The 121,896-nt window shown below is 34.7% G+C and overlaps 8 protein-coding genes and 1 long non-coding RNA gene across 15 annotated transcripts; 3 read left to right on the forward strand and 6 right to left on the reverse strand.

Annotated features, from left to right (window-relative positions):
* Positions 1-7,873: 7,873 nt before the first annotated feature.
* LOC128224744 (mucin-5AC-like) lies at positions 7,874-25,637 on the forward strand. Of its 3 annotated transcripts, XM_052934751.1 has the most exons (12): positions 7,874-8,000; positions 9,582-9,681; positions 14,508-14,669; positions 15,661-15,752; positions 16,190-16,354; positions 16,754-17,001; positions 19,502-19,628; positions 20,128-20,265; positions 20,859-21,095; positions 21,961-22,128; positions 22,971-23,099; positions 23,656-25,637. In XM_052934751.1, the coding sequence occupies exons 1-12, from the start codon at positions 7,927-7,929 to the stop codon at positions 23,828-23,830; spliced, it is 1,815 nt and encodes a 604-aa protein (XP_052790711.1). In that variant the 5' UTR covers positions 7,874-7,926; the 3' UTR covers positions 23,831-25,637. The 3 variants fall into 3 exon arrangements, with proteins under 3 accessions (XP_052790711.1, XP_052790714.1, XP_052790713.1); XM_052934754.1 differs by lacking the exon at positions 21,961-22,128; XM_052934753.1 differs by lacking the exon at positions 14,508-14,669.
* Positions 25,638-35,885: 10,248 nt separating this feature from the next.
* LOC128222859 (multifunctional methyltransferase subunit TRM112-like protein) lies at positions 35,886-44,409 on the reverse strand. Its single transcript, XM_052932010.1, has 4 exons — positions 44,083-44,409; positions 38,723-38,824; positions 38,369-38,461; positions 35,886-37,789 (listed from the first exon to the last, which is right to left on the reverse strand). Exons 1-4 carry the CDS (start codon positions 44,158-44,160, stop codon positions 37,688-37,690), a joined length of 375 nt encoding a protein of 124 aa, XP_052787970.1. The 5' UTR covers positions 44,161-44,409; the 3' UTR covers positions 35,886-37,687.
* Positions 44,410-46,142: 1,733 nt separating this feature from the next.
* On the forward strand, positions 46,143-50,158 carry LOC128224894 (uncharacterized). The gene is made up of 4 exons (XR_008259569.1): positions 46,143-46,233; positions 48,861-48,994; positions 49,573-49,676; positions 49,954-50,158. It is a non-coding gene; the product is annotated as an uncharacterized LOC128224894 (long non-coding RNA).
* A 2,105-nt stretch (positions 50,159-52,263) lies between these two features.
* LOC128224893 (DNA-directed RNA polymerase I subunit RPA12-like) lies at positions 52,264-57,169 on the forward strand. The gene is made up of 5 exons (XM_052934983.1): positions 52,264-52,346; positions 54,062-54,200; positions 54,439-54,539; positions 55,082-55,191; positions 55,958-57,169. Exons 2-5 carry the CDS (start codon positions 54,071-54,073, stop codon positions 55,980-55,982), a joined length of 366 nt encoding a protein of 121 aa, XP_052790943.1. The 5' UTR covers positions 52,264-52,346; positions 54,062-54,070; the 3' UTR covers positions 55,983-57,169.
* A 757-nt stretch (positions 57,170-57,926) lies between these two features.
* Positions 57,927-65,688, reverse strand: LOC128224892 (uncharacterized). Of its 3 annotated transcripts, none has more exons than XM_052934980.1 (5): positions 65,430-65,688; positions 63,910-64,082; positions 61,823-61,882; positions 60,121-60,444; positions 57,935-59,157 (listed from the first exon to the last, which is right to left on the reverse strand). In XM_052934980.1, exons 1-5 carry the CDS (start codon positions 65,440-65,442, stop codon positions 58,915-58,917), a joined length of 813 nt encoding a protein of 270 aa, XP_052790940.1. In that variant the 5' UTR covers positions 65,443-65,688; the 3' UTR covers positions 57,935-58,914. The 3 variants fall into 3 exon arrangements, with proteins under 3 accessions (XP_052790941.1, XP_052790940.1, XP_052790942.1); XM_052934982.1 differs by lacking the exon at positions 65,430-65,688 and adding an exon at positions 65,275-65,391 and having other exon boundaries at positions 57,936-59,157; XM_052934981.1 differs by lacking the exon at positions 61,823-61,882 and having other exon boundaries at positions 57,927-59,157.
* Positions 65,689-68,442: 2,754 nt separating this feature from the next.
* LOC128224724 (uncharacterized) lies at positions 68,443-81,037 on the reverse strand. Of its 2 annotated transcripts, none has more exons than XM_052934704.1 (5): positions 80,942-81,037; positions 75,547-75,719; positions 72,328-72,399; positions 71,518-71,865; positions 68,443-70,305 (listed from the first exon to the last, which is right to left on the reverse strand). In XM_052934704.1, the coding sequence occupies exons 2-5, from the start codon at positions 75,583-75,585 to the stop codon at positions 70,063-70,065; spliced, it is 702 nt and encodes a 233-aa protein (XP_052790664.1). In that variant the 5' UTR covers positions 75,586-75,719; positions 80,942-81,037; the 3' UTR covers positions 68,443-70,062. The 2 variants fall into 2 exon arrangements, with proteins under 2 accessions (XP_052790664.1, XP_052790663.1); XM_052934703.1 differs by lacking the exon at positions 80,942-81,037 and adding an exon at positions 80,512-80,710.
* A 2,277-nt stretch (positions 81,038-83,314) lies between these two features.
* On the reverse strand, positions 83,315-91,514 carry LOC128222703 (uncharacterized). The gene is made up of 5 exons (XM_052931797.1): positions 91,345-91,514; positions 89,690-89,862; positions 87,268-87,339; positions 86,442-86,834; positions 83,315-84,908 (listed from the first exon to the last, which is right to left on the reverse strand). The coding sequence occupies exons 1-5, from the start codon at positions 91,355-91,357 to the stop codon at positions 84,765-84,767; spliced, it is 795 nt and encodes a 264-aa protein (XP_052787757.1). The 5' UTR covers positions 91,358-91,514; the 3' UTR covers positions 83,315-84,764.
* Positions 91,515-95,012: 3,498 nt separating this feature from the next.
* Positions 95,013-107,592, reverse strand: LOC128224870 (uncharacterized). Of its 2 annotated transcripts, none has more exons than XM_052934961.1 (5): positions 107,374-107,592; positions 99,088-99,257; positions 98,379-98,450; positions 97,965-98,032; positions 95,013-96,394 (listed from the first exon to the last, which is right to left on the reverse strand). In XM_052934961.1, exons 1-5 carry the CDS (start codon positions 107,384-107,386, stop codon positions 96,379-96,381), a joined length of 339 nt encoding a protein of 112 aa, XP_052790921.1. In that variant the 5' UTR covers positions 107,387-107,592; the 3' UTR covers positions 95,013-96,378. The 2 variants fall into 2 exon arrangements, with proteins under 2 accessions (XP_052790921.1, XP_052790920.1); XM_052934960.1 differs by having other exon boundaries at positions 97,667-98,032.
* A 3,552-nt stretch (positions 107,593-111,144) lies between these two features.
* Positions 111,145-121,299, reverse strand: LOC128224728 (uncharacterized). Its single transcript, XM_052934712.1, has 5 exons — positions 121,082-121,299; positions 117,406-117,578; positions 114,665-114,736; positions 113,892-114,290; positions 111,145-112,878 (listed from the first exon to the last, which is right to left on the reverse strand). Exons 1-5 carry the CDS (start codon positions 121,092-121,094, stop codon positions 112,630-112,632), a joined length of 906 nt encoding a protein of 301 aa, XP_052790672.1. The 5' UTR covers positions 121,095-121,299; the 3' UTR covers positions 111,145-112,629.
* Between the last annotated feature and the right edge of the window lie 597 nt (positions 121,300-121,896).

Raw genomic sequence — 121,896 nt, forward strand, 5'->3', positions numbered from 1 at the left:
TATTCTAAATTATCCTTTCGCCTCTGTAGTACAAAAGTCTTCTTTCCAATGTGGTGAAGAACATGGTATACGTACCGTGTACATGTAAATATCACCCCCAACCCCACCCCAGCTGTTACAGTAGTGTGAGTATATACCACAATTAAGAACTGAATTTCATGTTTATAGACATACCTTCTTGATTTGAAAACGAGTTTTGTTTTTCTTTTAACAGTTAACTTATCGTTTAGTTATGTTCATATTTCCTCCAAAATATTGGTCATTTTCATTCTCTGTACAGTTTTTATCCGCTCTAACTCCTACATCGCAGCTGCGCATTTCAAAGTTCATCGTTTAGTAGCTTCCAGAAATTGCCAAAGACACGTTAGGCAATAACAAAAATATACACATGTCTACAAAAAGTATCAAATTTGTCCTTTGGCGGGGATGTAATGAGATTCCCGCTCAAACCATATTCTCATAGGGCAATCATTAAGGACATAATGACAATCTTGTGACACTTACAAATGTCTAGGTGATAGCTGGTCTTCTCCAAAACTCATTTTCTGGATAATAAATATGCCTGAATTTGGAAAGGAAGAATTCTACTGCGTAATAACCTTCTAATAGAAGCATTCCTTGTGTCAAGAAACGTATAGAGCATCAGGATCAAAGAGTAATAAATATACAAGAATAGTTATTTGCCATGTGATGTTTACAGCTGTAGAATGAATACATGTCATACATTGGTGGATAAATTATTGATTTGCCTCAATAATAACAGACACTCGCATACCTCTTCTCTCAGTAATGAGCATTATTTTTATCTGGATATTCAAAACTGCTTCAGTCGCAATTTCTAAAACAAATAAAATGCTATGGTCCTTGTACTTTCTTTGATAAACATTGGCGAATCGAGTCTTTAATAGATAATGTATTAATGAGATTCTTTTCATTTTCGGTTGAAATACGTATTTTCATTTCATTATAACAGAGTTATATTTCTTTTCTATTTCATTTAAACACTATACTATTCTCAAATAAAGAACTATTACTCTTTCGCGCGGGTGATGTGATTAGTATTGTCCAGCATGTTTATTTTTTTCACAATCTTTAAAACTATGAACATTAATTTTCCTATGCGCGCATCAATCTTGCCCATGCTACTTCTAGGCAACCATGGGCTTAAATACAATGAATTATGAGACATTCAGCAGAGTGCAGATGTTATATTAATCACTTTTGACAGTTCAACATACAGCGCTATTTACCGTTCTTGGATATTTTCTACCGTTCTTGTCTTGGCTATTTTTCAGTAAGCATTGGCTGAAATTCAACACAATTAACATTGAAGAATAGCTAGTCGAAGGTGATAAGCTGTTTTATCAGCATGGTCTGCCTCAATGATGTTTTATTGAGTTTGATTTTGCCCAATAGCGTATTCTATGACATAACGTCGAAGCTAATTCCTAGCCACCAAAACAAAAATGATTGATTCATAACTAGATAGTGATCATAGCTAGCTAGCTGTAGATGAGCTGCATAGTTTGACAATATGATCTTTCATAGAGTTTTGCCCCGTTCGAAATGTCATGTTTCTTACGCATTAAGCGTTCTATCCGCATTGATCGTGCTCTTCCTCAATAATCTTAAACATGTATCTGTATATTAAACGAAATATGATTGCGTTTAATCGAAATCAATATTTCTACCGAAAGTACATGTAAATGTGTCTTTTTGTCACTTTTGAGGGTCCGTAATGTCTACCCATAAACACATACACATACAAATATCTTGTCGTTGATGGTATTGATGTAGGTAGACAAAATGGATTGCTAAAGACTGGATGCACAACTTTTAACCTCAAATGCTCTAAAATATGTTAAATTCCCGTGATTTCTTACACTTCAGATTTTCATTACCAGACAAAATCAGATTGTTGGTGTTACGGCGTCGTGTTTTTCATGTTGAATAACAACAATTTGCATACATTGAGATGCAAACATCTTTCAAACATGCACAATTTGCATTCAAGGAAGCATTTCTGCCAAAACAAATAGCTGAATCTTGTTAATTTTTAAGTCAAACCTAAAGCTGCTAGGAGGCAGTCGTTATGTAGAGCTTAGTGAGTTATATTTAATACACTTCTGTCGAGTAATCAATTATTCTGTATTATCAGCAATTTCGAAATATATTTAAAAAAATGTTTAGCACTCCTGATCTTAGTTTGTTTATACTTATTTTGAGATTAATATTTTTATTGTGTATACTTTTCTTACAAAAGATTAATCGTTATTCTAGAATAAGTATTATAAGATACATTCAAAATATACTAGCGGAATAAAGAAGCAGCGGATGCAAAACAAAAGAGAACTGTTCTTACCCCCCCCCCCCCCCAAAAAAAAAAGCAATTTTTAAATATGATATAAATCATACATATTTCGCGCATGAGTTATTACGCTGAGAGTTATCATGTTATAAAACATTTAAGTAAATTTCTGGTAAAAATGTGGCATATCTTAACATTTTTAGTTGTGATGACTGTAATGACGTATGAGCTTTGAATGCGTATCAATGTACCCATGTAGTCCATAATACACACATAGTATACTATTATGTTTGTGACCCTTAGCAAACTTTAAGTAATTTATAGTTTAGAACATACCGTATTATTATACTGTACACACACGGTGCATTTCTTTCAATGGTGGTGTAAATATATGCCAACAGTTATACAAGTTAACTGATAGCCATCACTTAAGGAATCCTATATACAAATAAGTATGTCAATTAAAGAGCCATTTAGTGTTAAATATTTATGTCTGATGACCCAATATAATTCAAGTATTATTTGGAAAGTTACTACTTACCGATTACTATTTGACGTAAAAAAATTAAGTTTCCACTAGCGCGACGGACACTATATGTTCCTCCAGACCAGCATACATGTACTCTGACTAGTTAAAAAATGATTAAATGTTTGAGATCGAAATTCTTTTACAGTTATAATGCAACCGACTGTAAAATCCATATGACACTTTAGCATAAAATGACAAAAATCTTAGAACTGATATGCAAGCTTAAATGAATAACAATAATAAAATATGAAATCTTCCCATTCTGCACACTTCATACCAACAATGAGACGTGATTTCACTTCTTTTTTAAAAGTATTTTTATTTTTCAATTCTTTTAACTTTATTAAGATTTTGGAAGACTGTTCCAGTCCTGGATTGCTTGATAAAAGAAAGTATTTAATATAAAACTGTTAGCCTGCGGCACTTCAATTTCAAGCACTATGTCTACTATTGTAAGAATGTGTGGATGAGACTAAAATGTTCATGTAAGTATGATGGGCATTTACTATTAAAGATTTTATGTACATGGTTTAGTCTTAGTTGTTTTATCCTATTTTCTATATTAAGCCATCCAAGATCACTGAAAGCCGAGGCATTCAGGGAAGTTCTACAATCATAGCCATAAATAAATCTGACAACTTTATTCTGAATTGTTTAGATATACCACTGTACCAAGATGTCGATGCATAGTCAAAATGACATTGTATTAAGCAGTTACATAACATTCTTCTTAGATTTTTGTCTATATAAAAGTTTTAAACTAGAATTAAAATACTGACAATATTGTTAACAATAGATGCAGCAATGAGATTATTGTCCAGTATACTTCCAAGATATTCAACAGATATTTTAGGTTTTATGATATGACCATTGCAGTTTACATTGAAGCTATCAACTTTTGTTAGTTTCCTCTTAGACCCAATTACAATAAATTCTGTTTTTTTCCAAGATGCAAAGACAGTTTGTTGTCAACTAACCACTCACTACAGCTTTCAAGTTCCTTGCCGAGTACATTACTAATAACAGAAGGATCATCTTTGTGTGAGAAAAGGATAGGACTATCATCTGCATATAATATTAATTTACATTTTTCACTTATGCTTATACTCATATCATTGACAAAGCATAAAAACAGCAACGGTCCAAGTATGCTTCCTTGAGGAACGCCACAAGAGATGTTCAGACGTTGTATTATTTACATTGACAACTTGTTTACGTCCAGAAAAATATGATTAAAACCACTCAATTGAATCCACACCAATTTCTTTTAACTTCTGACATAGAAATGTGTGATCTACGGTATCAAACGCCTTTTGGAGATCCAACATAATCATTCCTGCATATGGACCTTTGGAATTTTGTTGTTTTATATGGTCAGTCAAATGAATTAGACAGGAGTCAGTTGAATAGTTACATCTAAAACCACTCTGAAGTTCGTATATCAATCCCTGTTTAACAAGAAAAGGTTCTAGTTGGTTGTACAACTCTTTCTAAGATTTTTGAAACTATACATAGAATGCTTACAGGTCTATAGTTTGAAACATCAGATCTGATGTTTTTCTTAAACAATGGTTTAACTTTAGCATTATTGAGTTCAGATGGTACAATGTTACTTGTGATAGAGCTATCTATCAGAAATGTTACTGGTATCTTTAAAAATGGTGAAGCATCTTTTAAAATTCTTGCAGGAATGTTATCTAACCCTGTGCTTTTTGAACAATTTAGTTAACATAGTTCCTTGTAAATGTATTCTTCACTAACAGTGTGAAGTTTAGATTTAACAGAGTCAGAATTTCTATCTTTATAAAATCGTTTAAAACAGTCGGACTCATAGTTAAACAAATTGAAGGGCAAAGGTAGTTTCTTTTACTTAAGTTGAGGCAAAGGTAGTAAAAAGGTATTACAATGATTTCCAATCTAACACGGTTCAAAGCAATTTTCATCATCAATGTTCAAAACAATATTTGAAGAAGATTTACTTTTACTATTATATCCAAGATTTTTTAAATCTGACCACAGCTTTTTTTGGATCATTTTTATTTTCTTCCAGCTTATTTGACATATATTCTGATTTGGCCGTAATGACTTCTTTCTGAACAAGGTTTCTGTAAAAAACGACATTTATCTAACATCTCCTTCTGTTTGAATTTGAAATAAAAAGCATCTCTTTGACTGATGAGTTCCAGAATGTTAGAATCTAACCATGGTTCACTTAACCGGTCCAGAGTTTATATACCACCTGTATTTTTTATAGCCAATAAACTTCAAAAAGGTTGTCTAAATCCACAAGTGACAGACGTGAGATATAGGTAGATAAATAGAGGATATTTTCGCCACTCGTGAAAATATGTTTTTCTATGACACTCGTGAAATAAAATACGATCTTACACTGAAATAAACAAATTTTCTGTTTCTTTTATGCTTATTTTCGGAGTTTTATTTGTTTTTTATTTATTTCTGAATTACCCCCTTTTTTTTAAAAGGGTGGGCTTTACGCTGCTACCCGTGGGGCGCCCCTCATGCATAATTATAGCTGTCAACTTTTCTACTTTCGGTTTGCTGAGAAATAGTTCTCTGCTATTCATTCTTATAGCTTAATATTCGCTCGTTTTTTATTGCAAAGCTTTATGAACAGTAAAAAATGAAGTATTCTTAGTGCACAAATGTTCCTAAAAAAAAATGAAAACACTTTTTATTTTAAGCAAATTACTACGCCGCTATTTATAGAATGAAAATTTGGAAGGTCAAATGTGTTAGCAAAACAAATGTGGATACTCATTGGATTTTAACCATTCTTCTTAGTTTAAGACTGCATATACGCGTGTTTTTATAGTAAGTTAATATTCAGTCATCTTACTGTCAGAGACCAGTCTGTTTCGCTTTAAAATGTTTGTTTTCCAGAAGAGTAAATGCCACGCTAGTTTGTTGACGCATTTTGAGATGTGGGTGGGGTAAAAAATATCGGATCTATCTGTAAATTGTTGTGTGAATTCTCCAGGAAGCTCATTTTACGTACTACAACGGTTAACGGTTCCAAATACATTTGAACGATGCTATAAAATTTTATTTATGTTCGAACAGTTGTTTTTGTCTGTAATTTGTTTGGAATGAAAGCAAATGTTCGAACATTCAGCTTCAAAGATCAGTAAAATGTTTGATAAACGGGATAACCGGTAATAAACGGTAAGTTGTTAATTTCCAATTATATATTTATTTAAATTTATAAAATATTTCTTTCTTTTTTTTTTTAACATTTTTTGACATAATTTACTGAAGTCCAGTGTTCTGTTTTGACCAAGGCAAGTACATTAACAACAAAGGATTTTAAAAGTAGTTCTGAAAATTGATATTTTCACTCCTTATTTTGCAGTGAAAATATCAAATTGATATTTTCACTGTTGTTATTTCACTGTTAAACCCCCATATTTCATCGTAAAGCATGAAAGAAACCATTTTATTATATACCCATCATAAATCAACACGCAATACATATACGGCCGTATTCCATCCACTCTTGTGACTTCACATCATAACAAGTATCGTTGTGCGATGTCAAAATGACGTCATAAAATAGAAGAGTGCGTCGTTAAAATGACATTTATTACGAAAACATGTGGCTTTTAAGTGATCTAACCATTAATGTATATAATAAAAGGGTTATTAGTACTGCGTTTTGATCCGGAATGTTGTATTCGACTCCGAATCTGCAAAAATCCACTCGAGTCGAATACAACCTCCCGGATGAAAACGCTGTACTAATAACCATATTATATTTGCGTCTGGAGGGTTTAACGGTTTCTGTCTCTCTTTTCTCTTGATACTTTTTTGTAAAATTTACAATTCCCCCGCGACTTTAACTCTCATTTATCCGAATTTGTCTTCAATGATTAGACCTACCGGTCTATGTGCATTACTTTCTTTCCGTGTGTGCCCTTCATGGGCATTTAAGTCATCCTAACGCATCCGATGCCCTTGAAGTGTAAAGCACATGCAAATGACTAGTAATTGGATGGGTGATAACGCCGGGAGAACTGGTATACGTAACGGTTCCGAATAGCAAAGAGAAAGAGGGATCAGCCAAGGTTTAAGGACACCTGCCAGACTCAAAATCGCGCTTTTCTGGTTATATGTGTATACCTCTACTATATTATACATGCATGCCTCGTGTATTTATAGTAATCTGCTCAGTTTATACTTGTAGTAAGATGATAGTGGTATTATTCTTTTATCTTTCACAACTTGACCAATTCATCTATTTTTGTATATGTTTTGTTCACTTCGTATCAGATGGAATATGTGTATGCAGAGAGCACTTCAACTCGTTGGATGTATTTGAACAAGTCCTTGACAATGGTGGCTAATTTTCTAAAAAAAAAAGTGAAAACTAGTGAAATCACTTTCTCCGGAAGGTGACACACGATAATGATATCTACAAATATATAGAACTTTATGAAACTTTTTTAAATGTGTAAGTCATTATTGAAATAGTTTAAAAACATGTTTACTCTCAGTCATCTTCAACTGACACAAAAATGATGAGACAACACATATACACAATCATTGTAATAAGTTGTTTTTATTATTAAATAGATATACTAGTTTACATTGTAATAACTTAAGGTTTTTACTACATTTCTCGACGATGTCCACGATGTTTTGTACTTGCTTTGTGAAATTGACAGTTATATAATGTTAAATGTAGTATTTTCATAACAGTTTTGATACATCATGTCAGGAATATAAATAATCAGTATTTTAACTCGAAAATCATACCAACAGGTGAAACATATAAATACATGATAAAGTCATTTTTCGTTACAAAATCAAGATGCGGCTAATGTTAGACTGGTATCCTACGTTACTTTTTCCTTGGAAAAAAAGAGAAAGAGTGTACCAGTCTACATATAAGTTTGGTTCCCTGCATGCTGATATTCCATACAGTAACGATAACGATAGTGTAAGGGGAAGGAACTCCAGACTATCTACATATAAGAGAGATAACTGTGTATGAAATCAAATAGAACGTTTCATATTGAGACGTTTTGGCAGTCGTGCTTTACACGGTTGATTGATTATGTAAACAATTAAGATGGCGTCTCACCAGTGGGTTCCTCCGCTACCGCCGGGTTATGAAGCCCGATGGGACCCGAATCAGAGGGCTTAGTATGTCAACTTGATAGAAATAAACAACATGAATCTTTTACTGGTTTTCCGGCTGAATGTTATTTTATTTAAACTTCACTGATTTAATACTATTGACATTTTTTCACTTGACAGGTCTCAGTTTTGCAACATTTTCGCCTTTTCAGTTTTGTGTATTTTGCAATAATCAGATATTGCAATGCACTTGAGAAAAAAAGTTCCATAAATTTATGAATGCTGTAAATTACAAATAGGTATACCCATCAATTAACACATTATTGTTTTGTTTGAATTCGAAAGCCAATTATGTTCTTGATTGAAAAGATGAAGGTACAATGTAGTTCACACCTAATGCCAATTCATTATGGGAGGAGTAAGAGAGAGCCAGGAACACGATTGGCTGTTGCGTCAAGCAAAATAGTCCCGAAACGCCTTCTGGCGATCAGCCAATCATTATGATAGAAGATCAGCATGCTATTATACGGCTAGTCTAAAATTATAGACGTGTTATACGGGATTCTTCCAATCCCTAACGTCTAAATGGGTTTGTGCAAAAACCGGGGGTGTTTTGAAAAATATTGAAATTGTATTAAGTTAAGTATTTTATGGTTTAAATTGATCATAAAGGTTTATATTCATATTTTACCATGTAAGTGAAAAGTTCTTTTGCACAAAACAAGAATTTCTTGCATTAAAACACATTATTTACCTTTCCAATAAAACGAAAGTTGAATGACACAGACAACAATTATGCCAAGCGGAACAACTCGACCCAATCGTAATAACTTGGCCACCTCCGACAAGCTTCATGATAGACCTCTTTAATACAATCGTAACAACTCGGCCATAGCCGAAATGTCCCGATTGTTTAAAAATTGTGCCCTGAAGCCTTGTAGGTGCCCTTCATGTATATATCGCTATGTTTTGACAGCAAGAAATGAAAAAAAACACGTCAAACTCATAATTATTCGTAGGATACGACATTTTTATGTATGGAACTGATATAAAATAACTTAATATGGTAATATTTCTTGTTTTTATGATATTTTTTAGATGTTAAATGCTTTAACACGGAATCCCGATCGGAATAACTACCCACTTTTGATACTAAACAATTTGTACGTGAAGGATTTGCCATATCAAAAAACGTAAAAAAATCCGTAAACGTACAATTATTTGGACTATTATACGGCTGACACGGCTTCTTGCTATTGATCAACTATTACGAAAGCATAAGCTGTGTATTGTCAATATTGAATACTGTTTTGATAAGGCTTGTCACTAAAGGGATTAAGGCATGCTGGTGCGATTAATATGTGACGTTAATTAGCCTCGCCGCACAAAGGGACGTTGGCACTGACAAGTCTTAAAGGCCTGGCGGAAACCCTTGGATATGACGTAAATTGGGACATAGACCTTTTATTGTGTAACTGCCAACTGCCCAACTTAAAGGAAAATATTAAAATGTCAATAACAATAAATGAGCATCATAAATGGTATTAAGTTGATGTAATTATATATGGAAAGGAATACTTTTATTATATAAATATATTAGAAATAAAATGAAAGTTTAAAATTTGTTCATTTGTTTTGCCTTTGCAGTTTTTTCATTAACCACACCACGAAGGCAACATCATGGGTAGATCCTCGTTTTCCGCAGCAAGCTCAGCCCCAGAATCAGTCATACCAAACAACTGCACAGGTTTGAATTGACATTATATTTTAGATTGAATACATTTCATGCTTTCCACCTGAATCAGAAATATAAAGGCAAAGCTCAGAAGAAATTTGAATTTTTCCAAAAGTGTTATTTCAGAAAGCTGGATTTGAGCAGGTGAGAACCAGGCCTTATTAAGATCATAATTCAAGATCAATTAAAACTAAAGTATTTCCAGTCATATTTTTAAACATGAGGTATATTGGTCAAGTTCTATATCTGTTTTATTTCTAAAAGCCTTATTTGAAATAAAAGTACACGAAAGGTTTCTACAAAAAAAATGTTGAACTATTGTAAAGTGCTTTTCTTGGGTTATTATATAAATCAGTTTTTGCATAATTTCTACTAAAAGTATAATACGTGATCATTATTTTTTACTTGGCTCTTAGTAATGAATAATAGTTACTGTTGTCCACATCAGCATCAGTATAATACAGTTAATTTTTGAGCAATTTTGCTGATGCAGGGCTTGCAGATTTATGCAAATTGGACCTCTGAAATCAATGAGTTATTCAGATATACCTACATTTATCAGGCTTTCAGTTAAGAAATCAATACTCTTACAATGAATGACTATATATATATATATACGATTTAACACTTTTACAGAGGACCCAAATGCAAGGACAACATAGAATAAATCCAAGTGTTGAGAATAAAGAACCCTTATTGCAATCTCAAAACAACATGCACCAAACGATTAATTATCATAAAACAGAGGGAAAGCAAGGGGGTTTACCAAACATGCATATAGATAACAGGCAAGGGGCAGTAACCAATATACACACAAAACAAGAGACAATACACAAACCAGTCAGCATGCAAGGGGCTTTACCAAATGCTCATACTAGTCAAGGGGCAATACCCTATGGACAAAACCTGCAAGGGACAATACCCAAACCAGACAACAGACATGGGGCAATACCCAATTCACCCAACCTGCAAGGGACAATACCCAAAGCAGACAACAGGCAAGGGGCAATACCCAAACCAGACCACAGGCAAGGGGCAATACCCAATTCACCCAACCTGCAAGGGACAATACCCAAAGCAGACAACAGGCAAGGGGCAATACCCAATGCACACACCAAACAAGGGACAATACCCAATACACACAACATGCAAGTAACAATAACCAAAGCAGACAACAGGCAAGGGACAATACACAATACACATAACAGGCAAGGGACAATACCCAATGCACACACTAAACAAGAGACAATATCCAAAGCAGACAACAGGCAAGGGGCATTACCTAATGCTCACACTAGTCAAGGGGCAATACCCTATGGACAAAACCTGCAAGGTACAATACCCAAAGCACACGGTAGGCAAGGGGCAATACCCAATACACACAACCTGCAAGGGACAATATCCAATACACACACCAAACAAGGGACCATGCCCAAAGCAGACACTAGGCAAGGAGCATTACCCAATGTGCACACCATTCAAGGGACAATACCCTATGGACACAACCTGCAAGGGACAATACCAAAAGCAGACAATAGGGTAATACTCAATGTTGGTAATGCACATTCACAAAGAGTTATGGCCAATCCAGGTGAAAGCCAAGGAGCAATTCCCAGTGAACAAGTAGGAAACATGCAAAGAGGAAATGTTATGCCTAGTTCAGGCAAAATAAAAGGGGATGTTAATGTTTCAATGCCTAATCTAGACAATAAGCATAGGGTGGTGGTAGGGATAATGCCCAGTTCAGCTGAAGGTCAAGGGGCAATACTCAAAGGAGAAATGAGGAAAGGCGTAATGCCTAGTTCAGACAAAACACTAGGAGCAATACCTAGTACAGGAAACAGGCAAATCTTGCATGTTATGCCTAGTTCAAACCAAAGGCAAGGGTCAAAACAAAATGTTCAGGACACTAGGCATAGGGTAAATGAAATGCCTAGTTCAAACAAAATGCATGAAGCCAAACCTAGTTCAAATAAGTCACATGCAATTGTGGTTATTCCCAGTGCTGAGAAAAAGCATGGGGCACAAGGTATAGACATAATACATGGAGCTCTACATTTGATGCCTGCTGCAGACAAAAGTCAAAGGGTAACACTGAAATGCCCTGTTACTGTTCTGTTTAAATTTCTGTTACTCTGTTCTTCAATGTTATGCAGGTTGGTTTCATTAATGTGTTGTTTTTGTTTGCATCAATTCATTCCTATGAAGTAGACACAGTACTTAACAGAATGTAAACAAATAGCCTGATATAAGTCCATGACCTTAATCATTCTTGTAGGGTGAAACTTAATTTAAGTGTCTTATAGTTATATACGTATACTATTGTCTATACATCTATACACCACTGTTGTGTTTATTCAATTATTTTATGAAATTATGTCTCCGGATTGAAGGGAAACTTATTGCTTTTGGCCCGGTTGTTTGTCTGTCCCCAACCTTGTTTGCACGTACATGTATATCCAAAAGTATTATCCACAGGATGAATGTTATGCAGCATGTGAAGTGGGACACTTGGGGTTATGGCCCTTGTTTTAGTTAAAAGTAGCTTATAGAGCATTCAATATCTTGTTACACTTGCTTCCAAAATTGTATTAGCCAGAGTGATGATACTTTACAGGGAATTTACTTAGCACAAGAAAATGTGCACCCAGGTCTTTTATTGCATGGCTGCATCTTTTAAGTGCAGAGTTATGAACCTTGACTTAGTTAAAAAATGCCTATAAAGCATGAATGATTGTGTCCTGTGTATCTCCAAAAGGATATTAACCATAGTAATGAAACTTAACAGGTATGTTAACCAGCATGTGAAGTATTGTACTTTGGTTATAACATGTGGCTGCCTCTAATAAAAGAAGAGTTACGACCCTTGATATAGTTACAAATTTCATTAAAAGCCTTGAGTTTTGTTTCACCCCTATGAACCAGAGTCATAAAGCTTGCAAGAAATGTTACCCACTAGAGCATGCAATTTTGTGAGTAACTCCAAAAGTATGTTCAATAGCTAGCTTGATAAAACTTAACAGGTATGTTAACAAGCAGGATGTAGTGCAACAAGGACTTTGTGTGGATCTGCTCCCAGTATTTCCAGAGTCATAGCTCTTGACATAGTTACAAAATTAATTTGTATATAAAGCATGGAATTATACAACTTGAGAGGAATGCTATATCCACCATCTCAACTAGCTGCAAATCTAGGGTTATGTTTGTGGCACAGAACATTTATTCAAACATGCTGACATTAAAAAAGGCATCAGTTCTCGAATGAAAATAATTATACCGAGTAGTTAAAAACAAAATTCAGAATTGGCTTGTTTTGATGTTAAAGCTGCACTCTCAGAGATATATCATTTTTACAACTTTTTTTATTTTTTTGTCTTGGAAAGAGCCAATTTTTGTGTAAATAACTGCAAACCAATGATATAAGATTGCTCACAAAAATTCAGATCGTAGATTTTCATATATTTCGTTCGAAAATTAATGTTTTATGGCTTAAACCATTACTAACGGTTAAGAAAAATGCATAAAACATCAATTTTTGAACTTAAATATAAAAATCTGCGATCTAATTTTTTGTTAGCAGTCTTATATCACTGGTTTCCATGGATTTCCACAAAAATTGGCTCGTTTCAAGACAAAAAATAAAAAAAAAATGTCAAAATGTTCAATCTGTGAGAGTGCAGCTTTAAATTCACTACAGAGTTACATGTTTGTATGTTTCTTTCACATGTTGCAATTGAAAACAACACCTGATTAACATGATGAACATAAACCTTGCAAATAGTAATAAGTTTTACTTTGTCTCAAATCTGCTAATGTAAATAGGACAGCATCTGACCCTACCTTCCAACTGGTGCCTTATGACTATGAGAGAGCATCATATGGGGGTATGAGTCAGTTTCACTGATAGCTCTAGTTATATGTATTCGTGTCATGCTATCTAAGTATTGCATTATCACATGGTAATCATGATCAGATATCCCAAATTAGGAAGCGAAATCATGTTCATATTACTATAAACCCCAGTATTGATATAATAATAATATATGTTTGAATTGAAGTCAAATTGATAAAGAAGAGTTTTTGTACATCAAAACTTAAATTTATGAGTGATTTATTCAGTTTTTGTACATCAAAACTTAAATTTATGAGTGATTTATTCATCATGTTCAGGTTAGTGCCATTCATTTAATAATTGTACCAGTAAGTTTATTTAATGTGCAAATCGTGTGGAGAATTACCTGTACATTCTCATAAGTGAATTCAATAAATGTGTTAAAACCTTTGGAATAATTTTGTATTTCACTGTTAAAACATGTTCATTACCGGTACTCATTGCATGTCTTTGAATTTTCTTGTTTGAATGTTTTTTAGTAACTTCAGCCATAAATGAATAAGCCTTCCTTGGGTAGGAATGAAAATCTACAGTTAGTAAATGCCTATTATGTACTTTGTGATCAAAATTAGGATTTTGAAAAGGAGCATTTTGGGCTTGTAATCTTGAAATTTAAAGAAGCCCGAACAGAAATGAACAAACAAAACATTAAAAACCTTGAGTAGCCAAAAACTATAAGCTTTATCAAGAAATAAAACAACAGAGATTTTGGAAAAAGGATATTACTCAAAATTTGGGGAAATTAAGGCATTTTACGATTGCAATTTTATTCACAGCCTAGTCCACCAGCCCATTGGGCTTGCTTAATTGAACAAGCCTGACAGACATTGTACAAGTGATCTTGGGCTTGATGGCTTGTGTTAATTTCGACCACTGGTACTTTATTTCAGCAAGCATGCCTTTAATAAGCTGTAACTCTATTGTGCTTACATGACTTTTTCCTCAGGCCTTGAACCAAAGCGGACAATTTGGCAGGAGTTATGGGCAAGAAACAAAAATGAACACAATGTTCAAACAGTATGGAGGCACCACAACTATACAAAGTTCAGGCACAGAATCTGACAGCGATGACGATACCAACTTTGACCGTCTTTTCGGCAGTACTGCTGTATGTTGTTTTTCTTATCTTGTGGTTTGTGTTTGCATCTGATGATACTATTTCCATTTTTCTAGTGTCTGTAAACTGCCTGGTATATGTTAACGGTTTAAAATATATGTGCATGTGCTTTTATGCTTCTTTGAGCTTGTTAATATTATATATGTTATAAAATCTTTGATATATCAGGATTGTTTCAGAGCATTATGTTTCTTTTATCTCCTAAGCCTTTGAGTGCAATTCAGGTCATCCTCAAATTTTCTTAATCTGCAATGGCTCAGCCCTCTCACCCAAATAATGTGGCCATTTTTTAGCTCCTCTTTTTTTTGAAGAAAAAAGCTGTGGTATTGTCATAGTCTTTATGTTGTCAGCCCCAGAATTGTTGTGCTAAATATTTTACCTTGGCCAAAACTTATCAAACATTATCAAGTTCATACCCTCTTTCTACTCAATAAAACCCAGACCAAAATTACCTTCGCTGCTCTCTTGTGTTTTATGTCTGCAGTAAGGCACTTAGGCCTAAAGAAAATAAACATTTGGTTCGGGTTGCCTGACCCTACCTACAGAATAGGCGCCGACCCTTCCATTTTTATAGTCATTTGAAAAAAAAAATGAAAAACTAATTTTGCTTTTCAATATGTAGTTTAAAACCTTGAATGCTTTAAACAGAAGATTACTTTAACACCATTCTCCAATGATGAAAATGGCAATTTTATATAAAGCCCAATAAAAAAAAAAAAAACGCCTACCAACCCTACCTATTTTTAAAAAGGATGTAACCCTAACCAAACCTTTTATATTTTTAGGCCTAAGCAAAGAAATTGTTTGAAGTTTAATCATTGTCACATGTTGTTCTCTGTGATACATTCAGTGATAATAAAATCATTTTCGTCCTACAGAATCTCTGACAAAGGTTGCAGACTTCACTACAAAACAATTTTTCATGAATTGCCTAATAAGTGTGATACATTTCAAACCTTATTTTGTCTTTATTTCTCTCCAGGAGGAAGGGAAAGTTGACCTTCTGAAGGTACAGGAGTTGCGCCAGTCGTTTCCTGATGCCCCGGAGGATTTAATCTCCCAGCTTCTTAAAACGTATGTGTACACCACATCAGTCAGTTTTGTGAGAAGGCTGTAAAAGGCTCTGCAAAAAGTGATCGTTTTATAAGTATTTAAATGTTGGATGTGCATACAGATTTAAGATTTTAAATGGTGTCATAGGAATTTTAATATAATTTTATATGATCATCAATGTGCTTTGAAGCCAAGATATCTACCAGAATTGCAAATGAAAAGTGAATAAAGACCACTTTTTTTTAAATAAAAGTAATATTTAAAATTCTAGTCCATCAGTTTTATTTACTGCTGCATTTATATGTCTATAAAACCAAAACATTTATCTCTCAGGAAAAAAGCCATAAGGAGGTCATCAGAATTCTCATGTTTAAAAAAATCAAAAATTCACTTCTTCCTAGAACAGTACCCTTAATATGTAAAATATACTATATTATACAAATATGATTTCTTTATAGGAACAACAATGTTGTTGTGAAGGTTGGCAACAAGCTATTTGAGATGGGGTACAAACGTGCAGCCGGGGTGCACCATCCCCCACCCAGGGGTAATGACATTCAAGAGAGGCTTGCCGCCATGTTCCCTGACGCAGACCATGAACTTATGACTGAGCTGCTTGAGGCGTGAGTATTTTTGCTGTGATGTGTATTATTTTAAACAAATCCATTTTAAAGATGGATTCACATTCAGGTTCGTTTTTTACTAGACAAAGTGTATAGTTGTAATATATGAAGTATACATAGGTAAATAATGGTGTACACAGTAAACTTTTATAAACAACCTGAAATTGACAAATATGTTGACTATAAATAATATATATTGTAAATATAATTGTAAAAAAACGATAATAATTTTTTGTAGTTTTTGTAACGATATTCACAATCACATGGATCAAATTGAGCCCACATCATCTTCAATGTGTTAAAAAGTCTTCAAAATGGCTAAAATAGTTCTTACTTGATTTCATTTAAACTAATGAATAAAATCCAAAGCAAACTTTTTTTAAAAACTTTGACTTTCAGTTGTGGAGGAGACGAAAAGGAAGCCAGAGAGACACTAGAGCGTGTGGGGTACAAGCCTGTGTTTTCCGCCACCCATCGAAACCCCTCTGCACAGGGGGCAAGGGCCAGGAGTCCCGCAAAATCACCCACACCGAGGCAGACAACAACTCCTACTAAGAAAACCTCACCTTCGAAGACTCATCAGCAAAGCCAGCAAAGGGCAAGAACTCCGGATAAGCCCAAGCTGACAGAAGGACAGAAGACACAGTGTAAGATTTTAGATATTCATGAATTTTATTTTTTTCTCAAAAGAAATTGTATTCTTATTAGCTGTTCTATTTTTCAAAGAAAAAGCTGAAGTACTGTTAATTTGTCAGATTTTTATGTCATAAGCATCATGCATAAACTTTAATGTTGGCCAAAATTAAGAAACTTAAAAATATATTGATTTGGAACTTTTTAAACTATTTCACAAAGGCATTTAATGTAAATAGAATATGTGTAGGAAGGCCAGTAATTAATGGTCAAGTAAAGCTCCTATATCATGGCTGAAAAACTGACAGATGTTCACACAGGTCTGCTTTCTTTGCACTCATTATTCTTATAATAGTTAAGTTTGCATTTCACCCATTAATATACAATTTTCTACCACTTCCAAGTAAAGAGGATATGATCGTATCAATTACGAAAACAATAAATTTAACCTTTTTACTGTCGTTTTGTTCATGAAATGGCTTTCACTATGAAAGGGAAAGTTTCACCCATTTTGGGAAATTGTAGGCCATTTTTAGATCGACTATTCAAAGAATATGGAGAGCAATACTACTCACCCAAGCGTCGGCGTTGAGTCACACCTTGGTTAAGGTTTTGCGTGCAAGCACACATAGGTTAATATCTCAGCAAGTTCTTGAGGTATTGCATTGAGACTTGATACAATGGTACTCAACCATCCAACCTACTTAATTAACCAAGTTAGATAACTCTAGTTATACCCCCGACAAACCAAGTTTGAAGGGGCTATATTGGAGTCACCCTGTGGTCGGTCGGTCAGTTTGTCGGTCGGTCCCTTGCAATTTACCTTGTCCGGAGCATAACTTAAAAACTACTGGATGGAATTGGATTAAACTTCATACAATGGTAGAGCATAATGAGAGGAAGTACAGTGTACAATAACCATAACTCTATTCTTGCTTATTACTGAGTTATTGCCCTTTGTTACTTTTTTTGTCCGGAGTATAACTTGAAAAGTACTGGATGGAATCCATTGGAACTTCATACAATGGTAAAGCATAATGAAGAAGTGCAGTGTTCAAGAACCATAACTCTACTTTAGCTAATTACTGAGTTATTGCCCTTTATCTGGTTTTTTTTTGCTGTCAATTTTTTTTCCAGACATTAACTTGCAAACTACTAGATGGAATTTATTGAAACTTCATACAATGGTAAAGCACAATGAGAGGAAGTGCAGTGCACAAGAACCATAACTCTATTATTGCTAATTACAGAGTTATGGCCTTAAATACTTTTTTCTTGTCCGGAGCATAACTTGAAAACTATTGGATGGAATTTGATAAAACTTCATACAGTGATAGATCATAATGAGAGGAAGTGCAGTGTACAGGAACCGCAATTCTATTTCAGCTCATTACAGAGTTACTGCCCTTTGTTACTTTTTCTTGTCCGGAGCATAACTTGAAAACTATTGGATGGAATTTAATAAAACTTTGAACAGTGATAGATCATAATGAGAGGAAGTGCATTGTACAGGAATCGCAATTCTATTTTAGCCAATTACAGAGTAATTGCCCTTTGTTACTTTCTTCTTGTCCGGAGCATAACTTGTAAAAAGTAACTTAACTCATTTATAGATGGTCATAGGCAATTGTATAATCTGTGCTTTAGAACATCAACTATATCAGTATTAACATCTCAGTATTAGCATCACTGATATTGTTTAAAGCCTTTTTTCTACCTTTTAGAAACATAATCAAAAAATGAATAACTGACGATAGTCCATAAAATAAAGTTGTCATTTATAGGTTGGCTTTCCAAATAGTTGACTGCAATTTCATATCAGGGCGGCATTCGGGGGTATTAATCACCTTCAGTGATAGATCTAGTTTGCATTTAATTCAATTATAGGCCTTTATTATTCGACTTAGAAATTCTGGTTAAGGTTTTGCGTGCAAGCACACATAGGTTAATATCTCAGCAACTACTTAAGGTATTGCATTGAGACTTTATACAATGGTACTCAACCATCCAAGCTACTTAATTAACCAAGTTAGATAACTCTAGTTTCATTTAATGCAAATAATTGCCCTTTATTATTCGACCTAGATATTCGGGTTAAGGTTTTGCATGAAAGCACACATAGGTTAATTTCTCAGCAACTACTTGATGTATTGCATTGAGACCTTATAGAATTGTAATCAACCACTCAACGTAATTGAATAACCAAATAGATAACTGTGTTTTGCAAATAATTGCCCTTTATTATTAGACTTAAAAATTCTGGTTGAAATTTACCATGTAACCACATTTATGTTAATATCTCAGCACATCATGAATTGCATTGAAATCTAATCTAACAGTGATCCATGCATGTTTCGCCAAAACTTTTCAATCCTTACACTTAAAAGCGGCGGAATAGTCGAGCGCGCTGTCTCTGTGACAGCTCTTGTTCTACATGATATACGCTGTAAATGGCTGTAAGTTCAATGGGAAAAAAATCGCAGAATGGATGGTAAGTTTTGATTTTTATTCCAGTGATGTCAAAGTTGCAGAGGGAGTTCACATCAACCGACAAGACGGTCATTGAGATGGCTTTTCAGGTGACTGATTGGGATGAAACCAAGGCCCGAAGTGTCCTTAAAGACATGGCTAATACCAACACGTAAGTCATTTAGTTTATAAAAACAAATTTCTTTTGTCTTGATTGTAGCAAAAGATGGAACTTTTATAGAACCATGCTAAAGTCTGCTTGTTGTGTTGGAACCAGTTTAGGGGCCGTATTCAACAAACATCTTAGCATGATGGTAATCTTAGTAATAAAATCTTAGTGTTGACATTGGACTATACAATCAAATGACCATTGGAATCACTGAGGCCTATCCAGGAATAGAATGCATTTTGGTTGTACCTGGTGGGTTGACGTCCACAATCTTTTTGGAAAGAGTCATACCTTCCATGACAGACTTTGGTTAACATAGGTAACTTCGCATAAAAAGAGGACATACTAGGTAAAAGTTTAAGCATCCTCTAACATGACAAGTACATACATGTAGTAACACCTTACATACAAGTAAAATTAAAAGAGTGTTAAATTTATAAGACTTATTATCCATACAATTTTCTTAATTCAATAATTTGACAATAATCTCCTATTTTCACAGGACCAGCAGGCCAAGTACCTCCCAAAGTCGCCCGAGCACCTCCAACTCCAGGACTAGATCACCCTCCCCCACCCCTGCCGTCAGTCCAGCCTCCCTGGAGCCTGTGGCAATGTTTGATGATGAACCATCTAGGCCAAGGTAAGTTCACAGATTGAAGATACATGTAGAGGTTAATCTCATCTGTTTTATCAGAAAAGGGTCAAGGTAAAGTCAATTTATTATTATTCATAGCATTGAATATCGTAACCATGAAACTTGATACAGATGTTAACATTGACTTAGACATATGAGGAGCTAACTCAGCTAGTTAATAAGACTAGTTTATTCAATAATATTTGATTATCTTAACATCATAACATGTTATAATGATAGTATACATGTCTAAGCATTAACTCAGCAGAATATGAGTCAATTTTCAAAATTAGCAGGTTTTTAGCACCAATAAAACTTAATCTAGCTTTATTGATTTCGGAGTTCCTATCTTATTGTCTCATACTTGTATGCAAGTTTCAAGACATATATGTGACATCGTCAGCGAATGTTAGTCCTGTTGAGGCAATCACATCATCAACAAAAGCTGAGAAAGTGATCAAATTAAATAGACAACTGATAAGAATGTGTGGAATTGATTAAGAGATAGTTTTTAAGTGTTTTTTGAAGAAGGAACAGTTGACTGCTTATGAACCTCCACAGGAATCATCATAAATTATATTATACATGTCTACTTTTAGCACCAGTACATCAAGCCACAGGCCAGGCAGTACACCGGCATACAAGAAATCCTCTGAATACTATTCACGCCCATCCACTGGAGCATCCTCATACAGCAAGATTGGCTCGAACGTTTCGTCGTATACAAGTCAAGTGAAATCTTCAAAGACTGGGTCAAGTTCTTCAGGTGGTTCTTCATCGAAGAGCAGGACGAAGCCTGCACCTTTGTCCACACAGCAGACGAAAAATGTTACTGAGTATGTATCTCAATATAATTAATTCTTCTACTTACATTTCATAAGACCATACATACTGTAATTGTTCTAGTTAATCGTGAAGTTCTTATCTTAACTCCTACTTTCCCGGTAAAAATAATGCCCAAAGGGAAAAAATACAAATCTTTTTCTCTTAGCGACAAATGTATAATATGAAATTAATGATTTTTTTCCATAAAACTAAAAAGAAAACCATATAGGTTTTAAAGATCCATACAACAAGAAATAGTTTTTTGCATTTATATGTTTTTCTCTTTCTCTTTATTATTAAGTTATTTAAGTATAGAAAATCATTTTCTATGCTTAATTTGGATTTTGGCAGATGTTTTTGTCTTACGTTGAAGTCTGAAAACTATCCCACCTTGGACCCTTATTATGAGCTATAAAATGTTTGTCTGAGTCTTGACTTGGACTGTTTGTAATTATGGCCCCAGATGTCCCTAAATCTAGAATCAATTTGGCATGGCTTAACTAAAAAGTATGTTATCAATTTGCACTTAATAACACAAACACAACATTTTTACATTAAAATAAAAACAAATACCATTGAGAATTTTTGTGTGTCCATTGTAACAAAGTGAAACAAAACTCAGTCTTAATATGATAGATATTAAATAAAGTATGATAAATAACAGCATACAATAGATAACAGAGTAAAAACTATATATAATAGAGGAGTATGTGTTTTTTGCTTGCATTTCCTGCATTTAATCATACTATGTATTTTAGTAATCAATGTATCAGTAGATTTGTAATAAGTGAATTTGATATTTTAGATAAGAATCGGAGATCGTAACTTCCATTTAATACAAATTTCTCACACACAGTTTATTTCTTCTTTTCAAAGGTTAAGTAAATCAGTCCTGAAATCTACAATAGAAACTCTGAACACTATTACAAATAACGTAAACTGCTGTAAGCGACCAGTTTTGGAGACTGATATTGATGCTGAGGACCATGACCAATCAGTGACAGGGGATGAGTCACATGATCAGCAATCAGCCAATGACAACAGGTTCAGTGCATGGCTGAATCAATGTTGTGTTTTGGTGGAAATATTATATTCTAGTGTCTTACTTTAGTTTTTAAGATAGCTGTTGTCATTTCAACTTACCGGTAGTTTGGCCTTAGTGTGTGCTTTAATAGTGTTTAAATTAGATTGGTATTGAATCTATTGAATGGCTTCAATTTTGAGTTGCAGTGTTTCATGAATTTATAACATCTAAGTAGTTTTGTGCTTTGCAGTATAGAGTTATAGTGTTGTGACAATCAAGATCATATTATTGATAGTTTCACCATCGGTGCACTGTTATATAAATGATATTATAAAGATATATACTCATTTGTACTAGTGCAGCCATTAAGTTTAGAGATTTGAAACATAACTGGCATGCTAATAGCATAGGTGTATTTATTTATCAAGAATATGTAAGTCTATATATTATAAATATGTTAATTGTACGATATGAATTCCCTAGAAATATTCTATAGTTAACACTAAAAGACTTATTATGTAAATATTTATGTTTACAACTTCTATGCTAAATTATACTGTACTCTTAAGCTAAGTTATCCTGTTTTCTATCTCAGTTGGAGACTCAAAACTGCCTTTGTTCTGTTTATTGTATTTTTTTTATCAGAAGATCATTAGTTGTATAACAGTTGTATTACAGGTCATATATCTTAAAGTAACCAAGCAACACTAAAATATAAAGGGGTTTGGAACCTTCCTTGCATTTTGTTGCAAATAATAATAGTTTAAAGAGATTTATCTGTGAATACAATTATATTTCACTTTTTCAAACAGTTAAAATATCATTTTGATATTGTTCACTAGTTCCTATATCTCTTCTGCAGTCACCGCAGTAAGCGTCCTGTGACTGGGCAGCCTACTAGAAGACCTGAGCAGTATGTTTCCCAGTACAGGACAGAGGCCAGAGGACCAGACCCCAGTTACCATATGGGACCCAACAAAGCCCTTCTGCTGTATGTATATAGACAGAAATCTGTTAATTCTTATGTAACATAATTGAAATTATACATTCTGAATGAGGTTGAAATATATATTAAAGGTTGACCAGTTGATTTTACATGTATCTGATATGCCATAAATGCTTGGTATGGATTTTATAGATTGGCCTTGATTGGAAATCATTGTGATCAATGATTATTTTGTTATTTTAGTTTTTACCCATCTTCCATGAGTGACAGAGTCACACAATTGTATGACCATGTTGATACAAATTTAAAAGGATGTTTAAGATGTCGATTAAGCATCCACAGTCTTTGCTAATTGTCAAAACCCATTGGCTCGAACTCACAGGGACCAGCGAAAATACCTCGAGCATCGGAATTTCGAACCAAGCGGGATTGCTTACATTCAGTATAAAGATATCGGTCCTTAACATCCACTTCGTGCCAACAAGAAATTAGAGCCAAGCGAGTTTGAGCCATATTATTTAAAAGACCATTGTTTTTCAAGATTGCCATTGGTGAAACTGGATACTAGTAACTAGCATCAATAACCAATAAATCTTTTCAGGACTGAGTACACAAGAGCCAGTGGCCCAAACATGGCTCTGAGAGAAGGGCCTGACCCAAGTAGAGTTCAAGGGTCACAAGGGGCCATGGGCCCAGACCGGGCTCTATGTTGTGGTCCTCAACACCAACTAGCTATGGGCCCTAACACAAATGCAAGGCAGCCGGCATATGTGTAAGAAAGTGGGGATGCCGGAATGATGAATTGGTGGAGAAGTGAAATGGGTTTGATAAACAATGGACTGAAATAAAAATATATATTGAAACAACAATTGAATGGAATGAAATTTGTCATGGCCAAGAGAGATTTGCAAAGCAATTATTATTTTTTGAATTCTTGTTCTACATACATGATTAAATACAAACTTAAGTAGTTTTAGGTGATTAGTATGTGCTGTTGTTTCAATGGTGTTTTAAAAATCTATGAATATTGTAATATACAAAATCCAAAAGTTAAATTTAGACATTTGGATGAACAAGCCTTGTGATAAGATCCAGCATTTGAGGAAAGCCCTGAAAACATCTTACCAGTGCAAGTTTTGCGGGCTTGTGCTAATTTTGACCAATAAAAGTTTTTACCTTATATCAAATGAGTATCCTGCAAACATGAAGCGCAATTACTTAAAAAAAGTGCAAATCTGCGCTATTGAAATATTTATATCAAGCATTCTGTTCAAATATTAATTTTCTAATAAAAAAAAGCTAGATACATGTATGTTAAAGCATGCATGTTTAGTTGTTTGTTTTATAATATCGCAGTGTGAACAGGTTATGAAACTCCACTCTTTTGTAAAAAATACATTGTTTGTTTATAGTGTTTTTTACCTATAGTAAGATATTTTATCCAGTCTAATGTATATGTACGGTGTCCTTTTTTATCCTGTCAGTTAACATATATAATTTATGTGCATATATTTGTATTGATGTGCCCCGGTGTTGTGACACTGACTGTACATTTATATTAAGAGAAAGTGTTATTATCAAAGTACTCACAATTGTCATGTCAAATTTGTTGTTGTCCGTGATGGGGTAACTTAATTTTAAACCCAATTATAGACACGAGTTTACTTTGTAGAATTACCCCACCCGGCATTTCGTTTACTGTTTCCTGCTAATCCAACGTATATTCCGATTTAGAACATGCAAGCAACTTAGCTATATTGTGTAACAGACTTATATGACTTCATTTCATAAGCTTCTTACTTTTAAAACATGAGGAATATCACGTAATTTTGTCTGTTTCATAGCAACTTATTGCAATATCATAGTCAGTCAGCCATCTTGTTTCATTGATTTTTGACATTTACGTCACATCCTTTTACCAAGGTTGCTATAACCGCGAAGTTTAAACTCTAGAGGTTGATAATTTTACCTTGTATTGTTATTTTGCTTTGCTTTAGCGCTGAAAACTTAAGGCGAAAATGTATATTCTAGCATAACTATCTTAATCGCCATATTTTCAGCGGTTCTATTTTTAGACCGATCAAAGTTTTACTAGTCGATTCAATTTTAGGCGATCGATCGCATTTTTCTAGATCGATCAGCTGTAGTCGATGCGCTTTTTTGGTGTCGATCTACGAGTCGATGCAGTAGTCTGCATCACGCATATATAAGGAGCGTAGATTTTTGCTCAGGAGTTCTCCAGTTTTCTTTCGTGGCGGAAGCCTGCGTTTAACATCTCGGCATTTTTTAAAGTAATTATAGCATAAAAGAATCAAGAAATATTAAAGAACATTAGTTAAATAATAAGTGGAACCGTTTTACAACGTTTAAGTAATTTATAAGATTTTGCTAAAGTTTTATTAACATTTTATCAATTTAAGGCGCTTGATGGCTGACTGTTTTAGTATTTGATTGACAGGGAAATAAAACTGTTTTAGTCATAAACAATAACAACATTTTAGCCTTTCTCAAAACGACGGTTTTACCATGCATGTTTTCTTGTTGATGTTAACATAGTAAACTGAATAAATATTTTAACGGTTATTATCGTTTGTGACTTATCACCCGGATGTCAGCCTAAAGTCCGCGCCAGAACTGTAATACACGTAGGGCCAGAGCTAGCCCACAACATTTTTGGTGTCAGAAGTGGGATCGGTTTAACTTATTGCCGATCTAGTGATTCGAACCCAATTGTAAAACTTTAAAATCTGTAACTATGAGCGACTACGACAGCGACGACGAGGTAACGTTTCGGGAGGCACGGGATGACGCCGGGGAACCGGATGAGAGCACCGACCAGGCACCTTGCCGTGACGCGGGGCCACCCGACACAGACAACGCGGTCGACGGCAGCACGCAGGACTTGAGGGCGATGGTGACGGACATGGCGGGCGCTCTCCGTGAAGTGGTTACCCAGCTTCGATGTATGAAAGAAACACAGAGAGTACCGGCCGCGCCTGCGGACACGCTAGCGGCACAAGAACCACTCGACCATCGGGCGGTACCGGAAGTTGAGCGACGAGCGGCGGCCCCGGCCTGGCACCCCGACAGAAATAATTCACACAGAGTCCAACATTTCAGGGGCGCAGATCAAGCACAGTACCCGACCAATGGTTACGCACGCAGTGGACAGTACGACGTAAACCGTGCCCAACAGTGCGGCAGTACCGAAAGGTCACTCCCTAGTGTACACTACCGAGCTGGTGACTACAACAACCGTGGACAGTATGGCCCGTTTCGTGTCCAGCAGAATGAGAGCATAGACCAAGTCCCTCATGGAACACACTACGCCGAAGGTGACTACAGCGGCGGGGGACTGCGTCGCCAATATGCACGTGATTACGACCCAGCTAGGCGGACAGCAAGGGCCGGAGGCCCCAACCAGCCACATGTTAAGCTCCCTACGTTTACAGGAAAGGAGAATTGGGCCGTATGGCTATCTAAGTTTGAAACCATTGCAGATAGGTATGGCTGGGACAACGAGGAGCGTTTAGACAACTTACTGCCCAAAATGGAGGGACAGGCCGGTGAGTTTGTTTTTTCACAGTTGACTGCAGACGTGCTTTATGACTACGATGCTCTAATAACCGAGTTAACTTGTAGGTACCGGGTAATAGAAACGGCACAGACATACGCGGCTAGGTTTAACAGACGGAACCAGAAGCACGGTGAGACCGCTGAAGACTTTGCGGCCGAGTTAAAAAGATTATACGACAAAGCGCACCGACATAGAGATAGGAGAACAAGGGAAGAAGACCTTCTAAGGAGGTTTTACGACGGTCTTTACGACCAGGAGTCACGGGTCACCGTGGAGTTCAGCAAGGAGCCCAGGAATGTCGACGAGGCCGTATATCACACTGTCAACTGGATCCAGATGAGAAGTGGCGCAAGGGGCGACAGGGGGCGTCACTCAGCAAGGCGTGCGTGTGGCGGCGAGCAACAGGAAGTAGATGATGAAAGTGAGCACGTGCACTGTGAGCATGTGCGATGGGCGGCCGACGGAAAGTCAACCGCAGTGCCCAAAAGGACCGACGAACGACCGGAAACAGTTAAAGGCGACCAGCGCGCGCTGATAGAACGCTTGCTTCAAAGGATTGAGAAGCTGGAGGAGGCCTCCAAACGCGATCGACCGCAGCGGAGGGGTCTTAGCGTAGAATGCTACAACTGCCATGAACAGGGGCACTTTGCCCGCGAATGCCCGAAGAAAAGAGAAGTAAAGAATTACCGGGGTGATAACAGGAAAGAGGTAAGCAGCAATGTTCCTTTAAACAAGCAGGGACCATCTCTCGCGGCCAGAGGGGGGTCCAACTAGAGGGTGACGTTTTTACGACTGGCCACAACTTTGTTGGGAATGCAGGCAACGAGGAGAGGGTCCAGCTAGGTGCGGTCGCACCTAGGGACCGAGGTGACGGCATATACATCCAAGGCGAGGTGGGCGGAGTCCCAGTGGCGTTTACCACGGATACGGGAGCGACGAGGACTATTATATCGCACCGGGTGTATGAGCAGATGAGTGACGCGGAGCGGCCTAACCTAAAAGGGGCTGCTCATCTTCGAGGTGCAGGTGGGGCTCCAATTAAGGAATGGGGTAAGGGTATGTTTAAGTTGACATTAGGTCCCCTCGTCCTGGAGAAGGAGCTTGCCGTGGCGGAAATCGAAGACGAGGCGCTGCTCGGGTTTGACGTTCTTGTAGGGGGCGACGGTGGTCCGGCGGACATGCTGTTGAGCAGGAACGTTATAGTGTTAAACGGTAAGGAGATCCCGTGCCTGCGGAGGGTAAAACAACGAAGGTTAAGGAAAGTGGTAGTGGCAGAGGACGTGTGCGTGCCGGCACAGTCGGAAGCTGTGGTTGACGTCTACGTGGAGAGAACAGAAGAAGACGACCTCGATGACAGGGCAAACTACTTGGTAGAGGCGACAAACTCCTTCCAAGAAAGGTACCCGCTCTTGATGGCCCCGACTCTCGTAAATATCAACGGCGCGACCACGTGTAAGGTGAGGGTTTTGAACCCGCTCAATAATGAAGCAACACTGAAACAGGACGCCGAGATTGCGCATGCTGAGCGCATCGAGCGCGTGGTAAGTGTCCTCTCCGACAAGGAAATGCCTGACGAGGACAGTAATGTGAGCAATGTAAGGCGGGTACAGGTGAGCAAGTCGATGGATGCGCGGGCGAGCACGCCCGCCTTCCGGTCCGAGGTAAGTGACATCCCGGAGCACTTGCGTGCGCTTTTCCATAAGGCGGCGACGGGTAGGGATTTGTACCAACAGGAGGTGATAGCTGGTTTTCTGGTAAAGTATCAGCAGGCGTTTTCGCGACATGAGTGGGACATTGGCCTAACTGACCTGGTAGAACACGAGATCGATACAGGTGGCGCCCGGCCTGTCAAACAGCGGCCTAGGAGGGTACCCTTAGCGTACGCCGACGAGGAGAAAAAGGCTATCGAGGACCTGTTGCAGAAAGGGGTCATCAGGAAGAGTACTTCTCCTTGGGCTTCACCGATTGTCCTCGTCAGAAAGAAGTCAGGCGCCATAAGGCCGTGCATAGACTATCGCAAGGTCAACGAGCTGGTCAAGCCTGATGGATTCCCTCTGCCCAGGATACAGGACTGCCTCGACGCAGTCGCCGGGTCAACACTTTTCAGTAGCTTCGACTTGACCAGTGGGTATTTTCAGATTCCCGTTAAGGAAGAAGATATACCTAAGACAGCCTTCTGTAGTAAGTATGGCCATTACGAAATGGTCAGAATGCCATTCGGCCTTAACAATTCTAGTGGGACTTTTCAGCGCGCGATGGAACTTGCATTGCAGGGCCTGCAGTGGGTCACGTGCCTAGTGTACATCGATGACATCATCGTGTTCGGCCGGAGCTTCGACGAGCACATGGTGCGGACGTCGGAGGTCATGGACCGCATCTCAACTGCTGGGCTGAAGTTGAAACCAGAGAAATGCCAGCTACTCCAGACTGAGGTCACCTTTCTCGGACATGTTGTGTCCGGCAAGGGGGTCAAGCCCGATCCGCACAACATAGCCAAGATCGTCGCCTGGCCGCGGCCGGAGAATGCCAAACATGTGAAGCAGTTCGTAGCGACGGGGTCATATTACAGACGCTTCGTAAAGGGCTTCGCGAAGATGGCCTCCCCCCTGTCAGATCTAACCAAGCTCGACAAACCGTTTGTCTGGAGCGACGCCTGCGAGGAGGCTTTTAACCAGCTGAAGCAGTGTCTGATAAGCCCTGAGGTCATGGGGTACCCCCGGGGCGACGCGGGACACTTTCTCCTGGACGTCGACGCCTCAGGGGTCGGCATAGGCGGCGTCCTGGCACAGATACAAGAAGGCCGTGAACGCGTTATAGCATACGCCAGTCGCGGTCTGAACAAAGCCGAGCGCAACTACTGCGTCACAGAAAAGGAGCTGCTGGCTGTCGTCTATTTCGTACAATACTTCCGCCAGTACCTTCTTGGGCGGAAGTTTCGGGTGCGCACTGACCACCAATCTTTGGTATGGCTGCTGCAGTTAAGAGAGCCCAGCGGCAAGGTTGCTAGGTGGTTGGAGATACTAGCCTCCTACAACTTCGAAATAGAGTACCGACCAGGTCGACTACAGGGCCACTGCGACGCGCTTTCCAGGTGCCCAACGCCAAGGGACTGCACTTGCGCAGCGGTCGACACATCCGAACCGCTGAAGTGCGGACCATGCTCGAAATGTAAACGGAGGGCGGACCTCATGTGCTGGGCGCCCTCGGACGTGACCGCCCAAAAGACTGAAGTACCTGAGAGGATCGACTCCGCCTTCCAGCCAGACGCCGGTGGTGCTGGAGATGCTGGGCCTAAGAGAAACAGTGACCTAAATCCCAGACCGGATGGGGAAGCGGGCGGAAGTAAGGCAGTTATTAGTGTTGAAGGTTCGGAAATTGTGAGAGCAATCGGAGCAGAGCAATTGCAGGCGACTGGGTCAGGGTCGGGTCTGTGCAACTGGCTTGACGGGTATAAGGCATGCGAAGTTGCCGAGCTACAGCTGCAGGATAGCAGCATCGGGATAGTCTATCGCGGTCTAATCGAGGGTACGAAACCCTCATCTGAGGCCATGCATGTCCAGAGTCCCGAGGCGCGCCACTACTGGGTGATCTGGGACACCCTGACGTTGCAATACGGTGTCGTCTTTAGGTCTCAGAATCCTGATAAACGGCCTCAGCTAGTTGTACCACACAGCCTGAGAAAAGATGTGATGCGCCTTGTCCACGACGCAGTCACTGGCGGCCACATGGGTATCAAAGCCACCAAGGCCAAGTTACTTAAGGCCTTCTACTGGTATAACGTCAAAATGGACGTTAAGCTATATATCGGCTCCTGTGACGTCTGTGAAGCAGACAAGCGACCCAAAAAGACGGCGAGAGCGCCCATGGGACATATAGGAGTTGGCGCACCATGGGACGTGCTGGCGCTAGACTTCATGGGTCCACTTCCGGTCACTCCCAGGGGAAACCGTTACGTCCTCGTTGCCGCGGATCACTTTACGAAGTATGTCGAAGTGTGGGCCGTGCCGAGGCAGACAGCAGATGTATGCGCCGAGAAGATTGTGAACGACATCGTGTCAAGATGGGGTGCACCACTCTGCATCCACACCGACCAGGGTTCCGCGTTCGAGAGTAGCCTTTTTAAAGAGCTGTGCAACCAATTGGGCGTGCGAAAGACTCGAACCAGCCCTCGCCACCCACAGTGCAACGGTCAAGTGGAAAGATTCAACAGAACACTTATCAAAATGATTAAATCGTACCTGAAAGACGAGCAAGAGGACTGGGACCTGTACCTTGGTGTTCTAGCCGGAGCGTACCGCGCAACGCCAAGCCGCGCAACATCGCTCACGCCCAACATACTAACTATAGGAAGAGAAGTGCGCATGCCCGCAGAGCTTGTCTTCCCAAAGGCTGTAAGTGGTGAAGATGACTTTATCTCAAGGGGAGACTACGCCAGGTCTTTGAGAGCAAGAATGCTCAAAGCACACGAGGTAGCTCGAAATCACCTCGGTCGATACGCATCTAGAAACAAAGAGGTGTATGACACACGTGCCTCGCTAACTGAGTACAAAGTCGGCGACTTGGTGTGGTGTCTCCGGGAGATGCGGAAAGTTGGCGTGACCCCGAAGCTCGAGAAGGCGTTTGATGGGCCCTGCGTGGTCAGGAAGAAACAGTCGCCGGTCAACTTCGTCATCCAGCTTGACAAGCGCGGTCGAGAGCGCCTCTTCCATCATGATAAGCTGAAGCGGTACCGAGGTGGGACGGTACCAAGATGGGCTGCAGAGGCCCGAAGACGGCTAGCTGATGGTCCTGTACCAGTGATACCTGCAGCGGGTCGACCTACCGAGTGTGAATCACCCGAGATCGGGAGTCGCCTCGTAAATTAAGCATCTGCGTTATATTTCAGTGCACATAGGGTAGCAAGAAGCAAATCATTGTTATTGCTATATAACTGTAGTAAATAGGCTTTAAAACGCCAGTAGTGTTTTCCATAGCCTAGTGGTGAAACTGAATATTAACTGCGGTACAAACAAACATTAGCAAGTGAATGTAAACTTTTTATGTGGTTGTTCTGACCTGCCTTTCAAATTGCTGTGTGAACAATAAACGTAACTTATGTTAACATAATTATAATGTGGAGTAAAATCATTTCAAAATCTTAAATGGAACCTAGGGGGTGGTTGTCCTTGTGGTAAGGGGTAAAAAAAAAGCTAAAACAGTCAGACCTCATCCGCAGCTTATACTGCATTTACTCATAAGTCCAAGCTTTATTTCAGATGGACGGAAAATTTTCTAATGGCAGCATGACGTACAGGTGTGTTCGATGCGACAAAATAGGCCGTAAGTGGCAAGTCTTGGACCACGCTCTAAAGGAACACATCCCAGTGGAGAGGGTACCATTCTATTGTATCCTGTGCCGGTTTAGGTGCCAGGACTCCAAGACACTGGTAGAGCATACTAACAAATATAAGCGCCATGTAGACGAGGTCAACAAGAAGGGGCCAAGTGATATAAACCAAATTCTAGTCCAGTCGAACAACCCTATCTTTGTTGGTGATGATTGGGCCCAACCAATGAATAAGCTGACCTCGGCCACTGATAATGAGGTACAGGGGGGCTTTGACAGCTGTAGCGGGTCGTGGGGCGTGACCGGGTCAGCATTCGGCTCCACCTTCCCAGGGGTCCCCCGTCCTACATTGCGGGCCACTCATCTGCCGCTAAGCCCAGCCATGAACCCTTATGATCAGGCCAGGATGAGGCCCATGCAGACCAACGCCACAATGATGAGGGATGTCTCACCAATACAAGGAGGGAATGCCCCTCTCAATTTCGGGGCGTCGGATATACCGACGTTCACGATGGCTGGTGGAGAGCAACAGCCATGTACCTCGGCGCAGCTTGTTCCTTTAATGTTGCAGCCAACCAACTTAGGGCTTCTACAAGCGACCCCGAAAGCAAATGATGTACTGGAGAGCAATGGTACCACGCAAACCAGGGTGGCGGCAGTGCATACGCCAACAACCCCTCTCTTTGATGAAAGGATCAGCGATTTCCTGTTGCCTGGTCCATTAGATGAGGCGGACCCGATCTTCCTGGGCCTAGACCAGACCCCCAAGCCAGGGACGAAGAGGGCGGCACAGCCACCTGCGGGCTCCCCAGAACGGAAAAAGACGGCAGGGGATCCCTCCCAGGAAGCCTTGGCACGCATCATCGAGGAGACCATGCAGGCGTGCACAACCCGCATGATAGCAGGCATGGACAGGAACACACGAGCCGTACAGTCATCCATCGAGGCGCTAAAAGGTGAGGTCTATCGGATCGAGAGGAAGATGTCCACAATGGTCCCTGTGAAACCAGTCAGCAAAGAACAAACCATAAAGAGTGTTGTGACAAAGCCAAAAAGGCATTAACAATATGAACAGAACAGTTATTATTATTATAAATTTACAGTTCCATATAGTTATAAAAACTCTCGCTTGAAAGTTAAACAGGCAGCAGGAGCTTGCCCTTTAAAGGCAGGGGTGATGATGTGCCCCGGTGTTGTGACACTGACTGTACATTTATATTAAGAGAAAGTGTTATTATCAAAGTACTCACAATTGTCATGTCAAATTTGTTGTTGTCCGTGATGGGGTAACTTAATTTTAAACCCAATTATAGACACGAGTTTACTTTGTAGAATTACCCCACCCGGCATTTCGTTTACTGTTTCCTGCTAATCCAACGTATATTCCGATTTAGAACATGCAAGCAACTTAGCTATATTGTGTAACAGACTTATATGACTTCATTTCATAAGCTTCTTACTTTTAAAACATGAGGAATATCACGTAATTTTGTCTGTTTCATAGCAACTTATTGCAATATCATAGTCAGTCAGCCATCTTGTTTCATTGATTTTTGACATTTACGTCACATCCTTTTACCAAGGTTGCTATAACCGCGAAGTTTAAACTCTAGAGGTTGATAATTTTACCTTGTATTGTTATTTTGCTTTGCTTTAGCGCTGAAAACTTAAGGCGAAAATGTATATTCTAGCATAACTATCTTAATCGCCATATTTTCAGCGGTTCTATTTTTAGACCGATCAAAGTTTTACTAGTCGATTCAATTTTAGGCGATCGATCGCATTTTTCTAGATCGATCAGCTGTAGTCGATGCGCTTTTTTGGTGTCGATCTACGAGTCGATGCAGTAGTCTGCATCACGCATATATAAGGAGCGTAGATTTTTGCTCAGGAGTTCTCCAGTTTTCTTTCGTGGCGGAAGCCTGCGTTTAACATCTCGGCATTTTTTAAAGTAATTATAGCATAAAAGAATCAAGAAATATTAAAGAACATTAGTTAAATAATAAGTGGAACCGTTTTACAACGTTTAAGTAATTTATAAGATTTTGCTAAAGTTTTATTAACATTTTATCAATTTAAGGCGCTTGATGGCTGACTGTTTTAGTATTTGATTGACAGGGAAATAAAACTGTTTTAGTCATAAACAATAACAACATTTTAGCCTTTCTCAAAACGACGGTTTTACCATGCATGTTTTCTTGTTGATGTTAACATAGTAAACTGAATAAATATTTTAACGGTTATTATCGTTTGTGACTTATCACCCGGATGTCAGCCTAAAGTCCGCGCCAGAACTGTAATACACGTAGGGCCAGAGCTAGCCCACAACAGTATTGATCATTATCAATTACTGTGGCATATTGTACCAACTTTCAAGCAAACTTGTTATATTAGTTGCTGCTTTTAGCCTTTGGAATTAATTCCTTTTTATTCACATTCTGAAATTTTAAAACCAACTCAATAAACCCAGCTCCTTCATTTCAATGGCTATGTTTATCTGGTACTTAATAACATTGTAATTGTACATGACTATAAATGTTGAATAATTTTATAATTATATATGACAACATACCCAAAACAGTATCATATTTTTCAAGAACTTTTTAAAGTTAAATCATCAACAAAATTTAGTTACATTATTTGACACACAGATTTATTTTACAATGGTTTTTCGACATTTCTAAATAATTCATTCAATGTCACAACTACGGTATTCGTTGGTAAAGCTCTGAACAATTATGAAATTATCTTCTAGACCATGAAAATTATGGTAAACTGCCTTACTTTTTTCACTACTGTGTACATGTATTATTTAAACTTGTAACTGTTATATTCCTTGATGTTTTTATTTTAATTGCAATACAATATTTCTTATCATTACAAGTGTTTTTAGCATTATTGTATTTTCTTTTCAATAAATGGAAATGTTCCATACTGTTGTATTGGTTATTAATGTCCATCTCCAATGGTCTTCTTTTAAGTTGTCTTTCAATTTTCTTTCTTTAATTTAAAAATGTTCAAACGAAATTGGGACATGTAAAAATAAATATAACCTTCAAGAAAAATAGTCTACTTATCATGAGATTTTATATGAGAAGTATATATGAATTTGTACTAGGTTCAAGTGTTTTTTGCATTTTAGTCTATATATTCATTGCCATATTAGAAACATTACAAGTAGGCAGAGCTTAAGTAAACCATTTAATAGTTTAAATTATCTTTTGGATAAATTATAACTATTCATTTACACCATTTTCTAGTTATTAAGAAATGTCGTTTACAAGGAGGTATAAAACATTAAACAATAACTGAGGTTGTGGGTGTCGTAAATATTTACAAAACTTCCAGTGCGGACGAGTTTAGCTTTACTAGAGAAACACTCTGACAGTAAGGAATTAAAAAGCTTTTATTGATCAACAATGTTGATTTCAATGTAAATGTACCTATTTCTAACCTTGAACAGAGGTTATGTATTAAAGCAATATTTACATACACGGCTGTGAATTCTCCACAGATCTGGAAATTTCGGTTTTGAGATCAATGCAAGTATGTTGAGAAATTCATTCAGTCTGATCGATTTACGTTCGATACAGAATTTCTAATTACTTAGACGTCTGCAAGATGTAGAATAACCCATTAACAAGCTGCCAAGGTATATGATTTTCAAAAATTGACCTGGATAGCCAAGCCCCAGCTTGGCATTATTTTTTTAAAAACAGCCCTGCTGTAGGGTTTTAAATTAAGGGTTCAAGGAGGCCCTAGGGGCAAGGTTAAGGTCACTGTTACTAAAAACAGAAAAAAACCCAGTTGAGACTGAATCTCACAAAGAAGGCCTAGGTTCTTCTGTCAATCATTGACAATCTGGTTTCGTCATAATGCAGCATTTTGTTAACTTTTTAATTTGACATTTTATTGCTTTTGACAGACACATATTACATCTTTATTGTAGTAATTTCTAAGACAAAACAGTGTTTAGTCGAGCATGCTGTCCTACAACAGCTCTTGTTTTAAAACATCTCTGCTATAGGGTTTTAGCTAAAGGGTTAAGGAGGGTGTAGCACTTGGCTGTTTATGGGGTTGAACCCCTACACTCTCTCGAATACCAGCATGTGCTCCCTTCTTCCTTTTTAGAATTGAATGCTTTAGATAATCAAATATTTCTCTCGTTTTGTTTAAAAGCTTATGTCATTAGAAAAACATATTAACTTAATACATCTGGCAATTGAAACCTTTTCAATCCTTTCTAACCATTTTTTTCCAAATTTATAGAGCAGTACAACTGTATATATGGTAGTTCTTCACAGTCGAACACAATGTGCAATATCTGTCCCTTTTCAACACCAAACTAAACCCCTACTGCTATATAAATCCAGAATTGAGCAAAACCTTGGGCGCTTTTTACTAATGCAGGCTTTTCGGCTTGTTTTAATTTCAACCAGAGTAATGGTATTGATATTTTGCACAACAACATATAAAGAAATTTCATAACAATTAAAGAAAGTTCATTCCTTTGAATTAATACTTTTAATTTTGCGTTTGTTGATAACATATATGCATGTTTAACCATCTTTAATTGTATAATATACAAATACAAGAAGATGAAACTGTTAATGTGTGAAATGAATGAGGGTAATTTTTATCCCAATTCTAATAGAAATATATACAGGATAATTGTTTCAGTTTAAGACTTTCAGTGTGTGGGCACCAAATGTTTAGTTCTGTTTACAAGGTAAAATATATTTCAACCATACACAGAAACTAAATGAGCAATTATACCTTTTTATTTCATGCTTGTTCATCATTTAGATAAATGTTTAATTGACACATATTTGAAAAAAAAGCAACAAATTTTACACTGAAGATGTCATAACCAAAATTATGATACTGGGTATTGTTCCCAGAACTGTGTGTTTACATTCATTTTTTCACAGTAAAACAGGCTAAAGTTCAGAAACCAGGAACTTATATTTTGATAATTTCACAGTAACAGTGAGTTTATCATGTTATAAACCACCATTTAATAGTTTTAAACAGAACACCACAAAGCATGAAATAAAACAGTAATGAAATTAACATGAGCAAGTATATGCACATGTTGAACATAATTAATAAATCTTTTAATAGTATTCATCATAACAATCTATTCAAAATCATTAAAATCAGGTACAACAGTAGTTATAACAGTAAGTCAGGTTCTTAAAAAGAATACACCTGTGTATATCAATGAATTCTTCAAAAGAACAAACATTTTGTCCAAAAGTTCCAAAAAAATACAAACATGTGCAGCAGTGCGAACAAATATCGGATTCATATCATTGTTTTGCTATCTGACACAAACTGTACTAAGTGTAAATGGACCTGCAATAACTGCAACGTAACAATGACACTGCCAATAGATGTTGAACACTAAGTAACTTATTTTAATACTCTTTCAATACTAAAAATAATTCTTGTTTATGTTTGGCACATTTAAAATTCCAATCCTGAATGCACCAGATTAGCAACACTAGTACTGAATGAGCTTTTGGGTTTAAGCTAATTTCAACCACATGTTCACTGAGGCTTTTTTTTTTTCAAGATCTTTTTTTAACTTTGTCTATGTCAATCCTAACTGCTAATTCCAGCAGAGTGTCTGTTTATCATTGTACATCACCACATAAGAAAGAAGAGCACAGCTTCCTAGCAAGGTGAAACCAATCCCTTTATCAAGACGCAGTCAAAACAACCATGTCACACTTCGTCCTCCCGTAACAGCATATTCGGGATGCCGTTGGATACAGGGAACTTCCTCCCCGTCTCTGGACAAATAAGCTCACCTTCCAAAACCTCTAACTGAAAATAGTTGATCAAAGTAAAAGATCATGTTTATGGTTTATCTTGTATTGAACTATTCAACCTGCATCTTGGTTACTTCAAACATATATACACATCATAAGTTTTCCTATTTTGGTAAATATTAACCGTATACGCGTATGAATAATTAACAAATGTTTATACTGATAAGCCAGTATGAGTAGAAGAGATATATTATCTCTTCTACTCATACTGGCTTATCAGTATAAACATTTTTTTTCTTCTTCCAAAATGACCAAATCCTTGAACCTTGACTGATGAAAATATAATCTTAAAACGTCAAAAAACAACAACAAACAGTTACAATCTTCTACTTTAAAATAATTCTCGTAATTTCCATTTGTGTTCATTTATTTAATTTTAACTTATTTCCTTTACAACGACTATGAAGCAAGCTACTACAACATTATATTTATCACTCTTGTTGACATTACATAACACAATTGTGTGGTCTCATGGTCCGGGGATAACTGGAGTTCACAGGGGAATGATTAGTACCCACATTATCATTTATTAGTTAGGTAACCTATAAGTAAAATTACAATTATTCTAAATTACCTCCATTAGTACATGGTGGGTTTTCTTCAAGAACTCTTCGTTTTCCTCATATTTTTCCACTACATTCTCTGGTAGGTTGTCTGGCTTTCCAAGCTAAAATTGAAAAGCTTTTCTTCAACAATGTTGTAACTATTTCATTTTTTTTGCCTAAATAGGATTTTTTTATTTGCTTTATCATTACCCTCCATTAATTAAACAATGTTTTTTTATTGAATATATATATATATATATTTCTACCGTATACACTTATATTAGACACTTTCGTTTAAAAAGTTAAATAGTGTAAGCCATCTATCAATAAATTTAAACTACTTTACATGATTAGATGTATGTAACTAGCCTAATATAACATACATCTGCAGCTGCTTGTCTTAATGCTGGCCAATCAATTTTAGGAATCATTCTGGCTGTGAACTCTGGAACAAAGTCAACCTCCTTCTCTTCCACCTTTGATGCCTACAAATAACAAGCAAGATGATTTTTATAATAATGTTAACTAGTTTACCATTATTTAGTATAATATTATATTAAAAGTAATAACATCAAAAAATAATACCGTAATTGTAAAAATACATGATTTTTAACTAGTTACATATAAAATAAAATAATCAAAACATAATGCACACTTTTCCTTGCACATTTTGCAGTGGTGCAGTTCTCTTAATGAAAAGTGTCTATTTCCCAAAATTTTTGTAAGTCACAGTTTCTTGAATAAAAAACAAGATCTTTACAAGGCCATCTCTCATACAGTATAGTGTGTATCATGTGACTGTATGCATAAAAAAGTCAAATTTGCTATTATATCAGCTATTTTGGCATGAGTTTGTATTTTCCAAAAGTCAGAAATTAATCCTAATTTGAAAGACAGAGGCAAAAATTCAATAAAATCACGGCCTTGAATTTAAAGGAAAATGTAGCCTTGGCACACATGTTTTTGGCAATATATAAATTACGGTCTGCAACTGTTCTTTTTCAGAAAAAACCCCATATCAAACACAAAAATTAATTTTCCTTGATTAAATAAGCAATTTAGATAATACTGATCTATTTGGGAGCCATCTATTTCATAACAATTGTGGAATAAGTTATAACAACTTTACATTAATCGTTCTCGTTGAATGCAAGTTGTTAGGAAACAATTGGTTAAACAAGAGGCACATCAGTGCCTGTGCTCCACTGGCCAAAAGGTTCAAGCAAAGACCACCTAACGAACATTTTCGTCAAGTTTCATAGAAATACAATCATCAATTTTTGAGGAGAAGTTATTTTAAAAAATTTTTTACTTTAATAGCTCTGGCTGCCATGTTGTGCAGTGGACCGAAATGATTTGGGCAATTTGAGTAAAGGAGCACCAAACAAACATTTCTGTCAAGTTTTATCGAAAAAACGTCATCGGTTTCGACGACAAGTCGTATAAAGTTTTTTTTATTTTTTTAGCTCTGGCAGCCATGGTGTGCAGTGGACTGGAACCATTTAACAAATTTTGGTTAATGACCATCCAAGGAACATTTCTGTTAAGTTTCATCAAAATCTGATCATCGGTTTCTGAGAAGATGTTCTTTAAAGGTTTTTCTATTTTTTTGCCCTGGCAGCCATGTTGTGCAGCGGACCGGAACCATTTGAGCAATTTTGGTTAAGGACCACCCAAGAAACAATTCTGTCAAGTTTCATCAAAATCTGCCTATCCGTTTCAGAGGAGATGTCGTTTAAAGATTTTGTTATTTTTAGCTGTGGCGGCCATATTGTGCAATGGACCAGAACCATTTGAGCAATTTTAATAAAGGACCACCCAAGGAACATTACTGTCAAGTTTCATCAAAATCTGCCGAACCGTTTCAGAGGAGATGTCGTTTAAAGATTTTGCTATTTTTAGCTCTGGCGGCCATATTGTGTAATGGACCGGAACCATTTGAGCAATTTTGGTAAAGGACCATCCAAGGAACATTTCTGTTAAGTTTCATCAAAATCTGATCATCGGTTTCTGAGAAGATGTTCTTTAAAGGTTTTTCTATTTTTTTGCCCTGGCAGCCATGTTGTGCAGCGGACCGGAACCATTTGAGCAATTTTGGTTAAGGACCATCCAAGGAACAATTCTGTCAAGTTTCATCAAAATCTGCCTATCCGTTTCAGAGGAGATGTCGTTTAAAGATTTTGCTATTTTTAGCTGTGGCGGCCATATTGTGCAATGGACCAGAACCATTTGAGCAATTTTAATAAAGGACCACCCAAGGAACATTACTGTCAAGTTTTATCAAAATCTGCCGAACCGTTTCAGAGGAGATGTCGTTTAAAGATTTTGCTATTTTTAGCTCTGGCGGCCATATTGTGCAATGGACCGGAACCATTTGAGCAATTTTGGTAAAGGACCACCAAAGGAACATTCCTGTGAAGTTTTGTCAAAATCCGCTTATCAGTTTCAGAGGAGATGTCATTTAAAGTAAAAGTTTACGCACGCACGCACGCACGCACTCACGACGGACAATCTGTGACGACATAAGCTCCATGGCCTTCGGCCAGTGGAGCTAAAAATAAGTTAGTTAACAAGCTTTACGAAAACTAGTCCATATAAACAGCCACTTTAGAGTCTTTGACGATTTTTTATTTGGCGACTATGTGAGTCCATATACCACTTATTAATTTCCTAGCCAAGAATGACAGATCCCAGCGCTAATTATATTGAGTGGAAAGATAACGGGCACCTGCTAGATAGTGCTAAAATAGCGATGCTTTGTTGACAGAAGTCGATCTGAATTAGTGTTGCATGAAATGTGTTATAAGAGAAATATATTGACTAAAAATAAGTTATGTGTAACTTTGGTGTTTTTTATTTGACAGTGAATTGTTAAGTATTGTGGAGTTACAATTGAAGAATTTATTTTACATTGGTATGGGTCAATCGACTTGTGGCGTTTAGGGAACAAAATGAATATCCAAATGTTAAAATAAATTCTCTAAACGTGCATTATTGTGGCTATACGGAAACACCAGCATCCGTACGAGGCTCCTAACATGTCAACTTTTAATTAGAATATTAATAACCGTAATTCACCTAAGAGTTCGGACACTCTAAATATTCGGACACCCATAATTATTTTCCAAAATAATTTATTTTGCGTACCTAATTTTCGGACACCCAAAGGACATCAATCATAACCTTCACAGTTACCAATTTTTACAGACGAAGATTATTGATTTTTATCTTTACAATGCCTGGCTAGATTACCTAACCGTATGTATACACCACTGTGACAAGTTAATTAGTTACTACCCATCCTAAACGATTTATTGCCTGCAGAAAAAGGAAGTGTGATATATTTATTGGAGGATTAAAGAAACAACAAGGGCAATCAAGGGATTAAGAAAACATAGACATGACATGTTTGTAAAACGATCTGCCAATAAACTTTCAAACTTGTACCACACTTATAGACTGTATGAAGCAATAATCGTACAGTTATACATTTTTACTGCATAAGTGCATAGCAATGTCCATGCTCTCCACGAGATCCTCGTGGGTATAACTGTAAGTTATGTAGTGTTTTAGCCAGGAATTTAAAAGGGCAGGGTGGGCCAAAAAAGGACAGGGTGGGCCAAAATAGGGGCATGGTGCTTTCTTAAATGGGAAAACAATGCGCACAATATTAGCTTTGTATTGTTGTAGAACGACCATGTACCTTATTAAAGTACATGCATGTTCATGCACACATTGTAGAAATATCCCTACAGAATACTCTTAATTCTTCTTTCTTGTTCATTTTCACTTCAGACACTTTCTTTAACATCTCCGGTTGTTGTCACCTGTCAAAGGCTCTCACAGTCACAAGGCTGATTTTTTGGGGAGAAGTCACTTCTCCCACCACTCAATTTTAGGGAGAAGTGGGGAGACTTTAAGGAGAAGAGATACTTATTGTAAAACCTGAGATAAATATTGTGCCATGCCACAAAACTTTAAATTCACATTTACTTTGATTGCTTTTACTAGATGGAATGTTAAAAAAGTGTTCTTTTTTGGCCTATCAAAAGTGTACTTTTGCAATGTAAAGTTTACCTCCAAAAAGCGTCTAAAATAAAAACAAAGACATTTATGAAAAAAAATACCATTTGAAACAATCAGAATGGCCTTATATATGAGCTGTTAAAAACATTTAAGTGCAGGGGGCGAAACTTGTTTTGGTACATCAGGATAGGGAACGAATGTCACATTCAGCTTTGCTGTTGTTTACTTGTCTATGGTTAAATAAATTACAATATGCTGACATTTTAAAACAAAATGACATTTAAAATCTCTATCCTTGATGAAAAACTCACTAACACTTAATAATAGAACTAGAAAATCGAGAAATAAACTGAAAAATGTTATGACAAAATGGCGGTGACTCGCCGAATCTTCTACTTTTAAACATCGTACAAATGAGGAAAATACTGTAAACGCTATATAAAGCAAATAAAAAAGTTTTTTTGAGATAACAAAATAAATTTTCCTTATGAACATTCAACACAAAAACTATCAAATATTGGTCATGAAGTTTTGAGTATTTGATTTTCTTAGCGCCACCGTCTGTTTTTCAATGACCGTCTGCTTCAAACGAAACAGTGTTCTAAAAAGTGTGCCTTGTTTTTACACTGCAAGTATCAATTGTTTACTAATGCTTGACAACATTTTTCATCAATTATTCGCTTTTTTTATCGCAATTTAACAAACTTTTAATAATTTGACCAGTGTCTTCTCTGATTGGTTAACATGGGACGTTTCGATAATTGGATGATAGACGTCCCAATTATGTGATTAGGAGATTACCGATTATTAATGGCTAAATAAATTAAAACTGTAACAACATCGGCATCAAAGATCAACATTTAGAGGTACAACTTCGATGTCTCAGACAAGGAATAATGTGTCATAATGAACAGCAATTAGCACTCTGATTATAAGCATGAATTACTGTTAATCCGACCCGCGGTGATGACGGTCGTGTGCCTTAGCACGCACTGATCTGTGACAGATTAGGAAACGGCGACATTGACCAATGAAATACTTTTAGGGCGTAACTTTGTGATAAACAACGATCTGAATGGCCAGAAGAGCGCAAGAGGGCGAGAAAAATATGACAGGGCGTGTAAAAAGTGGCAATGGGGCGGGGTAAAAAAAGGGCAGGGCTGCCCTTCCATTCCGCTTTAGCTAAAACACTATTATGTGACGTCACACAGTGTGACTCTTTGATCTGAAGCCGATAGAATGTGTTTATTTAGTTTAATGCATGTATTAAATGGTGTTTTTATTAACTTGATGAAGGAATTACACTTATAGGCGTAATAAATAAGTTTATGACTATTGATTGCTACGGATAAATTAATAAGTGGTAAAATGCAAACATGAAGAAAAAAGGCAGGTTAAACAAACATGTAAATAATATGTAAAAATGGTAATTTCCTATGAATTCGGACAGCGAAAAAAATAATTAATTTAAGGTGTCCAAACTCTTAGGTGAATTACGGTGGAAATTTTTTATTCATATTCAGGGTTTTATGATATATGATCATGTTCCAAATAGTTTTGGTGTTGAAAATATAGAAGATTTCTTTAAGAAGGGGGTGTGGACATAGGGTGGGTCATATCAACGCAAATGTCGCCTGTGGTATAAACATGTGTATCGCGAAATTATATTACAAATGCGAAGGAAATCTGAAAATCTTCATTCTGTATATTTACTTACGACGATTTTTAAAGGAAATCCTTTTGAGACTCCCTTGATTATGTTTGAGGTTAGCATATTGTGTGTTAAAAGCTTCATCTTGGTAGATCGCTGAACCGATGTTGATCTTTTGACAACTGATCAATTTTACAGCACATAAATGAATGAAAAAGTAAAAATATTATAAGGGTATTTGTTTGATTGTAGGCTTCATTCTCTAGAGTATAAAAATTATATAAATATTTTTATCCCGCCTCCTTTTGATGAAATACTAAATCATAATTGATCTTGTTTCTGATTCGCAAGTTAAACAATGTCGTTTAGATGATTCCACTTTTGTATAGCAGCCAATCGGTCCCTAGACTTACCGAAATACGGATAAAATTACCGAAAGACGCATGAAAGTTACCGAAAGACGCCTTCTAATGCATTTATTTTATTGTTTTTATATTAATATTATACAAATACATTACCAAACCAAATTTTAGAGAAAAATATTAAAATATAATGATGTAATAGGCAGTTGAAATTTCAGTGTTCGAGATCGAATTCCGCGTGCCGACTCGCCAACCGAAAGACAGATAAAAGTTTCCAAAATAATCAATTATTCCAATTAATGATGATCTCATAATATTAATATAACTAAAACACACTTATAAAAATGAAAAAGTTCATGAAAATATTTACTTATTGTTCAATTGAATAGAGACAATATGTCAGTGAAATAGTTGTCTCCCTTCGCCAACCGAAAGACGATTTAACGCAGGTAAAAATCACTTATTAGTTGTTGTATTATGAAAATGATTATGAATTTGGATTCAAATAATAGCATTTATATTCTTATGGAAATGTTAGATCAATAAACAGCATTTGAAAGTATTTTGGAATATACTTGAAACATTGCCTTTGAAATAGGTCGAGAATGTCGCTAAAATCATTTTCTTTTAAACTAACTTAGATCTACAGTATAGTTCAGGGCTTTCAAATTTTAATTATTGTTTATATGAAAATTGAAAAAAAAGAAGTTTTTAAACAGCGAAGTTCTCATCTTCAGATAAATTAGCTTACTTATGGACAATAATAACCAGACCACACCAAATACACAAAATCATGCGATGTTTAAAACAACATAATTATCACCCGGTATATGACACCCCACAAAGTAGCGGCACGTTTTTGGGGGGACAGTTGGTATTATTGAAAGTGTGTTAATTTGGGTAAACCCTTTTCGGCTCTGTGACACGTGTTGAGTAAATACCATAATAATTACGCATTAACGGACCGCATTACGTGTACATTTATAATTGCGGGTGATTTTCACACAAATTGACGGCTTCATTTGAAGATTCATAAATAACAATCGCGAGTAAAAAGGTAAGTTATTGCTGTATGTATTAAAAAAGTCCAAATTAATAGAACTTTACACTCTGAAATCATTAATGATGGATGAGTTTCCTTGTGATATATGTGCTGTTGACTGTAGTAGTGATCAATGCATACATTGTTCTAATTGTTGCGACATTCAAGACCAAAAATTCCGTCTACGCATGAGAACAGGAGAATACTCTTATTGGCTAAATAAAGGAAATTATTTTGTCAAAAAACTCATTATTTCTAGATATTATTTTATAATTTTTGGCTACAATGTGTAAAATCATCAAATATATATGAATATTAAAAATAGATACAATAGCAAGCGTCTTTCGGTAAATTTCTATCATGTTTACACCAGTTAAACCATATCCATAAATCGTATTTCGGTTGACGACGGGAGATAACTCTTTTTGACTAAAAAAGGGAAATTCTTTTGTCAATAAATTCATTATTTTTAAATATTTTTTTATAATTTTTGGCTACAATGCGTATAATCATTATATATACAAGATTATATAAAAATGAATGCATTAGAAGGCGTCTTTCGGTAACTTTCATGCGTCTTTCGGTAATTTTATCCGTCTTTCGGTAAATAATCGTATTTCGGTAAGTCTAGGGACCCGCAGCCAATATGTCTGGGTTAGCGCTAAAGATCATACCAATACCGAATCGACACAAGCAAAGATCATACAGATGGAAATACAATGAAAATTGTTGTCTGCCACCATAAATCTAAACATGTACGAAAAATGTTTCTTTTCATTCCTTGGATGTGCAAGAAAATCTTTTATGTACCAGGTAAGTTTAACAAATAAGATACTGAGTAACTGGATTACATATTTTGTTTTTTAACTTGTCAGCAAGGTTACCAAGTATTGGAAATTACTAGACTTTTAAATTAAATACTGTAGCTACTTTCTAGTTCTGAGTGATGATCAAAAGTCAATTTACCACCTGTTATACTATTTTTTGTCTACAGTCTAAGTGATGATCAATCGCTAGTCAATAATTGTATTTTTTTGTCGTTAGTGACTTTTACGTTCTGAGTGGATAGTGGATATCACTATTTTTCTGTCTTTTCCTACTTTTACGTTCTAAGTGATGATCAATAGCCAGTTAATATTACTATTTGTCTGTCGTTTCCTTCTTTTACGTTCTGAGTGATGATCAATAGCTAGTTAATATTACTATTTTTCTGTCGTTTCCTTCTTTTACGTTCTGAGTGATGATCAATAGCAGTCGATATTACTATTTTTCTGTCGTTTCCTTCTTTTACGTTCTGAGTGATGATCAATAGCCAGTCGATATTACTATTTTTCTGTCGTTTCCTTCTTTTACGTTCTGAGTGATGATCAATAGCCAGTCGATATTACTATTTTTCTGTCGTTCCCTTTTTTTACGTTCTGAGTGATGATCAATAGCCAGTCGATATTACTATTTTTCTGTCGTTTCCTTCTTTTACGTTCTGAGTGATGATCAATAGCCGGTCGATATTACTATTTTTCTGTCTTTTCCTACTTTTACGTTCTGTGTGATGATCAATAGCCGGTCGATATTACTATTTTTTGTCGTTTTTGACTTTTACATTCTGAGTGATGATCAATAGCCGGTTAATATTACTATTTTTTGTCGTTTTTGACTTTCTCGTTCTGAGTGATGATCATTAGCCAGTCGATATTACTATTTTTCTGTCGTTTCCTTCTTTTACATTCTGAGTGATGATCAATAGCCAGTCGATATTACTATTTTTCTGTCGTTTCCTTCTTTTACGTTCTGAGTGATGATCAATAGCCGGTCGATATTACTATTTTTCTGTCTTTTCCTACTTTTACGTTCTAAGTGATGATCAATAGCCGGTCGATATTACTATTTTTTGTTGTTTTTGACTTTTACATTCTGAGTGATGATCAATAGCTGGTTAATATTACTATTTTTTGTCGTTTTTGACTTTCTCGTTCTGAGTGATGATCATTAGCCAGTTAATATTACTATTTTTTTGTCGTTTTTGACTTAAACATTCTGAATGATAATCAATAGCTGGTTAATATTACTATTTTTCTGTCGTTTCCTTCTTTTACGTTCTGAGTGATGATCAACAGCCAGTTAATATTACTATTTTTCTGTCTTTTCCTTCTTTACGTTCTGAGTGATGATCAATAGCCAGTCGATATTACTATTTTTTGTCGTTTTTGACTTTTACGTTCTGAGTGATGATCAATAGCCAGTCGATATTACTATTTTTCTGTCGTTTCCTTCTTTTACGTTCTGAGTGATGATCAATAGCCGGTCAATATTACTATTTTTCTGTCTTTTCCTAATTTTACGTTCTGAGTGATGATCAATAGCCGGTCGATATTACTATTTTTTGTCGTTTTTGACTTTTACATTCTGAGTGATGATCAATAGCTGGTTAATAGTACTATTTTTTGTCGTTTTTGACTTTCTCGTTCTGAGTGATGATCATTAGCCAGTTAATATTACTATTTTTTGTCGTTTTTGACTTTTAACTTTCTGAATGACGATCAATAGCTGGTTAATATTACTATTTTTTGTTGTTTTTGACTTTTACGTTCTGAGTGATGATCAATAGCCAGTCGATATTACTATTTTTCTGTCGTTTCCTTCTTTTACGTTCTGAGTGATGATCAATAGCCGGTCGATATTACTATTTTTTGTCGTTTTTGACTTTTACATTCTGAGTGATGATCAATAGCCGGTTAATAGTACTATTTTTTGTCGTTTTTGACTTTCTCGTTCTGAGTGATGATCAATAGCCGGTCAATATTACTATTTTTCTGTCTTTTCCTACTTTTTCGTTCTGAGTGATGATCAATAGCCAGTCGATATTACTATTTTTCTGTCGTTTCCTTCTTTTACGTTCTGAGTGATGATCAATAGCCAGTCGATATTACTATTTTTCTGTCGTTTCCTTCTTTTACGTTCTGAGTGATGATCAATAGCTGGTCAATATTACTATTTTTTGTCGTTTTTGACTTTTACGTTCTGAGTGATGATCATTGGCCAGTCGATATTACTATTTTTTGTCATTTTTGACTTTTACGTTCTGAGTGATGATCATTAGCCAGTCGATATTACTATTTTTTGTCGTTTTTGACTTTTACGTTCTGAGTGATGATCATTAGCCAGTCGATATTACTATTTTTTGTCGTTTTTGACTTTTACGTTCTGAGTGATGATCATTAGCCAGTCAATATTACTAGTTTTTGTCGTTTTTTACTTTAACTTTCTGAGTTATAAACAAAAGACAGTCATTAATAATGTTTTTTTGTTATTTATGAATTTTACGTTCTGAGTGATGATCATTAGCCGGTCAATAATACTATTTTTCTGTATTTTTCTTACTTTTATGTTCTGAATGGTGATATATTTAAGTGCAATATTTGATTTACTTGATTTTATTACAGATTGTACAGTTCCTAGTAATGAGAAATGGCTAGATGTTATACAATATCATACTTCATGATGTCACCAACAATGTCATGTTCTGAGTATTGGGAAATAGTTGGAGACTCAGCAGTGCAGAAACTAGTTTACTCAGGTATGTTAAATGGCTGCTAGGTTGCTGTTTGAAAAAATAGTATGCAGATGTGCAAGTGACATTGTGCAACTTTGGGCGTTGGAGATAATTGTTACAATTTTTGAAGATTAATACTTTAACTATTCTCATGTTTCTATAGCAACCATGGCTCTCATCCTTAAAGCATTGCAATTGGCTTTTTAAAAAGACCTGATTGTTTGATAATACCTTAATGCATCATTAACTTTTTCTTTATTTATGTTCCATAAAGATTCTATTATCAAAATTAATATTACTAGCTTTAATAATTATTGACATTTCATTTGACTTTTGACATGTCTTTTGAGTGCTTCCTTAGTCATTAATGTGTAATCATTCAGGGCCCTTATCGCATTCTGTAATGGCTCATTCGTCTACAGTATGGCCAAAGGTTTATACTATTCATCCATGTATTTGTGAAAGAAATGTTTGCATTTTAAAGAGTGTCAGTCAAAAAATAAATGAGCATAATAACCTTGAAGTGATCAGTTACAAAAGTTGTTATCTTCCAAGCATGAAATATAGCCACATGCAAGTCATGTTCTGCTCTATATTTACAGAATGTGTGTTCCAACTCACGGATGATATTGTCAGATAAGAGCACATTGCCATTGGCAAGTTGCAGACGTTGACTTTCTGAATTACAGAAAATAGTTTCAGTCAGGTATTGTACATCATGATTGGCATATATATATTAAAAATTTAGTTTTGAACAAAAATTAGCAAAAATGTTTTTTGATAGAGAAATTACAGTGCTTTTCAAGAACATTTTCATCAACAAATTAGACATAAATCTCATTGAGATTTTATTTTACATGTCGCAATGCAAAAACAACCAAAATGGACAGTATATACTCAAGTATACATGAATGGACCAAAACTGCCAAACTAATGGAAATTTGTAGTATTTTTCTTTATATCTTCTTTTGTTTGTGTTTCAGGATACCAGAAAGCATCAGGACTTCCAGGGCATGGCTATAGCTCCTGAAAGAACATTAGAAACACTTGATTATTTGTGTGAAATACTTTGAAATAAAAAAGACTCTTTCTGCATGATTTAATTCCTAAAGAAAATCAATAAACCTGAAGAATGATTTATATATATATGCATATATATGTAAAAATATGTTCCAATAAAAGTATCAATTATAACATTTATCTTTTTAATTTGAATTGCTATGTCAGTATGGATTAAAACCTCTGAAAAATAAAGACAATGGAAATATTAACAGAATCTGGATTTAAACTAGGGATTTTTTTATAGTCAAGTTAAATGTCCATCCGGGTCACCTTATTTCCATACTTATGTAGCAGATACTTCATTTGCTATGTTTGTATCAGAAACATGAATTTCTGATGCTTCTGAAATTTTAACTTTATTAAACAAAAACATAACAATTCAAGAGAAATATGTATCATGTATGTGAAATGAAATGATGGCTGCTATTTCTCAGTAGTCTGATTACGATACCATACATGTAAGGTAGCAAGGACATCTGAACAACGAAGCTAGTGTGAATACTTCTATTTGAATTATATTCTTTAATTCCATTCCTTTGTTGTTATTTTCCTCTTCATCCACTTCATCGAGCTTCACAGTTTCTTGTCTGGTGAATCATCAATGCAGATAGTACATTACATAATTGGTAGGAAAACTAATTTTCACTGCCAACATGATTACTACCGACATCAACATAAAATTCCTGTCAAAGCTGTAACCTTTTATTTATACCTTCCATTCTATCATTTGCTTTGTAAATTTGTTATTATTGATATATTGTCCTTTGTTTGACAAATTTCATTTCCAGTTTCTTTCTAGCATATGTTTCTACATTCTCCAGATCATTAGGCGACTGGTCCATGTTCTTTCTAGCCCTTAGAAGGTGGTTTCGAATGTTTCTGCTGTTCAGAAAAAACTTTAGTTGGCCACACTTATGCCCGGCAGACAAAGTGTCCTGACATTCTCCTTTAGGTGTTTCTTCACACTCCCAGTGTATGTTATGCATCAGTCAATTGTGACCACGCCGCCCCCCAGGTCCGGGGAATAGTGGGGACTGACTTTCGGTCCAGCCAACCCTGGGTGCAAATTCCCGCCCTGTGGGGATGAACTGATGTAAAATCCCCGCCAAATGCCCTGAACCCTGGGGACACTAGGTTAAAGGCCCATTCGCCACTATGTTTAGCGCGAATACAAAACCACGGCATTCACCCTGGCACTGCATTTACCATTTGCCGATATTTGAGGACTAATAATAAAATTAAAATCAATCAGCATGTTTGCACTTGACCCCATCTGTAACATTTACATTTGTTTATTTAAAACTTTTAACCAACAAAATCCTTTACCTTTATATTCTTACGGGAGTAAGTTTTTTCGATGTATATACATATTTTGTATAAACATGTTGATTATATAGTGTTGCTTTCAATATAAACTATCTTTATCATTAACTTCAGAGAAATCCCCGCCAAATGCCCACGCCCCGCACCCCTGGGACCCTAGGATAGGCCAAATTCCACCTTTTATGGCGCAGACAAAACCACTGCATTCCTCCGGCACTGCGGGGCCACATAGAAGTAAAAACACGACCCATTTCCAGTATACCACCTGACCTGGTGGGGCTGTGGATACAACTGACTGGTGCATAACACATTCACTTGGCACTGCGGAGCTACCTTAAAAGTTAAAACACGGCCAATTTCCCGACTATCCCCAGACCTGGGGGGACCGTGGTTACAAATGACTGATCAAATAATGCATAGATCCTTCCCATAGTACTTTAAAACACTTCCCATACAGACAAGCAAACAAACCCACTCTCATCACAATTAAGTGATAATAATTTTCTTCCGTGTGGCAGTTATTATAAATTTGGGTTTTTAAATGCTGTTAAAACGTATATGGTTATCTAAAGCATTAGTCTTTTTTAACATCACTCAATGACAGTCTGTCACAACAAAATAATTATAAATGGTGAGCTCAAACATTGAGCTTGACATTCTTCAACCACTGTACTGTAGAGGCTATTTTTCATCGCCCAGAACTAATCTTTCAGTGAAATCACCATATGGTTGGCTAAAACATTGGCAAAAGCAAGCATGCTTGAATCAAAGTATTGAAATCTTCATATGCCTGAATGTTGGAGTTGATTTTCCGCAACATTGTCAAACCTCCTTTCTAAGAGTTCAAGCTGCAGACAACAGTTTATAAACATTATGATCTTTGAGCAAATAATGTTATGATCATTAGTGTTTACGATATGTCTGCGCCCATTCGGCATGAAACAAGTTTTAGAAATTTATAGACAGTATCGTTTCATTTTGTAGTCTATTGGTAATTAGAGATTTATGTATTTTATTATATTTGGTGGACAATACAACAATAGTGTTATAACGACACTCCCATCCCACATGAACATAATTATATGATTTATTTATTGTAATATTTAGGATAAATATTACTTGTTTACATGAAGTCATTGTTCATCATTCTATCCACAGATTTATTAGAGATAATGCAATATCAAAATGATGAATTGATAGTAGTAGCTTCTTCAACTCCTAAACATCACAGGAATTTGACTCAGTGTTTGGTCATAAATGTAATATTAAGTTATTATATGACCAAAAACTGACAAAAAACAACAATTTCGGACTAAAACCTGCAACGCGTTCAGTAAAGATGTTTGCGGTGAACCTTTGCTGTTTGGTTTCCCGCTTAATGTGTATGCGCTGCGTTGCAACAGGGATACAAAACAAAACATTTGCGAGTGTTTTGTAAACGCTCGCCTTACTGAACGCACTGGAGGTCACTTATTCTATCAATAGAGATAGTATAAATGACCAGGTCTTTGTCAGAAATTGTTGTTTTTTGTCAGTGTTTGGTCATATAATGACTTAATATATCATTTTTGACCAAACACTGAGTCAAATTCCTGTCCTAGACATGTAGAGGCCCCGTAATGCCAAGTGAATGTGGTAGTTTTGTTTTCACGCAAAATGTAGCGGGGGGTGGGCCTTACCTAGGTATCCTTGGGTGCAGGGGCATTTGGCAGGGATTTTACCACCAGTTAATGTCCGCAGGATGGTGATTTTACCCGGTGTTTATGAAAAAAGTTAAATTTTGTCCATCAATTACTATATATGCAACTTTTTTGCAGATATAAATCAGTGTGTGTATACCACATGGTAAATTGCGTCATAAATGCTATGTCGGAAGGCAACATTTTGCTTCAAATTAAAACTTTAAACAAAGATAACTTCACTATTTCTTCACCATTTTAAATGAAACATAGCGCAATCTAAGCCACTTACAGAGCCATTCCTTCAGTCTTTTACTAGAGTTTGATTGAGAGTTTAGTTTCCTAAAACACTTTGACAAACCTTTTCACAATATGGCGGTCTGACGGAGCACTGTCAAAACCTTATTTTGGAAACAGGTTTGTTGAAGTGTTTGATGAAACTAATCAACTTAACAAACTCCAGTAACAAAACGAAGGCTTTAATCGGCATAGACTGTGCTTTGTTTCATTTAAAATGATGTAGTAAAACAAAAGTTATCATTGTTTTAAGTCTTCCTTTTAGTTGAAATGTTATATATTTTACAACGATTGTGAAGAAAGCAACGATTGTGAAGAAAGCTCTGATAGCTTATACTAAGTCACTCTTGTTGGCACAATGTTGCGTGAGAGTGTGGTCTTGTGCATGTTTATGATGTGTGTATAACTATTAAATATGGTGCTACACTCTCAAGATAAGTCTTGTATGGGTTAGTAACAAAGAGTTATTGCCCTTTAATATCTCAAATAGAGCTAATACTGAACAATGTCATGTGATGTCTTCACTATTGCATTGACTTATATTTCAATATTGAATTGGTTTTTCAATTTAACTTTTTTATGGTTAAAAATTAATCTGTGGATTTCTGCCTATAATAAATTGTTTTGAAAAGTTTGGTTCTTCGACAATGATTGATCAAGTCGTTGAACTTGCTTGTTAAACTTACAATGCATTTTATGCCCTCCATATATACATGTACGTTTATCTCAGTGTGCCACCATGTCGGGGAGAAAAGAGGTGTTCAGTTCCGAACTTGACTTCTGCCCACGATGTGGAACCGTGCTGCCATTGCCGGAAGTGGAGGATGTGGTCATGTGTGCTCTCTGTAGCTTCAAGATTGATGTGAAAGGTAGAACTGGTTTCATATTCACTAACATATTTTGAATATTCTTCTCAAGACATATTTTTAGGGTCATGTACATTAATTCTAAATATTGTAATAACTTTATGGTCACCATTTCTCAAAAGGGAATCTGTGCATTAATTTGTTGAAGCCCACGTTATTAATTTCAAATCATTAGTTCTAGATGTGTTAAAGAATAAAACCAGTTAAGCTCCAATCAAGTTTCATTTCATCTCTATTTCAGATTTTGATGGAATAGAGGTACGGACCAAGGCTGAGTTTAACAGACCAGAAACCATGTTAGGGAAGGAGGAGGAGGCAGACTCACAACTGAAAGGCCCAATGGTATTGATGCATGGATGCAAAACAATAAAACAATTTTATTATTTTTCTCGAACTACCCTAATGAAAATTTTATGATGGTTGAGCTTATCGGCAGTATAATTTGTATAATCAATTGTGTGCTCACCCATCTAAATGTCAGCCCATCTTGTTGAATAATTTACTGTATATTTTATATGTTTTTTTTAAGATAATACATTTTAACTCGAGAACTGATTATCTCTGAATAAAACTTAAATAACATTGTGTGAGCACAAGCTGTAGTGGTTTTTCATTATTGTAAACATTAACAGTTTATTTTTCCTGTGCTAGTCAAATACCTGTTATCTTATTGGACCAACATTACAAAACATGGGGTCATTAGCAGTGATAGAGTTATCATTTATGTCATCGATTTAAATTGAGACTGTTGTATTTATACTTTAAAATGTAAATTCTGGCTTTGTTTCCATTTTCAACCAATACACTGATACAAAATGCTTTTTTTTACACAAGCTATACAGGACTGTGTCAAATCTGTAGCACTCACTTTTCTGTTTACCCAGGCTGACCGGAAATGCAGTAAGTGTGAGCATGATGGGATGATCTACACCACAAGGCAGACTCGCTCCGCTGATGAAGGGCAGACTGTGTTCTTCACATGCCCAGAATGCCGGTATAATCAACTGTTTAAAACTTTGATAAGTTTGTCAATAGCTTCCTTTTGACTAATTTGTATTAACTTTTGAATAACATTGACCAAAACAAAAATAAAAACAGCTTTATACAACTACCGGTAGCTGCAACCCATTGTTATACTTTGATGCCGTAGGAGGTGAAGAATAAAAAGTAGATGTGTTATTATAGCCTTCATCATCATTTGTGTTCTACAAAATCTCCAATTTTAGCCTTCAGATGGAAAATGTTTATTAAGATATTAACATGAAATTGGTACTCATGTTTATATTATTGCCCATTCTGATACAGTTGTGAAGAATTTCCTAATATTCTGGTTAAAATGTTTGTTGAGTCAGGCTCTCTGACAATAATGGACAGACTTGGTATCGGTGTTGCAATGCTCTGGTTGGTATTACAAAACATTCATGGAATGTGAGTTTGAGTCTTTTAGAAGTGAAGTCATATTTTAACAACTTTGTTACTAAGTAAAATGTTGTTGTTTGACTATTACACAAGTTACATTGAAAAAGAGTTGAAATCACAGTCGAAACAAATAAATTAAACTTTCTGGAGCTTCTATTAGAAAATTTAAGTGATAAACAATGGTATATGTTTTTTAGGGAAATGCAGAGAATTAGTTGATTAAAAGATAATATCATAATGCTTCAAATAAAATAAGATATATTGCGAAATAAACATTTTTTAATGGAACAGTGCCATTTGAAATGCAAGAAAAGTAATCATACTTCTTTTGTCTTTTTCAGGTTTCAAGAAATCGAGTATTCTTGATATCCACATGATGCCATTCTATATTTTTGATTTGCTGGGACTTCTAGAAGTTTATCCTACCTAATGAATTACATTTTAATATACATGTAAAAAATAAAGCCAATGACTTAGAAGCAAAGGAAGTTGAAAATGTGCTAAATTGTAATCTATATATATATTACAAAAATAATGAGATTTTGGTGATTATATTATTGTGCTCTTTGATAGTTTATATGAGAGAGTTTCAAATATTAAGAAGAACATAGTCAGGTCCTGTTTTCAGAATGCTTACATGTTGTATGAACTAATTTGCCTCAGTTATTATATAGGGCTATTTCATTTATGGGTCGGCAGCGATGCAAAAGTCGATTGAGTGACCAAAATTTTAAATGTTTTAAATACTCAACTTCTATTTAGTTTTGAGGTTCAATATTTAACAGGCATGTCTCATATATCCGATGCAACATGAAAAGCTGTAATTAGGAGTTGAGCATTTTTTTCAAAAGAATATTTTATCATATTTCCAATCAAAAAGCATTTATGTTTTCCTAGAAATGTCTTAATACAAAAAGAATATGTCTGTGAGTCAAATTGATCGGAACTGCCCAATCAACAATGTCTTTTGGCTTTGTGTTGATTGCAGCTATTTTAAAAAAGATCTATGCATTTTTGTAACCCGGAAATGAATTTCATCCGTGAAAATTCATTATTTTTCTGAATAACCTTCTTATTTGACAAGCCATCATCAAGATCTCTCAAGACATTGTTGAATAAGTAGTCTGGGGCATTTTGACATAAAAGTACAAATGTTGACAGACTTTTCCATAATCATGTGAATGCTTTTTGATCCAAAATCTGTTAAAAAATTTTTTGTAAAATTTGTTGAACTCCAGGCCTACCCAAAACATGTGGCCAAGAATAAATGTTTCACCCCACAAAAAGATTGTTCCTCAAAACTTATTAAAACATGTATTTTTAAAACGTTTTAGTTTTTGACCTTCCCCACCCACTTTTGCATCGCTACCGGCCCCCTAAAGAAGCAAATTAACCCTTTTGGGGTCCAAATTAGAGGTTCAAAGGTACTTACTCTATTATGACCCGTGTATGTGTTTATATTTACTAAACAAGAAATAAATACATACTAGCAAAATATGATTTCGGAATGGAAAATTGTGTTTAAAAATATGTTCAAGCAACATACAGAACATAAACATCACTATTTAAATGCAAAGAACTTTTGCTGGACTGTTTTGAAATTCTTCCGAAAAAAGAGTTGTTTTATGTTTCATAAAACTTTTTTTAATGCAATCATCTGTCACCTCCAATATGTTGAGCTATATGTGTAGCTCAACTTGTTACATACAATGTTATATGTTTATGTGCAGGAATACATTGCCTGCTTGACAGGAAGGATCATTTACTCCCTAGTTTTCACTTCTTTCAAAGAAAGTTTGATTCAATGAGATGTAACTATTTGTGCAAATGGTCGCATGTTAGTTTCTATTGTTGTATTCAACGTTCATTGGATTTAACTCCCTTTCATGGATGTCATTTGGTTAGTCATTAATGCAGTGTGGGTAAACAGCTCTTGTTGTGTCGAGAATTCGAATGTTGGATTTTTCATTCTGCGCGGGAAGGCGAAGGGGATATAGTAATGGTAGTCATGTGTGTGTATGAGTGTGTCTGTGCAATTTTGTCCGGAATATAACATGCACAATTTTGAGGAATTGATTTAAATTTTATTAAAAAAAAATCTCATTGAGTAAATGTGCAGTGCAAAGGAACCATAACTCTGGGTGCATTTTATTTTTAGTTATTGGCCTGTGTTAATTTTAATACTTATTTTTCCGTAGCATAACTCAAAAAGTCTGAGATATTGACTTCAAACTGAAAGATCTCACTGAGGAGAAATGCAGTGCAATAAAACCACAACACTGGCTTTTTTTTAGTTTTTTGTTAACTGTCATTCTTATTTTTTGCTCGGAACATAATTTGGAAAACTCATTGAGGTATTGATTTCTAACCTCGTATACAGATAAATATAAATACGGGTCACCTACCTGACAATGCAATTCGCATACCAAGTTTAAAGAATATACAAAATGGCATTAAAAGTAATTGATAAGAAACGATATAACGTAATATTTCTAGTAATGGTGACCTTTGGCCTGTTTACCATAAAATCAGTGGGGGTCGTATACCGACTAAGTTTGAATACTCGACAAAAAATCATTTCAAGTTGTTCATTGGAAACGAAAGCGTGACGTATAGCACATTACACACATGTCTGCAAATGTCAGCAACATAACATAGTTTGCGCGATGAAATAGGACTCTCAGGTTTTGATGGTGCTTTAAATAATATAAAAAAACGTGCTTGACATAATATACATGAACAAAAAGAAGTTCAAACACCTTTTAAAAATAGGTACTTTAAGATGTGTGTACATTAGAAAAAGAGTATACAAATATATATTTAAACAATGCTAAACATCCGGATTAAGAGTACACAAAAAGCATACATATTTAAACAAAACAATGCTAAACATCCGGATTAGAATCTTGTTTGATGGACTCTGAAATCATTACCTGTTTTCACAATAACAGCCTTTATCGAATCATGACGTATTTTACATTTCTACAGATTTCCCAAAATATATTGACCTTTTCTTTTATAATTCGTTGACTTAGTTTCACGTTCGCCGGAACTAAAAAAAAATATTCCGAAAAAGGAGCCATTTATTTGAGAAGGCATGGAAATGATTTGCTAAGCACCTACTGTATTATCTATAAATCGCTAACACCGTGCATTATCAACACAATTGCATTATTCACTCACTGAGTATTCATGTCAACATACTGTTCTTTTAAGCAAATGATCTAAAATGAACAAAAATGAAGTACAATTATACATCATGTTTATCGCATTTTTTGCAAAACGAGCTTTCTTTAGATCATGATATCACATTTGGATCATATAACGTGTAAGGCGGAGGGCTAACAAACTGTCCGCTTGTCATCGTCATTGTTGGTTGAAAGGACGGCCCCTCCGAGTCAGCTGTAACACCAATACATTGCTGGTGAGGTGCAGCCATGTAATCATGCCCGGCCAGATACGACTGGCATTGTGAGTACCGTATCCCACCGCTTGAAGCAGTGTGCTGAGCATCCATTGGAACATTTGTGAATTGCGAATCCTGAAAGAACGTAATAGAAATAACTTTCATTTAGAAAACAATCGTAAATTTTGCGACATTTCTTCTGGGAATAAATGCCAAGAATGGAGGAGCTACCCAAAGCACCCATCAAGACATTAAGCCACACACAGTCTAGTTATTTCATTCATGGGCCAAATCCAGGAACCCCCGCTTTTCGCATCGATTCGATATCAAAGTGAAAGGAAATATTATGCCATTGGAATCGCAAAAGAATCATTCAAAGAATGTGTTCAATTGAACAATGTATATCAGTGTCTCGAGTTGTCATAATACAATTTCTCCCACCTCAGATAAATAGATCCATTAATTTAACCATGTTAGAAATTCTTATCTTGCCCACGGGCGAAGATAAAATGCCCGTATGGAACTTCTTTTAATGGTCACCACATTGTAATTACCTCCCTTGTTGAAGACTGTCGTCTGTTGCGTCTGTTTGAAGCGCATCATGGAAACCTTGTTTTGTGGTAATATTTAGAACGCTAGTTAATTATTTCTTGTTCAAATGTCACCAGAAAACAGTTTTCACGCACCTTTCAAGAAATAATGCTTCACTCTTCTTGAACTATTTAAAGACCGATCAGACAAGTTACATACTCTGAATCACTGCGCGAATATCCATGACAATCACGAATTATCGCATATCGCAATTATTTTCACTAAGCACAAAAAAGTTTCAGCAAAAAAATACATTTTTACTTAATTTTGTTTAACTGAGGTGGGAGAAAAAGCATCTACCATAACCGCTCGTGTAAGATAGGTTCATCCCGACCCTCGCACAGGGTGTTTTGCGGAAACTCGCCCCCTACGCTCGGGTCGGAATGAACCTATCTTACACCCTCGGCCATGGAAGATACTTAAAGTCTTTGCATTGAATTTCGATACAACGCTGCCTTGACCTGCATTTTGTTAGCCTAAGAAATGCTTGAAATAAAACGAGCTTACGTTAGCTTGCCCACCACTCGTAGATATCTGTTGATTCATCACGACTGCCGCCTCAACATTTTGCTGAGAATGGTTCCTATCCACCATATCCATGAAGCAACAGCCGTACTTGTAAGAAATGCAAAACGTGTAAAGGTTCAAAATCGAAAGGAATATCGTGATGATCATTATTATGATCGAAGCTGCTTCGAAGTTGCTGGGGTCGCTATTATTGGAGAAGGCTTTTCTTGCCAACGTCATGAAGAACCAACTGTACCCAAACATCATTAGGTAGAGCATGTTGCAGATGAACAACCACACATACACACAGTAACGTCCGCTTGTCTGAAAAGGGATAGCATCCGACACTGCTCACTTTAATTAACACAAGTCACTCCAATATTTGCAAGCTGGAATGGGAGTTACAAAATTAAGCAAAAAGAAAGAAAGAAACTATATATTCATACTATATTTATACTATGCTATTTTTCCTATGTTGTGTTAAACTGCACTATACTGTACTGTACTGTACTGTACTGTACTGTACTGTACTGTACTGTACTGTACTTTACTATACTGTATACCAACACTTTGGCCATGCTGGAAATTCTTAGCTTGCCCACGGGCAAAGATAAAACAAGTACCCTTATGGAACTCCTTTTTTATTGTCATCACACAATTACCTCCCTTGTTGAAGACCGTCGTCTGTAGCATCATGGAAACCTTGTCTGGTGGCAATATTTAGAATCCTATTTAATTGTCTCGCTTCAAATGGCACTATAAAAATTTTTTCACGCTCCATTCAAGAAATAATGCTGCACTCTCCTCATAACTATTTAAAGAAGGATTTGACTAGCAACATAATCTGAATCACTGCGCGCATATCCATGGCAGCCACAAATTATCACATATCTATACCCACATTATTTTCACTAGGCACAAAAGGGTACCATCTACCATAGCCGCTCGTGTAAGATAGGTTCATCCAAACCCTCGCGCAGGGCGTTCTAAGGAAACTCGGTAAACCTCGTTTCCGCCAAACACCATACGCTCGGGTTCGGATGAACCTATCTTACACTCTCGGCCATGAACGATACTTATAACCTCGGGTTGGAGAAATAATGATCAATATAAATAACGTAATCATAATTGCACACAACATAATGTTGTATTCATATAATGGAATGACGAAATGACAGAATAAGATGCAAATGTGCGTAGCGAGGCAGTAACGGCGTTCTATTATTTACCATGCTATGGTATACTACGCTATTAAAATAACTGAATACATACTACTACTACTTTTGGTTATTGTAGAATATTTGTTCACACAGGAACTTTTCAAATAGTTCATAGACGACTTTTAACAAACGTATTTGATTAAGCGAAATTCAAATAAATTTCTTGTATTAAAAACTTATGAGAGATTCTGCTCCTCATATACACAAGTGTCTTTAACAGCCGTTGTTATACAACATTTAAGAAGCTATATCTTATAGATGGACTGTGTATAATTACCTTTAAATAAAACGTATTATACATTCTTGAATGAGTTCATTGTGTAGGTAAATCCAATAGATTGATAACATATTCTTCATACGTAACCTCGGAGAATAATGTTATCAATCTAACGTATTATACAGTTTACTACAGTCGCGTATTTACCTTATGTTAAGTAAGAAAGAAAGCAACAAAACAAGAAAGTGATAAGTTGATTACTGACCGTATTCTTTGCACCCTTCGAATAACAACAACAGTAACAGTTTAGGGGGCTTATTACACTCTGAAAGACAGGAAAGTAAGAAATCCTTAATGCTTGCTTATACACTTATATTTACACCTTAACTTCCATTCCTTAAATGAACTTCCTTTCGGCAATTGCGTTTATCAATCAATGAACGCAACATCTTCGGATATGTTCGGATCGCAATTCATTGTATAACGATATACATGAAAACTATTGATCTTGTTATTGTTTGTATTGTGTCAGCAGATCCCGTAAAATATAAATCAACAATTGAAAAAGTGTTAATTTATTAAATTTTAAATGTATTGTTGTCATAAGTGTATCAAATTTACGGTTACAAGTGATTTCAAGTGGTTGCTCTTTTCCCGCGTTATTGTGACGTCATTTGAAAAAATGTTTCCGGTTGCAGTCCGGTCGTTCTATTTACAGAATAGGAATTGGAATGCATTGGAATGGAATAGGAATAGGAATGCATTTCGGGGTTGATGTCATTATCGGGGATATGAACGCAATTGGGCTGGTCAAAGTATGCGTGGAGTCTACGCTACTACACACACTTTGACCAGCCCAATTGCGTTTATATCCCGATAATGACATCAACCCGGGCAATGCATTCCTTAAATACACTTGAATATTTGAACTTATTCCAAGATATAATGTTGTTTTTATATGGTCTGAATATTACGAAAAGGGTAATGGAATACACAACACAAATTGTAAGGACGGTGAAATGACATGTATGAGGTAATTTACAACTGGACTCACACTAATCTCTCTTAATGCGAATTCAATCTAAATTTTACAACTACTACCTGAATAGGAACACATATGATTAAACAAAAATGGAAGCTCCATTTTTATTGCATTTTAGGCAACATGGACAGAAACCTTTCTCTGTTTAAGGAAATAAATTGTATTTGTATTGTATGTTACATGCATGCCATGCCATGTTTGTTTGTAAATTAGTTTTTATAAAGATTATTTTTTTAGCATACATATGTCAAATAAATGTTCTGTCCTATATATATCAAATTGTTGCAATCAGATTTTCACTTTTATATCCACTTGTGCCACCCTTAATATGGTAACAATGAGTTTGGTTTACTCATATATACACTAGTGCTACCATCATTAAGGTATTCTTCCGCTGTATCTTCTGAAACCCCCGATACACAACTACGTTATGCTCCGTTATGCATCGTTGAATACCCCCGATCTACTACTACCCTATGCTTTGGTTTGTACCGTGGGCAATTTGGCTATGAAAAGTTTGTTCTCATGAAAAATAATGAGTCAGTTTCATTGGTTCCGCAAGGTACCAGATGCTACTGGTTTGCTGCATTGACACTGGTTCTTATTTCTAAGAAGATACTACTAAAATGTGACAACATTGAATAAGGTTGTCATGCTCGGCTTACAAACTTAATACACTCGAGTGGGTCTCTAGCCACTCCTAAATGCTCCTTGGGCCATGAAGAGGAACAGTCTGAAGTCGGAGTCTAGACTAGTGCCTACACTCGTTAAGGTCCCGCAGCTTCACAGTTTCATTTTACTCTCATCATATGAACACATATGTGGTTTTAGGTGAATAACACGAATATTATACAATTCAGAACTTGTTTTGCTTGATGTTAAAGTTCATGTTATACCCGTATGATTGAAAAGGGAAGTTATTATACTAATTGTTTTGATATACTGTATCGTTATTGATTACACTGTGAATAAAGAATATGATTAGAATTTCCCGTTTAACTTGTGTGTCTATTGTATGAAATTACATCTTCGAGTTCAGTATCTACATAGCTTTTAGTTCTACAGCCGTATTGTGTGTGTGTGTGCGTGCGTGCGTGCGTGCGTGTGTGCGTGCGTGTGTGCGCGTGCGTGTGTGTGCTTCCAATTAGATACCAAAGTAACATGAACAAATATGTATTGATTTACAAAGGATTGGGTAGGAGGTCACATATATTAATAAACATCGTATACTACAAATGACTAACTCAATCTTCTCTACTAACACTACCTAAGATATGAATGCATTCAATCGGATCTTAAGCGGTACTTACACATATGATGGTGACAAACATCAAGTATCCAAAAAACGGATGGAATATATTCTTTAAGGCCAGGACAAAAACCACGAAACTGAAGAGGGTAAGTATTCTTGTGCTCCATGCTGCAAAACGAACTAGTAACTTGGTACGTTTAGTAGACCTTTGATGTTGTGCGCTTCCGGCAGCTGAAAATATAGTGATACTCTTCAAAAGGTCGATCGTTTAAATTGAAAATAATGGCATTCGTAAGAATGTTGTGTTTGCAGAACCAATCGAAAGACCGAAAATGTCATGATTCGATTTTTATTGGGTCCGTCCGGAATGTGCAAACATGTTTTGTTTTATAGCTGCGTCCTGTTTAAGTCTGCGAATCCAGAATACTGGCAAATTGTATTCTTATATATCAGCAGCAACATTTTTTAAACACCACTCCAAGGAAGTATACCTATTATGTATATACCTTATGTAATTTAAACTTTCAAAAGCTATTTTAAGTTTTTGATGTTAACTTGTATTTTCTATACCACAGATAATCATTGACAAGGTCTTTTATAAAAGGTATTGCATTCTTGAATTTGTCATTATACTTCAATCAACACGTCTTTGGAAAATAAATTGAATAGGGGATAAATGGTTTAGGTAAATACATATACATGCATTCAGTGTGTCGTCTGCATGACTGTGCCATCCTGAGAAAATTAATGCGTACAGTAATGTTATTTCATTGTTATTACATTTAATACATTATTACTTTAATTCAAAGCTAGTTATTGAAGTTTTAAAAGTAAAAAAAAAAAGTGGACGGCAAAAACACTTTTGCGTGACGCATATACGAACACCTACTCGTATTACTGTTATTATTCTGTTAAATGGACGCCAATCCTTGTAAAGAACAATACAGTTGATAAATATTAAACTAATAACAACTATAACATAAGCCTTGATGGAAATGTATTTTCATAGTTCGGGTGAAAACATATGTGCAATGTGTCGTTTGCATTTCTAGTTAACTCAATTAATGTGTCTTTTTGTCTTGATGTCCTACAATTTAGGATTGGCGCTGTCTTTTTAAACATTTCTTGCTAAGGCTCACTTACTTCTTTTTAAATTGAACATTGGTTTTATGCACGATTTGTACTATATAAAATATACATGTATGTAATGTATTGTACACCCTCATGCTGGCGCTCGACTTCAGGAAAAGGTAAAGGTTTGGAATATGTAAAGCGAATAGTGGAAAGGCAAAATGAGTTCCACTGCACTTGAATTGAATGCGCTGTGTGCCATTCAAAATAAACACAAACGTATAATTTGAAATATGACTTAAATGATTCCATACACTACAGAAATAATAATACGGCATCCATCTAAGTTTACCTGATTAAAGATCATAAGAACAAAAATGGTTCCAATCGTCTGGCTTGTTAAAACACAACATTTTGTATATACCATGATATAACTATAACATACATTATATTTTAGATTGATATTTTTAACTGAAAGGCATATTCATATTTAGTTCACTTGCTTACCTTGTGTATGCATTTTACATTTGTCGTATATTACTTCCTTATTTAATTGTACATGTAATTATAATTAAATCCGACTGCTTTTAAATAATTTATTTTTAAACAGTACACCTTGCACTTGAAACAAAACGTTGATCAACGTATATGCTCCAAATAAATACCTAAATACTGAAAAAAAGATTTGTACTGAAATCTTTAGTACAATTAAAATAGCACCGAAACTCGGTATTGTTAGATCGGAATATTTATGTCCTTTTTTCAATTGCGTTCTGTAGCTATATTTAGTAAAATCGGAGAACACCGCAACTGCGTTACCTTCTTAAGTACTGAACAATGATCGGGTAGTGTTAATCAAAGCACTGAAAGTGCTGAATGCGGCAATGCTTTGATTATATCGATGGTTTGTTGACTAAAAGCGAAAACAAATAAAAAACTATTGTCTTGAACCTAAAACCTTATATAACCTTTGGTTCAAACGATTTAGTCAAAATTTAAAAGTTGTGGTAGTATATGTAAATTTTTGACTGTGTAAAACATTGAGCCAACCGGGTCGATATTCATGTTCTATAAAATTAATGATCCAGCAGACACAACAACGTTAAAAGCTATTCTTCAATGTTAAAATGTGGGTGAAAAATGATTTTTTTGGAAAGTGTTGTAGACGCTGAGATTTTCAAAGTTAAAACAAATGTAAATTGTGTTATTAAAATTTACATAAACATTAGTCTTAGGCTTACATTAAGTATGAATATTTGCAAATAAGACTAATAATCTCTCCCAAAATGCTCGATTATTATCTGGTTGCTTAGGAAATCATTTTTGCTATAAATGTCGGTAGATTATCAGTTGTATCTACGGTAGTGGTTGGTTACTGTGAATGTAGCTGCAATGGAAGAAAATGGTTGCTCAGAAAGTCAATGGTTGTAAAGTTAGTCGATGGTTGCTAAGGAGGTCATCAGTTGCTTAAGAAGTTAGTGGTTGTTTAAGAAGTTTTTATTTGCTATGTAAGAGGTCATTGGTTGATAAATGAGAGAGTGGCTGCCGAGGAAGTGATTGATTGCTAAGAAAATCATTGGTCTCTTTATAAGTAAATGGTTGATAGGGAAGTTATTAGTTGCTAAGGATGTCCTTGGTTACTAAGGAGGCCGTTGTATGCTAAAGAAGAAAGGGGTTGTTAAGAAAGTAATTGGTTGCTAAGGAAATCATTTGATGCTTTTAACTGAGTGGTTGATAAGGAAGTTATAAACTTCTAAGGAAGTCACTGGTTGCTAAGAAGGACATTGGTTGCTATGGTTGTAGTTAGTTTCTTAGCACTCATGAGGTTAATACTAGTATTAAAGGTCTTGGTCTTGTGATTTTAGATGAGATATAATTGGATCCCTGGGTTGGTATTCATCAGTCATTTCCTAACATAAGTCATTTCAAAGTTAAGTATATTCCTGGTTATAAGATATTTTATGAATACCAGCCCAGGGGCCTGGTCAGTTTTGACTCCAGGGGCATTATTTGAACAAGTTTGGTTAGAGCCACACCATGAAGCTAGCCTGTGGAATGGAGTTTAATAGAAGATTTTTAACATTAGACTATAAAAGTATATGGTAAACCTGGAGCCTCATGTACAGGGACAGTTTAGACAAACTGGGTAAATGGCCATTACATGTGGCTTCATTCCTTATTTCAACAGTCAGTGGCTTGCGGTTTCAGAGAAGAAAAAAGGGCAAACACGCTTTGGCAACAGGAACATAATTTGAACTATTTTAATTAACAGCCATTACATGAGGCTACATACAAGTTATCAAAAGTCTTGACCTTTTGTTTTAGAGAAGATTTTCAAAGTTACTATATGAGTATGAAGGAAACCAGGAACCGCCTGGGCAGGGCCACTTCTGACCACAGAGCCATTATTTGAACAATCTTATTGTGCCATTTTGCATTGAAAATGTAAAAGAAATCCACAGGCGGACGGAGGAACACCGCCTACCGCGCATAAGTTGCTTGTTTAGAGGTTGTGTAAGCATCAATTTCAAGCAGATTAGTGTCGATGTCCATGTAAAGATTTACACCTTTGCAAAGAATAGTTGTTATCGGTTTGATTGTTAAAAAAAGAAGTGCAAAATGTTGCAATGTTTTAGATGTCGAATTTGGTCAGCACATTTTGAGAGTAAAAGGACTTCACAGCTTATTCCTACCCTTAATATTCCAGGTTTGATTTTGCAATGATTAAAACCGGCCATCACTACTAAATAAGTTTGATACATATGCGAAATCTGAGTGAGACAGACGAAGAACATTTGTAGTTCATCCCTATATTTGGTTGTACCTGTTATGACCACACATTTGCACTTTGCACACTTATTCATCGGAACTTTATGTGGATGTGTGTACGTCATAAATCATAATACATGTATGTTCTTACCGTAAGTATAATATCAAATGTGCATGCCCTTATAAAACGCACTTGAGGGTCTATTTTCCAATTCTGTTACATGAACAATGATGAACTTAACCCTACCCCCCCCCCCCCCCCCAAAAAAAAAAAAAAAAAAAAAAAAAAGAAAACAAAAAAAAAAACGATGAAAAGCATTTATACGAACCCATTTTAGAGCATCTGTTCACATCATGCGTTTATTGAAAAAAAAAACACTCTATTATAAACATTTTCTGAGTGCCATAAAAATTGCAGAAAGTTGTGTATTAATATTTTTTTTAAATAGTTATATAGTGGTTCTTGTTTAGCGCGCGAGATCTTAAACAGAAATACACCCTGCTCGTTTAATATGACATATATGGTAAATTCCTGTTTTAAACTGATGATGATGTATTTGGAAACTCATTTTCGGACGGATTCACAATTCACAACAGATCCATTTAAAGAAAAGCATGCTCGAGCCTTCTTTTGTTTGATATAAGCGTTTGCACGGGATTGGTCACAAAAGTTATGATATGATAAATATACTATCAGCTCTGGTAAGATATTTTTAAATATTGTCATCCTGTTAGCAAGGTTCAAACACTATGATGTTTAGAATTTATTTTAAAATATAAAACTGTTTCCTTGTAGAGTCTATTTCATTGATTATTTTTAAGATATATCTTAAATGTTCTATTCTGAATTGACAAAACAAAACATGTACATTCAATGCTGGAAAACCACATTTGACAGATAAGGAAACAAAGCAAATTATATATGATCAAACCTAGATAAATAAATATGTTGACAAAAACGGGACACAAATACTCGCATTCATGTTAAATAACTGGCACAAATTATACAATACATACTATTAGAAAGAATCTGTTGGTTTCATGTTGTACAATTTAAAAAAAAATCAGTTGGTTTGTTTCACCTTTTATGTCCGTGTATTGAACATTGTTTTAGTGTTTTTTGGCAATTACTTAAACCTCGTGTATTGGATTTAAATGGATGTAGTTTGTAACAATGTATTTTTGCTATTTACCTTTGTATTACAATCTTTAATTTGATAATAACCACCGTGCATAACAACTGGAATACAATTTTAAAACGGAAAAAACCATGCAGCCAAAAATGTAACAAGAAATCTGGTTTAGTGACACAGCACGTGAGAAAAACAACTTACAATCGACCCAGACAGAACACGCATGCGTCATTTTATTTTTTATCCATAATACTGATGTATGTTATTTATCTTAGATGTATTGTATGGTAAACTATGCCATTGCTAGGCTAGCAGAGTATAACATTTGTGTCTAGGGTAAATTCAATAGATGTTATTGTACCTTATCGTTCTGCTAACAAGCATATCAGATAACAACTCAGCGAACAATATATATGCAAAAAGCTACAGAAACATGCTCAGTAGCAAAAAGTTTAAACATAAACCCGGTTTAGTGGCAATGGGCAACGCCAAAGACATAGAACACAAATTCACAAACAAGAAACATAGAACAGCACACAACTCTACCACAGTGCATAAATACTTCTAAGTATATATATATAATTGGTATGTTTATCAAGAATTGTTAGGTACCGCCTTGGAACGGTCAGTAAAATGTAAAATTCACAAAGAAAAACAAGTTTTAGTAAAACAAGAAGTCGATAACATAACAGCAATACAAATATATATCCTAAAAATATCCACTTAAATATGATTGTTACACGTTCGAGAATAAGGAGTCACAAATGGGACATTCAACAAATATTACTGAAATTATAGAAATACAATGACAAGCATCCCACCACGTTTTCATTTGATGTTTTTCACCCTGTGGTCAACTCGCACCCGAGGCGTTTTAATTATTTTAGATATATATACATCAGGTTTTAAAGACAACATATGCAACTTAAGCACTATAAAGCTTTGAAATATCACACTACAGCGCTACACACAAGTACATAAATGTTTTAAAAATATATAATTATACATTTCACCAAAAGGTTATTTACATGGATATTTTATTTAAAATGTAGATTTATAAATTTGGCATTACATTGTTTGAAACAAAAGGATCGGATTAGCTTGGTTTGTAATGTTGTTAAATTTACTGATATTTCACTTTGGGATGTTTACAAATATGATTATCGTTTAGTTCTATAATTGTTATTGCCTGATGTGACGATGTATTTTGGCAAGAAACGGTCTTCATTATTTGATCACTATAGTTTCACATTTGGAGTAGCTTCAGTGTATGGTGGAGGGCTGATCGGCTGTCCACTCGTTCCCGCCAGTGTTGATTGAACGGACACGCCCACCATGTCAGTTGCTAAACCAACAGCTTGATGGGAAGGTGCAGCCAAGTAATAAGGTCCGGCAGGATATGGCTGGTATTTGGAGTACTGCATCCCTGGGTTGGTAAATGTTTGCTGAGCACCTACTGTAGCATTTGTGAACTGCAAACCCTGACAAAATGAATAAACACACCACCTTTATTTAATTTTACCATGTTACTCGTTTCATTATGTACCAATTAGTATCTATCACTATGACAAAGTCAATTAAAGACATATATTAACAAGTAAATTTACATTTTACTGACCGTTCCAAGGCGGTACCTAACAATTCTTGATAAACATACCTATTGTTTATATATAGTATGTATCCACAGTGCTGTTCGCGGAGTTTTGTGCTTTTCTTCCCAACAGAAATATTGATAGTGATTTAGTTGTTGCGATATAGATACACTATAAGTAAGTAGCTAGAAAGGTCAAAATGCGAAGACACCAGGTTTTTCACTTATGCAATCAGAAATATGGGCATCCAGTTATTAAGCACATTCTTTTGGTAATAACAGTTTCCTTGACCACACTCCTAAATCCAATCCAATGATAACTTTCCATATAAGCATCATATAAACTGAAATTCTTGACCCGAAATGCAATCCTAAAAACGTATTAATTTTCAACATACCAAGTTTCATCACTGTAATGAACTAATAACTTAAATCATTTTGCATATTCTTCCTATGCAACAAGTTTCATCACTTTACATACAGTATATGGATATAAGAAACCAACGTTTGTATAATTTTAGTAGCAGCGACCTTGACCTTAATCCAAACAACCTAAAGCAACTCTAATTTTTGTCTTCATATAAGATTAATACACAACAAGTTTCATTTCTATACATCGATTGCATAAAAACGTATTGAGGTTAAAAGTAATTGGTTCCTCTTTTTTTGTAACAGTGACCTTCATCTTTATTCTACCGACCCCAAAATCAACCCAAAGCAAAGGTACCTAATCCAATTATAGTTACATTGATCTTGATTCAATAATCCCAAATGCAATCCCAATGTAATTTTAATTAGCATGCTTTATGCCAAGTTGCGATTTTTTTTATTGCGCGGAAACCATTTTACTCATTTAGTGACTTTGACCAAACCAAAACTAAAAACAATCGCAAGCTACATATTTATATAAGGAACATACATACCAAGTTTCAAACTCGGAAAGCATGTGTTTAAGTCCCGCTTATGACGCCAGGAGTTGTTGTGACACATCTGGTTAACATGCGATGCTAAACATTTATATATTAATGTGATAAACTAGTAATACGTTGTCACTACACCACAAATGATTTAAAAAATATAATGATTAAAGCCACGAACTTACGTTACCCGGTAGACCTCGCTCAACAATAGTTATATGTTGATTCATCACGACTGCCGTTTCAACACCTTGCTCAGAGTGATACCTATCTATCTCATGCATGAAGCAACAACCGTACTTGTAGACAAGGCAAACCGAGTAAAGGTTTAACATCGAAAGGAAGAACGTGTCGATTAAGGAAAATGCAATTATTGTGTACAATAACGCCATGCTCTCGTTTGTATTGGACTCGTAGTTAAAATAGTCGTTGCGTCTTGGTACTTCCCAAAGAAGCAATATGTACCCCAAAATTATGATGTAGCCTATGTTGCTCATGAACATCCACACGTAGACGCCACAATATCCCATTACCTGAAAAAGATGATTAATGTTGCTCATTAAGATGTATTTGCATCCCTATTGCATTCCTTATATACATGCTTTTTCTTCTAATTTCATGTCATTCGATGAAAGACAAATCTTCGGAATAACTCAATGGCAGTACAGAAACGACGCTTTTGTTTGTTAAATGGGGTCGAGGAAAAAAGTGACGTCATTGAAGCTGCCGATGTTCAACCGGCCAAAACATACGCTACGTCCAAATAAATTTGAAGCGTTTTTTTACAGATTTGGTTTTTCATTTTTTCAGAAATATTTTGCGTATAATAAGTGCAAATATAACAATTGCAAACAATTCGTCACTGCACATACAATCGTTAAGTCGTTTAGACATTACATACCGCGCCAAGACCAAAACCTTTTTTTACACACCGATTTCTATTAAATTCAATCTTAATATTTGTACGATATATATTAATTAAAAAAGTTACGTACTTGCTCAGTCTTTGTGTTTCTTGAACAATCAGAATAGCAGCAACAGCTGAAGTTTAACGTGCTCACAACACTCTGAAAGAAATATTCAATACATCTTCAGTGTTATTTGATGGCAGTGAAGTTGACTTCTGAAATATCTAAGGAAGAAAAAAGTGGGGTTGATAAGTTGACAATAGGAGAATAAAGCGACGAGGACGACTGTTTTTAAAACAATCGACGGAAACTAATATGGAGTGGAACCTTGTACAATTTTTGAAAAGCTTTTCGAGCAAAATATTTACAACTATTTGCCCGAGATCGGGAAAGGACCAGTCAACTATTTCCTGAGGCCAAAATGCATTTGTGAACTATATTTTGGCAATCATTAATTGGGTTGAAAAGATAAGAAAACAAATATACAGGATAAGTGGAATTATTATTTCACCAAACAAATAACGACTAACCGCCTAAAACATTCCGTTAGTTCACACACACATTCACTTTTTATTTTGTCACGGTAACATATCGTTACAACAGACATGTTATAACATATACAGGCAATTGGGTAAACAACATGACGGAAAATAACAATTTAGGCAATTTTACCACCGGGTACAGTGACAAATCGCTAACAGGCATGATTAAGGAAATCAATGTAATACAAAGGTGTACAACTTAAGAATTTGGCATGTATACTGCTCGTTGATCTGCTAACAGATCTGTAGTAAAAACAAGTCCCTTAAACTCGGGATATTTTATGAATGGAAATTCGCCTCGTTTCGTTGTTAACGGTACAAAAAGCACGTGCAGAAATTTATGAATGGTGTAAGTGGTCTTGGACTTGCTACAAATTTAATATGAGATTATTTAGATTTAACTAGTTATGAAAAATGGACTTTGTAGAGATAATGATCGCTGCGTGATTTGGAATATAAGCCTCGAGGTAAGAAAAAGAAGAGTAATTAAGTATTGTTAAAATTTCACGTGATTCATCAAATATCTGGCGAACTTCGACAGATTAACGAGAGTTTTTTTATTACTTGTACTTAGGAGCTCGCTATATTTGGATGCTGCCAATAATATCATGAAATGAAGCTTTTTCTTTGATCCTGAAAAATTGTGCACGTTAATATGTAATGGTAGCTGTCGCCAATGTCTGACTGACAGAGCGGACACCGCCTGTGCGTGTATTCTATTCCTTGCCATGCTAAAGTTGGAAATTTAAAATTACATGATCTAAGTTTGTATAAATTTAAAGCATGATTTAGTGGAATGATAGTTAAACACTTCTCTTGTGTAATCGTTTGCTTAAAGCTACTATAAAATAGTCTTTTATTCGACGATCTCATTTTTTCGTGCCAAAATTGTAAGTACTGGTCTTTTAATATTTTCGATATACTATAACTTGTGAACTTAACATTTACGTTTATTTGATTTTCGAACAAATTTGAATTACCAGTGGAGTCAAAAATAAACTTTATTTAATTAAGCCATTTAAAATTTAGGTTACTTTGTCGCATCGAGCGGTAAACTATTGATGCGCGTATAAGTCCTCAAATAGTACTAGTTTGGTCCAATAAGCAATCATTCTATTTTGAATTGTAATTTTAAGCGGTTCTCTGCCAAGCTCGCCATATAACATATGTGCAGGTGTACTTTTCCTTGAATTTGTTATTTTCCTTAAAGATCTAGATGATTTTTTTCATAAATTTCGGTAATCTCAAATCTTAGGATTTCACAAGAGTAAGTTAATATAGGAACAATAGTATGATCAAATAGTTTAAGTTGAAGATCAATTGGTAAGTCAAGTTTATTAATTCTTCTGTATAGGAAATGAAAAGCCTTTTTTGCTTGTTGGGCTAAATATTCTTTGGCTTTATTAAATTTCCCAGTTGGGCTAAATACCATTCCTAAATACTTATAGTTATCAACGATTTCTAGCTCTTCGTTGTTCAGTGTAAATCTATAATGTCTCCACGATCTTCTGTTCGCCCCAAATATCATGACCTTTGTTTTGTTTATGTTGACCTCGAGCTTCCAATGCTGACAATATTCGTTAAAATCACTAAGGCAATTCTGAAAATCGTTTTGTGATCTGGCCAGTATAATTGTATCATCGGCGTACAAAAGGACAAGAATTTTTAAATAGTTCGTTAAATCTTAGTGTTAGAAATAAGAATCTGAGCCCGTCCTATTATCAATTTTTCATTTACTATTTAAATTGTATATTGCCTGTTTATACTATGATGCTTTTATTTGAAAGGTTTTATGACCGAAAATGAACAAGAATAAAGGTCACATTTTACCGACAGAAATACCTTGTTTCCAGATAATGCAATTTTTCTTAAATATTGAGCAATGAATTCATACATCAATATTTACATTCGTACTAGATTTTCTGAACCATGCAATTTGAATTCATTATGTATGAACCTGTCGATTTTTCGTGACCTTTGTTGGCGGCGTTTGGCAAGAAAGCGACACTCTGATTGGGCGTTGGTGAATCACCGTACGTATAAATCTTAATACTTTATGGCTAAATATAGCACGGCACATGTACATAAGCAACTGATAAAAAGATATAAATATATCCTGTTTAAATGTTTTAACAAGTTAAATAATGTCGAAATGCATTTTTCCATCATTGGAAAGATGTAATGGTATCTCTTATACTATAGAAGAACATTTTAAAATTACATAACGTATTATAAAACAACAGTGAAATACATGAAATGAATGGAGACTGTCAAAGTGTCATGTATTTGTCGAGTAAAAACAATTGTCAAAAAATTAAACTTCAATTTGTTGGAAAACGTTAAATGAAAAAAAAAATATGACGCTATTTTTTTTTATCTTGAACTGAAAGTTATCCATAAAGTCACCGTGACCACAATTTTCTTGCCAACTCACATGGGTCACGCATTCGTTAAACAGGAGTTAAAATATATCAGTAATTTCTTGATTATAAAAGTATTACAACCAAAATCACTGCCACCACCAAATATTTTATGCGCGCTTTATGGATTTGTAAAATCGTGGCCGAGTTTATATTGTATAAACGAACGACAAATAATAATTAACCCTTAAATAATAACATTTAAACATGCCGGTTATACACCTCATTCATTAAAAACTAATTCTGAATAAAAACCATTAGAAAAATGAAATAATATAGTTATTTTTGTCATTGAGTTCATAATTAAATGCTTATGATAGATTTGACCTCTGCCCACTACTTACAAGGATGGCTGTAACCATCAAACAGAGTCCAAACACCATTTCACCGACTACAGCAAACGACACGATGCAAAACGCAATGCTGAGGAGAGCTAGTACTCGTGTGGCCCATGCTGTTATACGGATACACCTCTTTGTACGTTCAATGGATCTCGTGCTCTCTACACTTCCGGCAACTGCAATAATAGTCGTATTCGGAATGTTAACATTTTTAATGAGCTATTTTCAGTGCTAAGAATTCACTTGATATTAACTAAATTCAATTTGATTTGTAAAATAAAACTATTTCTGTACACCAAAAACATCTCCGAAAGTAACATGGCTCTTTAGATCGTACACATTTTGGATAAACAAGTTGAGGAACAACTTTGGTGTTATGGTTTATCAAAGGTTAGTTTTGATTTGAATATGACTGTACGTTTATTGATTTTACTAAAGCTTTTGACTACATTGTAAGGGAAAATCTTTGGTTTAAAATATATAGACTTGGTATTCGGGGTAGACTTATAAGTTATAAAACCCATGTATAGTCATGTATATACAAGAGTTAAGCTTCAGAACGACGTAGGTACTATATTCGAAAGTCATCTAGGGTGGCGGCAAGGTGAATGTCTTTCGCCAATATTGTTTTCTCTTTATATTAATGACTTGGAAGAAACACTTTATTTGAAGGGGGCAAAAGGGGTACTAATTTATTGAATTTTTCTTACTTATGTATGCAGACGATATTGTAATTTTTGCAAATTCTGCGTAAGAACTCCAATTTAATCTTGATATACTAGGTGAGTACTGCAAACAATGGAAATTAAAAGTTAATATAAATAAAACAAGCATTTTCAGTGAAAAGATATCCCCCGCCAACGATGGCTTGTTTGTGCTTGATGGCTTGTTTGTGCTTGAAGGTTAAATTTAATAAGTCAAGGGCAATAACTCTAAGGAAAATTGACCAATCCAAAAGATAAGTAGACAGGCATCATCACAGTATGTTGGTTCTTATTTATTCCAAGTGTCATGAAATTCTACCAGCTAGTTGCATAGAAAAGGCTGCAAACATGGATCTTTTAATAAATCAAGGGCAAATAACTCATATAGAAATTACACAATCCAAAATATAAATAAACAGGCATCATTGCAGTATGTTGGTTCATATTTATTTCAAGTTTCAAGAATTTCTACCAACTAGTTACTGAGAAATGGCTGTAAATGAGTTTTTCAAAAAATCAAGGGCAATAACTCCAAGTACAATTGACCAATCCAAAAAATGAACAGGCATCATCCCAGTATAGTAATTCATATTTATTTTAAGTTTCATGAAATTCTGCCAGCTAGTGACTGAGAAATGGCTGTGAATGTGCATTTTTCAAAAAATCAAGGGCAATAACTCCAAGGACAATTGACCAATTTTTTTGGACGGGCATCATTGCAGTATAGTGGTTCATATTTATTTTAAGTTTCATGAAATTCTACTGGCTAGTTACTAAGAAAACGCAGGTGACGGACGGACGGACGGAAGGAAGGACGGACGGAAGGAAAGACGGACGGACGGACGGACGGAAGGAAGGACGGACAACGCCATTTCAATACCCCCCTTCCTATTTCATAGGCGGGGGATAACAAAAGTGTCAATTTTTAGAAAAGGTGGAAGAGTGCCTAGAGATCTGGAGTTTTTATATGACGATGCCACCATTGAAATTGTAAATAACTTTACGTACTTAGGAATAGTTTTTACAACAGGAGGATCGTTTATGCAGGCCATAAAAACCTTAGCTGGTCAAGCGCAAAAGGCGATATACAAATTAAGAAAATACCTAAATAAATTCGTTAATATTACTCCAGAACATAAAATTGAGCTCTTCGATAAATTTATTAAGCCAATTTTGTTATATGGGTCTGAAGTATGGGGATCTATTAAAATAATTCATATAGAAAGGATACATACTCAATTTATCAAATATATATTATCTGTGAAAACTATTACACAAAATGATTTTATCCTAACAGAGACCGGTAGACTATATATTCAGACACACAGCACTATAAGCATGATTAAGTACTGGTTTAAGGTTATTTGTTCTCCGGAACACAAATACATTAATCTTATTTATAAACTCATATTGGATGATATTGAGATTCGTCCTTTAAAACATAACTGGGCAACATAGGTTAAAAGTGTTCTAAGCTCATTGGGTTTCTATCATGTCTGGTTAGTACAAGGTGTAGGAGTCTACACGAGTTTTCTATCACTTTTTAAACAAAGACTAACGGATAATTGTGTTCAAAACCTTCATAGTAGGCTCACTGAATCTTCTAGGGCATTGTTTTATAGAAATATTTTTGGCTTTGATTTTCAGTTTTATTTAAAATGCGTTAATATTGAAAAATATAGGATTGCTCTCAGCAAATTGAGGTTATCATCTCATAGATTAAGTATTGAAACCGGTCGATGGAACCGTACAGATATTGATAATAGGATATGTCCATCTTGTAACATTTTAGAAGATGAATTCCACTTTCTTTTTGAATGTAACATGTATACCGATATTAGACAAAAATACTTACCTCGATACTATCGTCGTCATCCAAGCATGTATAAAACAATTGCGCTTTTTATGTCGAAGAATGTTAATGTAGTTAAAAATCTTGCAGTTTTTGTATTTAGAGCTTTTGAAATAAGGAAAGAGTTAACTATGTAGCGTAATAATTTATAAAGAGTTTAAGCCTTGAATTTAAACGCATATTACTTTCATTTCTTTGTGTGTATAGTTTATCTATGTGCTATACATGCTCGAATATTAAATGTTTTTACATTTGAACTATTGATTATGATCGCCATATAAATATATATTAGAATATGTATCAGCTTTTGCAATGATCAAGGGTCATTTCGACTTATTTCATTGAAACCATGTTTTTTGAATGTTTGAAATGAAATAAAATCATCTTCTATCTAAAATAATTATTAAATCGAAAAATAAAATGACTATCCTCAAACTATTGTGTGTTTACGGTGCCCAACCAACTCATTGAAAATGAGGTTACACCATGTATATTTGGTATCATTTAAAAGAATACCGCTTATTGATACTGATGTTGGAAATATACGGCCTAAAATGAATAATAATAATAATAATAATAATAATAATAATAATAATAATAATAATAATAATAATAATGATAATTTTATCGCAGTTTGTATTTTTGTTCTTTATTTCAACTGAAATCGGACGTGAAATAGAGAATGTTTCTAGGTAAAAACAGCTTGTTTCAATATTATTATCGCTATAAAACGTACTGCTTTCTACTTTTGAAAGTGCATGAACATCGGACAGACACCAAACAATTATCTATTCAAGTAACAAATAATCCGCAAGTCACAAGTCATGGTCCAAGATCACGAGTGTGTTTACAAACAAAAGCCAACGTTCAATGGATTTACTTCATGTGGATATATAAAATAACAAAGTGATGTAAGTTCAGAACTGCACCGGTTATGATATGATCAATTTCTGTTGTAAGTGAGTTGTTGTTGTTCACCACAGAAATGAAATTAACTGTCGTTGAATGACGCACATTATTCAGCATTTGCTGGTGGGGTAAGTGTTCATGTAGATTTTTCCGCCGATTTTTTGCATTATCATGCAAGGCGATGGAAATTGCTTGACGAGTTATTGTTGAGGTCGATTGTCGGTGGACTATTGATAGGATTCTGCAGCACGGTTTTTCCGACTGTTCAAAAAAGAAAAGAAGTCCGTTTTCGTGGTCACATGACCTACCAAATGTAGTTATACATCACACGGTCAACTATATTAATAAATCAAAATGTACATGGCACCTTGTTATTGGATCGATTTGTATGGAGGTGTCATGAAACGTGTCATCATAAGAATAATTTGGAGGTTAAACGTTCATAAATATATCCATGGACCTATATGGTCGGTGCTAGATCAAAATTTTGCAAATAGGTTGTGAAAAGCGTTAAAGGTGCTATTGAACAAAGAATAATAATAAAGTTTATTTTACAAAAATGTGTTCAAAATTGTCCCTGGATGTTTCAGCTTAATAGTATATGGTATACATTTAAGTTTAAGATTTTGAATATAAATGTCACGTTCTTCAAACGTTTGATCGAACCCTTGATGCATCTTGGAATAGTCATTAACACAATAATGGCGAATTTAAGAGACTTGCTTGTCATTCCTCTTGGTTTTCCAGTTAGCGCAGTGATTGGCACACTTGCTTCTCACCTAAAGTTGGTTTCCCGGCATTGGCATGTGAACTTGGTTAGTGGTAAACAAGCGAACTGTTGGGTTTAATCCGGGCTCTTAGGTTGCCCTGTCAGCACAAGCCCACAAACTTGTATATCATCGTGCAAACGATAGTGACTTAGAATAAGCTTATATAAATGTCTTCGTACTTGTAAAATAAATAAAGTTTAATCTCATATAGTTCCATTTTTAGGAAGCAGTTTCCAATTATGTGAATTTAGAATTTTGGTTAGTTTATATTATTATTTTGGTATACTTGTAAAGGATTTTATTTGCGGCTGGAAAGAATATGTAAACATTATACAGCAAACAGTATTACAAGCAAGACATTTTGCATTGAAAGCATATCTGATTCAATTAAAATAAAGCACAAAAATGAAACTTTCTCTATATTTTTTCAGTCAATTGTTTTACATATCAGTAATCAGGCTTGACAAAATGATAATCTTTGTTTATCATCGTGTTCGTTCAAATATGGTCTGATGGTTCAAAATGCAACAATTTTGGAAAAAAATGCTGCCATTCAATTAAACCATGACATTAAAGTTCAGAGAAGAGTATTACTCAAAATGGCTTCGCTCGCGTTGTTCGATCCGCATTTCTAAATTATGTTTTCAATGTTTTTACTAAAACACATATTGTGAACATCAAGATTTGAATTTTTTAATTGGAATATTAGGAAATGGTCAATGTGTTTACTTACCTTGAGTATGCATTCTTATTCGGCGTAATTTGTCCTTGTTTCTTATCAAGTAGTATTATTTGAATGAAACTGCACTTATCCTTCTTGAACAGTATACCCGGTAATAAAAGCAAATGTTTATCAAACTGTATCCTCCAAATATTAAGTGTTTCAAAATTTAATTTATAATTGCTTGAAACCATAATCTTCTGAAAAAAATGGCGTCGGTTCTTTTTATCTAAGCGGATACAAAGGTTCATTCTCTCTTATCAGCTGCAAAAGTGCAATGGCTAGACATAACGTTAATAGAAAAATAGAAAGTAAATAGATACGATCGGTTTGAATTATACAGAGAGCGAGTTGCATAAGGTAATGCACTAATCAGAAATCGCAGGTGCGTACACCGAGACTTGAATGTAATATGAGATCCCAACAGCTGCCCCTGGCTTACTTTAAATAGTTGACTGTAGCCTCAGCTGGGTAATCTTGATCCTGAACATGAAAAAAACAACAACATTTTATGGGCTGATTATCACGTCATGGGACACAATACAACTATTAATCATGATTTGTCGACGACATTTCAACATTCTATAAAATCAAAAAATCCACTAGGGTTATAATTGACAAGAGAAGAAACTTTCCCAACACACTTCGTCATGAAAACGGTAAACGTCCAGTTTAGACATGAATTTTATAGCTAATATACCAATCCTAAGCATATTACTGCGTTCTGCGCAAAGAATAATCAGTTTTACATCGAAATGATACAAAAATCTTACCGGTTATTCCAAATTGTAGCATGAATCCGATTAAATATATACGAACTATCGCCAAAATTTCGCCATACACTGGTATTAATTGTTTTGCCCTTGTCACAGACCTGTATAGTTTTGTAAAAGCCTTATATTACACGCAGAGGTTCGCAGACGCAAATGTTGTTTCCAAAGGTTAGATGATGGAATAGGCAACATAAAATAAAGCTCAGCTGACTGTACTATACTGCAGACCTTGGACCTAAGTAGCATCGGTGAAAAATGCCACATACATATTATAGATATATAAACCCGGAACTTTTTATGCTAGATTTAGCAGTTCATGTTATATCGTTATGATTGACAAGGGAAGTGTAAAATTAATATTTCACATTTAATTTAAACTAGTGTGGTAATTGTATTCAAGTCTTCGCGTTAAGTACGTTTTGGATTCGTGATATTCAATTTTCATTATATTTATTACTTACATACATTTTCTAGTCAACTCAACTAACGTTGTTTTTAGAACCTACAATTTAGGATTGGCGTTGCATATAACGTTAATTTCTTGCTAAGCCATGCTTACCTTTTTGAAATTGAACATTGTTTTTTTTGCAATATTTTTATTATCTGTTATCCATCGCCATCACCTTATCAATTATCTCAATGCGTCTTTATTCCCTAAAATAATAACAATAGAACGATAGTATATTGTTTTTTATTCAAGTAAAATCCTGAATTTTATCACTGATCAGTTTCTTCCGAGTACCTCGAGTAGTCGATTTGCGGTACATGTACCATGCTTTCAAAATCATATTATGTTTTCAAATGGAAGCATTTTCACTAATTATGGATTATTAGCTCGACTATTCGAAAACTAAGGAGGGCTATACTACTCGTCCCAGCGTCGGCGTCCGGATAAAGTTTTAGGGCAAGTTGGCATTTTCACTTATAAGTCCAATACCCTTCATTCAACTCGCTTAATACTTCACACAGTTATTCAGGGCCATCACGTAATGAGGTTAGCTAACTCCATATTATCCTTTATACAAATTTTAGCCCCTGATTGACTATGGAACTTAGGTTAAAGTTTTAAAGCAGGTTGGGATATTTATTGATAACTTCTATACCATTCATTCGATTGACTTAATTCTTCACACAGTTGTTCAGGATCATCACACAATCAGGTTACATAACTCCACATTATCCTTAATACAAGTGTTGGCCCCTGATTGACTTAGAAACATAGGTTAAAGTTTAAGGGCAGGTTGAAGTTGTAGGGCAAGTTTGGATTTTAATAAAAACACTTCTATACCCTCAAATGAGTTAATACTTCGCACAATTAATGCCTACCAACTAACAATAAGGTTAGATAACTCCATTTAACCATAAACACAAATTATGGCCCTTGACCTTCTTTTTTACCTTTTTTCTTTTGATATTTTTATATTCATAATCAGGTTTTTACCAAGGGTAAACAAGTTATTAGAATGACTTGCGTCATTGTTTCTGTGGCCTGGCGGGAGGGCAGCGTCAAAGTCACCTTATGTTTCGAATACTTTTAGCTAGGTTTGACATATAGTGACCAAACTTTGTATGTAGGAAGAGTTTATAGAGACCTTTCATTGAATTGCGTTTGAGGCCCCTAGAATCAATGTTAAGGTCATAGTTACTATTAATAGAAAAGAAATGTTGGTATTGAATAACTTAAGTAAGGGTTGGCATATTGGGAGCAAATTTGGTATATATAAAGAGTTTATAGAGACCTGTTTTAGGCCCCCGAAAGTTATGGCCACTGTCAACTTTTTTTATTTGATTTTTTATTGCTTTTGACAGGCAACTACATCGGTATTGTTTTCATTTCTAAGTCAAAGCGGCGTAGTCGAGCGCGCTGTCTTACGACAGCTCTTGTTTAATATATTCTTAGTATGCTGGTTTGTCATTTGTTTTATTTAAGTGTTTACACTTGATTGGCCAGCAATGCCAACGTTATAATACGATTAATATACTATCAGTTCTGGTAAAGTATAGTTTTAAATGTTGTCGCCCGGTAAGCAAGGTTCAAACACTATGATGTTAAATGTTTTATTCTAAATTGGCAAGACAGTACATGTCACTTCAATGCTAGAAAACCACATTTGAAATAATAGAAAAATACATGAAACAAATAATTGTATGCATGTTTAATAGCAGGCACAAATAATACAATACATACTATTAGAAAGTGTCTATGTGCATCATGTTGTACAATGTTTAAAAAATCAGTTGGTTTGTTTCATCTTTAATGTCCGTGCATGGAACAATGTTTTATATATTTTACAATATTACTTAAACCTCGTGTATTGGATTTAAATGGATTTAGTTTGTAACAATATGTTTTTGCTATTAACCTTTGTATTAAAATCTTTAATTTGATAATAACCACTGAGTAGAAAATTTGGAATACAACTTTAAAATTGAATAAATGGGACGAGCCATGTAGCCAATGTAACAATAACTCTGGTTAACTGACACGGTGTTAGAGAAAAACAACTTAAAATCGACTAAGACAGACCACACATGCGTCATACTATTTGTTTATCCATACTTTTGTTGTATGTAATTTATCTTAAATGTTTTGTTTGGCAAACCATGATTGCTAGCGGAATAACACATTTGTGTCTAGGTTAAAGTCAATATATGCTATTGTACCTTATCGTTTTGTTAAACAACAAATAAGATAATTGCTAAGATCAACAAAATAAAACAATTTTTGGTGCAGCGTTAGAGGTTGATAACAAAATAGCAAGAACAATACTGTCAGGAAATGAGGAATCACAAATGGGACATATTACAAATATATTTAAGGCAGGTTGGGATATTTATTAATAACTTTTATACCATTCATTCGATTGACTTAATTATTCACACAGTTGTTCAGAACCATCACATAACTCCACATTATCCTAAATACAAGTTTTGGCCCCTGGTTGACTTAGGAACTTAGGTTAAAGTTTTAGGGCAGGTTAAAGTTTTAGGGCACGTTGGATTTTTCTCTGTCACAAATGGGACATATCACAAATATCATTGATATTATAGACATACACAATTAGTTATGTATATCAGGCAATGCGATGTCTAAATCAAGGCCCAGTACATGTTTGAGTATTATGCCTGTAATAGAAGCATTATTTAGATATGTTATTATGCGTTTTTGAATAAGCAAAACATTGGGAACATGCAGCAACTTAAAGCTTGAGAACAGATATAAAGCACAAACATATTTTCAATGCTAACTAAAAGTATTAAACTTATATAAACAAATTCGTATATTATACTTCATACTTAAACTAGGTGTCTCAATGTAGTTTAGAGATATATACATCAGAAAATGCTGTTTTAAACTTTAAGTCAATAAACAACTTAAGAACTATAAAGCTTTGAACTATTACATAATAACGCTACACACATGTTGTTATTGTCCCATGTGACGATGCATTTTGGCACGCAATGGGCTTTTTTATTCGATCACTGATATTGTTACACAATTAGGTTGGCTTCAGCATTTGTTTGAGGGATCGCGGGCTGTCCATACGTTTCCGCCATTGCTGATTGAACGGACGCGTCCACTGAGTAATTTTTAACACCAATAGTCTCTACTTCAGCATATGTGAACTGCAAACCCTGTAAGAATTAGCTGATTTGCATTTTCTTTTAAACAGTTCCATTTAGCTTAAACACGACTATGAATTCATTTGTATCATGTTACGCGTTTCATACCGTAATATTTAGAACCAAACATCTATCACCATGACAGTGTCAATTAATCACATATATTAAGAAGATTCGTAAATTACCTTTAGCCTGCGATAAATAATGCGTTACAGGAACATATTGATAGTATTACAGTTTTTGCGATTTATATACACTACAAGTAAGTAACAATAAACGTCGAAATGCGGCGACACCAGGATTTCAATTCATTCAATAAGAAAATCGGGCAACTTTAAGTTTTGGGCATCGAGTTATTAAGCAGAATTGTTTTTATGTTTTGTAGTAACCTTGACTACACTGACTTTTCAATCCAATCCCATGTGAGTTTTTACATAAACCTCCTATATACTAAAACTCATCACCCAAATTGCAATCCAAAAACATGCCTTCATTTGCAACATAACAAGTTTCATCATTACGAAGAACTGAAAACTACAATTATTGACCATATGTTTTGCGTTCTTTAGAAACAGCGACCTTGACTCTACTGACCCCAAAAACAATCACAATCTATGTCTTAATATAAGCTTCATACACAATATATTTCAACATACGCTATTCAACAATTCTAACCTAAGATAAGCACCGGATTTATGTTTGAATTTTTTGTAACAGTGACCTTGATCTCATTAGCCCGAAAAGGAATTCCATAGTACTTCTTCACCTTAGGTTCCTACGAATCAAATTTCATCACCTTACATAAACTATATGGAAAGTAAAACCATTGTTTACCTTCTTTTAGAAGCAGTGTCCTTGACCGTAACCCCACAAAACCTAAAGGAATCCAAACTTACGTATTCACATAGGTTTCATACTCAACAGCTTTGCTTACTAAACATCGATTGCAATAAAAAGTATTGCGGTTAACAGTATAAGTATTCTCGTTTTTGTGACATTCACCTTTATTCTACCGACCCCAAAGCAATCCAAAGGTACCTCTTTAATATATGCTGCCGACACAACAAATTTCGTTACTACATTTTTTTTCTAACTGGGTGGAAACCCTTTTTCGTTTTAGTAATATTGACATTGATCTTGACTCAATGATCCCAGATGTTATCCCAATGTACCTCAAATCAGCTTGCTTTATACCAAGTTTCAAATACATGTATTTTGTAATTAAAGACTTAAGTTAAGCGGTAACCATTTTTCTATTTTTAGTGACTTTGACCACACCAAAACCAAAATCAATCGCAAGCGACATGTTTATAAAAGGCGCAAACAAAAAATGGAAAACAAACTGTTTAATGCCCGTTTAATGCCCGCCTTTGACCACCCGCCCGACCAACGACATATCCAAATCTTTCAAATAGGATTTGGTGTAAGAAATCCGGTTTACATGTAATGCAAAACATTTATAGAAGTATGTGATATGCTTGTTATACCTTATCACAACATCACAAAGTAGTTTTCATATGAAAACGATTAAAACCAAGAACTTACGTTGCGCAGAGGACCTTCTCCGATTGTAAATAGCTGTTGATTCATCACGACTGCCGTTTCAACAACTTGGTCAGAGTGATCTCTTTTAATTCCATTCATGAAGCAAAAACCGTACTTGTAGACCAGGCAAAACGAGTAAAGGTTTAAGATCGAAAGGAAGAACGTGATGATCAGCGTAAATAGAAATACTGTGTCAATTAAAGGCATGGGATTTGTATTGTAGTTGTAGTAGTTATTAGGGGTATGGGTTGAGGGGTATTGGGATGAATTTCTGTCGTAATCATGGTTTATCGTTTTTGATTCTCCCCAAAAGAACCAGGTGTACCCAAATAGTATGACGTAGCCTATATTGCTCATGAACAACCACACATAGACACTCCAATGTCCGATTGCCTGAAAAAAGATGACTAAGGTTGCTCATATACGTTTATTTGGACTCCTATGGCATTTCCGCATGCATTTCCTTTAAATTTCACGTAAAAATCATTTGGATGAACCACAATCCTTTGAAATTTATCTGTCAATAAAGAAATGACGCGTGTGGTTGTTTATCAAATGACGGCAATGGAACAATTGACGTCGTTCACGCTGCCCATTTTCAAAAGCCAAAAATACGCTACTTCGAAATATCTTTGAAGCGATTTTCAATAGCAATTTTGTTGCATAATTCTAGAGAAAGTTTGCAAATGATAAGTGTAAATATAACAATTGCAAACATTTCGTCACTGCAAAACAAATATTTGTATACACCGATTTACTGCAAGACTATAACATTCGATCCTAAAATATGTACAAAACATTTGATTTAAGACGAAAGGTTACATACTTTCTCTGTCTTTGTGTTCCTTGAACAATCCCGATAGAAGCAACATTTGAAGTTTAACGGGCTCATACAACTCTGCAAGAAATATTTAATACATGCACATATATTATTTGATAGTAATGAAGTTGACGGCTGAAATATGTAAGGAATAGAAAAAGTTTTGATAAGTTGACATGACGAGAATAAACGACGACGTCAACAGTTTTTAAAACTATCGGCGGAAATTAATATGGCGTAAAACATTGTACACTTATTGAGTTGCTTTTCGGGCAAAAGTAAAACCTATTTGCCCGATGTCGGGGAAGGACCAGTAAACTATTGCCCGATGTCAGGGAAGGACCAGTAAACTATTGCCCGATGTCGGGGAAGGACCAGTAAACTATTGCCCGATGTCAGGGAAGGACCAGTAAACTATTGCCCGAGGTCGGGGAAGGACCAGTAAACTATTGGCCGATGTCAGGGAAGGACCAGTAAACTATTGGCCGATGTCAGGGAAGGACCAGTAAACTATTGCCCGATGTCAGGGAAGGACCAGTAAACTATTGCCCGATGTCAGGGAAGGACCAGTTAACTATTGCCCTATGTCGGGGAAGGATCAGTTAACTATTGCCCGATGTCGGGGAAGGATCAGTAACCTATTGCCCGATGTCGGGGAAGGACCAGTAAACTATTGCCCGATGTCAGGGAAGGACCAGTAAACTATTGCCCGATGTCAGGGAAGGACCAGTAAACTATTGTCCGATGTCGGGGAAGGACAAGTAAACTATTGCTCGATGTCGGGGAAGGACCAGTAAACTATTGCCCGATGTCGGGGAAGGACCAGTAAACTATTGCCCGATGTCGGGGAAGGACCAGTAAAGTATTACCCGATGTCGGGGAAGGACCAGTAAACTATTGCCCGTTGCCGAAAGGCATTTGTGTACACCATTTTGGTTATAATTATTAATTGGTTCAAAAAGATAAGAAACAAATAAACAATGCAAATTATTCCACTTCCCAAATCTTATTAGTAGTCGAGGCCTTTTTCCACAAAGTACTTACGAAATAGCTTCACTTCAAAGGGTCTTCAAACATGATTTACACTTTTATTGCACTCAATCTAGTATGTCTATATGCACTGTTACAAGTGCATCCCCACGCACTTTTACAAAATATTATGATATATGGGTGTTCATATAACCATTCATTAGATTGCAGTTCAATCAGTCGAGTATATACACAATATGAGCACAAGTGAAGAGAATAATAGTTTGGTTTAAATTGACGATACAGTATTTACTTACAACTTCTATATGTGTACTAAATCAGACAATATGAGAATGGTGTGAAGAAAATAATGTTATTTTTACGCACAATTTGGTCTAAGTAGAGGCAGGTCTATCCTTTACGCTCTTGTTGAAAAATATTTTCACTTGAAAAAAACACACACCTTTTTATTATATGCTTTCCGAGGATGTATAGAGTTCGAGCAGGGAAATAAAAATGAAACAGTGTTATTTCATTTTGATAATTTGTCATTTTTGAACTGACGTAGCGTTCGCATAAAATTTAGTGCGCTTTTCTGAAAAACAACGCTTAAATTTCATGATTTTATATCCATTTGAGGCATATAATATTTTGTTTGTTTCATCTATTATTACATATGGGTGTGATTTATGGGTCTTGACAAAATCTACACACTTTGGGAAGCTAAACTCGGTTTAAGACACTCAACCTCTGATGCTGATGTTTATTGGATATTTAAGTAGACACGTGTTACATATAAATAGATACGTACGTATCTTGCAATTCTTATTCAAACTGAAGGAAAGTGATAATGAAGCTAATTAATCGTTCATAGAAGATGTTAGAAATAACAATGTTTAAAAAACTTGGTTCAGCAGAATCTTCTCACAAGATATGGTTTTTAATATTATATGATTCCCAGATAAACGAAATCCACTGCATTGTAATGCACTGTAATTTTAAATGATTCAATTTTGATTCAATGATGTATATTCACAACAATGGCAAAGAATTGTCAATGCAAATGGTGTATGAATATTTCAATGGTATATAGATCTTATTACGATAACCTAGAATGCATACTGGTAGATATGATAGATTAGAGCGGAACTTACGTCATTGTCAAGTGTGTGATTCCATGAAATAGAAGACAAATTTGATGTTTAAGTGTACACCATATATTCAGTAAAGAAACATCTATATTTAAAGCTAGTATGAAAGCTTCATTATACACAAATTTTGTATTGTTTTTAATGATATTTAAAAGATATGCTGGTTACATTGAATACACCCCTTTCCTAGACACGCTGTTTCCTGAATGAAAATGATTAGTAAAATAAAAAAAACAACAACACTTTATTTTATCATTGAGTGTACAATAAAATGCTTACACTGAATTTGGCCTCTGTGCACTACTTACAAGGATGGCTGTGACCATCAAAAATTGTCCAAACACAATATCACCGACTGTTACAAACGCCATGATTTGTATCGCAATGCTGAGGAAAGCTAGTATTCGTGTGGCCCATGCTGTGATAAGGATATATGCCTTGGTACGTTCAGGGGATCTCGTGCTCTGTGCACTTCCGGCAACTGAAATATTACAATGATGGTCGTATTCGGAATGTTAAACATTTTTAATGAGCTATTTGTCAGTGTTTAGAATTCACTTTATATCAACTAAACTCAATTTAATTTGTAAAATAAAACATTTCGGTACACCAAATACATCTCCGAAAGTAGCATGACTCTTTAGACCACACTCATTTTGGATAAACACGTAAAGGAACCTTGTTGTTATATCTCATGTTTGTTTAGTTTTTATTTTGAATATGACTGTAACTAAAATAAAAATAAAAAATCGAAAATAATTAAACTATCCTTAAATTATTGTGTGGTTACAGTGCCCAACCAACTCATCAAAAATGAGGCTACACCATGAACAGTTGGTATCGCTTATTGACACTGATGTGGGAAATAAATGACACAAAATGCATAACTGATAATGTAATCGCAGTTTCATTTTTTTTATCGCTATGATATTTCGTCTGTACATAAAACCATTTAAATGATGCCCAAATGTGTTTGGGTAACCAGATTGAACAACATACAACATATATGGGTTTTTTTGAAATGCACAAAGTTAACAATGCCGTTAATGAATGTGTCAAGTTACAAACATTCCAACCCAAAATGTTCAAGTTCTGAAGAAAATTCAGTGTGTTATTTTCATAATTCCATTTATTACGTGTCATTAAATTATCGGTTAACGATGTGTGTTATTTGTATTGTATTTTATGTGATTAATACGTTTCATATACATGTAATGACAACATGCCAGATTTCATTATATGTAAATTGGTTTATACCCTGTTTAAATAAAATTGGTCATATTTGAATTCCTTACTTTTTGAAATGAATTACAAACGGTATTTTATCAAGTATAAATAAAAAAAAATATGGTTAATTCCAATTTAATTAACATTTTAGTTTTAATTATGGTGTTTAACATTAAACTTAGTACACTTTCTTCCGCGTAATAATATGTTACTCATTTTGTCCCATAAATAAATTTCGGAAGTTGATTAAATGAATATCCGAAGTTGGAGATTGAAAAAAAAAACACTAAAAAAACAACAACAACAACAACAACAATATGCCGATGGTTAATATGTCCAATTGCAACTTTTATGTCCGTGGGATTCGTGTTATGTTTAAACAACTTTAAGCAATGGGTATACTTTTTCTATATTTTTCAGCAATTTGTTTTACATAATTGTTATCCGGTTTGATAAAATGATAACCTTTGTTTAACATCGGATTTCTTAAAAAGTGCTCGGATGAATTAAACACAACAATTTCTGAATGAAGTGAAACAACCGAATACACTCATAGACTGCCGTTCAATTAAACCATCGCATTACTGGTTCAAATAAAATTATTAATCAAAATCGCGTTGTGTGACCCGCACTTCTAACTTAAGTTTTTAATGTATTTACCAAAAATTATATGTGAAAATCGAGATTTGAATTGATTTAATTGCAATATTCGCAAATGGTCAATGTGTTTACTTACCTTGAGTATGCATTATTATTCGGCGTAATTTGTCCTTGTTTCTTATCAAGTAGTATTATTTGAATAAGACACTTATCCTTCTTGAACAGTATACCCGGTAATAAAAGCAAATGTTTATCAAACTGTATCCTCCAAATATTAAGTGTTTCAATATTTAATTTATAATTGCTTTAAACCACAATCTTCTGAAAAAGATGGTGTCGGTTCTTTTATCTAAGCGGTTACAAACGTTCATTCGCTCTTATCAGCTGCATGCATTCAATAGCTTAATATAAAGTTAATAGAAAAAAAGAAGTAAATAGATACGATCGGTTTGAAATCGCAGGTGCGTATACAAGAATCAGTATGTGATGTTAGACGCCGCACAGTTTAGATGTTCAACGTTCGGCGCTCGTCAACCCCAGAACCCTCAAAACAGTATCAGGACATGGTAAGGAGGGAGCAGGTTCTCCCACCCACAATACTTTTTTTTGGTAATATTTGTCATACATGATGCATCTTGGTGTAATCTATGCATATATTTACAACTATATGACATAATATGTTCACTTTGGAGCCCTCACCCACAATGCCAGGGCTCCGTTTTAATAAATGATGTATTAATAAATGATCTATTTTGTTTTTGCCTATATGATTTCCGTACAACTTCTTTCTTTTTGATTCCAATACGTATTGGGATTTTATTTTGCTTGAAATGTATTTATTTATGAAAAAATGTATTTTCCTAATGCATGTTATGACAACGATTGCATTATCATAATGCGATGCACATACATTGTAGTTATATATGAGTTGTCCTTGCCAAGAAATGATGATGTTAATGAATGCAAAATGCAACGTTTTATTTAATATTTCACGTGTTTAACATGGCGCTCTCTTAGTTTAATATGTTACATATCAATTAATCTCATTCAAAGTATATGTTTGTTAAGAGCAAAAGTTCAGTTTTTCTGGTAATAAAGCGTACACATATATGTTTATAGCAAACAGATATTCGAAGTATGTTTCTGATATTATAAGGCAACATGCATCATCCGCATCGTAAGACCTTGAACAAATATCACAGAACAGAGGGACATATCTGCAACTTTAAAATAGGTACATTTCGATAAATGTATTACAAAAGGGATGTTTACAAGGAAATAAAGTTAAAAACAAGCCTTGTTTACCTTGTTTGGCAAAACAAATTCGCAACTGTATTTTCTAATCGTCTTTATGCATGTTTCACACTTTGGCACACTTTCTCCAAATATAGACCTTTTGTTATATAATCTTTGACTAGGTTTCACATTCGCCGTAAGGGGGCTTTTTGTTTGAAAAAAAAGAAGTTATTATTTGCTGAGCAAACATTGTATTATTTGCAAAATGCTTACCCTAAAAACTTTCAACACAATTGAATTTTTCACTGATTGAGTATTAATGTCATCAGAATGTTCTTTTTAAGCAAAAAAATAATATAATAATACAATTTTTGATCATTATTATTCCACTTGAATTGGAACTGGGGCTATTTTATTAGATCACTGGGATGGTATCACATTTGGATCGGTTTCTGTGTACGGTGAATGGGTTGAGAAACTGTAAGCATTGCAATAGTCATCTGTAACATTAATATCTTGATGGTGAGGAAGAGGATGTGAAAATGCCTTGCCGGATACGACCGATATTGAGAGTACAGTGTCCCAAGAGATGTAATAGTTTGCTGAGTATTCCATTGCAGCATTTGTGAATTGTGAATCCTGAAAAAGAACGAACGGATATAGATTCTTTGTTAATGGGCTTATGCAGAAGGTGCATCTTCCGTTTGTTTTTGGTATATTGATATGGTGTTATACGCCTCCGATCCCTGCCCAGACAGTTTTTAACGCCAGATTCCAGCGGTATTTTTTTCGTAAACAAACAATCCGACATGACAGTAACATACTTTTGTTCACAGCTCAATCATCAATATGGCGACTTTCTTCTAGAATCAAATACAGAATTGTTCTTAAAGAATTACCTCGACCCCCAAGCAAATTTAGACTCGAACATTTTAGTTACTTCTTTAAAAGGAGAGTATAGTTGCGTGTTCGACTATTCCTTGAAACCTGACATCAAATCTACGAACCATCGCTTGTCACAGCGATTTGATATTAAGTGAAATCGGATGTTGTTGTAATAATAAACAATTTTAAGAATGTATCAATTTGAACAATGATATCAAGTATTCACATATCTACGAAGAACGAAAATCAAGTACAAAATACACGTTACCTACAAAGTTGATTGAATTTTTACAATTTCGCAAAGTTGGCATTTTTGAAATACAACTTAGTATTCATCTGTTGTATGGTTTCCTTATTGAACGCCAAATAAATAATGTACCTTAGTTTACGCCCAATCGAAAAATTACCTTATCAAATGCCTAATAGAAAATGTACCGTATTGTGAGCCTAATCTAGAATTTATCTTACTGAATGCTTAATCGAGAATATACCTTCTTGTATGCTTAATAGAGAATGTACATTATTGTGCGCCTAATCGAGAATGTACCTTCTTGTATGCTTAATAGAGAATGTACATTATTGTGCGCTTAATCGAGAATGTACCTTCTTGTATGCTTAATAGAAAATGTACATTATTGTGCGCCTAATCGAGAATGTATCTTATTGTATGCTTAACAGAGACTTTACCGTATTGTTCGCCTAACCGAGAATGTACCTTATTGTATGCTTAATAGATAATGTATCTTATTGTGCGCCTGATCGAGAATGTACCTTATTGTATGCTTAATAGAACATGTACCTTATTGTACGACTAATCGAGAATGTACCTTATTGTATGCTTAATAGAGAATGTATCTTATTGTGCGCCTAATCGATAATGTATCTTATTGTATGCTTAATAGAGAATGTACCGTATTGTGCGCCTAATTGAGAATGTACCTTATTACATCCGTATTAGAAAATGTACCGTATTGTGCGCCTAATCGAGAATGTACATTATTGTATGCGTAATAAAGAATGTACCTTATTGTGTGCCTAATCGAGAATGTATCTTATTGTAGGCTTAATAGAGAATGTACCTTGTTGTGCGCTAATCGAGAATGTATTTTATTGTATGCTTAATAGAGAATGTACCTTATTGTGCGCCTAATCGAGAATGTATCTTATTGTATGCTTAATAGAGAATGTACATTAGTGTACGCCTTATCAAGAATGTAGACTACTCACAACACGAGTGTATGGTTGACTGCAGAACAAGTTGATGCATACTCGAACTTTTACATCAAAACATAAATAATTATCGCTTTTAAAGAAGATGTTCTCATGGAATTTATGGGTTATATATTGTTTAACAAAAAATTCGCTATCTAAATAAAAACGTCATAAGAAAGGTAATAGTACTCGTCACATTAAATTTTAAAATCTGAGGTATATCAGTAAAGGAATCATTGAAGATTGCACACAGCCATTATTTTGTCAATCATTTAATAGCCATATTTGGATCTCACAACTCATATTTAATATATCAGTGTAACTCGTGTATTTTATTATGATTTTATTGAGTTTGTGTTTGGTGTTTTAGTCTCATATCAACGGTTGATAAGGAAGCGCTACTGTGCGAAAGTGGGTTGAAGGGACAAACACACAAAACATTCACATTTATTTTGTCATTTGATGTTCAGTTTAAAGAAGCCTATTCATAGAAATGGCTTAATTATCTTAACTTGTAGGCGCATAATGTTTGTCTCTATCTGAATGCAAAAACAAAAAATCATAAATTAACGAGAAAGATGGAACAACAGCAAAAAAACCTCAACAAACAATTCAGTACATATATTCTCTATAAAAATAACAATAACTAGGGGTGTTTATCAAGGATTGTTAGATACCGCCTTGGAACGGTCAGTAAAATGTAAATTTACTGGGGGTTTAAACCAGTTTAAGTGCACAAATTTCACTCTTATCCCAACAATCCTAAATAAAGATAAAACGCAAAAGGTAAATCTTATCAAAGTATGCATTCACTTGAGGAAACTTAACGATAAAACAAATGATAATAAAATTTTAGGTAAACCCCAAGTACTTCTATCATTAGGGATCTCAACTCTATCTGCAGACGGTGGAATACAATTCAGAGTACCTAATGCAATTTTTTTTTCAAAGATACGATGCAGTCATTGTTTGAAACTATGAATATCACACACAGTCTGCCTTATAAAATAAAAGATTTAAAACTGTGTGATCACAGAGTTGCATAATAAAAGCACCATTGTACTAAAACTTGGAACAAATAAAAAAAAACATCATTAAATAAAACAGCGACATTTATTAGCTAATCTTTCTTTCCAAATGATTTGAAAATGTAAAATATTTGAAGAAAATGAAGTCACATGCAAAACACTCCGAGTCAGCCAAAAATGTTTTAGCCAAAAAAGGTTTTAAAGATAACATGAATTAGCACAATCATCATAAAATCAAAGTACTGAAAGCTTAGTTATGTAAGGATGCTATATTCAACCCTATATTTTGTTTCAGGAATTCATCTTCAATAACTAGAAGGCAAGTGCTCTTCAAAAGTTTGCCTTTATATCCACGGTTTAAATAAAATCCAAGTAATTCATTGAGTCTATCTGCCCAACTACCTGCTGGAACCATTTTAATTTTACGAATTTTCTTTAAAACATCACCATTAAAATCGGGATGAACAATACTATCAAGAATCCAATTATGTTTACAGTTGTTGCTTTTTCACTTGTGAAATACTTACGACAAAGGCGTTTTTATGCATGTTGGTGAAGTATATCTGTTCACTAATATGTTTGGCAATAACATGTTTTTGATTCGATCACTGTAATTTGGTTTCACATTTGGAGTGGCATCAGCGTATGGTAGAAGACGGACAGGCTGACCACTCGTTGCCGCCAAGTCGAGCCTGCCGAGTCACTTGTAACACCAATAACTTGCTGAGAAGGTCCGGCAAGATACGGCTGGTATTGAGGCTACTGTGTCTCAGGGTAAGTAGACGGTTGCTGAGAACCCACTGTAGTATCTATGAACTGCAAACCCTGTGAAGATATAACAGACCCAAAACGGGATGGTTTAATATAGCTTTATTACATTCATACTCATACGCACACGATCTTGAATCTAATCAATAACTGAACTATCAACATAAATGCAACTGTTAGCCAGAGGCGGGCTTATCATACACACAGGCGGGCTTATCAATACTGGGCTCTAATTGGACAATCTGAACTTTAAACAGTTCTTTGAAAGTTATAAGACATGTCACAATGCGTCGACAAGTAGTCTTTAAATTATTCAATCAGGAAATTTGGCTATATCTTTAGATATCAAATGTTTAAACAGAACTGTTTTGCCTTTCAGAGTAAAGCTTCCTTGGCTACTACTATATCTAATCACATGGTAAGTTTTCACATAAACCTCCTATAAACTAGATATCATCACCTGAAATACAATCCCAAAGTACATCTTCATTTTTAACATACCAAGTTTCATTACTAAATAGAACCGAACACTGAAATTATTAAGCATATTTTTGCCTTTTTTAGAAACAGAGACATGACCCTTCTGACTCCTCAATCAATCAAAAGGTAAGTCTTCACACATGTTTCACAACATATTTCACACTATACATCATTTCAAACTTAAGAAATGGATAAAAAATATTTTTCTTTTTTTGTAACAACGACCTTGATCCGACCAGCACGAAAAGTAATCCAAAAGTATTTCACCGCCTGATTTTTTTCTACGCAGCAAGTTTCATCATTAAACATAAACCAACTAGTAGGTAATAAAGTAGAAACCTTTGTTTATATAACGTTAGTTGCATCGACCTTGAGATTAATCCCAGAAAAGATAAAGCAATACAAAAGTACGTCTTAACATAAGTTTTCATAGACTACTGGTTTAATCACTTTACATCAATTATATTGAAAGGTTTTGACTTAAATGTAATTTGTTTTCTTGTTAAAGTAACAGAGACCTTCACCTGGGTCATACCGACCCAGAAAAGCAAATCGAAGGTACCTCTTCAAATTACCTTTATACACAAAAAATCTCGTTACTACACTGAAATTCTTAATAAAGTTATTTAGTGGATATTTTTTTATTATCATTACATCGTTCCGGACTCAATGGTCAAAATAGAAATTCCAGTGTACTTCAATTTAGCTTGCTATATACCAAGTTGCAAATCTATACCTTTTTCTAAGAAGGTTTTGTGTTATTGAGCAGAAACCATATATGTATTTTAATTACTTTGTCCAGACCGAAACAAAAGCAATCAGTTTATTAACATTAAACCACACGCTTACGTTAACCGGAAGACCGCCTCCGATTGTAGATATCTCTTTATTCATCACGACCGCCGTTTCAACGCTTTGCTGAGAGTGGTCCCTATCGACTTCATTCATGAAGCAACAGCCGTACTTGTAGACAAGACTAAATGAGTAAAGGTTCAACATCGAAAGGAAGAACGTAATGATCAGCGTAAATGCAAATACTGTGTCCAATAAAGCCATGCTGTTGTATTCGTCGACGTTAAAGAAGTAATAGTTATGCACGTCATTATAGTAGTATTCTCTTAATTCTGCCCAAATATACCAGCTGTACCCAAACATGATGGCGTAGCACATGTTGCTGATGAACATCCACAAATAGACACTCCAATGTCCGATTGCCTGAAATAAGATTACAAATGTTTCACGTTAACGTAACGAACATTCTCTCCTCCAATGGAGGGCACAAAAGGCCTTTCTATATTTTTTTTGAAATACTTACATATGTCATTGTTCATGTTAGTTTTATTTCACGGTTGGGGTTACGCCGCAAAGTAAGGAAATACATAGATAAATAAAAACATGTAGACACAATATTGAAGTTTATGCGAGGTCCGGTAATTAGATTAAATTCAGCATGTATCGAAAGTAAGTTGATACATTTAATTATTACACACGAGACGATTTCTTCGGTACAAAATAAGTTTTTAATATGTACAAAAATTATTAAAGGCAAATTGTTATATACTTTCTCAATCTTTGTGTATCTGGAACAATCTCGATAGCAGAAACAGCTGAAGTTTAATGGGCTTAAAACACTCTGAAAGGAAAGAATCAGTATTATCAGTGTTACTGCATTGTAGTGATATTGTCTGCTGAATTATCCTAAGAAGAAAACTTGGAGTTGATAAGTTGACATGAGGAGAATAAAGCGACGATGACGAAAGTTTGTCAAACTAATGGCGGCTATCAATATTGAGTGACATTTTCATGTTTCTGTTTCCATTTAATAGTATACACTTATGGAATGGCTTGTCGGGCAGTGGTCAAACTATTTGCCAAGGTTGTGGATCGACCAGTAAACTATTGCACAAGACCGAAAGGCATTTGTGATTTTCATTCGGCAATTCAAATTATTCGACCGTGCTAATCTATTCATATAAAAGGTTTAAAACTCTATATATATCAAAATATCGTGCACTATTTAATTTATTCTGAAAAGGGTAATTCTTAACGACAGAAATTGAAACTATAATTTGTTTCAGGAACAAGGAGTTTACAGTAAAATATGAACAAAACAATCATACATCAATAATACATCAATAATAATACTTGTATTATTGAATACACCCCAATTCATAGACAAACAATTTCCTGAATATATCATGACAAATAAATACAATAAAAGTTTGTTCAATAAACGCTAACATTGGATTTGGCTTCCGCACACTACTTACAAAAGTTGCTGTGGCCATCATGAAGAATCCAAAAATAATGCCCACCATAACAAAGGCCAAGGTAGAAAAAACAATACTGAGGAAAGCTAGTATTCGTGTGGCTATCACTGTGATGCGGATACATCTTTTGGTAGCTTCAATTGATCTTGTGCTCTGCGCACTTTCGTCAACTGAAATATTAAGAGTGATAATCGTATTCGGAATGTTGACATTCATGATGTTGACGTTCATGAAAAACTAATTGTCAATGTTAAGTACTTGATGAACTCAATAATTATGATTTGTAAAATTATAAATAGTTCTGTACACAGAACAAAGCTCGGTAAAAAGCATGACTCTTTAAGTCATACTTTTCGTGGATACATATGTTAAGAAACAACTTTGTTGTTGTAAATTATTTATGATTAGTATCAATTATGAATAAGACTGTGAGTTAAAATATTCAAAAACTCAAACAAGTTCAACTAGTCTTTAAATAAAATTTGTTTAATGCTTGCCCGGCCACCTCACTGAAAATGAGGTTACCCCCTGTATGCTAGTGAATGCAATATTTTATCGCTTTATTATGTACAGGTTTTTCCTATAGACATATTCAATCTTTTCGAATGATATACACTTTATTGGCTTACCGGGCACGAACAGTCCACATCATTGTACAACGGTTTTCTTTATAACATCTCTTTCAAGACATTGCATGTAAGTGTTGAATTTGATATTCTCAATGTAACTACTTTTTGTCAGTATCATTAAAATTGCTTTTCGCGTTTTGACGTATCGCTAAGCATTCACAGTTTACGCAGATTATAATAGAACTAATAACTATCCAACTTTGACGTCTGTTTTGAGATCTTATAATTATTACTATGTTTTGATAAAGGAAATTCTAGAACATTTTGAACAGATCTTTACAATTACACTGATCATTTAAATATCTTGCGATTTAATCGGTTCAACTTTAAATGTTAAAATATAACTTTCAGAAAATTAATAAAAGAAATAGAAGTGGAGATCGAAAAAAAGAAAGCGAAGCCTTTTTGATAAAAAACACTTGCTTACAAGTTAATGGTTCCAACTAATTGACAGACTTGTGAACGCATTCGGTTGTTATATTTTGTTATATATTCATCAGTGAATCTTAACGTATCTGATGTTGAACAAAGCTTTTATTTTCATCAAACCATTGATAATAATGCTGAATTGTGACGTCGGGTGAGCCCATATAATGTTATGAATGAAATAGGTATAGAGAAAGCTATTGCAATTTGTGTTTTGTTTTTCATTTCAAATGAAAACGGACTTTATATTTTTTGAATGCCAAGGTATCCAACTTTTAATATTGTTTGCGGAATATATGGTACATATTCTTTCTTGACACCAATAGAACCCTTTCTAGATATAGCAAAATAATATGGGGCTCACTTAGCGGAGTGCCAGGAGAAAAACCTTCTTGTCTGGCTTGGTGACCACCAATCAAGTTCAATCGGAAAGGCATGAAGTCGCAATTAGGTTGCTTTGTAGAGAGTCGAGTGCGCTAACCACAACCCTAACTGGACAACTAACAGGAATGACAAACAAGTCACTTAAATTCGCCATTATTATATGGGGAGCTCTAAACCCTTTGAAATCAAGAAACTATTAATCTAATTTTATATAAGGTGTAATATAATAAACTGTTGTCAAATAACCCATTTTAAAACTGCATTTTTAACGATTTTCGAAACAATGCAACCTTATTGCAACATTTCCACATATTTATGAACGATTAAACTATCATTTAAACTGATGATGACATATTTCCGATGCTTATAGTTCATTACACATAGCACTGATGTTTCGGCCCGGCACATATAAAACCATCAGCATATTTTGTATATTTGGGATCGTTCAGAAGTTCATTTATGGGACAAAACTAACATAAGGAGTAATGGATCGAACAGGACAGGCGTAAATTCACCAGCCTTAAAATGGTAAATGTTTAATAGCATGACCACTGTCAATGTCCTTCTAATCTGGGCAAACATGATCCTAAAGTCCCAATTCCTGTCCAGTCACAGTGGGAGAGCGCAAGAGAATGTGTTCTAAGTGCAACGATAATCGAAACTAAAACACCGTGTTGATAATAGCAAAGATTGACAAAGAATATATATATTAGACTTCACAACATATATGTATTAATTCTGCATTAAATACTGTCTGTAAAAAAGTAAGGAGTTCAAGTATGTTAAAATTTTATTAAACCAGTGAACCATGAAAGAATTTTAGCATAAAACTCAAAGAAGACAAGAACAAACACCACACATGGTTTAGAACACGAACAAAAGGTAATCTCACAATGTAACGGACCTTAGAACAATATAAAGTGGCATATTGTAAACACAATGATTACATAAATCTCCAAATATAAAGATAAGCTCTGATAAACAAGTCTTAGCAAATATTTACGCTATGTACGCAAATATCAGTAATAATGAATTGTACCCAATGTGGTTTGGGTTTGTTTGTGAGTGATTTATACTATCTCATTTAGGCTAGGTTTTTTGGGAGATAAACAACCGATATGTCTCCTATGGTTTATATTATGAAATAGTTAAAGCTTTTTTTAATGAAAACATATGTGTGTCTTGTATAGCTTTTGAAAGCCGCAGATTCCCATCGTCCTTAGAGTTCTGATAAACCAGATATAGCTCCTTCTCTACAGGACCCTATGCATATTTCTGTCACTGCGGAACTTTCCAATGACGATACTATTTACTATTGTTAGAAACTGGCCAAATATGTAGCAAACTTTAAACAAACAAACGCAAATGCTTTCCAACTACGAACAAATGTCAAAAAGGTTACACTTTTTGGCAACACATGTAAGAACATGTTATACAGTGCAATTTATGTCTTAATCAATACTGTCCAATTTATAGACATATCTGCTACTGCTTTTGTTACTACTACTTAAAGACACCAACCTCTCTGGCTAAATGTTCACAAATTGTCTTTCTTGGCATAACATATTAGCAAGAGTAGACTTTTCTTTAGAGCTGATGAGTTATAGATGAGGTGATTGAAATGTAAAGCATTTATAGATGGCAATGTAAACATTACAGACTATAACAACCATACCTCTTGCCTGATGTTCACAAATTGCTTGTCATGACAGACTGTATATGCCATACTTTCAAAGATTACATCCGTTTATTATGAAAACAATTAATTGATGGCAATATCAATTTTACACAATAGAACCATACCGTTGGGACCCTTTGTACAAATATTTGTTGTTGAAAATTGTTCCAAAATTGATAAATCTTTGTTCAACATGGGCTACCTTCACAGTTCTCTGACCAATAAAAATACAACAGTTTCAGAATAACCAAAAATACCTAGTTCCACTCACAAGGCTGCCAATTAATTTAAAATATGACAATAAAGTACAAGCAAGGGTGTTGTTTGTATGTATTTGCTTAAACTAATATTGGTGATAACGAGAATTAAACTTAGTTGCAAGATTTGTATAGTAATTTATTCAGTATAATAACTGAATGTGTGCATTATTAGTTGGCGTAATTTGTTTTTCTTATTCAGTACTAAGTACCACAATTTAAATTAGATTGCACGTATGCTTTTTGAACAAATACCCAGTAGTAAAAATGTAAATAAAACTTAATGAGCTTTTAAAGAGCCAAAATTAATTTGTTAAATGTTGACTCATAGCAACCCCATGCAATTTCGTTATCGGGGTATTACCTTTTTAATACCGATACGTTTCAAAATATACTAGTACATGTTTTTATTATCGGAATTGATAATCTTGAATACAGTATCTTGTACAGTTACATCGAACTAATGAAATAAAACCATTTATTTTATTTTGTGTAACAAGTATAATAAAAAAAAATTATTTCATGCTTTACGATGAAATATGGGGTTTTAACAGTGAAATAACAACAGTGAAAATATCAATTTGATATTTTCACTGCAAAATAAGGAGTGAAAATATCAACTTTCAGAACTACTTTTAAATTCCTTTGTTGTAACATGTACTTGCCTTAGTCAAAACAGAACACTGGACTTCAGTAAATTATGTCAAAAACAGTTTAAAAAAATAAAGAAAAGTTTTATAAATTTAAATAAATATATAATTGGAAATTAACAACATACCTTTTATTACCGGTTATCCCGTTTATCAAACATTTTACTGATCTTTGAAGCTGAAACTTCAAACATTTGCTTTCATACCAAACAAATTACAGACAAAAACAACTGTTCGAACATAAATAAAATTTTATATCATCGTTCAAATGTATTTTGAACTGTTAACCGTTGTAGTACGTAAAATGAGCTTCCTGGAGAATTCACACAACAAATTACAGAAAGATCCGATATTTTTACCCCACCCACACCTAAAAATGTGTCAACAAACTAGCATGGCATTTACTCTTTATCTGGAAAACAAACATTTTAAAGTGAAACAGACTGGTCTCTGACAATAAGATGACTGAATATTAACTTACTATAAAAATACGCGTACATGCAGTCTTAAACTAAGAAAAATGGTTAAAATCCAATGAGTATCCACATTTGTTTTGCTAACACATTTGACCTTCCAAATTTTCATTCTATAATAGCGGCGTAGTAATTTGGTTATATATTCATGCCCATCTTAAAATAAAAAGTGTTTTCATTATTGTTTGGAACATATGTGCACTAATAATACTGCATTTTTTACTGTTCATAAAGCTTTGCAATAAAAAACGAGCGAATATTAAGCTATGAGAATGAATAGCAGAGAACTATTTTTCAGCAAACCGAAAATAGAAAAGTTGACAGCTATAATTATTCATGAGGGGCGACCACGGGTAGCGGCGTAAAGTCCACCCTTTTCAAAAAAAGGGGGTAATTCAGAAATAAATAAAAAAACAAACAAATAAAACTCCGAAAATAAGCATAAAAGAAACAGAAAATTTGTTTATTTCAGTGTAAGATCGTATTTCATTTCACTCGTGATCATAAAACAACTACATTTTCACTCGTGGCTTCGCCACTCGTGAAAATATGTTTTTCTATGACACTCGTGAAATAAAATACGATCTTACACTGAAATAAACAAATATCCTCTATATATACATGCAAAAAAGTGTTCTGTATCATTAACGCATATATCTTTTTCATTTTGGTACGGGTTCTGTTACTAATGTACAAATGTGCATTTTTTTGTTGAGGGCTGAGAATGCCATTAATTCCCAATATTACTAAAATGAAGAAACATTAATAATATTAAGCAATTCATCAGTTATGGCAACCGATTTGGATGAATTAGAGCATATGTGAATGCTTTCAATAGTTATTATACATAAAATATAATACCCAGCTTGTTGGCACACTTATATTGTGTTTTTAAAGCTGCTCTCTCACAGATATACCGTTTTTACAACTTTTTAATTTTTTGTCTTGGAAAGAGCAAATTTTTGCGTAAATATCTGCAAACCAAAGATTGCTGACAAAAGATCAGATCGCAGAGTTTCATATTTCCGTTCGAAAAGTAATGTTTTATGGCTAACGGTTTAAGAAAAATGCATAAAAAAATCAACTTTTGAACTTATATATAAAAGTCTGCGATCTAATGTTTTGTCAGCAGTCTTATATAACTAGTTTCCATGCATTTTCGTAAAACTTCGCTCGTTCCAAAAGACAAAAAAAGTTGTTAAAACGTTCAATCTGTGAGATTGCAGCTTTAAGAAAAATATGAAGAAATAATCAATTGCTACATCAACTGAACACAAGAAGCATAATGTTATGACCCGTAGTACACTATTGTTAATATATAAGTTATTATTAAGAAATGCCTTTTAAAATAATACCAGATAGAAATCTAAGGCTTTCAAGAGGTATAAAAGACCTTCTCTCATTTCAACATAACAAGACTTTATATTTTAATTGTGCTAACCATGTCCGGGATATCGGTTATGTGTATCTTACATTTCCAAAACTAGCATATAAAGATAAGGATGTAAAGATCACTTTTAAGCAACCTCAAACCCCATTAGGTGTTTTCAGACTTCGTAGCGTAAGTATGCACATTAAAATAGTTTATCACCTCTTTGCTTCATATTGTAGGCTTTATGCGATCATAATGTTTAACAATATGCATCTTTGACTCGCCCTAAGACCAGGAATGGTCCGAGATCTATTTTCTTGGTGTGCTTATCTCATTTTATCATTCATACTGGGCCATATACTTCTCATTTAAAGCTGCACTCTCACAGATATACCATTTTTACAACCTTTTTATTTTTTGTCTTGGAAAGAGCATATTTTTGCGTAAATATCTGCAAACCAATGATATACGAAAGCTGGCAAAAAATCAGATCGCAGATTTTCATATTTCCGTTCGAAAACTGATGTGTTATGGCTTAAACCGTTACTAATGGTTTACGGAAAATGCATAAAACATCAATTTTTGAACTTTAATAAAAATCTGCGATCTAATTTTTTGTCAGCAGTCTTATATAACTGGTTTCAATAGATTTTCGCAAAAATTGGCTTGTTCAAAGACAGAAAAATAAAAAAGTTGTCAAAACGTTCAATCTGTGAGAGTGCAGCTTTAACCCTTTTGACTAATTCGTTCTTGTATTTTTTGTTCTTATGCGTTTCATATAGTATTACGTGTATGCCAAATAGCATTCTATGTATATTGGTTCATACTTTTGTTTATACCGGCAATAAAGTTTGTCGTACTTGATTTTTCTTTCTTATTGAAATGTTTTACATATAGTGTTTCATCCACTTTTAATAGGAATAAATTATAAATTTTAATTAATCCACTAGTTTAATTTAAAATATATTTATTATCATTATACTAAGAACGTATATTTCGCTCCATTCCTACTGTGATTAGACTGGAATAAGGACTCTTATTTTTGCCCAACTTTATCGGACTTTAACATGCATCATGCTATTGAATTATAATGATGTAAAGGCTGATGCATTAACTTCAACCTTTGTTCGATCCATTACTCCTTATCTTCATTGTTTTCTATGAAGGAACGGACGTGGGAGATCGTATACAAAATAGGATTTGTCGATGGTTAAATCTGAGCCGATTGTATCTTTTGTTGCCGTGTGATATATGAAACAGCTATTAGCAACGGACAAATACCTTCATTAGTTTAAATGAGATGCTAGTGGTGCATAAATAAAGCGAAATGTTGTAAGCTGTAAGGCGAAAATAGCTGAATAAAGGGTTATCTATAAATTTTAACAAAAAATGAGTCCCAATATTTATCTGGAGGTTGGAGTTTAATTTTACCTTGTATGCATAAATAAGTTGATTATTACGTGCTCAATTTTAACGAGTGAAAATATAAATGGCACCTCCTTCAAACGATTAAGAGGCCTCTTTACACTTGGTGCAGCTTGGCATTTTATTAAATAGAATAATGGCGAATTAAAGTGACTTGCTTGTCATTTCTATTGGTCTTCCGGTTAGCGCTGTGGTAAGCGCACTAGACTTTCCCAAAAGCCGGGTTCGCCTCCCAGCCTTGGCGCATTAATTTGGTTTGTGATCACCAAGATGGACAAGTGGTATTTCACCGAGCACACCTGTACCATTCCCACCCATACGCAGCACAAGATCTCACTCGTTACCATCGTGCTGACGACAGTGACTTAGAATGAACAAACACGTTTAGACAATTAATAACTGTAGTTCAATCTATGATAGCCAACTTTCAATCATGTGTATTGTGGATGAAAGTTGTGCAACTATTGTTTTGATATAATTGAAAAGGATTTCATTTGCGGCTAGAAAGAATATGTAAATATCATACCACAAACAATAGTACAAGCAAGTTATTTTGGCATTGACTGAATATCAAGTATGATTTCAGCTAAAATAGAAAATATATTAGTAATTTGGTTAACATATTAGTGATCATTAGGTAAAGCCTTTAAAAATGATACCAACATTATGTTGGGTCTCAATTCAAAATTATCACCAATGGTATGATACAATGATCAGTTTTGTTTAACATCGGATACCTTTACACGTTGTCTGATGTATCAAAATACAACAATTTCAAAATAAAGTTAAAGTAGCTGAATATACTCAGAAGGCTGCCAATGAATTTCAACAACGACATTAAGGTATAAGCAAAAATAATGATCAAAATGACTTCGCCCCCTTTGTTCGATCCACACTTCAACTTTCTTTTATTAATTTACTAAAACTCATATTGTTGACATCGAGATTAAAACTTAATTACAAAATAATCAAATGGCCATGTAATTACTTACCTTGAGTAAGCATAATTCGGTGTAATCCTGGTTCCTTTGATAGTGTGTATTGAATGTGACTGCACGTATCCTTCTTAAACAGTGACCCAGTAGTACAAATCAGATGTTGTTCAAATAAATGCCCCAAATAATAAGTGTTTTTCAATATTAAATATTGAATAAGTAAATGTTTTAAAACATGTCCGATGGCATAAAATTTTCGTACAAAGATTTCGTAATTAAGATAAGCTTATCGGATACAACTGTTTATTTTCTCCATCAGTTGCATACATTCAATAGCTAAATATAGTTATTTCGTAAGGCGGGTACGTGTAAAGCCTATCAGCTAAAGGTAAAGGATTGTACAACACTTAAGGAATATAATATAAAGTAAGCACACATTTAGGTGTACCACAGACGGGAGACTTTGATCGGCATTGAACTCACATACAAAGCAAATGGCTCTGATAAAGCTCACTAAAATTGCTGCATTATTCTTTTATCCCAAATAAAAAAACTGCCATAAAGCAGTCGGAAGTTATCCACAAGCACTGCGCCACACAAATAAGTAATCTCTTGTACTGCCATGGTTTCAGAGAAATATCAATCTGAAAAGATAAATGTGCATGACAAAGGGACCAACTGTGATGTATTAAGCAAGAAATCTATGCATAGACATCCAGAGCAAAAACAAAATGATTTCGAGGTCTGTTTTATCCCATCTGAGCGTCGCATACAAATTAAACGCAAATCCTCACTTAAGCAATGTATCATTAAATTGTTGATCTGTTAAAAATCAATTACATTTCATATTCTAAACGAGTGTTTATATGAACGTTAATTATGTGTGCTGTTTTTTTTGTTTTGAATTGTTAGTGTGCATTTCATTGAAACGTGAGCTTATTTCTTTAATCAAGAAGTATAACACTAAACCCATAGGGATTTTCAAATAAAGTTGTCAGTTTGTTGTAAGTGTACCACGGTAATTTTTTTGTTAACCTCTTATACACCGTTTTCTACTCTATGTGAATAAGGCTATTGTACGCTTAATCCAGAATATTCATTATTGTATGCTTTATCAAAAGTATACAAAACCAGTTCTAATGCACACTTGCTTGTCCACATAAACGGTTTAAAAACATCCCTTTTAAATACTATGTTCTCATACATTCTTAATCGTTATTAATATTTGCTAATACAAAAGCAAACTTGTGGATCTATCATTGAAGAATAATTTCAGTCATTGTTCGCGAATCACTACTGTGCAAAGTGTGTTGTTGATCTAAATACAAAAATATATATTCAATGCTTTTTTTATTTGATTTTCTATCTTGAGAGCTTAGTTTGAAAAGCATTTGCACTAAAACGCAGAAGTGTTTAAAAACACGAATACTTTTAGGCGCCATAATGTTTCTCGCTATCTAAACGACATTATGTAAACAATGTCTTGTGGCATTGTGGAGATAACTTATATTTCAAGAACGAATGTTTGCTCGATAAGATGTACATGTTTTTGTTGATCAATATATTAACTAAAGCATAACACCCCACAACTTGATAATTTTTCAATGATACACAAACAAATACTTGCAAATAAACTCATATTATATGGTTAAAACACACAGCACACAGTAATGAAATTCCATCGATTGTCGATGTCAGTTATGTAAATTAATGAATTGAGTTTGCTCAACTTTTTTTAGATTGAACGTAGAATTTATTGAAATTTAATATTTTATAAACAAACGAGTTTATAAAGGCATGAAATGTTTTGCAAAATCATGAAAAGCACAAAATTCTCGGAAGCTTGATCTTCGCAAATAAAATAAATTGAATTATGCATGTGTTTTGCCCACTCGCGACATCAGGAGGTTGTACATGTTTGGAGAGCACTATCAGAAAGACATATGAATATTAAGTACACTAACTTACCTTACCTTTGTTGTATTTTAAATTCTTAATTTATTAGTACGCGTACTTGTAATTGAATGCGACGGCGTTAATGCAATTTTAAACAGTAAGTCATGTATTTAAAAATAAGACCTTGATGTAAAAACAAATCATTTGTACTTAAATCTTAAAATATATAGTAAGATGGCAAAGAAACTCTGTCTGTGTGTATCAAAAATTTATATTTTCTCCTTCAATTGCGTCAGATAACAGCTCTATATACATAGCGCAATTGAAAAAAAAGCAACTGCATTATATACCTAAATTAAACGACGATCACCTATTGTTGAAAATCGATCGTTTGATACGATTGAGGTCGGCGATAAACTGCAAGTTTACTATAAAACACATGGAAATAACTTTTAAAATAGTCGCAAAAACCCTAATGCTTGGAAAAGTATAATATTATGTACACGTAAACCGTCTAAATCTCGGAACCCCATTTTTCACTAACCTTTTCGAGGCGGTATGTATGTATTTCTTTAGAACTCGCGGTCAAGGAGAACCCGTGAAAGTGCAAACCCGTATTTCCAACGGGGTCCTCTGTTTTTGCTGATGGGACAACACGCGGAAGAAACAGTGGTGGGCTACAAAGAAGTCCGGGTGCGATACCCTAGCTCGTTTTCGAAGAGAACCCTTTGTTCTTATACGTGCGCGGTGTTATCATCGATACACAGGGTACACCTTTTCTGGGTTAAACCAGTACTGAGTACACCATTTTTCCAAGCACTACCCTTTAAATGCCGAGCACCAGGCAAGCGAGCAACTTTTAACGTATTTCGGTATGACGCAGCCAGGGATCGAACCCACGACCTCCCGTTCCATAGGCGGACGCCTTTACCACTAGACCACGGGACGGTAATATCAATATTTGTATAAACTATACATAATAAAACAATACAATACACATGAAATGACCCAGTAGCGCAACATTAAACTAAGACACTGTTTAAGGCCACAACGATAAAGGCCGAACCAAAACTGAAAGAGGGAAACAAAAGTTACCAAGACAACAATCACCTTACAGACAAATAAAAATAATATTCGAATATTCGATCGAAAGAATGACCGAATATTCGAATATTATTTTGATTTATTTTTTATTTGAATTTGAATATTCAATTACCGATATACATATTTAAAGGGAAAGTAAACTACTATTATTATTCGCTAAAGTAATAGCCTGTGCATTTTTACCCTACTTAGTCGTAGCCAGTACGCGCATTGGACCCTGATTTTCCCCAAATGAGCCTTTGAAATTCTCCATTTTCAGGAAAAAAGCAATACATTATAAACAGACAAACTACAAAATCGAATAATTTTAATTCCGCTGCCTTTATATTTGTAAACAATGTGAAATTAGATGGATTCCTAGTCAAACAGCGTTTTGCGCAAATGGAGGATCTTTCCGTAGGACTAGCAGCCTCGTTCTAGTAAAATAATAAAACGAAAACATATGTGGATTTGACCCATCTATTGTACACCAATAGAGAAAATAAATCCTAAAATGCGATACTATACATTTACATTTCAAAGCACGAACATTGTATCGAAACAGTTTAAAGCACAGATATGTAACAACATTATTGTTGCACATGACATTCATATCATCACGGCGATTTGAGCTATGTTGCACAGTTTAATTTGAATCAAAGACAACACATTTGTGTTAAAGCCGATTACTAGCCAGTTATTGTTAAAGGAGGGGGACTTCCTATAGTACCCGACGATATGTCCCTAAATTACCTGCCGCGTGTTTAGTGTATTGTCATCACATTCACACCTCTGTCGTTGGGGCCAATCGTTGTAAAACAAGACAAACGAACTTTATAAACACCAACAGTGTTTTAGGCAAAAGCTTTTTTATTCTCTTTATTGAACTTATTTTACGAATATTCGAATACTGATTTTGGCATTCGAATACCAAACGTTTGATCGAATGTTCGAATATTAGAATATTCGTTTGCATCCCTACAAAATATCATTATACGGATATTTCAGTATGACTGCCTTGAAATTAACAATGGAAATCCGTGATAGGTGAAAACAAACATTATCAAACTAGAAGTTTAATCTGCCCACTCGATTGATAGAAGTCCGCCTTACCTGCCATATCAGTTTATAACTTTATACCATCAGTAAATGCAAACAAATGTAATATGACCCCCTTTTGAATCAACATGAACTTTGTTGCAAGAAAGTAAAATTATATCAATTAATAAAATAAGATTCGACTACTCAAAGAAAACAAACGCTTCACTGTCTTGTGACGTTAAGGGTCTCTGTGTTTGTTTCTGTGTGGCATGTATTTTTTGTTGCAAGATACAAGATACGATAATCTTTATTTAAAGCCGGGCATATGCTAACAAAAAACATGAGCTACTTTGAGAGATGAATAACAAACATAAATAACAGAACAAACCATAACAATGAACCGGTGACCTGGAAATTAGAGCATAAAGTTTTAAAAGAGATTACATATTGGAAAACCATATACAAAAAAACAACGTTTGTTATTATATTCATGCAGACAAATATACAAAGGTAAAATGGATTAGAACACTGTTTACAATGAGAACACCAAATTATTTACCACGCTGTATGGCCAGTCCACATGGTTCCGCCAGGTTACATACCACTGTAAACCGGTTATTCTTTCAAGAGTATAAGTTAAGGATAAAAATAATAGTATACATTCTTGACATCGTTGACCTTTTATATCAAGCAAATATATCTTCGGTATCCCTCATTGGGGAACATGCAGAAACTACTTTAAAAATAGAGCCTGAGAACAGCAAAAACAATATTAAAAAAAGGAAACTTTACAAATAAAACTTATCTGCTTAATATATTCTGAATATAGTTTATACTTCATACATGAATAGAAAAGGAAAATTGGTGAAAGATACAGGTGTATATAAGCAATGTGTTCGCTTGTTACTTTTAAACCGTGTGGCCATGTTACTATTAATGTGTTTTCATGTCATTTTAAAATATATACATCGGAAAATGCTATTTTTGAAGTGTAAAGTCAGAATGCAACTTAAGCTCTATAAAGCTTTGAAAATAACAAAACATCGCTACTTGTATTCTTAGAGAACTATTCAACATATCGGTTGACTTATATGTTTTGGACATATATTAATACATTTCACAAATAAGTCACGTATACACGAATATTATGAAATAATACAGATCTATAAATTTGACATCACATTGGTTGCGACATAAGGATCAGATTTGTTTGTTGTTGTTTTTTTAAGTTCTATCATTGTAATTGGCTTATGCGATGATGAGTTATCGCTAGAAGCTATGGTTTTAATTCGATCAGAGCAATTGTTTAACATTCAAATTGGCTTCAGCGTATGGCGGAGGGCTGACAGGCTTTCCACTCGTTGTCGCCATTGTCGATGTAAAGGTCACACCCACCGAGTCACTTGTAACACCAATAGCTTGCTGGGGAGGGGAATACATGCAATACGGTCCGGAAGTGTTCGGCTGGTATTGAGGGTACTGTGATCCAGGGCTGGTAAACGGTTGCTGACCACCTACTGCAGCATTTGTGAACATCAAACCCTGCAAAACTAAACTGATTAGAATTCTCTGCAAACAGTTATATGAACCTTACATGCCACCATATGTTTTTATTTGTACTATATTCTCGTTGTGCATTTTGTACTATTTAGTTCCAAAAGTATGTAATTCAAGATAAAAGTCACACATATATGCAAAAAGCTATATTGAACGTTATGTTCATAGTAATTGACGAATTTGCTTAATATGTGACTTTGACTTTTAAGTAGAGCGTTTCAGCAAACGTATCAAAGTGATATTATTTTTGCGATAAAGAAATACTATAAGAAAGTTATAAGAAACGTCTCAATGCGTCGGCACCAAGTTTTACTTCAATCAGGATACTGGCATATTAACATTTTTGTTATCAAGCTTTTGGGCAGAACTGTTTTGTTTCTTGTTAGTTATAGCTTCATTGACCGCAATGTCTCCTTAACCCTTCAAAGGTAAATTTTTCCCTCAGCATCATATGTACTTCAATTCATAACCCCAAATGCAATCCCAAAATACGTTTTTATTTGTGACAAACCGTGTTTTTATCAGTATTATGAACTGAAACATTTTTTTCTATCATTTGAAAAAACAGAGGCCTTGACGCTACTGACAACAAAACGAATCGAAAGATATGTTTTCACATAAGCTTCATACATAACAGAGTGCACACTATCAATAAAAAACAACTAAATGGATGGATAAAAACAATCTTTCTAATTTTAAGTAACAGCGACCTTAATTCCAAAAGCATTAAAAACAACCCTTAAGGACGTATTTACCTTAGTTTCTTATGCAAGTGTCATTTGTACAAAAAAACTGCATCTAAATAATTAATAAGATACCATAGTGTTTTATTGTAGAAACAGCGACCTTGACCTTGATCCTACAAAAAAACTAAAGCAACTTACGACCTCCCGCCCGATCTAATAACCAGGATTTGTTGCAAAATATTTGACTGAAATATATTGTTTAAAACAAAAGGTCCTTATTTTTTTTAAAAAAGATTAAAATCACGAACTTACGTTAACCGGAAGACCTCCTCCAACAGTAGTTATCTGTTGATTCATCACGACTGCCGTCTCAACCCCTTGCTCAGAGTCATACCTTTCGACTTCCCTCATGAAGCAACAACCGTACTTGTAGACTAGACAAAACGAGTAAAGGTTCAACATCGAAAGGAAGAACGTGATGATCAGCGTAAATGCAAATAGTGTGTCCAGTAAAGCTATGTTGTGGTTCGGGTAGGAATCGGAGTAGTTTGAGCGATATTGTGATGAATATTCGTCATAATAATTTTCATCCCTGTAATCAACGTAGATTTCTCTTGAGGTTGACCAAAAGTACCAGCTATTACCAAATAGTATAATGTAGAACATGTTGCTTATGAACATCCAAACATAGACACTGCAATGTCCAATTACCTGAAAAAGATGACAGATGTAGCTTATACACATATATTTGAACTCCTAATGCACTTCCTTATATGCACGTATTTTCAAATTATCCATGTTCAAACAGAAAACAATAAATACAATACGTCCAAATATCTTGGAAAATCTCAGTATTTTTGTTGGATTATTGTAGGAAAATGGTCAAAGAATTAGTGTAAATATAAACTTTGAATGATTAAGATATTCTGATCATCTATGTATGCTCATATTAAGTCGTTAGATTCTACGGATATCACTGACACAATCCTAGCCAAGCGCTCTATTACACCGATTTACCGCAATTCTAAAACATTAAATCCTTAAATATGTATACAAACAACGATTTCTTACAAAACGTTACATACTTTCTCAGGCTTTGTGTTTCTTGAACAATCCGAGTAGCAGCAACAACTGAAGTTTAACGGGCTCATAACACTCTGAAAGCGAGTAATAAATACATGAATACATGTGTGACTTGATAGTTGTCTGCTGAAGTATCTAGAGAAACCAAGTGGTTTGGGTTAGGTTTGGGTTAGGTTTTTATTTTTGTGTGTGCTTTATATATGTTTATATCTCTAGATCATTGTCGTTTTGGTCTTTGATTTGTGCCTCTCTATATTTTATTTAAATTTATGACTACTGGGCATGTCCGTGTATATTTTTGTATATCATTTTTTTAAGTGTTGGATAATGATCATAAAAACATTCCATCATTAGTCTGGTTACCTAAAATGCATAAAAAACTGTATAAAATACTATTTATAGTTAATTTCATTTTTTGTGCTACTAAACAGATTTCGCTTTTACTTAGTTACTAAGTTACAAAGAAATTGACTCCTCTTATCGAAAACACTTTTGCTAAGCAGAAAACAACTGAAAATAAGTAAATGCATACTTTGAAAGATTTACCTTTTACTTTTTACTATATTAATGATTGTTGGGACAAGAGTGAGGTTGTGCACGCAAACTTGTTTAAACCCCCAGTTAATTTACATTTTACTGACCGTTTCAAGGCTGTACCTAAGAATCCTTGATAAACACACCTAGTTTTTTTTATATATGAATAGAACATTAAAGAATTACTATTTTAAACGAGATAATGGCAATAACTAGAAGGGCAATGTTGTAAGAAACACCTGGAAATTTGATGACGTTCAACCATTTAAGTGATTTTATTATACATAATTGTTTGGATGATAATGAGATTGTGCACACAAACTGGTTTAAACCACCAGTAAATTTCCATTTATACCCTCCACAAATTGATAAGTTGTTCATCGGATTTATTCCAAAAAAAATATGATACGAGCGAGCGAAATAATAATAAAAATAATTATTTTGCATTTAGCCAAAAAGAGGAGCGAGCGAAGAGCGAACAAATATATAGTAATTTAATTCACTTTTTCTCACATTCTTTCAATTAATTACTAAACAATGATATTGTAAACAGTACAAAGATAACATCCAGTGAATGAATGATAACATTACAAGATTATTCTCAAATCAAATCAAATCAAATCAAATTTTATTTTCAGTCGGTATGACATAACAGAGAAAACATTAGCTATGAATAGCTATTGACCGACTTAAACAAGTACAAATGTATTTCTGTTAGCTATTTAATAAATAAGAGAGCACAAAACCACAGTTTTCCACTTTTTTAACATTTTTGAAAATATTTTTTTAAAAATACCCTATGCATGGCTAAGCTAAAGTCTGACCACAAGCACCAATGGTCACAGCCACCTGCCTGCCCAATGACATATCAAAATCTATTAACCAAGGTTTTTCTAGCTTTTCCTTTGGACATTTTTTTCTTTTGTACTGCAAATACTGATGGTGTCAACTTTCATTTATAGCAAAAATATTCCAAGAAAATAAAACAATATGCAATATTTCTTTCATAGACAAAAAACAATCAGCATAAGTATTTAACATTTGAATGATATCCATTTATAGTTTAAATATACACATATACATCTTAAAAAATCTACAAACATTTATTTACAACACAAATTGAGATTAATACATTTTTCAATCACACAGTCTGACACATTGTTTTCCTTTTTGTCTTATATTTATAAGATATACACAATTCGGCTTGTTTTATGTTTTTGTGTGAATGGTATACGTTAACTTTTAGCGGGAGCCAAATTAAAACATACACATTTGTCCAAAATTTAATCAATTTAATTTAAATGGTGGTAGAAATGTCATTTGTTCACATATTTTCAAGAATCAGGAAGTGAACTTGTTTTCATGTAGCCGGTATTTAGTCTCGATCATCTAGACGCTTGCATCCGGGTCTATATCGTTCATTGCGATCCATGTTGACGTCATTGACTCTGATCAGAGCGGCTGAATGACTGAGGCTAGCCGGTGTTTTGATAATTGTTACGATCGAAAAACGCGGTTATAAGGGAAAAGGCTACATTCCACTTAACAAATTTCAAAGAAATTGCAATATACCGAACAATAACATCACGGTAGTGTAAGAAATAATTAGTTTCCAGAACATGCATTGTTCCTAAAAAAAGCAACGCATACATATATATATATATATATATATATCAATAGAACCACTTAATGTCTGAAAATTGGTATACGAATGGAAGAGCATATGCCAAGTTATGCAATGCTTTTACTTGTCCAATGTTCGGATCAGTTTTGAAACTACGAGTCTTCAAAGTACGTTAATTTTGAGACGTCTGTTTTGCGCTTCAGCTATATAACCGATATTTTCATCAATTCTTCGTTCACCGATACGATATTTCAACCTCAAGTGCGTCTTGTGAAAGCGTTCACGGACATATATTTTTATTTCTCTTGTTTTACGTTTTTTTTTATATTTAATACGTCTAAAACGTCGTGTTTCGCTGAAAAAAGTGCGCCTTTTTAAAAAAAAAAAAAATCAAAACATGTATTCATTTTTTTATTATAAATCGCCAGATATCAAGAAAAGAGTACCTGATATTGGATACAACCCATTCATAGAATATTGCTTTCTGTATGAACATTATGAGAACTATAATATAATACAATTTATTTTGACATTAAGAGTACAATTAAACGTTTACTCTGTATTTGACCTCTGCGTACTACTTACAAGGATAGCTGTGATTATCATGCAAATTCCAAACTGCAATCCTCCTGTTGTCACAAACGCCACAATACAAAACACGATGCTGAGGAAAGCTAGAATTCGTGTGGCCCATGCTGTGATACGGATACATCTCTTGGTACGTTCAGCGGATCTCATGCTCTGTGCACTTCCTGCAACTGAAATATTAAAGAGACAGTCGTATTTAGAATGTCAACATTCATTTAAATCTATTTGTCAGTGTTAATAATTCACTTGATTTAAAACAAAATCAGTTGCATATTTAGAAATATAAAAAAAACCTCCAAAATTCTCATTATTCTTTAGGTGACACTCTAACTGCATAAATAAGTTAAGAACTACTATGTTGTTTTAAGTATTTATAGTCAGTTTGAATTCTAAATACGATTGTGTAAGATATTGTTTGTTTGTGGTGCGCCGACCAAATCACCAAATATGAACTTACTCGAATGGTAGGACATCGAAAGTGAGCAATAGTCAATCCTGTTTTATAATGTTCTATATTTTGATTTCCTGACCGAATGAAAATACTCGGTCATGGCACGTACTGGCTAAACATTCGACTTTGAAAATCTTTTCAATAGAATCGTCAGTTTCTTCAACATAATATATCATTAAAATTTGACAATTTATATAAAAAAGTGCTGATGTCTTAAAACAAGTAATTGTATATAAGTTCATGTTTTGAATGTACCTACTGAATTTATTGGATGTACAAATAAGGCTGTCATTTCATTCTTGGATAATGATGTTCAATTTTGATGCCTGATGATCACATGTAACTTTAAGATCAATGAATGGGTTTTGCTTACTGATAATATTATGTGAACTAAATTACCGAAAACAATGAAACACATAATGTTATTGCAGATTAATTTTTAGTTCTTCATTTGAACTGAAATCGAAAGTAAAATGACTAAGTTTTCCCTATTTCAAGATCGTATCAGCGTGTTGATGTTTGCATCGCTTTAATATAAACATATTTTCCTCTGTACATTAAATCCTTAATGGTACCCTAACCATATAGAGTCACCAGACATCAAAATATTATTACATCATTGTGCATCGGACACATAAATACCAACTATTTCAAATTGATGAATGACATTGTTGGATTTATTATTCTTAATACACATGTATATCAGGCTTGATTAAACGTTATTGTGGCGGTTTAAGGACCATTGAGCATACATAAATTATGCATGTAATATAAACAGAACTGAGAACTTCCGAATTTCAACGTCTGTTTCAAGGCTCTATAAATATTATTTCGGTACGTTTGATAAAGGCATTACGTAGTAACTGCCCACAAAATGAGCAATACTAAAATTACTAAAGCTTGAATGTTACAGTGCAATCTTAACTGCTCATTTGCAAAAGTGTTTTTACTTTTTACATCTGAATGTAGTATTATGTAATTAAATTTGCTTTTTTTAAATCATTTTTGAACAATTTTCAACAACCAATTTATTTACAAAAGGTCAAACCTTTATGGTGTAAAATGGATATTAACTCCAATCCATTCAACAAGATTTCCTTGTATCAAAGGGGGTAATCTTGGGATGTATGTAAAATACAGTTATACTTCCTGAGAAACAAGAGGTGAACAGCAGAGTTATGGTTCACAACATTTACACTGCTATCAATAAATGCTTAACATTCCATTAATTATATACAATACTTTATTTTTGAAGTAAAGCCAATTAATTGATAATACACTTTATGCCACGGGAGGCAACTTGAAGTCAATAATCTAGAGAGTTATGCATCTTTAAATTTGTGATAGTTAGCGGTTATGTGGCTTAATTGGACATTCAACTTAATTGGTAAGCAGTATTTATAACGATAGAAACTGCACTGTATAACCTGTTGTTACATTGAAAGCCTGTCATTATAAAATGTTTTGACATTTGTTTGCAGTTCGCAACATATTGGAGTTCGTTATTGCAATTGTCTAACATATTTGACTAGTTTATAATATTAGTTAACAGTATAACTCTTGGGAAAATCCTGACATATATTTAAAATCTCCTTCAATTAGCATTTTTTATCACCACAGTGACACATATACCAGACCATCCGTATGGTAGCTTACAAATACAGAGGCAGTTCTAATTTGAAAAATCACAACCATAGGCCGATGAAATAGTTTTAATCATATGCAAGAAATCTATTGCCTTCACAAACCTAGCCTCAATCAGGAAGTTCATTTAATAACAAGCAATCTCAAACCTTATCAGGTATAATTAATCAACACTGTTATCTCAGATCATGGCGTTAGTGTTTGCTTAAACTAGTTGATAGCCGCTTTACTTCCTTTTGACTGGTTTATGTGATCATGCTGATTTACAATAAACCACTTTGTTCAGTCCTGTTATCTTTTGAAATTACCCTCTGTTGATGGGCTTTTCCAATAATTGTAATCATGAGTTAAACATATGTGATGTTTTATCTTGCATTCCGTGCGTTTTATGCGTTTCATATCATACATGTAATGACAACAATTTTGTTGTTATTACATTCTATATACTTGATTTTTACTTAGGTTTTGAAATGTTTAACAAACGGTATTATATCCAGTATTAATAGGTAATATATTGCTAATTCTTATTTAATTAACACTGTTTTTTAAGTTCAGACTGTCTTGAATATAATAAGATCAAGGACGCATTTTTCCGCGCTCTCGCTCCTGAGGTTAAACTGGAATTGGAAAGTCGATGTTTGTCCAGCTTTATTTGCTTTACATTCATCTTTTTATTAAATTATTACCATTTAAAGGCGGATGAATTCGGACCCGTCCATTTGAACCCAATACTCCTATGCTCATTTTATCCCATAAATGATTTCGGACGTGGGAGGTCGCAAATATAATAGGATAAGCCGATGGCTTGATTTATGGCGATTGTAACTTTTATTTCATAACAACCCTTTCGATATTTACTCATTTTGAAAGGTTTTAACGATTAATATTGCCTATTTCAAACGTTTTCGAGGATCCCCTTCACACTTGATACAGCTTGGCATTGTTATTGATACAATAATGGCGAATTCAAGTGACTTGCTTGTCGTTCCTGATGCTTGTTCGGTTAGCGCCATTGTTAGCGCACTCGCTTCTCACGAAGGCGCGCCTTGTTCGATTCCCGGCCCTGCCGTATGATACGGTTGGTTACTGCAAACATTACTACCAGGAATACATTTTGCCATTGCTTATTTCATTTAAAATGAAGAACTTAAATCACTGTAAACCCTTTCACTGTATGGCTTTAGTCATTTGTCTTTCGTATTCGTAATCAGTATTTGATGCCGTTTCAAATGCTTCCATGCACTCACCCGGCTTCACAGCTCAACATTGCTATCAGTGTTATGATTAAATGATAACTTTTGTTTAACATCTAATACATTGAAATGTCCTCTGATGGACCTAAATACAACAATTTCAAAATCAAGATAAAGTAAGCGAATGCACTCACAGGACTGCCAATTAATTTAAACCATGACACGAAGCTACAAGCAAATTTATTTATTAAACTGATTGCACTCCGTTTGTTCTTTCCACACTTCTATTTTCAATTGCATATCAAAACTCATATTGTTAACATCAAGAGTTGAACTTGAAGAGTTTTACAAAATATTTAAATAATCAGTATAAGTAAAAACTTACCTTGAGTAAGCATAGTTCGGCGTAATTTGTCTTTCTGGTTCCTTATTCAGTAGAACAACTGAATGTGACGGTACTAATCCTTCTCGAACAGTTTACCCAGTAGTAAAACTCAAATGTTAATTGGTATATATGCCCTAAAAATTAAGATTTTAAACATTTAATAAATAAATGGTTTAGAATATGTCCTATGGCGTAAAGTTTTTTCAGAGATTGCGACGTGAAGTTCATCTGATCAGGTACAAATCTTTCTTTTCTTATCAGTTGCATTCGCTCAATAACTAAATATAGTACAATAGGAAAGTGGGTACATGTACTTTTCTTTTAATTATTTTAAACCAGCTAGACGCAGCGTTCTTAGCCACTTATATTTAATCATTTCAATAACGTTTTATTAAGATTATATAATCGGAAATAAATCGGAATGGCTAGACCGAAATCTGACGATTGTTTAAAATTTTAGACCAATATTCAATTCAAATGGTTACCTGCAAGGTATATAATGCTAGTTTACTATACAGCACATGGACATATAATTTGATATATAGTGCGCCAGAAGCCCAAACCCTTAAGTTAGTCATGTACGGTTGTAATACTTCTTTTAAACATCGCGGCTTTGTTTGGTCCCTTTTAAGGACATGTCGGGATATGCGCCTTGAAATTATCCGTGCAAACCGTGAAAGTAAGAGAATTGGATAGGATAAACATGAGCGCCGCTTACCCGTACGTTTATCAATACATGTAAAACAAAATAAAACATGCAAGCAAATACAATGTAAGCCTCATGTGAATCAGCATAAACTTCGTGGCAAAGAAGG

Source organism: Mya arenaria, chromosome 17 (assembly GCF_026914265.1).
Source record: "Mya arenaria isolate MELC-2E11 chromosome 17, ASM2691426v1".
NCBI lineage: Eukaryota > Metazoa > Mollusca > Bivalvia > Myida > Myidae > Mya > Mya arenaria.

Bases quoted from the DNA above. Each gene is read 5' to 3' on its own strand.
- LOC128224744 (XM_052934751.1), top strand. From the start codon at position 7,927: ATGGCGTCTCACCAGTGGGTTCCTCCGCTACCGCCGGGTTATGAAGCC. The intron at 15,753-16,189 runs GTATGTGTACAC...ATTTCTTTATAG, and splicing joins ATCTCCCAGCTTCTTAAAAC to GAACAACAATGTTGTTGTGA. The intron at 17,002-19,501 runs GTAAGATTTTAG...TTTTTATTCCAG, and splicing joins AGAAGGACAGAAGACACAGT to TGATGTCAAAGTTGCAGAGG.
- LOC128222859 (XM_052932010.1), bottom strand. From the start codon at position 44,160: ATGAAGCTTTTAACACACAATATGCTAACCTCAAACATAATCAAGGGA. The intron at 38,825-44,082 runs GTAAGTAAATAT...TGTTATTTGTAG, and splicing joins GATTTCCTTTAAAAATCGTC to GCATCAAAGGTGGAAGAGAA. The intron at 37,790-38,368 runs GTAATTTAGAAT...AACTATTTTCAG, and splicing joins CCCACCATGTACTAATGGAG to TTAGAGGTTTTGGAAGGTGA.
- LOC128224893 (XM_052934983.1), top strand. From the start codon at position 54,071: ATGTCGGGGAGAAAAGAGGTGTTCAGTTCCGAACTTGACTTCTGCCCA. The intron at 54,540-55,081 runs GTATTGATGCAT...CTGTTTACCCAG, and splicing joins CACAACTGAAAGGCCCAATG to GCTGACCGGAAATGCAGTAA. The intron at 55,192-55,957 runs GTATAATCAACT...TGTCTTTTTCAG, and splicing joins TTCACATGCCCAGAATGCCG to GTTTCAAGAAATCGAGTATT.
- LOC128224892 (XM_052934980.1), bottom strand. The intron at 61,883-63,909 runs GTAAGTACCGCT...CCTGTCTTTCAG, and splicing joins TGTTTGTCACCATCATATGT to AGTGTAATAAGCCCCCTAAA. The intron at 59,158-60,120 runs GTAAGCTCGTTT...ACGTTCTTTCAG, and splicing joins CGAGTGGTGGGCAAGCTAAC to GATTCGCAATTCACAAATGT.
- LOC128224724 (XM_052934703.1), bottom strand. The intron at 72,400-75,546 runs GTAAGTAGTGGG...TATTTCTTTCAG, and splicing joins TGATGGTTACAGCCATCCTT to AGTGTTGTGAGCACGTTAAA. The intron at 70,306-71,517 runs GTAAGTTCGTGG...TCATTTTGTCAG, and splicing joins AGCGAGGTCTACCGGGTAAC to GGTTTGCAGTTCACAAATGC.
- LOC128222703 (XM_052931797.1), bottom strand. The intron at 86,835-87,267 runs GTATGTAACCTT...ATCTTTTTTCAG, and splicing joins GGAACACAAAGACAGAGAAA to GCAATCGGACATTGGAGTGT. The intron at 84,909-86,441 runs GTAAGTTCTTGG...TAATTCTTACAG, and splicing joins GAGAAGGTCCTCTGCGCAAC to GGTTTGCAGTTCACATATGC.
- LOC128224870 (XM_052934960.1), bottom strand. The intron at 98,451-99,087 runs GTAAGTAGTGTG...CTTTCCTTTCAG, and splicing joins TGATGGCCACAGCAACTTTT to AGTGTTTTAAGCCCATTAAA. The intron at 98,033-98,378 runs GTATATAACAAT...ATCTTATTTCAG, and splicing joins GATACACAAAGATTGAGAAA to GCAATCGGACATTGGAGTGT.
- LOC128224728 (XM_052934712.1), bottom strand. The intron at 114,737-117,405 runs GTAAGTAGTACG...ACTCGCTTTCAG, and splicing joins TGATAATCACAGCTATCCTT to AGTGTTATGAGCCCGTTAAA. The intron at 112,879-113,891 runs GTAAGTTCGTGA...TTAGTTTTGCAG, and splicing joins GAGGAGGTCTTCCGGTTAAC to GGTTTGATGTTCACAAATGC.